We start from the raw sequence: 107891 nt of genomic DNA, 5'->3' as shown, positions 1-107891 counted from the left end.
GACAAACTCAACCAAGAATACTATATGTAGCAAATCTATATTTCAAAAATGAAGGCAGAATAAAGACATTCCCAAATAAATAAAGATTGAGAGAATTCACTGCTAGCAGCCGACCTGCCTTACAACAGATACTGAAGAAGTTTCTTCAGGCTGAAAGGAAGTGATACCAGGCAGCAATTCATACCAACATGAAGAAAGGAGCACTGGTAATAGTGAAATATAATTTATTTATATAAATGTTTGTGTGTGTGTGTGTATACATACATACACACACATACACCTACCTTTTATTTAAAACACAACTGCATAAAACTATATAAAATTTATCGTTGGGCCTACAAGATATATAGATAGAAGGTATTTGACAATAACAACCAGAAGAGGAAGGGAAAGATACTAGAGTAGAGCAAGGAAGTGACAGCAGACAGTAACTCAAATCTCGACAAAGAAATGAATACCAAAAATGAAAAATAAAAAGATTAATATTAAAAAGTTCATATATTTTTGTCTTAGATTCTACAAAAGACTTAAGATTATATAAAGCAATAATTATAACACTGTATTGTTGAATTTTTAATACATATAGACATATACAACAATAATAGCACAAAAGTGGGTGAGGGATTGATGCTACCATGGAGCAAAGTTTCTATATTTTATTGGAATTAAGTGTGCAAAAATGTGAAGTACATCCAGGTACCTTAAGCTGATACTGTAACCCCAAGAGCAACCACTAAAAAAAAAAACCCTCAAAAAACATAATTTAAAATTAATTAAATAATTAAAATGGCACTTTAGAAAATGCAAAAAAAAGTCAGTAAAGGAGAAACCAAGGGGGCTTCCCTGGTGGCGCAGTGGTTGAGAGTCCGCCTGCCGATGCAGGGGACACGGGTTCGTGCCCCGGTCCGGGAAGATCCCACAGGCCGCGGAGCGGCTGTGCCCGTGAGCCATGGCCGCTGAGCCTGCGCGTCCGGAGCCTGTTGCTCCGCAACGGGAGAGGCCACAACAGTGAGAGGCCCGCGTACCACAAAAAAAAAAAAAAAAGAAGCCAAGGAACAAAAGAAGACAAACAGCAAAATGACAGGCATAAATCCAAACATATCACAGTAACAGTTAATGTGAATAAACAGTCCATTCAAAAGGCAGAGATTTTCACACTGCATAAAATGAGGTCTAACTATATTGCTCTCTAGAAGAGACAAACTTTTTTTTTTTTTAGTACTATCTGTATTTTGGGGTCATTATCCTATTTTAGTTTTTTTTTTTAAATTGAAGTATAGTTGATTTACAATATTGTGTTAGTTTCAGGTGTACAGAAAGTAATTCAGTTGTATACATGTATTTTTTCAAATTGTGTTCCATCATAGGTTATTATAAGATATTGAATATAGTTCCCTGCACTATACTGTAAATCCTTGTTGCTTATCTACTTTACGTATAGTAGTTTGTATCTGTTAATCCCATATCCTTATTTATCCCTCCCTACCTCCCTCTCCCCTTTGGTAACCGTAAGTTTGTTTTCTATGTCTGTGAGTCTATTTCTGTTTTGTAAATAAGTTTATTTATGTCATTTCTTTTAGATTCCATATAGGAGTGATATCATATAATCTTTGTCTTTCTCTGTCTGACTTACTTCATGTAGTATGATACTCTTCTAGGTCCATCCATGTTGCTGCAAATGGCAATATTTCATTCTTTTCTTAGGGCTGAGTAATATTCCGTTGTATATATGTGCCATATCTTCTTAAACCATTCACTCAGTATGATAATCTCTGGGTCCATCCATGTTGGCATTATTTCACTCTTTATTTCATACATACACACACACACACACACACACACACACACACACACACACACACAACCACATCATCTTTATCCATTCATCTTCAGTGGACATTTAGGTTGTTTCCATGTCTTGGCTATTGTAAATAGTGCTGCTATGAACATAGGGGTGCATGCATCTTTTCAAATTATAGTTTTCTCTGGATATATGCCCAGGAGTGGAATTGCTGGATCATATGGCAATTCTATTTTCAGTTTTTTGAGGAACCTCCATTCTGTTTTCCATAATGGCTGCACCAACTGACATCCCCATCAACAATGTAGGAGGGTTCCCTTCTCTCCACACCCTTTCAACATGTTATTTATAGACTTTTTAATAACAGCCATTCTGGCCTGTGTGAGGTGATATCTCATTGTCATTTTGATTTGCATTTCTCTGATGATTAGTGATGTTGAGCATCTTTTCATGTGCCTATTGGCCATCTGTATGTCTTCTTTGGAGAAATGTCTATTTAGGCCTTTTGCCCAATTTTTGATTGGGTTGTTTGTTTTTTTGTTATTGAGTTGTATAAGCTGTTTCTATAGTTTGGAAATTAAGCCCTTGTCAGTCACATCATTTGCAAATATTTCCATCCAGTCCATAAGTTGTCTTTTTGTTGATGGTTTCCTTTGCTGTACAAAAGACTGTAAGTTTGATTAGGTCCCATTTATTTATTTTCACTTTTATCTCTATTGCCTTGGTAGACTGACCTAAGAAAACATTGGTACGATTTATGTCAGAGAATGCTTTGCCTATGTTCTCTTCTAGGAGTTTTATGGTGTCATGTCTTATATTTTAGTCTTTAAGCCATTTGAGTTTATTTTTGTGTATGGTGTAAGGCTGTGTTCTAACTTCACTGATTTCCATGCAGCTGTCAACCTTTCCCAACACCACTTGCTAATGAGACTGTCTTTTCCTCAATGTATAATCTTCCCTCTTTTGTCATAGATTAATTGACCATGGGTGTGTGGGTTTATTTCTGGGCTCTATTCTGCTCCATTAATTCATATGTCTGGTTTTGGGCCAATACCACACTGTTTTGATTACTGTAGCTTTGCAGTACTGTCTGAAGTCTGGGAGGGTTATGCCTCCTGCTTTGTTCTTTTTCCTCAGGATTGCTTTGGCAATTCTGGGTCTTTTATGGTTCCATATAAATTTTAGGATTATTTGTTCTAGTTCCATGAAAAATGTCATGGATAATCTAACAGGGATCACATTATATCTGTAGCTTGCTTTGGGTAGTTTGGCTATTTAAACAATATTAATTCTTCCAATCCAAAAGCATGGGATAGCTTTCCATTTCTTTGAATCATTTTTGATTTCCTCTATCAATGTTTTATGGTTTTCAGCATACAGGTCTTTCACTTCCTTGGTTTATTCCTAGGTTGTTTTTTTTTAATGTAATTTTAAACAGGATTTTTTTTTAACTTTCTCTGATATTTGATTGTTAGTATAGAGAATGTAACTGATTTCTACATATTAACTTGTATCCTGCTACCTTGCTGAATTCATTTGTTAGTTCTAATAGTTTCTGTGTGGTCTTTATTATTCTCTACATAGAGTATCATGTCATCTGCAAATAGTGACAGTTTTACCTGTTCCCTTCCAACCTGCATACCTTTTACTTCTTTTTCTTGTCTAATTGCTGTGGCTGGGACTTCAATACTACGTTGAATAGAAGTGCTGAGAGTGGGTTTCCCTGGTGGCTCAGGGGTGAAGAATCCACCTGCCAATGCAGGGGACATGGGTTTGAGCCCTGGCCTGGGAAGACCCCACATGCTGCAGAGCAACTAAGCCTGTGAGCCACAGCTACTGAGCCCACGAGCCACAGCTACTGAGCCCATGTGCCACAACTACTGAAGCCTGTGCGCCTAGAGCCCGTGCTCTGCAACAAGAGAAGCCACCACAATGAGAAGCCCACGCACCGCAACGAAGAGTAGCCCCCACTCGCCGCAACTAGAGAAAGCCCGCGCGCAGCAACAAAGACCCAATGCAGCCATAAATAAATAAATAAATAAATATTTTAAAAATACAGTAATTTGGCTGAATATCACAACCTAGATTTCTGAGTTCCAGATTCATAATCATCTACCGGCTACCTGTTTGATATCTCCTGAGTATCTTTTCAGATATCTCAAATTTAACATGTCCCAATTGGAAATCTTGGTTTTTCTCCCCCTAAACTCAACACTCCCTCCTACTTCCTTCACTGACTCCCACCTCCTTGACAGCATCACAATCCAGGTAAATGGAACTACCATCCAATCAATCGCTCAAGGTAAAAATCCAGAAGTCCTTTTTTACTCTTCCCTGTCCCTCACTATACAAAATCTGTCAGTGGTCCTGCATGTTTTATTTCCAAAGTATATCTTAAATTTGTCCACTTTGTGCATGCACCAGTGAGGAGTCTAGTACAATCTTGGAGGGTTAGTCAATAAAGTACTGTGCTTTCACTTCAGCACCCTCAGCAATCCGGAAAACAGCTCAGATATGAAAGTCTTTAGTTTGTAAAACTTGGACTTACACACTACGATTCAGCAAATTATCTTTTCATATACGCTAGTATTTAAAGAAATCTTCATTATGGTACACACACTGATTATGCAAAATACATGTTAAATTAACAAAACAGGAAGCGATTCTGGCTATATCAGTAGTTTAGAGTTTAATGCCCATTATTTTTCTCTACCAAGTTACTAAACCCACCCCCACACACACAAAAAAAATTATTATTCACTGAACAGCCAAAATAAAGGTGACCTGGATTGGAAACAAGAATCACTTTGCAGTGGAGACTGTGTTAGATAATACTGGAAATCATTCATTTAAACACGGACACATTTCTCTGGATTAAATCAAGGTACGTTTCTCTTTATCTGGCCTGCACCTGCTGTGATAATCACTACGTTGAGTTTGCAGTGACAAAGTAAAATCTGGGGAAAGATTTGAATAGAAAACATTATGGGAGAAAACATCTACAATTTAAGTACACATTTCCTGTCCAGCTCAATCACCACACTTCTTACTAAAGAGTGAGCTCCCTCAGATCTTCTACAATGCCCAGGGCACTCTTAATTTCAGGAAATTAGTACTAAATTTTCCTTGTACATTTGTTTTAACAACCTCCTAACATACATACCTCTTGCACTTTATAGAATAAAAGGTCAAAATGTACATTGTTCTGTAAATGAGAAAGTTTACTTAGAGATAGGTCTGGTATGAAAAGACCCTTGAACAGGGAGATATTGGTTCATTCATTTGTTCATACAATTACCTCCTGGGTGCCAAGTCAATAAAGTACAGTAGTTAAGAGCTTAGGCTTTTGAGTCAAAACAAAGGGATCAAATCTTTACTCCATCACTTTTATTTAACCTTGATGTGCAGACGCATCATCTATGAAACATCACAGAACTGTGCTGAGGTTATTAAATAATAAAGTGCTTTAGCTCAGTGGCTGGCACAAAACGGGCCATCAATTAATGATTACTGTCATGATAATTACTATTACTGCTACTCACAGGAACTCAGTCTGGTGCTGTAGGAAGCCCTGTAAACAAATGAAGTACAACCTAATGAAATCTGAACATGTTATGAGACTACAGGGTAGGGAGCAACCAACTTTATAACAATTGGGGAAGTCATGATATAAAGATATGATTTTCTTAGATATTTATTAACGTACTATTAGAATATTTATGGTATTTAGCTATGACAGTAACCTTTGCTGGAAAACAATATTTAGGATTTTCATGAAAGGGCTGCCATGTTGCAGATCCACTGTCTCACCCATCAGTTTGCCTTCATCAGCATCCACAAAGGCAAGTTCATCACTCAAGCCCTAAAAAGACATTAGTCAAGTGGGAGAGGGGGCTTCTGGATTAACTGGAGAATGAAAGAAAATTCTTATACTGGCAATCTATATCTACCTTATGAATTATCAGACTCAGGGAAGACATACTGAATCTGTTCAACATGTCATCATGATATAAAAGTCCAAACTTGAAGAGATACAAGCTACAAGGAGGAAAGCTTCGGCTCACAATTAGGAAAACAAACAGAGAAGCCATTTAATAAACAGAACAGTCTCTGAAGGTAGTGAACACCTTTTCAATTTAAGTTGAGGCTACACAATGATAAAGAAGGGGTTCTGTAGAAGGAATTTCTCACCGGACTACGAGCTCCTAGAGAAGAGGAAGTCATTCATTTTCACTCAGCTGGTGCTTAGCATCAACCTGGCACATAGAAGCTCAATAAAAGTTTTTTCAATAAATAGGTTAGGGCTTCCCTGGTGGCGCAGTGGTTGAGAGTCCGCCTGCCGATGCAGGGGACGCGGGTTCGTGCCCCGGTCCGGGAAGATCCCACATGCCGCGGAGCGGCTGGGCCCGTGAGCCATGGCCGCTGAGCCATGGCCGCTGAGCCTGCGCATCCGGAGCCTGTGCTCCGCAGCGGGAGAGGCCACAGCAGTGAGAGGTCCGTGTACCATAAAAAAAAATAAAAATAAAAAATAAATAAATAGGTTAAAATATAGGGCCCTTTCCAACTCTAAAATTTTACAGTTCTTTTATCAAGCAATGTTACATGCAAAAAGGAATCAGTACTATATATTTCTAGCATGCTACTTCATATGTAATAAAGGAGGAAAATTATATATTGTATTTGCAAAAGAAACTCTAGAGAATACATAAGAAACTGACAAATGGTTTCCTAAAGTGGAATTTAGGGGAAAGGCTGGATGGAAACAGGATGAAAGTGTGACTTCTCTATGTGTATCTTTTTTTTTTGAAACATCTTTATTGGAGTATAATTGCTTTTCAATGGTGTGTTAGTTTCTGCTTTATAATAACGTGAATCAGCTATACATACATATACATATGTATATCTTTTTATATTACTTTTATTTTTTAACCTTGTGAATGTATCACCTTTTGAAAAATAATGTTGTAAATAACTACATATATTTAGTATATATTATTAAATATATAATATTATTAAAATCTTCACTGAAAAAAACCAATGGCTTTGAGCTAATACTTAGAAATAAATGATCAAGTATCCATAATTTAAGTACATGTCCAACTTATATTGTTGGATCTTTTTACTTTATTCTAATTAATGGAAATTTAAAGTGCTTGGCTGATTTGATTATAATTTATTAGCCTAGAAGTCTAAACTGTATCACAAGGAAAACGTTGTTGCCTAATGAGATGCCAATGCTTTCTGGATACTCTAAATTATTTACAGAGATTATAGTAGCATGGAGCAGAATTACACTGTCGATAAAATTACCTTTGAAAGATAGTTTTTAAAATGTTCTGTGTAGAAATGAGCACACCTAGCACTCAGATCTTGGGTTATAATATCATACTCCAATAAAAGGAATCAGGGCTCCTTGGGGAAAAAAAAAAGGTTGATTTACAACTGAAGCAGAAAATATATGACATGAAGAAGCTGAAAGATCTTATATGCCAGAAACCACAGAAGTGCTCAAACTAAACAAAAACCCTATGTTGATGGGAGTATGTCAAAGGGACACAGTAGTCGACTGAATGAGCTCCCAATGGCCAAAGCTGGAACAACTTGAGAAACAAAATAAAGATGCACTTAATTATAACCCAAAATATAAAATAAAATTCATGAGCCCATACTGATATTAGTAAATGACTGAATGAATTAATAAAAAGGAGAGAAAAGACAAATCTCCCATGCAGAAGAATCCCAAATAATTTAGGAAGATACTCTACTCCCAAGGAGAGGGAACATAACTCCCCACTCCCTAAGTGTGGGCTGTACAGAGACTTCCTTCCAAAGAGCACAGCAGAGAAAGATGGAAAAAAGAGTAACTTTACAGTAGAGAAACCTAACAGTACCTCAGCAAGTGACTGAGGTCAACATCAACTGTAATAAATCATGTTGATAGTATGTACTCTGGAAATGATGTGATGAAAATGCTACCTAACCTCTGTGTCTTCCTCCCCAAAATCCATTATTTCAGTCTCACTATGAGAAAAACACCAGACTAATTCCAACAGAGGAGCATTCTACAGAATATCTGACCAGTACTCCTCAAAACTGCCAAAGTCATCAAAAACAAGGAAAGCCTCAGGAATTCCCTGGCGGCCCAGTGGTTAGCATTCAGTGCTTTCACTGCCAGGGCCTGGGTTCAACCCCTGGTCTTGGAACTATGATCCTGCAAGCCGCGTGGCGTGGCTGGGGAAACAAAAATACACAAGGAAAGCCTAAAAAAGAAATTGTCATGGTCTAGAGGAGTCTAAGGAGACATGAATGACTAAATGTAATGTGGTATCCTGGAAGGGATACTAAAACAGAAAAAGAACATTAGGTAAAAACTAAAGTGTGGACTTTAGTTAATGACAATGTATCATGTATATATTATCTATATACATTTATCTATTCAGGTAACTTGAGACAGTCTGTGGCTTTTTTCTCCTCTATAAAGTAGATCTAATAATTACTTTTCAGGGCTGTTAGATAATGTATACAAAGCATACTGTTATTATCATTATAATCAATGTTGTAAACAAATGTGTTGGTTTTCATGTATGTGTATTCTTCTTAGCAATGAGGACACTGCTGACAAAGGCATTATAGCTGGCAGGACAAAATGAGTCATGAGAAACTCATATGATTGCCTGAAGCAGCAGGTGACAGTACCTGATGCTCTCGGTGCCTTAGGTCATTTAGATGTGAAATCCAGGCCTAATCCTTTAAATTCAATAAATCATGCCAGGATTAAAGGCTACAGAAAGGTAGCTTGAAGAAATCTTATAGATATTCCATTAATAAAAGCAAATCATAGCTAAAAGAGTTTATTATGATTTACCAAAACGTTATGTGTTCAGATCAGGGTAATATTCTTAGAAAGGGGTCAGATCTTTTTAGTCCTGTGTCTCTCCATTAAAAGTGGAAGCTAACTTTATTAGCTACATCAATACTAAGAAAACTAAACACTAAAACTAATCTAACATGAATAAAGAAGGAAGGGAAATAAAAATAGAGACCAGGAAATGGGAGAGAGATTTTTAAAGGAAAAGGATTATTGTATTTGTTACTAGTAGGACACCTACCACAACTGACAAGTTGCACACTCGTTTTCTGCCACCTATTTCTCCAGTTGTTTTACGTGTGAGCAGAGTTTCCTAGTCAAGCAAAGGGGGACCTCATAGTATCACCACATGAGTGAAAGTGAAATGTCAAGATGCTTTCACATAGAGACGCCTCTAACACATAGGACACCATCATAAGAACTAGAAAAAGCAGCCCCCTCTGGGTGGAACAATTAGAAAAGAGCACCTGTTCCTCTGGGTTAAGCCAGCAGGAGCTGGATAGGCCCCCACTCACCTCTTGAACTAGACACAACCTGCACAATAGTATGTGGTGGCCTTGCCTCCAACTAAGGAAAACTTGGTTAACCCAATGGCACAGAGCACATAACTTACTTTTTCTGGGGGGTGGGGGAAAAGGTAGATTTTTAATAACTGCTTTTATCACCAGGTTAAGTCATGCAGTTACAAAGTAGTGAGAAATTTCTGAAAGGATATTATTGTTAAAAAAAACTCATTCTTACATAAATAATATCTAGTACTTCATTGGGACAGTACTGTTCAAAAGGTCCTGACCAAACAACTCCCAAACAAAACACAACCTTAGGTTGTTTCCAGCCCACTGGGAATGAAGCCGTGCGCGGAAGATGAGGCCTGTAAAAGATGACACAAAGTCAGGGCGAGTCAGAGCCTTTGGTAATGCTCAGAGCCGCCAGCCAGACGCCAAAGACAGAGCTCAAGTGGTTTCTCCTGAGACACTCTACTTGAATTACTGTTCAATTAGTCAACACAACACATCTTCAAAAGAGAACAATTAACATGATAAGGAGATGACTGCATTCTTTGGGCTGTATGTCGTAATTGTGGTTAGTAAATTCTGACAGTCTTAACAAAAATAGCCTCCATCATTTGCAGGTATGAAATTCTCTACCAGGCTTTTTATTTTTGCTGGATGACAAAATGCGATTGATAAGCTATAAATGATACTGTTTTATGTTATAAAAATACTAGCTTTTTTCATTTATTATATTTACAGGCATTCACTGCTTGAGTCAAGGTTAGGCTTGTTAAGTGATTAAAGGCAATTTTATTACAGCAGCATGTATTTATTTTATTCTAAAAGAATAAAATGCATAAAGAGAAAGTTTGTGTGTAACCTCTCAAAACTTGAGCTATTTTGCTGATGTAAAATACCAGTAACCCACTTGAGGACCATGCTACCTTCTGAAAATGCCATATACCTGCTTCTTACATGTGTCAAAGCCCTTGATACTTGTCCAGAGCTGAAGCGGCAAGCTACCGACTGCTCTTGGACAACAGGTGCTTCTCTGGGGCTACAGCTGACTGTGCTGGGAAGCAGCCATGGAGCAGAGCAGCACAGGCAGATGGAAAAAACCTTTTTATTTAAAGGCAAAATGCCCAAATGGCTCTCTGGCATAGCTAATTTCTACTATCACGAATTCGCTTATATATGATCCCCTAACCTTAATTTTTTTCTTCTTAAGGGGCCGATTTGGATTAACTTGTTGAGAATGGCGTATAACTTACTTTTAATAAGATGCACAGGCCATAGCAACTGATCCACTTCCTTAATGGGATGAATGGCCTCTTCTGAAGCGAAAATCTTAGAAGTCACGCTTGACGGTCGCCATCTTGAGAAAAAAACGGCAAAGCCGCAAAGCAACTTCCGATTGATCTGGAATTGGTCTGTAGTGAGGGGGGCATACAGAGAACTCCTGGGCCCCGGCGGGTAAGGAGGTGCTGCAGACACACAGGGAACGACAATGACCAGCAAAGCAGCTGGATAGTTTCTGGCCAGCAGCCCAGCATCCAGGAGGCAAACCAAGGGGAGGAGGAGGAGGGTGGGTACAGTGAAGAGGGGTTGAGAGGGAGTGAAGGAAGGAAAAGGGTCTCCTCCACCAAAAATGAGACCTACCACCGGTAAAGTTATTTCAGCCTTTGCCCTGAAGCCTCTCCCCTTCCTTCCCTCCGCCCCCCGCGCCCCCATTCTTCTCCTCCCCCACCTCTTAGCTCCAGGACCGAGCCCAGGGTCCACGAGCCCACAGTCCCCAGGCTCTGGGCCTCGGACGTCCAGGCGCGCGGTACTCCTGGCCACCCTCACACGGGTGAAGGGCCAGTCTCCCCTCAGGGGGATGCATGCCGCCTGCAGGGGACCCAGAGTCAACGCCAAGCAAAAAGCATACACTCCCGCGGCGCCCACTCTCCCGCAGCACTCCCGCGGCCCAGCTCATGGCCGACCGAGGAAGAGGAAGAAAATGGAGGAAAGCGGAGGGAAAGCTGGTTGAAGCTCAGAGGAGGAAAACCTTTGGCTACTGAGGCTGCGTAAGGCGGCGCCCAGCCCGTGCGGACCTCGCGGGGGCCAAGCGCGCCAGGTGCAGGCGCGAGGCAAGGAGGCGAGCCCTGAGGCACTGCGCCTGCGCCTGTTGCAGGTCGCGGTTCCTGTGGCTGGCGGGTTTCAGAGAGGCCCCTTGGGCTCCATGTGCACGAGGTGCAGCAGGCACACTGAACTAGAGGGACTCAGCTCTCAAACGGAGTGTTCCTTGCCCAGAGAGGCAGGGGACACCAGGGAGCCCAGGTAAATTTATTTCTAACGAAATCTTGTCTAGATGTATCGGATAAGGGCTTTTTGACTCTTGATTGGGAATTTTTCACCAGGGCTGTGGGAGAAAGGGATCCCAGGGCTACTGTTTACCACCCAAATACGAGCTGAAGTAGAAAAAGCATTTAATTTAAACCCTCTATGCAAAGGAGATTTTTAAATAAGATACAAAACCCTAAGAATTTGATCAGGGCAGTGCTAATTGATAACCATATATACAATTGAAAACCATTTCTACAACTCATTATTTATGAAGTCGTTAAATGTAGAATCTAATAAAATCCCCCTCTCATCCGTTAATTGGGGATGAACCAAGGTTTCCAGTTCTCTTCTCCCACCACATTCTACCCAGTTAACTGTTTTCTTACTCATTTGTGAATCATAAAACATAATACACATCTGACAAATTCTCTTACAAAATGTAGAGCAGTGTTTCTCAGCCTTTTTTCATTATCTTTCCCTCAAGAGCTTCTTCAGACATTAACCCTAATCGTTCAGCTCCCTCACCTGCCCCCACAGCATGAGATTAAATATTATGGAGTGAGACTTTTGTCTGGTAGGGTTGAGCTTTGGAGAGCCAAACCCTTGTAATATCAAAGATTTTTTTCACCAACCCCCCCACCGAAGAACCGATTTTCACCGCCTTGGGGCAATATTGCTCCAGCTGAGAACACATGATGTACAGCAGTTTTATTTCCTAGAATATTCCCTGTAGAAAGTATATTTTGAAGCTTTTTGATCTCTGCAAGGATCTCCTAAAATGAAGCTTTAATTTGGTGTAAGAGAGGAGCTTAAAACAAGGCAAAATCCACAGAAGACTCCCCTCCCCCCATCCTAACTAAACTCTCATGACCATATTTTGTACATTCAAGGGAAAAGTTGAAAAAAAAGTAAAGACAACAAAATAATGGGAAGCTAATTATGTTCAGTAATAGATGACTGAAATGAAAGCTATTAAATAGCAAGAATAACAGAGAGTGAACCGTAACTCTCTGACCAAATGGGTTTGCCTCCACTAGAGCCATGTAGGTCCTCAGGGTGTGCATATATGCCTTCTAATTTTTCCCACTGGTCCTGTCCTAGTCTAATTTGTAAATTACCTTGGTCCTGATTTTTTAGTTTTTGTTTCACTGTGTATTTCCTATAGCTGCCTTAAATTCTTTGTGGAATCAAGGAAATATATATTTTTGTATGAAGCACATGCACTCCTACCTTGGACACCAAGAGGGAGCTACCAATTGACTGTTACCAAGCATCCATCAATAACCAGTTAGATGAGGTACCCTAAATACTCACTGTGAAATACTTGAGGGCAGAAATGATGTCATACTGAACTCATAACCATAACACAGCAAGCACAGTAGTAGTTTGCTAAAAGAATAACCTAGAGGATGCTCTAAACTCCCTGTGTGGTATTTCAACAGAGGGACCAAATCAACTATTTGAGGTTATATTAATTGGCATAATACTTGCAGGGTTGGAGATATTTAATTTTTTTATACCATGAAGTTATATTTCTATTTTCCTTCTGATATACATTGTCTTAAAAATAAGTACTTAGTAAAAATTATATAAAAACACATAAAGTTAATGAAGCAATATAAAGTGAATATGCTGGTGCCCTAATGGAAGAAAGCACAAAATGAAATTTCAGTACTAGAAATTTTGTTGTTTTATGAGAAGAATCGTAAGTTCTATATTAAATGGATTAGTATACATATTCTACCAAACCTGAAGACAACTTTTACATATATGACATACTTCGGAAGTATAACTTACATCTGTACAGGTTGAGTATCATTACAATAGAGAAATAGAAAAATTCCTTTACCATTTCCTTTTTCTAGCCTTGAGAGGCTGGAGTTATGTCATAGGTCCAATGATCTTTTATATTTTAAAGATCAGGTGAAAATACTTTCAAAATGTAAAATATACAGTCTACTACCTTCTGTTCTATAAAACATGGAACATTAAAAGGTTTTAAAATATCAGGTCTTTTTGGACATCCCGAAGTGTGTTTGCACTCTTCTTTAAAAGGGCCTCCTCCTCAGAATTCACAAGTTAACTTTCACAACATCTGAGACACCATTTTGGCCCAAGACACAAGGGATACTGAGAAAGATTTCTTCTTTTATTCCATATAAGCCCTAAAAGGCAAAATTAGGTTATTATTCAGTAACCTGATATGGAAAAGCAGCTATGCAAGACAGCTTCAGAATAAGAATATACAGAGAGACTGTGGAGCTCAAGAATCATTCGGAGGGCGGCAGAGTGATCTTCAACAATACGAAGGGCATCCTAATGTCCTATGACCGTGTAAGAACTTGTGTTTAATGACCTGAAGAATGTGCCAGATGCCTTCAAAGGGGCCAGAAAGGGCACTGTCTATTTTACCCCTTACCCTTGTCATATTTCTTTCTAAGCGGAAGAATGCCATGCAGTCTGATGAAGGACTGTGAGATCAAGCAGGCTGTGTTTGGTGTAAAATAATAAAGAGAACAGTGAAGGCAGAAGCAGGAAGTGGCTGGGCAGGCTCTGCTTTGTATAATCTTTACATGAGGGGATGCCACTGAGTTTGGACAACAGATGCTAACAGGTGGCTTCTCAAGCTTCCGGAGGTGAAGCCTCCGGTGAAGCCTAAGGTTCCAGGTACTCACATGCTCAGCAGGGTTTATGTAATTCCCCTGCCAGTCACCAATGGAATGTACTCCTGCCCTCCTGGCTACCACCTGGCTTCTATCCAGGACCTTCCATGATGGACAGGGCCATGGAATAGGTGCAGCCATGGCCACCACCCTATCCTAGGGCCACGGAACCTCCCATCAGCCGCCCTGATGTTCCCTCCACTCCTGCAGCTGAAGCCAAGGCTGTAGAGGCAGCTGCTAGAGCCTATTACAACCTGGGTAACCCACACAATGTCTACATGCCCACAAACCAGCCTCCACCTCCTCCCTGGAAGGTAAGAAGACCCAGTAGACCTCTCACACCTCTCTGCCCCCTACCACCCATGGCCTTTTCTTACCCCAGAATGTAGGGTTGGGGGAGGCAATGGGAAGGTCTTGTTCCTCCAGGTGTGCCTGTAAAGTTACCAGGAACCAGCGCTGAGAGAGGGAGAGGCTCCTTGACCCTGGAGTGGTGCCTCCCAGCTTCCCATAATAGTTCAGAGCCCACAGGCACGACTCAGTCAAGCTCCCCTCTCACCGTCTCTGGGGCTCCCCTCAGGAGCTCAGCGTCCCTGTTTTACTCTAGTGGCCCGCAGAGGGCCTCCCTACCCACCGTTTCCTCTGCAGTCCAGCTCCCTCATTTTGGTAGCCACTTTATACTCAACCTCCTGATCTCCGTCAGAACAGCCACATGTCTTCTCCCCAGGGTCCGCTGCCAGGCTCTACTCACATTCACTCCACTCTGGTCCGTGCCCCGCCAGACTGTCAGCCCACGTTCCCTTCCCAGCCACATTCCGGCTGCAGTCGCACTTGCCTGCCCCCGCTCCCCTTTCCTGTCCTTGGTCATTCGTTGCTCCCTCTGTGTAGCACAATACCTTTTAGAGCTTTAACATGAGCTGCCAGGGGTTGGGTGGCATCAGGAACAAGGCAGCGTGGCTGGGGCAAAAGCCCTCCTGCCTTCCGTGCTAGTGTTTCAGGAATTTGCTCTCTCTCCTTTCACTGTATCTCTTCCTGCTAGAAAGGGCTTCTTGGATTAGAACTGGAAATGTATGTCCATGCCATTATGCCATTTGGGGGCTGCTGGGTAGACTGGAAACAAGGGCCCTGACCTCCAAGGCTGCCCTGGCCTAGCCCTGTGTACTGCCATGACCTGCTGCACCCCCTTAGCCTATCCTCTTCCCTCTAAGCGTCACGTCTGGTTGGCAGTATGACCCCTGGATGCACTGAAATTTGCTTCCTTTCCTCATAGACTGGCCGTGAAGTGAGGAAATGGTTATTTAAAGAGAATTCCCTATTTATCTGACAATAAATCAAGTTAATAATATATTAATGTTAAATAAACTCTATTGGCAACTTTATTTGCTGAAAATGTGAAGTAATAAAAATGAAGTAACTGGGAAAAAAGGTTAAGAGCATACAAATGATTTTGCTCTTAATGTCAAATGTTTAAGCATTTCCTATAAACTATAACTCATCTGCTGATGTGTTCAGTAAAGACTATGAAATTCCCGTATTGCTCAACCTCTTTTCAGGAGCATTCATTTGACACCTCCCTGACTCTTCTTCAGGAGCCCTCTGGGGGTAATTGCTTATTCTCCCACAGCCCTTTGTATCCTCAAAAGAGGAAGAGTGTAGAATCCACTGTATACCCCTCACTGTCTCTTCCAGATTATTAATCCCTTGCTCTTTTAAAAACAAAAACAATTCCCCCTATTTTTTGAGGCCCATCTTATTCAGCTCTTCTTTCCTTTCTAATGACCGTCTACAAACCTCTTGAGTATTCCATCTCATTCATAAAAGACTTTGACCCTAGCAATCTTTTCTCTCTATCCCAGTTTGTGCCATTATCCTTGGTGGCTTCATTGTCCATGTGGATAAACGAACCAATTCCCTTTCTTTCCAGTTTCTTGTCTTCTTTAGCTCATGGGACCTTCTCCCACCCCAAGTATCTTACTCTGAACCTTGTTATGAGGTTCCTCCATATCCAACTTATATTCCTTTCTTGTAACTCTTTTGCTACACCCTAAGACCCTTTGCCTATTTTAATTTTTAGAAATATTTCTTAAATTCTTTATTACTCATTTTCTTTTTGTAATTTATTCATTTGTATGTAGATAACATTTAAGGGCAACGGTCTTGAATTTGACTGTGACCCTTTAGCAGAAGGTCAAACTCATTTTTAACAAGTATAGACACCAAAACTACCTACATCTCTATCTCTCTGTCTTCCTCTCTTCTCTCTCCTCCTTTAACACTCCACAAGTAAAACCCAAACCCAGATGAATTCAGTTATCTACTTTCTCCCCTCCTGCACTCAGGTCCCTAGAGAAAACCGCACAACAAAGCTGATCTTTAACTTTTGTCAAAATTAATGCTTATCCAGCTGCAAGGCACAGGGATATTAGCTCGGTGCTTTGTGACAGCCTGGAAGGGTGGGATGGGGAGAGTGGGAGGGAGGGAGACGCAAGAGGGAAGACATATGGGAACATATGTATATGTATAGCTGATTCACTTTGTTATAAAGCAGAAACTAACACACCATTGTAAAGCAATTATACCCCAATAAAGATGTTAAAAAAAAAAATTAATGCTTATCTACCTCAAGCATCCACCTGACAGTAATTCTGCCTTTATTTTTTGTCAAATTCTATTTCTCACTGTCTACAAAGATGATTTCAAATCTTCTCAAACACCTGACTTTTCTATACCTCCCTTGACTTTCAGTAGATGATTTTGTCTCCTTTCACTAAAAAGACAGAAGTCATCAGATGCTTCCAATGCCAAACTTACAAACCTATATGATTCACTACCTATCTTCTCTTTGTTATCCCCTATTAAAAAAGGTAGTTGTCCCTCCTCCTTTCTAGGACTAATACCTTCACCAATGCTCTGGATCCCACCCTCTCTGCTTATTACTATCTTCAATATCTTCTTTACATCTTATCTTTTAAACAACAACAAAAAAACCTGCCTTGCCCTGATTTTCCTCTCCAGTTACTGCTCTCTCTCCTTAATTTCACAGCCACTTACCTCAAAAGAGCTGTTTATATTGGCTTTAATTTCTCCAGTCTACTTAAAAGGTTCTCAGCTGGAGGTGATTTTGCCTTACCAAACGTTCCCAAGGGACATTTGGTAATGTCTGGAGACATTTTTTTTTAACATCTTTATTGCAGTATAATTGTGGAGACATTTTTGATTGTCAAAACTGGTATGCTACTGGCATCTAATGAGTAGAGGCCCGGGATGCTGCTAACATCCCACAATGCACAGGACAGCCCCAATAATGAAGAATTATCCAGCCCAAAATCAATAGTGCCGAAGTTAAGAAAACCCTGATGTACTCCAATCAGAATTTTTCATTTCTATTACTTTATTAAACATCTGCTAAGGTTATCAGTGACCTCTGTGACTTTACCTTCCTGGCATTTTAACCCTCATTTTATATGACTTCACATCAATCAAGAACAGAAAACCAATCCTTTCATCTTTAAGGCATCCTCCTTTCACTTGGTGACCATGATTCCATGTTCTCTTGGTTTTTAACTCTGGCCACCACTTAGTCACCTTCGTGGACTCACACTATAAACTCTGCTGTTAATACTGAAATTCCTCAAGACTCAATCTCAATCTGTCCTCTCACTTTATACTCTCTCCTTAGGCAAGCTCGTTGAAATTCATGGTTTCAGCTACCATGTGTAGGGGATATCTACTGTCTTTGCCTGTCTAGTATCTCTCTCTCTTTTTTTTTTTTTTTTTTCTTTTCTTAATGTTGACAGAACCTCTCTTTTCCTTTCAGGAACTGCCTCTCTCCGAACTGACAAGTATCACAGGAATGGACAAGTGATCCCAGAAAGGCCAATTATCAAGAAATTAATATGGGTAAAGGGAGAGGCAGGGTTCTGATACTATAGGCTCTAAGCCTGAAGATGCTGAGGGCCATCTTTGTTGCCCCATGGAAAAAGCCCACATGAGCTTGAAGCCAATAAGAGTGAAAAGATGAGCCAAGATTGTGGGGAGAAAAGGTAGCTCTAACGATATAGTTTGAGCATGAGGTTCGGGCCTCCTTGGCATTTCGGTTACATGAGCCAATGTATCTTCTTTTTATTAAGCTAGTTCGGGTTGGCTTCTGTGGCTTTTAACTAAGAGCCCTGATATACACTTTTTATGTTGATGATGCTCATATTTATAACTCCAACCCCAAACTCCTATGAATTCCAGAAGCTTGTACCCAACTGACTATTTCCTCTGAGATATTGCAAAGGCACCTCAAATTCAATTTCTCCGTAACTACAAACATGATCTTCAAACCTGATTCTCTTTGAATATGCCTTTCCTCAGTGGATTATATAACCATTTATCTAACTGTGCAAAACAGAAACCTAAGAATGACCTTCATCTCCCTTATTTCCCACTTCATTCCATTATCAAGACCTATGAATTTTACCTCTTAAATATAGTATAACTCAAATCTGCCACCTTCTCTTCATCTCTACTACTACCATCCTCTCTGTTCCGAGCTAATGCACATCCTCTTCCCAAGTTTACCCACCTCTACTCTTGTCCCCTTCAAATCTGTTCCATCCATCACAGCCCCAGGAATCTTTTTAACAAAAAAAGATTGTAAAACCAGTCCCTTTCTTAAGTTCCATTGGTGGCTTTCCATAGCTCTTATGGTAAGGACCCAAACCCCTTTATAAGACTTTCAGTGGCCTGACCCTGCTTACTTCCTCCAGCCTTATCATGTACTTCCCTTTGCTCCCTTTGCTCTGTGCATTTCAACCACTGACCTTTTTTCTTCAGATCCTCAAGTGCTCTCTACTTATATCTACCTCAGGTCCCCTACACATGTGTCCCCTCTGCTTGGAATATTAGTCCAGCCTTGCAAATTAACTTCTACTCATTATTCAGATTAGGTCATTTTACTTCCTTAGGAAATCTTCCCTAACCACCACAAACACCCCCTCCGCAGAGCAAATTCTCTTCTTGAATACTCTAAGAACTTCGTAGTTTGTCATCATAGCACTTAACACAATGTGTTATCATATATTTGCAATTGTTTTATTAAGTTCCTATCTTCCATTAAACTCTATGAGGTCAGGGCCTCTATTTTGTTCACCAACATATTCTCAAAATTTTGTATAATGCCTGGCACATAGTAAAGACTCAGCAATATTTAAACAAAGATGATAAGTGAAGCTTCTATTTAAGCCTACCTTAACCATAGTGGAAACTGGATGCATTCTCCTGAGATTTTTCAAAATTGATCTTACCAGATCTGTCACAGACAGTCCAACAGCCCAAGAGGTATACCCCTTCAGCTTGAGAATCTCATAGGCACTACAGTTGTGGAAAGTAAGAAAATCAAATTCATGAGAAGTTGATTCAGAGAGAACATAATATTTTTCAAGCATCTGTTCTGAAGCAGTCTACATGTCAATATTTCTCAGAGATGTCATCTTGAAATTATTTATGAACAGGCAGTAAAAATTTCTATATTATTCTCATAAACTTCATTATTCACTTCAAATAATAATTCACCCCTCATTCATCATAAAGGTGGAATATTAGGTCATTCTGTCCCTCAAAATGAAACTTTTAGTTTTAAATTTTTTCTTAAATATCCAAACATAGAATCTGATCACCTTGAAAGTTGGCATATACATCTTGCTGACCACATAATATTGTTACTAAGGTGCCAGTGTAAATTTAAACTTTATATAATTGTAAGCCACGTTACACATTTTCCCCAAGAATTATTATTAAATCAACAACATACTGAAATATGGGGAAATGTTCATAATACATTTTCAAAGGAAAATAGCATAATCCTAAACATTATGTAATTTCTTATCTCAGCCTTGTAAAAAACATAATGCATTTTTATAGGAACTTTAGAATCATATCAATCCACCAAATCATTAATAGTGATTATTTTTGAGTGACAGGCTTACAGGTGAGATTAGCTTCTTTTTTTAAATTAATTAATTAATTAATATTTTGGCTTCATTGAGTCTTCGTTGCTGCATGCGGGCTTTCTCTAGTTATGGCGAGCGGGGGCTGCTCTTCATTGTGGGCTTCTTATTGCAGTGGCTTCTCATTGCAGAGCATAGGCTCTAGGCACACGGGCTTCAGTAGTTGTGGCATGCAGGCTCAGCAGTTGTGGCTTGCGGGCTCTAGAGCACAGGCTCAGTAGTTGTGGCGCATGGGCTTAGTTGCTCTGCGCCATGTGGGATCTTCCCGGACTAGGGCTCGAACCCATGTTCCCTGCCTTGGCAGGCGGATTCTTAACCACTGCACCGCCAGGGAAGCCCCAGGGTGACATTATCTTCTTTATGCTTATGAATTTTCTTATTTTCTACAATAAATATGTATTTTATTTTTGCATTGCCACCAACAGCGATCTCAGGTTTGGACTGACAGTAAAACTCAAAGGACAAAGAAGTTTTAACCTAACTCTTATATAATTTTGAGAAAAGGATCCAGGACAAGAAACACAGAATGTACAGTATCGTTATTTGTATCAGATGGTCTTGCAACTACCTAGGCACAGTTTCAAGGCCCCAGGACTGCACACAACACACTCGGTAGCAAATTACACTGATGTGTAAATGGACAAGCTCAACACAGGAAAGTTGGGCCTGCACTACACTTATTGTGGTGTCCTGTGATTTGACTATCAATCCAAAACCAGGGGTACTACTAGAGGGCATGAGGATTCATGTCAAAATTAAAATTAACTTTCAGATCCTCAATATAACCAAGACTCTGTGGGGTAAGTAAAAAGAAAGGAAGGAAAGTTTTGCCTAGAGATTGATTGACTAGTGGTGTATGAGTTGAAGAAAGCTTTGCAGTAGATAAGTGGGGACAAATCTTACCAGTAGAATCTGGATGACAGGTTTACGCTCTCAGGAATTAACAAAATGTCTTGAGAAAGAGAAGAGGGTTGAGAAGAAAATGGCTAAAAACATACTCCTTTAGTTGCTATTAACCATCCTAATGAAATTAAAACTGCTGGTGTAAAAGGGAGGATAGAGAACAAGCAGTTTCAAGGCTGGTATTTTAAGACAAAGACTGACCCATGCTGTAAACTAAATGCTCTATTCAGAACCTGGAAAGACATCCTATTAAATCATGATGTCACTCCCCTGCAATTGTTAGTTAGGCACTGGAAAATCAGAGGCTATAATATAAAAGAGTTGAGTCATTTTTAGATAAGTACTAGCAGTATCCTGAGGATTCTTTGTAACTATAGATCCTCTGCTAAATGAACAAGGGGCAAATAATTTAATGCTGGACACTGCATTGTTGAGAGGACTAACTGGAATGAGTACTGATCTGTAATGTGTTGCAGTGTTTGGTATTCAAATCATACAGGACTACAGTGGAAAATGTGATCTTAATCACTATTCCCTTATAGCAATAGTGTTTCAAATGAAAAAGAAACTAGCAGTCCCTGTAGTACAATTATCTGGGATTGGGCAGACAAAAGCCTAACACTGTGACCTCCCTATAAAGATGGGCTACTCCATGACATCTGGAAACCAGTATTGGCTAAAACATGTTCCTTTGTGGCTGGGTTATAACTGACCCTCCAGATCAGTTAGATTCCTGCATTTACTGGGAAATGGCCTCTAGTGGTCCCTGTAACTGGAAATATATGGTACAATATATGGGTAAGGGACATTTTTGTTAAGATATGAAATGATACTGTAATATTAACATATGTCTCATTTGCTAGGCATTAATTTAATCTCTTATCCAAAGCTATGTGGCATAACAAAGGTTTGTAGGTCCCCTTAAGGAAATTTAAGAAAATGAAACATACCAATAAAAATTATCACAGTGAAAAGATATTTTGGGATATTGACCTGAAACTTCCAATTGATGTGGAAATAGTTTGACTAGAAGAAGAAATAAATTTGCTTTAGAGAAACTGAACACACAAATGCATCTATCAATAACATTAATAAGGTACAAGTGATAGTAAATAAAAGGGCAAAATAAGATAGTCCAATTAGTTAAGAATTACCAAAACATCTGGTGAGGGATTCTGGTTACCTATTGGATCTTATAGATCCTGGTAATTATAGGTGTATACAAGCTTGTTTTTTTTCTATGTGTAAAATATTAGGACATGTTTGTCACAGGAATTATGAAGGATATATGATACAAAGATAATCACCCAGGTCATGGGTGAATAGTTAACAGCAGGTATGGACCCTTTCCAAAAAGGCAGGAGTATCTAGGAAGATGACTTTGAGTTTGCTTTTTCACAAAAAAGTTTTCTAGGTTTAAAAATCTAGTTAAATACTGGAGGATTCTAGGAAGATGGAGAAGTAGGAAGCACCAGGAATCTATCTCCCCAACTAGACAATAACTGCACTGCCAGAATCTGTCTGATATAACTTTTGGTGGAACTCTGGAGTCTTCTGAAAGCTTGGAATTTCCAGGGGAAGGTTTGTATGTTAAACTGTGGTTAGTTTCAGCCAATTTCAGCCCTTAGCAGAGTAGCAGGGCTGTTTACATGTACCGAAAGCAGTTTGTGCACAGCCTGTGAAAAGCACCCTTTCCTCCAAATATCAGAGATCTGTTCTCTAATGACTGATTACTGCTTCTGATGACAGAGGGGTAGACAAAGAGGGCAAAGCCATTGTTGTTGCACCTCCCCACTACTGTTGCAAGCCTCTCCCCCTCTGGCTAAAGTAACCTCCAAGGAATGTAAAGGGCAGGCACCCTTTCCCCGTTCCCTTAATATTTCTTTTTCCCCTCATGGGAGCCAGACATTAAATACCAGAACATACAAAAGCAGTGGCATATTTGGGGGAAATAAGAAAGTAACCACGTATGCCCAGGGAAAAGCATAGGCCTAGAAACAACCTCAAAGACCTTAAAAGTACACCTCAGGTTGGTCCTTGGCACAGAAACAGCCTTCAACAATCAAAAAACAAAAGCAATAACAACAAAAACCCACCAAACCCTGGGGAAGGGATAGAATCTGATAAAGTTGTCATACATTACTAGATTCAAACATCCAGTTTTCAACAACAGCAACAACAACAAAAAATCACAAGGCATACAAAGAAATATAAAAGTATGGCCCATTCAAAGGAAAAAATGAATCAACAGAAACTGTCCCTGGGGAAAAAAAAAACTGATGGCAGATATACTAGACAAAGACTTTAAAACAACTGTCTTAAAGATACTCAAAGAACTAAAGGAAGAGGTAGAGAAAGTCAAGAAAATGATGAGTGAACAAAATGGAAATTCAATAAAGAAATATAAAACCTAAAAAGAACCCCCACCCCCAAAATTCTAGAGCTGAAAAGCACAATAACTGAAATGAAAAAAATCACTAGATGGACTAAGAAGCAGATTTGAGCAGGCAGAAGACAGAATCAGCAAACTGAAGATAGGACAATGGAAATTACTGACTCAGGAACAGAAAGAAAAAAGACTGAAGAAAAGTGAAAAACAAGATCATCAGCAGATTTCTCACCAGAAACTTTGGAGGCCAGAAGGTACTGGGCAGATATATTTAAAGTGATAAAAAGAAAACAACTGTCAACCAAGAATCATATCTTATACCGGCAAAACTGTTCTTCAAAAGTGAGGGAAAAATTAAGACTTTGCCAAAGAAACTAAAGCTGAGGGAGTTCATCACCACTAGACCAGTCCTGCAAGAAATACTCAAGGCAGTCCTGCAGGATGAAATAAATAACTTGAAGCCATGTGAAAAAATAAAGATCTCAATAAAGGTAAATGCATGGGCAGTTATAAAAGCTAGTAATATTGTAACAATGGTTTACACTTACACTTTTTATTTTCTGCATAATTTAGGAGACTAATACATTTAAAAAATTAGTCTAAAAGCTAGTATTACTGTGACTTTGGTATGTAACTCCCATTTTCAAATTTAAGAAACAATTGCATTTAAAAGAATTATTAGTTTATATTTTGGGGCAAACAGTGTGCAAAGATGCAATTTTGTGACATCAACAATCAAAAGGGGTGAGGATAGAACTATGAAGAAGCAGAGGTTTTGTATGTTATTGAAGTTAAGCTGGTAGAAATTCAAATAAGAGTATTATAACTTTAGGGCGCTAAAGGTAATCCCCCATGGCAACCAAAATGAAAATAGCTATAATAGCTATAGGATATTTACAAAAGAAAATGAGACAGGAATTTAAATATTTCACTACAAAAAACAAACACAAAAGAAGACAGTAATGCAGGAAATGAGAAACAAGAAGCTCTAAAGCATATAGAAAACAAATAGCACAATGACAGAAGCCCCCATTATCAGTAATTACTTTAAATGTAAACAAATTACACTCTACAATCAAAAGAGACTGACATAATGGATCAAAACACATAAGCCAAGTACATGCTGTCAACATGAAACTTACTTCAAAGCCAAAGACACAAATAGATTAAAAGTGACAGAATGGAAAAAGATATTTTATGCAAATAGTAACCAAAAGGGAGCAGGGGTGGCTATACTAATGTCAGATAAAATAGACTTCAAATCAAAAATGTTTACAATAGGCAAAGAAGGACATTACATACTAATTAGAGGTTCAATAAAGAAAATGAAAGAAAATAAAACTAATTATAAACATGTATGCATCTAATAGCAGACCATCAAAATACATGAAGCAAAAACTGACAAAACTGAAGGGAGAAATAAGACAGTTCTACAATAATAATTGAAGACTTCAATACCCAACTTTCAATAATGGATAGATCAATCAAACAGAAGGTAAGTAAGGAAATAGAGAATTCAACACCACAGACCAACTAGATCTAACAGACAAATGGAACACTTTACCCAACAATAACAGCATCTACATTCTCCTCAAGTGCACATGGGATATTTTCGAAAATAGACCATACATTATGCCACAAATTAAGTCTCAATAGATTTAAAAAGACAGGCATCATACAAAGTATATTCTCTGACACAACGAGGTGAATTTAGAAATCAATAACAGAAGTAACACTGGAAAATTCACAAATCTGTGGAAATTAAAAAGCACACTCTATAACAACCTAATGGATCAAAGAAGAAAGCACAATGGAAATTAGGAAATACTTAGAGATGAATGAAAATGAAAACATAACATAAAACTTATTGGTCAGAGAGAAAGCAGTGCTAAAGGGTAAACTTATAGCCGTATATGCTTACATTAAAAAACACAAAAGATGTCAATCTAACATTACAACTTAAGGAACTAGAAAAAAAAGAACAAATTAAACCCCAATCTAGCAAATGGAAGTAAATAATGAAGACCAGAAATAACAAAATAGAGAATGGAAAAACAATAGAAAAAAATCAATGGTTCTTTGAAAAGATCAACAAATTGACAACTTTTAGCTAGATGAATTAAGAAAAAAGAGAGAAGACTCAAATTACTAAAACCAGAAATGAAAGTGGAGCCATTATTACTGATTCTAAGCATTACCCATTTACCAAGGCCAAAGTCACTATAAGAAAAAAACTAGAGGCAGAGGCACCACACGGGCCCGGGCAAGCTTCTGGGTTGGAGCCGTATGCCACGGCCTAGCATGTCAGAAACAGATGAGGAGCAGCCCATGGAGACAATGGGCGCCACCGACAGCGGACACGAGGCCACCACTGAAGGCAAGTCGCCAGCCGGCACTGGGGTCACAGTGGGTGCTGAAGGCGGAAACACGGCGCCCCAGGCTGGCAACCAGAACAGCACGGAGGGCTACTAGATAAACGTCAGCAAGAACAAGGAGGATGCAGGAAAACTGTTCACTGGTGGCCTGAGCTGGGATACCAGCAAAAAGGACCTAAAGGACTATTTTACCAAATCTGGAGAGGTCGTTGACTGTACAATAAAAATGGATCAAAAAAAAAATGGATCCCAGGGCTTCCCTGGTGGCACAGTGGTTGAGAGTCTGCCTGCTGATGCAGGGGACAGGGGTTCATGCCCCGGTCCGGGAAGATCCCACGTGCCGCGGAGCGGCTGGACCCGTGAGCCATGGCCGCTAAGCCTGCGCGTCCGGAGCCTGTGCTCCGCAATGGGAGAGGCCACAACAGTGAAAGGCCCGTGTACCGCAAAAAAAACAAAAACGAAAACAAAAACATACCAAGTATCTTTTCCAAACACAATGTTACAAAACTAGAAATTAACAGGAGGGAAACTGTAAAGTTCAAAAATATATGGAAATTAAACAACACACACCTGAACAACCAAAGAGTCAAAGAAGAAATCAAAAGGGAAATTTAAAAATATCTTGAAACAATGAAAATGGAAACACAACATACGAAAACTTATGGGATGAAGCAAGAGCAGTTTGTAGAGAGGAAAGTCTATACAGCATGAAATGCCTACATTAAGAAAAAAGAAAGACCTCAAATAAACAACCTCAAGGAGCCAGTAATAGAAGAACAAACCAAGTCCAAAGTTAGCAGAAGGAAGGAAAGATCAGAGTGGAGATAAATTAAACAGAGACTAAAAGGACAATAGAAAAGGTCAATGAAACTAACACCTGGTTTTTTGAAAAGTTAAAATTGACAAACTAGACTAAGGAAAAAAGAGCGAAGACTCAAATAAAATCAGAAATGAAAACAGAGACCTTATGACTGATACCACACAAATACAAAGGATCATGACACTACTATGAACAATTATATGCCAACAAATTGGATACCCTAGAGGAAATGGATAAATTCCTAGAAACATTAACCTACCAACACTACATAATGAAGAAATAGAATAATGAGTAAAGAGATTGAATCAGTAATCAAATATCTCCCAACAAAGAGAAGTCCAGGACCAGATGGCTTCCCTGGTGAATCTACCAAACATTTAAAGAATTAATGCCAATCCTTCTCAAACTCTTCCCCAAAATTGAAGAGTAGGGAAAACTCCCACACTCATTTTATGAGACCAACATTACTCTAATACCAAAACCAGATAAGGCTGCTACAGGAAAACTACAGGCCAATTTCCCTGATGAATACAGATGCAAAAATTCTCAACAAAATATTAGCAAACCAAATTCAACAATATATTGAAAGGATCATAAATCATGATCAAGTGGGATTTATCCCTGGGATGTAAGGATGTTTTAACATATGCAAATCAATAAATGTGATATACCACATTAACAATAAAAATAAAAATTTTATTATCATCACAATAGATGCAGAAAAAGCAATTACCAAAATTCAATATCTGTTCATGTCAATATCACATCAACAAAGTGGGTAGAGAAGGAATGTACCTAAACATAATAAAAGCCATATATAACAAGCCCACAACTAACATACTCAAAGGTGAAAACCTGAAAGCTGTTCCTCTAAGATCAGCAACAAGACAAGTGTTCCCACTCTCACCACTCCTATTCAACACAGTACTGAAAAGTCCTAGCCAGAGCAATAAGGCAGGAGCCAAAATGAAAAGGTATCCAAATCAGAATAAAAGAAGTAAAACTGTCTCTGATAACAGATAATACGACCTTATTTATAGAAAATCCTAAAGACCCCACCAAAAACTAATAGAACTAATCAGTACATTTAGTGAAGTTTCAGGATACCAAATACAGAAATCAGTTGTTTCTATACACTAACAACAAATTACCTGAAAAATAAATAAAGAAAACAATCCCATTCACAATAATATCAAAAACAATAGATACTTAGGAATAAATTTAATCAAAGAGATTAAATATCTGCACACTCAAAACTATAAGCCTTTGACACAAAAAAATGAAGCAGACACAAATAAATGGAAAAACATCCCACATTCATGGATTGGAAGTAGTAATATTGTTAAAATGTTCACACTATCCAAAGCATTCCATAGATTCAATGCAATCTAAAATACCAATGGCATCTTTCACAGAAATATAAAAAACAATCCTAAAATTCATATGGGGCCACAAAAGACCCCAAATAGCCAAAGCAATCCTGAGAAAGAAGAAAAAAGTTAGAGGCATCACACTGCCTGATTTCAAACTATATTACAAAGCTATAGTAATCAAAGCAGTATAGTACTGGAATAAAAACAGACATATAGACCAATGAAACAGAATCGAGAGCCTAGAAATAAGCCCTTGCAGATACTGTCAACGGATATTTGACAAGGGAGCCAAGAATACTCAGTGGAAAAATACAGTCTTTACAATGAATGGTGTTGGGAAACTGAATAATCACATGCAGAGGAATGAAACTGGACCCATATCTTATGCTGCTCACAAAAATCAACTTAAAATGGATTAAAGCTTTAAACAGAAGCCTCAAAGTGTAAAACTCCTAGAAGAAAATGTAGGGGAAAAACTCCTTGACATTGGTCTTGGCAATGATTTTTTTGGATATGACACCAAAAGCACAAGCAACAAAAGCAAAATAAATGACTGGGACTACATCAAACAAAAAAAAATATTTGCAAACCATGTATCTTATAAGGGGTTAATATTCAAAACATCTAAGGAACTCATACAACTCAATACCAAAAATTCCGATTTAAAAATGGGCAGAGGGGGCTTCCCTGGTGGGGAATCTGCCTGCCAATGCAGGGGACACGGGTTCGAGCCCTGGTCCGGAAAGATCCCACATGCTGCGGAACAACTAAGCCTGTGCGCCACAACTACTGAGCCTGCGCTCTAGAACCCGCGAGCCACAACTACTGAGGCCCGTGCACCTAGAGCCCGTGCTCCACAACAAGAGAAGCCACCACAATGAGAAGTCCACGCACTGCAACGAAGAGTAGCCCACACTCACTGAAACTAGAGAAAGCCCGCACACAGCAACGAAGACCCAACGCAGCCAACACTTTTAAAAAATAAGTAAATTAAAAAAAAAAAAAACAACGACAATATGTTACAATGCTCACTATCCCATACTGGACTTTTTAAAAACTATCATATACTTAGAAGTTATTTTCTATTTGGATGTCAAAAACTAAATTAGCTAAAATCTCTATATGCCATCTCCATTTTAAAAAAACTTATTTTTATGCTCTTTTGAAAAGGAAATTTGCTTGATTTTAAACATACTATTGCATCTCTATGATCATTCTTATATCTTTCTAATCCAATTTATAAACCGTAAACATTTGAATGGTTTTCCTGCCCCAGTAAAGATTTTAATTAGAAAGACAAACTTAGAGAATTTCATTTCTTAGGCTGGCAAGTTTCACATTAATCTAAGAGATTATCTTTCCCTTGTATCAAATAAAAGATCTACACAGGGCTTCCCTGGTGGGGCAGTGGTTGAGAGTCCGCCTGCCGATGCAGGGAACACGGGTTCGTGCCCCGGTCCGGGAAGATCCCACATGCCGCGGAGCGGCTGGGCCCATGAGCCATGGCCGCTGAGCCTGCGCGTCCGGAGCCTGTGCTCCGCAACGGGAGAGGCCACAACAGTGAGAGGCCCACTTACCGCAAGAAAAAAAAAAAAAAAAAAGATCTACAGGAGGAAGTTCTCTTCTCTCTCTGCATACATAGTCTACTCACTCTTGCTCAAAGACCTTGCTTGACATCATCTTCCATAAAGTCTTATCTAACCACAGAAATCTAAAGTAATCTCTCAACCTCTGTGTCTCTCTCTGTAACTCTCTATCCCAGCCCCTCGTTTTCTCCCTCCTCCCCCCTCACTTTTAGAGAATAAACTGGCAAAAAGCCTCGCAACTTCTCCAGAATCATCTCGCCATAGCTCAGGTCAACTATTTGAAATATTATGTCCGACAACTTCAATTAAAGTGTATACCAGAGTAAAATATCGAGTCTTTTCACAATCTGCCAACAAGTTAACTTACTAGCTTTGTGTCTTATTTTTATTTCAGATTTTCCAGGTACCCTGATTCTGTTAATGCCATCATCTCCTTACCTGTTATTTATTTTCCTTTCTAAATATAACTCAGTCCTCCCAGAGACAGCAAACCATAGTGGTCTGGAGCAAAGGCTTCTTCAAATACCAATTCCTCTGCCAGGCATCCCCTAATTATATCATTCATAAATACTACTCTGGCTTCACTGAATTTTTATAGCACTTACTGCCTATAATTCTCACATAGTCCTTATTTATAGTGCCTTATGTTATCTTCCTGTGGTTATGTTGTATTTATACCCCTAACTTGATCATTAGATCCATAATAACAGATTCTGGTCTCATACTACCTTAAAACCTTAAAAAGGTTTACTACCTATTCATATTCAAATAACATATTAAGCTTTATCTGTTTTGAATCATAAGGTATGTATTACTTTAGATAAATATCTGACATTTATCCATGTTAATGTGTGTCCCTCTAGTTCATTCACTTTCATTGCTGTGTAATATTATACTGCATAATTGATCAACTTAGTATTGTCATACAATGAATTATTTCCAGTTTGGGGCTATTACAAATGACAACACTATACATCCTTGTACATGTATCTTAGTGCACATGTACACAAATTTCTCTTGGGAATATACCTAGGAGTGCAATTTCTAGGTTTGGGATATGTTCATGTTCAACTTCACCAGGTAATGACAAACTTAAAAAAAAACATAGTTTTACTATAATACATTTCTACATGTCATGCATGAGAAAACCTATTGTTCCACATCCTGACAAACACTTAGTATTATCTCACTTTTGCCAATCTAATAGGTGTGTAATGGTATATTGATATACTTTTTATTTTCTTGGTTACTAATGAGATTGTCTTTTCCTATATTTATAGGCAATTCGAGTTTCTTCTTTTGTGAAATGTTCAAGTCTTTTCCTATTTTTCTGTTGGGCTACCTATATTTATCTTATTTATTACACAAGTACTTTTAGTCTGAACACAATTCCTTTGCCAGTTGTTTATGTTGCAAATGTTTTCTCTCAGTTTACACTGTCTCTTCACTCTTTTAGTGCCTTTTTAAGAACATAAACACTAAACTTTATACTCTTTCCTTTACTGTTTATGCTTTTTGTGTCCTTGTGTTTAATAAATTCTTCCCTATCCTGATGTCATAAAGATATTCTATGTTACCTTCTAAACAGAAGCTTTGAAGTTTTGCCTTTCATATTTTTGGTCTTTAACCAATTTGGAATTGTGTGTGTTATCAAGAAACGGTTCAGGGGACTTCCCTGGTGGTCCAGTGGCTAAGACTCTGTGCTCCCAATGCAGGGGACCCAGGTTCCAGCTCTGGTCAGGGCACTAGATCCCACATGCCGCAACTAAAGATCCTGCATGCCGCAACTAAAGATCCTGCATGCCGCAACGAAGATCCGTTGCAGCCAAATAAATTCTAAAAATATATTTTTTTTTAAAAAGGAAAGGGTTCAATTTTATTTCTTTCCATAAAAACAACTATTGCCATAAGAAAAAGAATTTATAAGTCTGCAAATTTCCCATTGATCTACAATATGATCAGTGTCATATAACAATCTTTTGTTTGTCTCTGCACTTAATTAGTGTAGCTTTGTAATAAGTCTTGATATCTGGTAAAGCAAGTTCTCACCACCTTGTTCTTCTTCAAGAGTATTCTTGACTGCGCAGCCCAGGCTGTTGCCATGGTGAAGCTGAGCAAAGGCTGCAGCAGCTCTTCAAGGGTGGGCACTTCGCCATCCACTGGAGCTCTGTTCCTTTTAAGATTTACCTGGGATTTGAGAAGAATGCCTGAATCTACTGTTTTGAACCTGCTTTGGGGATAAAGGACTATTTGGTCATCTGGATTTGGAAGCGATCGATGGACAGGAAGAGCATGGAAGGTGTGCACTCTGCCTGGGAGGTGAAATGGAACATCTTTCAGACATTTACCAGTTGGATGGCACAGGGTTCTCACTGCACAGCTGCATCTGTGGCAGAGTGGAACCTCTACTGACTTATTTATGATAGACTGTATCAAAATAAGTGTTTTTAACAATGTTTTAAAAAAGTATCTTGTCTATTCTTGGACCTTTGAATTTCTGAATGAATTTTAGAATTAGTTTATTATGTACAACAACAACAACAATAAAACTTGTTGGGTTTTGACTGTGATTGCATATAATTTATAATCAATATGGGAAGAACAGACATCTTACAATATTGACACTTTTATGAACAAGGCATATCTCTTCATTTATTTAGATATTTAACATCTTTCAATGAGGCTGTATTATTTTCTGCATAAAAGCTCTTATACCATGTCTTGTTAGATTTATTCCTAGGTACTTCCTATATTTGATAACAAATAATACCTTTAAAATTTTTTGCTTGTTTTTGAATAGATTTTTAATAATAGTTAATATTATTAATAGTTAATATTAATAATTATTAATAGTTAATAATTTTGTGTCTGGCATCCTTGCTAAACTCTTATTTAGTTTTATATGTTGTCCCTCTTCTTATATTTATCTTCTTTTTGATTTTTTTATAAAATCAAAAAGTATGTTTTTATAATTTTACTTCTTCCCCTTTACTAAAAGGATTGATTCAGGTACTTATCCTGCCATATGACTAGAAATTAAAGGCTGAATGATTTTTTAAAGTATTTTAATATAGGAGTAGTTCTTTCAACTTGACTCCACTCAATAAACTCAACAGATTAACTGATGTAAAACATACTGATACCCAAGGCACACTGAACACTCTCAACTAGCAGACTTCTGTCTAGTGCATCTGTATACTTCTGCTCATGAGTTGTTGCATATCAAGAATCTGTCACGCTTATACCCAAATATATTTATGCCAGATATAGCTATTAATTATATAATATGATGTAAATCACTAAAATATGAGGGTGAAAGAAATACACGGTAAAGGTAAACACTACATTCAGGATTGAGATATGAATAGATGTAACACACAGAATGTATCAAGTGGATTGGTAATGTTTTATTTCTTTTGCTGGGTGTTGGATACACTGATGTTTGTTATACTTAAAACTTCTTATATCTGAAGTATTTCATAATTAATTTTTTTAATGATTGTTACTATGAAAATTAAGTTGAATGCCTTAGAAAGACATATTAAAAGAAGGTTGTTTAAAAATCTTCCTCTTAGGTATGAGAGACATAAAAATGGAGAAAAACCATAAAAATTTCATAGAATTTTGTGATTAGACTGCTTCATGAGTATCTTTAAATTAATTACAGTATTTTAAAGAAATAGAAATGATTACTACTGGTGTGCTATAAAAAACACACTGCAAAACTCCAATCAGCTGAGCCATACTCAAAGTCCTTGCCCTACAATCAGAAAATCAGCAAATGAAGTTCTAAGTACACTAACATGTTTAGGTCAATATAAAATTTTATGATGGTTCTTTCTAATAGGCATTTTTAAATTAAGTAACCACTTTCAGTTCCAATCATGTTAGATAAGAGGGATTCTAGAAGAAAGTATATCTGTTGAATCACATTACCAAAAAGCACACTACATACATCAGTGTATGATAAAAGTTATTTTTCCTAATACTCTAAGGCTTCTTAGTTGGCCAACACATGATGCTAATGCTAATGGGGCTAAGCTCTCCATTTCCTCTTCTGTAGCCTCAGACTATACCCTGAAACCTGATCCTCTAAAAACACACATCAAAAAAACAGGTTAGGGACTTCCCTGGTGGCGCAGTGGTTAAGAATCAGCCTGCCAATGCAGGGGACACGGGTTCGAGCCCTGGTCCGGGAAGGTCCCATATGCCACTGAGCAACTAAGCCCACGCTCCACAACTACTGAGCCTGCGCTCTAGAGCCCGCGTGCCACAACTACTGAAGCCCATGAGCCTAGAGCCCGTGCTCCGCAACAAAAGAAGCCACTGCAATGAGAAGCCCGTGTACTGCAACGAAGAGTAGCCCCCGCTCGCCACAGCTAGAGAAAGCCTGTGCACAGCAATGAACCCCACACAGCCAAAAATAAATAAATAAATAAAACAGGTTAAAGAATATAGATAAATGTATCAGTAATATTACAAAACTATTCAAGACTGCATATCCTTGAGAAAATATATAAGACTGAATGGCAAGTTTAAAAAGCATTTATATGTCAGTTGTGTAAAAAACAAATGAAAAAAGGAAAGAAACAAAACCATTAACAGACGAGATTTAAAATTTTCTTCATACTTTTTTTGTATGTACCAAATTTTCTCCAATTAGAATGGAATGTTCTTTTTTTTTTTTTTGCAGTACGCGGGCCTCTCACTGTTGTGGCCTCTCCCGTTGCGGGGCACAGGCTCCGGATGTGCAGGCTCAGCGGCCACGGCTCACGGGCCTAGCTGCTCCGCGGCATGTGGGATCTTCCTGGACCGGGGCACAAACCCGTGTCCCCTGCATCGGCAGGCGGACTCTCAACCACTGCACCACCAGGGAAGCCCCTGGAATGTTTTTTTTCAAAAAATTAACCTTCTAAACTATATATCCTAATTACAATAGTGCTATTTTTAAATTTTATATTTATTGACAACAGTTTGATAAACTTCATTACTTGTTTTTAAAGCTCTGAAAATAACTTTATAAAACTAACCTTTTCCAGAAACAAACTTTGAAGTATTAAAGAAAAGACTGCCATGCTGAAGATCCATTGTTTCTCCCTTCAGCTTGTCCACTGCAACATCAACAAGGGCAAGCTCATCAGCCAAATCCTAAAATACATGGAAGTCCTGAATAAAATGTTCCCATTTCAGTTTTAGGAGAAAGAGAAAAAATTTTGTGTGGTTATTTTATAATCAAAGGAGTGTTACATTTTTAATAGAAAAAGTGTTATAAAAATAATGGTCTTAATGGGAGTTCCCTGGTGCCCTAGTGGTTAGGATTCTGAGCTTTCACTGCTGTGGCTCCGGTTCAATCCCTCAGTCGCTGGTAGGGGAACTGCAAGCTGCAAGGCATGGCCAAGAAAAGTCTTTTAATGTGCCTAGAGAGACCAGAAGTTAAGGTAAACAACAGAATGTAGCAAAAATTATTAATTGCCTTGCCTTCGTGTAATTGTTAAGTTTTTTAGAATTGGTTTTCTTCCACTTCAGGTAACAGTATAAAACGAATGAAAAGTTATGAAATCCTTTCAAAGGTTTTATTATATTTAACCCTTATGCCTAATTTCTGAATTGGTTGAAGTTGTTTTTAGTATGAATGCTTATGGCCAAAATCTAAAGGTAGCCACCTGTGGGAAACCATTTCATGTGGCTCAGTATATTACAATTAACGTCCGCCTTCCAACCTAGGGGTAGATAAGCATATACCAGACCCAACCAATTGTTCCATCCTTCCTTCTGGCTGCATCAATTAGTTCACAAATGGGTATATGGCCCAGGCATAACAAATGAGCACAATGTCTATGAGGTTAGAAAATGGAAGATGAGAAATGAAGTCTCGTTTTTCTTTGCAATCATAAGCTCTAATGATATAAGACTCTAAGAACAAACTGTACAGCCATCTTCACCACCATATACAAAGACCCTGCCCAAGAATTAAGCCAACAGAGGAAGTATGGACTAAGATATACAGAGACTGTGTCTTGATATGTCTGAATTCCAGAATTTAGTAATATCTGAAGCTAGCTCTACTGAGATTTTTTCCAGTTACATGAACAATACACAGTCTCTATATACTGTACTATACTCTAATTTATTGGGGTTTCATCACATGCAACAGAATATAGAACTATACAAAAGGAATGCAGGGGACTTCCCTGGCGGTCCAGTGACTAAGACTCTGTGCTTTAACTGCAGGGGGCACGGGTTTAACTAAGATCCCACATGCCATGTGGCAAAAAAGAAGAAGAAGAAGGAATGTATTCCCTCAGATTCCAGTGGCCAGATTCCAAAGGTGAACAGTAAGGGAAAGGACTCAAAGTCCCTATTTACTACTGTTCCCCACCCCACCCTCCACATCAGGCACCATCTGGCCTTTCTGGAAAACGGTAAATTCTAAAATATACTAAATTATGTGTCATACATCAGGAATAGGATAAGGATAAGGAGTTTCATCCAAAAGAATCATATATCACTTTTCAGCTAACTGATAAGAAAACCAGATCATGCTTACAGATCCATTTTTACATCTGTGTATCTGTCTGGTCTGGACAGAAAAACAGAAACCACTCTAAGCATTTCAACAGAAGGAATTTAATATAGGGAATTGGTTAGACAGATGTTGAACGGCTGAAAGAACAGAAGGGGAAAATTTATGGTAACCCAGAGATAGTAACTGCAGCTTGAAGCTACCACCCCCAAGGCTGAGGAAGCAGAGAGTCTAAAGGAGGTGCTTCATGGAACTAGGCTTAGACTCTGGAAGAGGCAAAATCTGCCTACTGCTCATACCACTAAACGGACAAGATGAGGTCAATGCTGGTGGCTCCAAAAGAAAGTGGAGGTTAGAACCAACTGCTACCTTTGGGACAAAGGGATACAGCTGGGATGACAGTGAACAGAACAATAAGCAAACAGGAAGCAGCAGGTCATGGTTCTCCTCCTGCCTCCCAACTTTCCTCTAGTGTTCCCTATTGGCAGAACCTAACAAGATTCCAACTGGCAAAGGAGAAAACGATTATGTGGAGATCCAGCGCCAGCATCACAAAGCAGAGTATACAAAGTTGAATTTGGAGCTGAATGCCAGTAAGTTAATAACCAACACAGCCTGCTTTTAAATTATATTTCCAACTTGATTTATCTCCCTTCTCAACAGGTTACCAGAAAATTCTCTCAAGGGAATCTTTCCATCCCCATTTGTCTTGACTGTCAAAGACGGAGCTCAAATAATCCCTAAAAGTTTTTATTTGTTTTTTAAGAATTAACTATACATCTATATGAGCCATTTCTCAAATACAATTCCAAATAGAGAGCCTGGGATTGTTAAGCCTACCAGAATCTAAAGGAATAGTTAAGAGTATCCCAGGATCTTTTCTCTAGGGAGGTCCTGAGTAACCATAGTAAGGTAGAGAGATAGAAAAAAAAAATTAATCTAAGGAAAACTGCTATGGGCACTTTGCTCTGTACAGGACAAGGAAGTAGGTTGTACTGCTATCCACTCCTAAAAACTTTACATGTCCTGATAAAACCTTTAAAGTCCACCTTTCATGAAATATGCAGGTGTCATGGTATTCATTACAGCCCTTATGACCCTTCACATCAGTGGACTATATGAATATGAATATTTTAATATCTTTCATCACTTTCCATTTATCCCACAATTTACATCAATGTGACTTGAAGACAAGGTCCTGAACTACTCTCCTTCATTTGGACATTTGCCAGGGTACAATGGATTCTAGTAGAAAATAAATGGGCTTTAACAACTGACCTTCTCGTACAATTTGAGTTCTGAGATTTCATGATAATATTCCTTGGAGTAGGCTTTTATTGATTCATTGTGTTGAGCCCTCAGTGAATTCTTCATATCTGCAAACTCATGTCCTTTTATCTCTTGAATAATTTTCTTCCCTCTCTTATTTCTTACTGAAATGTCAATCAACTACTGGACCTCCTGACTGACCCTCTAATTTCATCTCTTTTCAATATTCCATCTTTGTCTGACAGTCTGCTATCTAGCAGCCCAGAGGGAGTAAGAAGATTCTTGCCTCATTGTCGAACATGTAGACGTTCAATGAGTTCGTTCAATGAAGTCCACCTGCCGATGCAGGGGACGTGGGTTCATGCCCCAGTCTGGGAAGATCCCACATGCCATGGAGCGGCCGTGCGCGTGAGCCATGGCCACTGAGCCTGCGTGTCTGGAGCCTGTGCTCCGCAACGGGAGAGGCCACACCAGTGAGAGGCCCGTGTACTACAAAAAAAAAAAAAAGAAAAAAAAGAAATAGAAAAATCCATTCTAAAATTCATATGGAATCTCAAGAGACTGCACAGCTAAAACAATCTTGAAAAGGAACGAAGTTGGAGGTCTCAAGCTTCTTGATTTCAATACTTATAACAAAGCTACAGTAATCAAAACAGTGTGGTACTAATATGAAGAGACATGCAGACCAATGGAACAGCACAGAGAGCCCAGGGGGAAAAAAACCTCTCACATATATGGTCAGATATTTTTTGACAAGAGTGCCAAGATCATTCAATAGGGAAAGGACAACATTTTCAACAAATGGGATAACTGGATATTTACGTGAAAAAGAATAAGGTTGGACTATTTACATTATATCATAGACAAAATTAACTAAAAATGGATCAAAGACCTAAACGTAAGACCCAAAACTATAAAACTCTTACAAGAAAAGATAGAGGGAAAGCTTCATGACATTGGATTTGGCAATGATTTTTGGATATGACACCAAAAGCACAGGCAACAAAAGTAAAAACAGATAAATTGAACTACATTAAAATTTAAAACTTCTTTGTATCAAAGGACACAACCAACAGAGCAAAAAGGAAACCCAAGGAATGGGTGAAAATATTTGAAAACCATTTACCTGATAAGCAGTTAATATTCAGAATATAAAAAGTACTCCTACAACTCAAAAACAAATGAAACCCCAATTTAAAAATGGGCAAAAGGACTTCCCTGGTGGTGCAGTGGTTCAGAATCTGCCTGCCAATGCAGGGGACACAGGTTCGATCCCTGGTCCGAGAAGATCCCACATGCTGCGGAGCAAGCAAGCCTGTGTGCCATAACTACTGAGCCAGCGCTCTAGAGCCTGCAAGCCACAACTACTGAGCCCGTGTGCTGCAATTACTGAAGCCTACACGCCTAGCGCCCATGCTCTGCAACAAGAGAAGCCACCGCAATGGGAAGCCCATGCACCGCAATAAGAAGCCCACACACAACAATGAAGAGCATCCCCCGCTCGCCACAACTAGAGAAAGCCCGCACGCAGCAACAAAGACCCAGTGCAGCCAAAAAATAAATAAATAATAATAAAAAAGAAAAATAAACATGGGCAAAAGATTTGAAACAGACATTTCTCCAAAGCTATACAAATGGCCAACAAGTACATGAAAAGATATTCTGGAAATAGAAAGGAAAATTAAAGGACTTCCATTGTTATTTTATCAAATTTGGTACTTTTTATTTTATAATGAGAATGTAATGCTTATATAATTTAAAAAAATTTTTTTAAGTATAAGCCATTGGGAAATATGATTTTCACCCATTACTCTTCAAGGAAGACAAAGTGCTGAATCACTTTAACAGAAAATGTTATACTATTAACAAAATACTATAATCAGTGTGTCTCCTAGGAATAAATTTAAATAGTCTGGCAATGCCTAACAGATGGTAAACTCCAAATAAATGTTTCTTGAATTGTGTAAAAATCAGATGATACTTATTTGCTCCAAGGGATTAACCCTGCAACCCTGCACTCATGATCATGTACAAGACCTATAAGTGCTTACTTATTTTCAGCCACGGTATAGGCTTATCACTTACCTTCAGTAAGATACAAATAGCACAGGCCATGCCTATAGCACCAGTTCCAACAATGGTGATCTTACTCTGGGAGACTTTATCTTCTTCAATTAGATTCTCAATAAGCTGCTCCAGTTGACATTTTGAGAACCTGATAGGGATAATGCAATTTCAGTGAAATCAAAGTCCCTGAATTAATCACTCTCATACCTACCGATGTACTAACCACACTGAACATCTAAGTAACTACCTCTTGAGTTTGCAGAATTTTGGAGCCAGGAGCAGGGGGTAGCCAAAGAAAAGAATTCCTGGTCTAGGGGTGGAACACGGACCAGTCTATCTATCCGTATTAGGGATTGGGGAACCAACAGGTTTTTAAAGGTTCTCCCTGCCCCCAGCCACCATTTTCGCTCCAGTCCCAGTCACTCACAAACGCTTAGCGTGGCGCAACAGCCTGAATGTGCAACGTACGGCCGTTAGGCTGCTTTTTAAAGTTACACCAGTTAAAAAAAGACGGCAAAGTCCGTTGAGGTGTGAAGCACAGCAACAGTTACTCCCTGAACCGTTCCGCAAGCACACTCCCACGCATGGCTCTCCTCCGTCAGCACGCAAGCTCCGCCCCCGGCCAGCCCAGGCGCAGGCGCATTGGCTCAGGCTTGTCTTCTGGCCCGAGGGCGTTCCGCGCCACCTGTGGTTATGTTCTCTTAATACCGGTAGGTGGTATTCTAGACGGTCTTGAAGAGTGTGCAAGAGAGGGATGTTGCCGTGTTGTTTCATTTCCTTCAGCCGGCCTAGGCTTCGGACTGATTTTAGGGCGAAGCTTTTTGGAGGCCAGACTACCACAAGGGGCCAGGCTCGAAGCCGTCGTGGGAAAGAACTCTCCTGGGAGCGCCCCATAATCTCCAGTGGACCAGCTAAAACCAGCATCCTGAGGACGGTGCTTCCAAATCTGAATTGATAGTAACTAGTGGAGGCGAAATTGAAGATGGGCAGCTATCTTGGGACATATGTGGCAGAGCTCAAGGCCTGAACTGACCTAACTTACCTCTCTATGAGAGGGCATGCTGAAGGGACCTGGGCCCTGAGGACGAAAAGGAATTTAAGCAAAGAGCAGACTTGGGAATGATCAGCCTGAGTTTCAGAAACAAACTTTTCAATGCACTTACATGCCCTTGTCCAAGCATTTATTTGCAGGAATTTAAAAAATTATGATTAAGTTCTATAACTTCAGGACTGAGTGGTGAAATAAAGTTTGAATTTCTCTTGAGAGAACAGAGGGTAGTAATGAAAAGGAAAGGCCATGTCTAGTTTTCTAAGGGTGATTTTAATTTATGCCAAGGATTTATTTATAACTCACAGAAGGGGACACAACCTCCTCTGTCATCTTTTGTCATCACTTGCATTTGAATCCTTTTCAGAATCTAAAGGATAATCATTTTCTGTATCAAAGCCTGTAGTTTGTTTTTAATGTGAGTTAGATCATGCAGTGAGGCTGCTTAAAACCCTTCAATGGCTTTCCATTACACTTAACCAGTTTTTACCACAACCTAAGAGACATTCAAGACTTGGCCACCTTCTGTCCCTCCAACTTCATCTCAAGACACTCACCACACTTCCCTCCAGCTTTTGGACAGCTTTTTCCTGTTCCATATATCTGGAAAGTTCTTCCCCAGCCCCTCTCAAAGTTGATTCCTCACTTTCAGTTTTGAACATAAATGGCACTTCCTCTAGCTTTCCTTGACTAATGTCTCAACTACCATCAGCTCCCTACATCTCTCCTGTTTCTCTTATGGCGCTTTTCACAACCTACTACCAGCCCCAAGCAAGGGGTTCACAGGAGTGGCAGTGACTGTTGGTCCTGTACTACCACTTGCTTGTGTGCTTCCTTCCACAGCAGCTCCTGGCCCTTGTACCTCATTTACCACAGGACTGTGAGCGAGACACAGCTGACCTGGATGACCTCCAGATTCAAGCTCTACACCTGCCTCAGGCCAAAAGAGGGGTCATTTTAGTAGTGACCAAACTCCTGCTCTAGGTGAAAAGAGGCTCTTCGTTCATACCTGCCCAAGGCACATGTTCTGAACTCCCCTTTGCTTCCTCCATTAACTGGCAACTTGTGTGAGATGAGCCTAAGTCCTGCTTAATCCACTTCCCAAGGTTATTAAGACTAAAATGAGATACAACAGTAAAAATAATCAGGGCTCCTAGCAGAGCTGGCCTACCCTTGCCTGGCGCAGGAAGGTGCAAGGTGAACATGGAACACATAATGTACCAGAAAGTAAGGAAGCTTTGTAAGATTAAATCTGAAAATTCATGAAAGATTAGTTTAATACATCTGTTAAGCATTTTTTGTCACGTTGATACTGGCTAATTTATTGTATGAAATAATACGAAGTAAGGGTAAATATTTTTTTTTTAAAGACTGAAGATGCATCAAAGTCTACAAAAGGCTATGGGAATAATTGCACATTTCTTTGGGGGGTAATTAAAAAGTTCTTAGATAGTGGTAATAGCTGCACAGCTATGTGAGTCCACAGAATTGTACACTTTAAAAGGGTGAATTTTGTGCTGTGTAAATTATATCTTAAGGCTGTTATTTTTTTCAAAGCCTATATGAAAGCAAATCCTATTATAAGAGCTAATTGTCAAGCCTATGTAGGTTAGTCTTGTCCTTCTACATTTGAGACACATTAAAAAACAAAACAAAACATAATTCTTTCCCTTATCTAGCTCTCAAGAAGGAAACTTTGGAAAAAAAAATCCTGGAGGAGTGATGACCATAAAGTTGTTCTAGTTAACCTCTATAAGTATGGTTTTTAGGCCTGGAGAAGGTCACAGTTATAGAAATATTTTAAGGGAAATCTAAAGAAAATTTTTGTTTTTCTTTTAAAGAAAATTTTTTGAGTAGACAACCACCAGGACTATTTGGTTTAAAATTGTTAAGTACCATTATGTTACTGCCTCCAGAGAGTAAAGGTTATTAAAAATTTCTGTCCCCCTGTAATGGCAAAGTACCACTGCTTATGTTCAGTTGGCAAATAATGTTTTTTACGTTCATGTATAGAATGTTACCTGTGTGAACTGTAGGGTACAAGTTATGATCAGCACTATAATCAAGTTAACTCAGTACTTTGGGCCTTAGTATATTAAAACAACTGATTACAATGGAAATGGTAACAAAACAGCTAGTCAATCTAGTCACACCCTTAATATATTAATTCTTATTAAAGTCTGGTCATTAGAAACAGTACCCCTTAAAAAATCATCATAGTGTTGCCCAAGAATAACCTAATGGCTTCCATTAATGTAATTAACAAATAACAGCTTTATCACTTTGTATCTTAATGAATTAGCAGAGTAGTCACTGTTCAAGGTTTATTTATTGTTTTAGTTGGTATAACAAATACTTGGCTGCATTATTTATGTTGATTTTTCTTTTTTACATTACATGGCAATGTGTACTATTCTGATACATATGGTACATAAAATAAGATTCTTTAGAACAGTTATGCACAAGACATGCAATACTGGATTTCTAATCAATCCCAGAATGTGATTAATTGGAGAAAAAAAAGTTGGACTAGGCATCTTGGCTAAAGGAACCAGAAGTTATATAACACAGGGTTAAATACACATCTGGTTTGAAGGGCAACTGCAGCATCTGCGACACCGTCAGTGGTACCTCTTGAGGAAGTAGAGCTATTTTGCACGAACCAATTTAGGACCACACAAGATAAGTGCCGTGCAGCATCAGGATACAGCTGCAGGGTTTTATGAACCATTCCTATTGCTAATGTTAGGAAATTGATGTTTTTCCTAGGCTGTCTTAACATTACTGCTTTAGTCACCGATCAGATATAAAGGACAATATGCACAACCTCCAACTAAAATCCTGTTGTAGCCTAGACAGTGAAGTGGTATGATATTAGACTTTAAAACTGCAGCTCTTTCTGGATCCCCCAAAGTGTATCTGCGCTCTTCTTCAAACAGGCCTGTTCCTCAGGAGTCAGAGTCACTTTCACAACATCCGAGATTCCATTCTGTCCCAAGATGCAAGGAACACTAAGGAACACATCCTCTTTTATTCCATAGAAACCCTGAGGACGAAATGAAAAATACTTTACGTTTTTTCTATGCATTCTGGGATCTCCCAAGAATTTCATTCTTTACAGTTATGAAGCTTACTTAATACAACTTGATAAGTAGAAATTCCTTTCCAGAATTTCAGTTAGAATGTAATGAACAGTGTAAAAGAAAGTCATTAACATAGCAGCAAGATTTCCATTCTGAAAGAAAATCTAAATTGCCATTCTCCACCGTACTTTGCAATTTATTTTTGGCTGCCCCGCGAGACTTGTGGGATGTTAGTTCCCCAACCCGGGATCAAACCTGGGCCCTCAGCAGTGAGAGCACGGAGTCCCAGCCACTGGACTGCCAGGGAATTCCCCATTTTTATTGCAGAACACTTTGGTAACTCTAACATGAGTGTGATTTCTGTTTTTCCCAAAGGAAAAAATTTGTTTTATAGCCTTGCACCCATCTCAACAGAATTGAGTAGAGTCTTTCAGTCAACAAGTTATCAAGTATCTATGTGCGCAACACAGTATTGGTGGACATTAATCCTAAAGCTCAACCATGTCTTTTCAGAAAAGAAAGTTGCAGGTGCATTAATTTATTTCACTTAACTCAATGATTGAGGACTTAACATTAATTGCTTTCTCAGAAGTTTTTTTTTCTTTTAAAGAACAGGAAATAATGGCATTCAAGTAAAACCTATTACTACATAGACCTACCTTAATCATGGTGGAAATCGGATGCACCCGCCTAAGATTCTTCATTATACTTTCTGCCAAATCTGCCACAGATAGTCCAATGGCCCAGGATGTGTAGCCTTTCAGTTTGATCACCTCATAAGCACTGAAGGGTAGGGAAGTGTAGGGAAGGACAGGGAAGGGTAGGGAACAGTAGGGTGGGAGGAACAAAGAAAAAGCTTTCACTGAACATATGCTTTATAATAAATCATTTTTATAGTAAATAATACTATATAAATATAGTAAAGTTGCATTATATACCTAAGTGTAACCTTTGCACATGTATGCCAGGATATTATGTATGGGTATGTTCACAACAGTATTGCTGGTAATAGCAAAAACCTGGCAACATGCCCAATGCTCTCCAAAAGGAGAATGGATAAACTGTGGTATACTTATACAATGGAATATCACATAGCTGTGAAAACAAATAACTATAGCCACATGCAACAAAATAGATGATTCTTATAAATGCAATACTGAATTTAAAAATGCAAATCCAAGATTACATATAGCATGCTTGACTTGGGATTATCTCAAGAGTGTGTATGTGGGGGGAGGAGTACACAGGGATCAGTGGGAGGAGCACAGAATTCACTCGTTTCCAAGCACCAGCAGACTAACTCCAACTCAACAAACGCTACAGTTAGTTGACAGCGACTGTCAACACTTCTTGGGTTGGATGATGGGTTAACAGGTTTTAACTAAACAAATACAAATAAGAGGGCCTTGCCTACACCCATCACGATTCATTCTCCAATTCCATAAACTTGAGATGCACACATGGCTACCTTATTTAAAGTAGATAATGCCACTAAGTTGAAAGTTTCCCTATTTGAATAATTTCTGAAGTTAATAATTATTTTCATTTTTTTGTACCATTATGAATATATACCTTACTTAAAACTTTATAATCATCTGAATAAATAAGAAGCTAGCTGTGTTTCTACTCAGAGACTATTATAAGTTTTAATTAATTAATTAATTTATTTATTTATTGCTGCGTTGGGTCTTCGTTGCTGTGCACGGGCTTTCTCTAGTTGAGGCAAGCGGGCACTACTCTTCATTGCAGTGCTCGGGCTTCTCATTGCAGTGGCTTCTCTTGTTACAAAGCACAGGTTCTAGGCCCGTGGGCTTCAGTAGTTGTGGCATGCAGGCTCAGTAGTTGTGGCTCACGGGCTCTAGAGCATAGGCTCAGTAGTTGTGGTGCACAGGCTTAGTTGCTCTGCAGAATGTGGGATCTTCCCAGACCAGGGCTCGAACCCTGTGTCCCCTGCGTTGGCAGGTGGATTCTTAACCACTGTACCACCAGGGAAGTCCCTATATAAGATTTAAAAATTCTTATTCCTAACTAAATGAATCATATGCTTTTGAAGACTGAATCTCAAATAGGGTAGACTTAATCTAACTTGATTTATCTTAGTTTACATTACAAATACAGAAAAGATTTATCATACTGTAAATTGATAATTATGGCAAATAGACTGTAGCATTAATGTCTGCAATCTTTGTTACTTTTCTGTTTATTTATTTTTACAAACGTTCATTAACAACTACAAATGAATAACTGTAAAGTTGAGGGAAAGGTTCATAGATGTATAAAGCCAGAGATTCAGCATCTGTCTTCATAGCCCTTCAATAGTTGTGTCAATCTGCATTTACACCAAGGCTTCCTTGACTGTCCCAGCTGTACGTGGTCTTTCTCTCCTCTAACTGTTGATTGGCAAGTCAGAATGTACTACTGCCTAGAATATCTCTTCGTGGCCTAAACTGCCATTTTAATATTTGACCACGTTATAATGTCTGCGATTTTTAATCCCTTTACCTGTTTTATATTATAAGCTTTAACAAAGCTTTAGAAAACAAGTTTTCTGACAGAGTAACCAAATGCAAATGCTATTATTTAATCTTTTTTTTTTTTTTTTTGGCCACGCCACACGGCTTGCAGGATCTTAGTTCCCCGACCAGGGATTGAACCCATGTCTGCAGCAGTGAAAGTGCAGGGTCCTAACCACTGGACCTCCAGGGAATTCCCCAAACTTTTAATCTTTTAAATAATAAGTTTCAACCTTCTGTGTTACAAATTATGAGATCTATTACCTGTCAACCACCTGTTTGTGAATTGCTTTCCAATGTTCCTTATCTGCATCAGTGCCTAATTCGGGGTGCAAATTCTTCAGGGAGACACCAGCAACATTCACTCCACTCCATACAGGCACTAAAAGCAATAGAACAGAATTGATTTATTCCCATGCACCAGCCAGCAGACTAGTAATTCTGACCCATTCTTCTAAAATTGTCTTTTCTTATCTAAGGAGGATTATCTCCTTTTGGTAGGTGGTCAAGACTACCAATACTCTAACTTTTAGATTTTTGTTGATTAGATTATGTAAAGCTAAGAATTTTCACTATATTCGAATCTGTTTTCCTAACTTATTGAGATATTATGAGATCATAAGAGGAATTTTCTTGGCATAAGGAACTGAGAACTCTGCACAAATTATAACATCTCTCAACTGTGATAATAATAGATTTCTTTCTCATACACGCCACTTGGCTTGGCTTACCTTTTCAGGAACGAGCAGTTTGAGTCCAAATAGCTGTGATATTAAATGAGGTATCCTAAGCACTATCTTATTTAATATGTCCATTATAATAAATAAATTTCATTCCCCATCCCTCATACCAAAAAATGTCATACAAAATGGCTTAAATCTTAGCAATTCTTAGCATACAATTATACCAAAAGATAAGATTTCTGGAAACCATCTGCCCTAACGAATGGATATCTGATTTAGGCTCTGATTTAGTAACGATACTCCTGTCAATTTTTTTTACACAATTTCTTGAAAACAATAAGAGAAAATAAGTTATGCTTACCACTAGAGTCTCCATGCTCCCCAAGGATCCATCCATGACAGCTTAATGGGTGAACTCCCAGCCTTTCCCCCATGAGGTAACGGAACCGGGCTGAATCCAAATTGCAACCGCTTCCAATAACACGGTTTTTGGGAAAGCCGCTTATCTTCCAAGCCACATAGGTCAAGATATCCACTGTGAAGAAAATATTTAGGCACAGATACTACGTGAATCATTAGATAAGGACTGACTACTCAGGATACATGGCTCTGTATAGATCTTGATATTGATCATGACCAATCAATATTTTTGTTAATATTTTTAAGCCTCTATACTGTGTACAATATAGCAAATACATTAAGTATTCAAGAAGTGTAGTTTAATGAAAATAAGTTGTGCATCAATAACACATTATTGGGACTTCGTGGGTGGTGCAGTGGTTGAGAATCGGCCTGCCAGTGCAGGGGACACGGGTTCAAGCCCTGGTCCTGGAAGATCCCACATGCCGCAGAACAACAAAGCCCGTGTGCCACAACTACTAAGCCGGCGCTCTAGAGCCCACAAGTCACAACTACTGAGCCTGCAAGCCACAACTACTGAAGCCCGTGCACCTAGAGCCCATGCTCCACAACAAGAAGCCACCACAATGAGAAGCCTGTGCACCGCAATGAAGAGTAGCCCTGGCTCGCCTCAACTAGAGAAAGCCCGTGCACAGCAACAAAGACCCAACGCAGCCAAAAATAAATAATTTTAAAACATAAATAACACATTATTCATAAACTTATTCCTTATCCAAGATCTTCTTAGGCATGTAACAAATTTTAAAGTGCAGACTACATTAATGGCATTGTATCCCTTTTAACGTTTTAAACGTAACTGTTTTACAAAAACACAAACTCACTCCCAGGAGGAAAATGAAAAATATGAGAAGTAAATATATATACAGATTATGATATATTGATACTATCAGTTTTACTCTAGCTCATCTATTTTTATGCCATTAAAAGTCTCACCTGGATTGGAAACAACAAGCAACTTGCAGTGTGGGCTGTATTTTACAACATTAGGAACGATGAACTTAAAGATGTTCACATTACGCTGGACCAAATTAAGACGGCTTTCTCCCTCTTGCTGACGTGCCCCAGCTGTGATAATAACCAGCCTGGAGTTTGCTGTCACACTATAGTCTAGACAAAAGAGAAACAATAACCAGATTAAGGCCTTTAAGAAAACTCCAGCAAGTTTGTTCCATTAACTTTTTTAATGGACAGTTTTATCAGTGTTTTGCATATGTGGCATATAAATGCCCAGACTCCTCCTTTTTGGAGTTTTATCACTGTGGCCACTTACATGGAGGAAGAATACATCAATACCTTCCTTGTATTCTGGTTTTAGTTATGTGGTTGGCTTTATATAACTATGATTGGGGGGAGCTGAAAGAAATAAAATTTATTGCATACTCATATCAAGTGAGACACATCCCCCAATTTTTTGCCACCTGAGGTCAATGCTCACACTCTTCCATACTCCTATTTCTAATTAACTACTTAATTGTGGTCATACCAGCTCAGGGATAGGCTCTTTTTTTTTTTTTTTTTTTAAGCAGGGGCAACCGTACACTTATCAAGCATGTCTTGCTTCTAGATACCCTATGGCACAGGGTGGTTAACCCTAGGTTGAAGATAATGAAGGGAGTCACCTATCAGATAAATGGTCAATGATTTTCATGTGTCAAAACAGACTCTATTAGGGCCTATGTCCGTTTCCTGGCTGGTAATTGTAAGGTGTGATAGGGTTAAGCCAAGAATATCTGCTGAACAGACTCATTTACCCTAGTCTCAACCTTGTGTTAGTGTATGAAAGGAAGCAGTGGAAGTAAGTATATATTTAAATATTTGAAGCAATGTGGTAAAATATGGACCTACGAAGCTTTGCTAATTACATTCTAATTCAGATGCTTTCCACATCGTGGACGAACTGGATTTCCATTTAAAACCATTTGCTGGAAATTCAAACATTGATATCCATAGGTACCAATGCAAAATTGTTCAAAGGCTCTCTTATCCTGTATAAAAAAGAAATCTTTGAAGAGCTAGGATTCTCAAGCCTGATAAAGAATTAAGTCTAGCAGAGAGTGTAATACAAACATGCTGAAATCAACCTTTGCCAGAGACGATTTTTGGTGTTCTAAGGAAAAGGCTGCCATGTTGGAGATCCATCATCTCTCCCTTCAGTTTGTCTTCTATGACATCAACAAGAGCAAGTTCATCTGCCAAGTCCTAAAAGACAAAAAATGTTCAGTTTAATGGAAAATTGCTATTTCCAAACTTTTAGAAGGGCATGCAAAATTTCTATATTTCTGGAGTAGGAGGGTTCAGCTACTTTATTAACTATTATCAGGACATACCTCAAAGTAGAGGGAGGCCTCCGTTTAAGAGCTGACTCCCAGATGACCTATACATAGGAAAAAGCACCGACCCTCTCTCCAATCGTCTCTCCTCATTGGAGCAACCTCTGCAAGAGGTCCACCACTACTGTACAGAAGCAGAACACTGGATTGGCAGTGACTAACAACCAATTATATAAAACTGCTCTATTTAGTCTCTCAAATTCAGTTTTACACATTGATTTTAGGTTGTTAGCCATTAAATAGATGATATTGATTAGTATTAAGACTTTAAAAAGTGATATTCTGGATCGTTCCCTGGTTACATGTTTCCCACATACTAACCAACACTAACAGTTTTATTACATAAAGACAGATTTGTGCATTACAAAATGTTGGTGAAAAATATCCTTTCAGGGGCTTCCCTGGTGGCGCAGTGGTTGAGAATCTGCCTGCTAATGCAGGGGACACGGGTTCGAGCCCTGGTCTGGGAGGATCCCACATGCCGCGGAGCAACTGGGCCCGTGAGCCACAACTACTGAGCCTGCGCGTCTGGAGCCTGTGCTCCGCAACAAGAGAGGCCGCGACAGCGAGAGGCCCGTGCACCACAATGAAGAGTGGCCCCCACTCGCCACAACTAGAGAAAGCCCTCACGCAGAAACGAAGACCCAACACAGCCAAAAATAAATTAATTCATTAATAAACTCCTACCCCCAACATCTTCTTATAAAAAAAAAAAAAATCCTTTCAGATGAACCTTTAAAAGTTCGTAGGTGCATCTCAGACAAGGAGCGCCAGCAACAGCTTTAATACAAATGGAATGAGGACTAAAACCAAAGAGGTATACTAGCCAAGCTGCAGATCTACCCCTAATCATCTACAGTATAATGAGTGGTCTGGCAGTTACTCTTAGCCACACCAGAGTTAGGGGGCATCACAGGTGTTTCATAGGCGTGGGAAAAATAAATGACATCAATTTCTGAACCAATGGGGAAAGAATAAGAGTTGGTATACTATGTAGTCTAAGAACATATAGAGCAAGCTGTGTAGTTACAAGACCTTTGCATAGCTCATTTCTGCCTTCAGTCCCTTCTCATTTCAATCCTTTTCTGTTCAGAATCCAGAATTCATCGTTTCACTCTTATTAGGAACTCCAAACCTGAACTTAAAATGAATTAATTTATGTATTTTTGGCTGTGTTGGGTTTTCGTTGCTGCGTGCGCACTTCCTTTAGTTGCGGCGAAGGGGGGCTACTCTTCATTGTGGTGTGCGTGCTCCTCACTGTGGTGTCTTCCCTTGTTGTGGAGCACGGGCTCTAGAGAGCAGGCTCAACACTTGTGGCACACGGGCTTAGTTGCTCCGTGGCATGTGGGATCTTCCCGGAGCAGGGCTCAAACCCGTGTCCCCTGCATTGGCAGGCGGATTCTTAACCACTGCGCCACCAGGGAAGTCCCCAAAAGTACATTTTATTCATTCACAAGTTCTCTTTTTCTAATTAAATTTTAGCTCCATAATTGGTACCAAAACTGCTATCCAAGGAGGGGGGCAGAGGGGATTAACATGGATGGAAGACTTCCCACATTCAGTTTAATTTTTACCACGTATATATATCAATTTCAATTCCAAAATTACTTTTAAATAATTTTAGCTTGTTTAAAGGCATGGACTCTACTTTTTCATTTGTAGGCAACTAACGCAGGTTAATAAAGCACAGTGAATTTAAGAAACTGGGTCTCCAGCCTAAAAACCTTTAATTTTTGTAGTTTAGATACTCTTGGTATAGCATCATGTTTTACAAGTTTGTTTCACATAAAGTTCTTTGAATGAGTGCATGAACCTAAATATCTGTATATACAATGTGATAATGCAATTCTTGGAGAGTGAGTGGAGGATGGATGGAGTCAAGGTATCCTTGGCTTCCAGAGTGATAGGCTCTCACTTACCTTCATTAAGATACTGATGGCACAGGCCATGCCAACAGCACCAACACCAACCACTGTAATCTTATTCTGGGGGGCATGTTCTTCCTTAAGAAGATTCTGAATCAGCTGATCCTTGAGAGTTGCCATATTGGACTTAGAACCGAAAGGAATCTATAAGGGGAAAAACATGCACTGTCACTGCATCCTCTTTAAATTAACGCTTATTAACCAAAAGGTGTTCTGAAAAAGCTTCTTTTGCTTCCTTTAGGGGTAGCTGCCACTAAAAATCACAAGAGATGACTAAAAAGGGAGAGGGAAAAAAAGACAGACAAAGGACAATTGAAAGGCCTAATGCCAGGATCTGGTCTGACTAGGATCTTAGTGTAAACGTCCTCACCTTGGCGTGGAAAATATTGACGTTTGGGTGTAAGTATAGCCTCCTGAGGGCTCACTCATCTTGACTTGTTAACTCCAAGTGGAGCTGGCCTTTCCTCAAACAAGATCACTGTGAGCCGCCCGCCCAACTCTATTCCCGTCACCAGGACTCCTGCCAAGCCCCTTCAGGACCACAGGTACGTGAGTAAAGGGCCTTTGACGGCCTCACGGCGTTGCCCACCGCCAAGGTGAGCTCTGCTCATGCGCAATCCCTCGTTTTCTTCTTCCTCACCCCAACCCCCGCCCCCGAAGAAGCGGCGGAGCCCGCGGATTTTACGCCCCGCCCAGACCCGGAAGATTAGCCGCTACCCCTCCCCCACCCACCTATCCATTCAGTAACCCTAAGCGCAAGCGCATTTCAGAGTGCTAGTGGCCGCCGGCTACGGAGACATGGGCCCTAGACCAGACAGCACAGCGGATGCTTGCGAGACCCCGCCCGTGAGCGGACGTGACCAGAAACTATGCTGCTCTCTGGGTCAGAGTGAGCTCAGAATCAGACTTTAGACTAAACTAGCGCTCCTACGCACACACGAACAACGTGAAGCCCGGCTGGCAGCCTCCCCGGCCTGGCGCGCTGCCAGAGCCAGATTTTAAATCGTGATATTAGGAACCCGGGACTGTTAACGCCACCCACAGGGAGGCACCTCGTGTGGCTTCCGCCGTGATTCTCGTTGCAAAGGCGTGAGGCCCGGTATGAGGAAATTTTGTTACTACAGGAAGCTGCAGAGGCCTGAAGCCTGGAGCCCTAAAGTTAACAGATACTTGGTGGAACCCTCGATTTCCACAGCCGGGGACGGGGGCTTTGGCTCTGCTAATCCAAACCTGCGCTGCATTCACTGGAGAGATTGTCGTAGATTGCATCCCGAAAGCACCACGTCTAATCTTGACACTGCCCCAAAGGGCAAAAATATCCGAGAGGAATTCCAGGCAGGCAGCCCAGAGTCACCAAGCTGGAATCGAGTCTCTCCTTACAAATCACTGCTATTTCTAGACAGCCTTGTAAGGTTTCTCGCAGCCTGACAGGGGGAAGGGAGTTCTTTCGGCGGACATCTGGTTTCACCAAAACCTCAGCTCTGGGCTGCAGCGCTCCCTTCAATGTGGGGATACGGGTGCGGGTGAAGCCCTGAAGAAAGAGGGTCTACGCCCCAACTCTGCCACCCACTCGCTGTGACCTTAGAGATGCCCCAACCAGTCTTAGGTTCCCTCCTTTGTCAAAAGGAGGGGAAGGTACCGGATGATCCTCCTCTCATTACGTTGTCTGAGAGGCGAGAGAGCTGGTACCCTTTCGGCTTCAAATCTGCATGCACCATGTCTAGCATAGCGCCCTATAACAACGTTAGCTGCTTAACACATGTAACTTGCGCAAAGAGCGACCTTTAATCTGCAGGCAGCGGCTGCCCCCAAGGAGCCCACCTCTCGAGAGTCCGAGGGTTAAAATACAACCCAAGCGGCACCCAGCGCCTTTCCGGCTTCCAGGAAGCCGCCCAAGACTGCTGAGGCTTTTTCAGTTCCATGGACTCCCGGAACCCGACTTCGAGTTCTGTGCTGTTTGCTCGTTTCGAGCCCGGTGGTATGCCCTAACCCCCACCCTTCAGACTTGTAGTCTCCGGGTCCTTCTGCATCCACCCAGGCCTTCGACCTCAGATTAGGTGCGGCCACCTCCTTGGTTCCCCAGCCCGGCCAGAGGCCACTGTGCCCACTTAGAGCCAAAGCAGGGTGCGGCCGGGCCCAGAGCCCATCTGTGGCATGAGCCACCGCCCAGGTCTCAGGACTTTGCCTCTGGGAAGCAGAGCCCATCCCTCCCGTGAGCAGGCAGCACGGGGCCAGCTTAGCCCGAAGCAGTCGCTCTCCCCCTCGGGCGCAGTGCGCGCCGGGCCCGATCATACCGGGAGTACACGTCGGGCGGGCGGGCGGGCGTCGGCGGCAAGCGGCGCTGGACCCGGAGTTGGCGGCAGCTGCTCTGGTACTCCGACTCGAGAGCGGGAGGGGCCTTAAATAGAACCGCGAGGCTGACGTCAGGGGGGAGCCGGGCGGACGTGCGGGAACCCACGTGTGGGTTGGGCTGGAGGCGGGCTCCGGGCGGGGCGGTAGAGAAGCCCCGGCTGCGCGCGCGCATCCTGAGGACCCGCAGGCTGACCGACCCATGTGCGCCGAGACATCTAAAGGGCTGTCCAGAGCCACGCTACCTCCGCACAAAAGTCCGGGCCAGAGTCATCAGCCGGGGTCAAGCCGACCTTCAATTTCCTCTTCCATAAATTGTGAAAGTTACTCTCAAGGAAGGCTCGATCTGAATTTTTGCCGCTGTTGCCCAGTGCCCAGAACAGCTCCTACCACGTCATAGACACTCGACAAATATTTGTTGAAAGAAAGACAATGCCTAGCACACCATCAGTCTGCTTACCTAAGTCGAGCGATTTACAAAACTTGACCCTGCTTGTCCCCCTACTGCTAAACCTTCCAAGTCCCATAGTTCAAAAGTAAAGCCTCAGCCTCTCTGGTCGGCACTCCCTACTGCCCCACCGGTCCAGCACCTTGTGTCCCAGCCACGCCTAAGAACAGTCTGGGTTTTTTTTTGTTTTTAGCATATCACATTAATTTTACCTCCAGGCCTTTGCTCACGCTGGTTCCCGGCCGGCCTTCCTCCTCCACCTCTTCCAGCTCTACCCATCTTCTGCTACTCCCCCCACTCCCCCCCAACATACACTTACAGAGTTGGTATCTCCCTCCTCTCTGCTTCCACCACCCAAGTCTATACATCCTTCAAACCTGTTTGCCTTCGAGGTGTGTGGGGCTCTGCTCTCCCACCTGCGGGTAAGTCTCTTAAGGGCATGGGTGAGTCTATGTCCTCCCTGCACCTGGGGCACCAATTTAGCCGCCAGCTCTGAGAAAGATCCCTAATCATGGCTTCCTTGGTTTTGAAGGGAAAACTCTAACCTCATCTTCAGAAAAACAGGGCATCTCTCTAGCACATCCTAACCGTTTTCCCGTCCCTCCAGAGGCCCGGAGGAGCCCAGGAGGCCAGGAGGTTTAGGGAGGACCTAGGCTGTCTCCCCAAACACAGAGCTGGAGGGGCTGAGGGCCAGCCACAGGTTCTCCAGGGTTCCTCAGGGCAGGGAGGACTGCAACAGTGTCTGTGGTTCCTCAGTCTTTGCAACAATGTCCTCATTCAGTCAGGGCTGGGCCCCTGGCTTCCTATCAGTGCAACCGCAGCTGTCCGGAGGAGGACGCCAGAGCATGAAGAGCAGACGTTCGGCTGGGGAGACAGGTAGGAACCTTCACCAGGAGGGCTCTGGGACAACCTCTGAAGATAATCTAGGCAGAAAGTTTGCAGTCCCCTAAATTAAGGCACCTAACAACAGCTCACTCCAAGCGCAGCTTCCTTCTTTTCATGTAGAACAGGAGCTTCTATTTAACTCTACAAATACGAATCAAACAAGTACCATTTACTCAGCACCTCCTGTGTGTTAGGCAGTAAGCTAGGCAATCCCCATACTCATCGTTATTTTAATTCTTTGGAGCAGGCATAATTATCCCCATTTTTCAGATAAGAAAACTGAAGCTCAAAGAGATTACTGACTTTGCCAAGGTCCTGCAGCTAATAATTGATTTCAGCTGGTACTTTAACCCAGGCTGATGACTCCAAAGCCTGTGATTCTTCTTCTGTATAGGATGTTGTCCCTCCCCGACCCCTTATCCCCCAATTCCACAAAGGTGAAGAAATTATATAGGGGGCCCAAGCCAGTCCCAGGCTCAGTTTTCAGTGAGAGGCAGTGGGTGGCAGTGGGTGTCTCTGCCTGTCTGCTCGAGCTGAGACATGGGTCTCCGCATCCTCAGACTGGGACTTACACTATTGGCACTCTTGCTTCTCAGGCCTTTGGCTTGGGCTGGAATATATACCACCTGCTTTCCTGGGTCTCCATCTTGCAGACAGCAGATCGTGGGACTTCTCAGCCTCCATAATCGCATGAGCCAATTCTTTATAACAAGTCTCATTTTATACATATATATTTTTTCTCTGGAGAACCCTAAGTAATACAGTATCTTGACTAATGCAGTCCAAACAGAAGAATTTCTCCATAAAAGTCAAAGCCGAGGGTGGGGCAGGAAATTGTTTCAGAAGGCAGAACAGACTTCTCACCCTGACCAAGTGTTTTTTTTTGGGGGGGGGGTGGCCTCTTTAAAAGGGAAAATCTCACAGAAAGGTGGTTTGACCAGGGGACAGGCTGGCCTCAGAGAATGGGTGCTACTTAACATCCAACATAAGATTTTCCTAAAGTGACCCTGGCCAGAGAATGGTGTCTACCCAAAACACAGAGTCATTCCTTTATCCAGTAAGTGTTTATTATCTTCCTCCTCAAGAACATTCAATGGCTCCTCAGTCAGTGGCCTCCAGGATAAACTTCAAATTCCTTGGAAAGGCACACTAGGCTTTCTATAATCCAGTGCCCACATCCCTCTCTGGCATTATCTCCTATTTTCCTTCATGCCAGTCCCAAGGGTACTTACCACGTTCCCCAAATATGCCACCCACTTCCACCTGGGCGGTTCCTTCAACCCACATGATGCCCTTCACACCATCCATGCCCGCCCACACCCCACACCTCCATAGATCAAATGCTGTTCCTTGGGCTTTGTATTAGTTCTTATTGCTGTTCATCTCTCTCTCCGTACACTGTAAGCTCCTAATGGACAGAAACTTTCTCATTCATCTCCACATCACCAGCATTTATTTGTTTAATAAATGTATTCTGAATTATGTGCCTGCTGTGTAAAGGGCACCATTCTAGGTGCTAGGGATACAAAAATGAATAAGACAAATTGATAAGCCTTCAAAGCTTTCTCCACCATTTAGTGGAGAAAACCAACATGCCCCTCTATAGTTAAAGTGCAACATAGAATGTAAACTAACACAAAAGTTGTAGAAAATATTGCTCTAGTATTCAGAGGAGAGAGAGGTCCTTTGGCCAGGGATACCGGTGAAGCATTCTTGGAAGAGGTAGGATCTGAGCTCAGCCCAGAAAAAGAGTTCAATTAATTAAGATCAGGTGTTGAGAAAGCAGAGCACAAATACCTGGAGACAGGAAATTCAAGGTACGTCTGGTGAATCTTTAGCTTTAAATGCCAGGCTGAGAAATTTGGGGGTTTGGGTTTTTGGTTTTTGGTGGACAGTGGAAGTCACTGAAGTTTTGGGGAAATGGGAGAGATAGGGTGAAAGCAAGGTGGTTGAAAGGTGATGGTGGAGGGTCCTGGGTAAGGACATTGTTACACAACAGAAAGCTTCAGAACACACACAGCTCCAACCACCTCTGCACAAAACATACTCTTCTCTGACGCACCCTACACGTCCCCACGGCACCTCTGAACACTCGCTGACAGCCTGACGTTTTTTCACCTTTTCCACAGTTGCAAAGCTGATGGCTTTCCTAAGGTGCAGGGTCCAAGATGCAGATAGCCTCTTCCATCTCCATCCCTGATAGGCCAGGGCCTGCTGCGTATGTGCCAAAGCAGAGGCTCCTCCCTCTGGGAAGAGAGCAGGTGCCTGCCCCTGGGAGACTGCTTCATGTCATCCCCCCAGTCGCATCTTCTTCTCGCATGATGCGAGGGGAAGCTGAAGACTCCAACCCGACTCCCCAAGTTCTCCTGGGTGCCATCTCTTCTGCTATCCTGATGTCTCCCTGCCTCCAACTCCTTCTTCTCCCCTCCTCCAAGCTGGCTCATCCTCAGACACTAGATGCTGCCTCTGTTTCCCTTTTTGGCTTAGACTGTCATTCCCTCCAGAGTTCATTCCTCACATGATCCCCTAACAATCCCCTCAGAAACCCTAAATTCCCTTTGCTGTACACTGAACGTTTGTGTCCCGCCAAAATTTATATGTTGAAACCTAATTCCCAATAGAATAGTATAATATTTAGAGGCGGGGCTGTTAGGAGGTGATTAGGTCATGAAGGTGGAGACTTCATGAATGGGGTTGGTGCCCTTATAAAAGAGACCCTAGAGAGAGCCCTTGTCCCTTCTGCCATGTGAAGACACAGCAAAAAGATTGCCATCTATGAACTTGGAAACTGCCAGCATCTTGGTCTTGGACTCCCAAGCCTCCAGGACCATGAGAAATAAATTTCTGTTGTTTATAAGCCACCCAGTCTATGGTATTTTGTTATCGCAGCCTGAATGGACTAAGGCATTACCCTTCCAGCCACTTTCTACCCCAGGAAAGAGATAAGACCTGTGCCCTTTTCTCTCCATCCTTCCCTGGCAGGGAGTTAGGCCTCAATCTTCCATCCCATTGACGGGTTCCAAGGCAAAGACTGACACCAGAATATAAGGGGCTCCCAAACTGAGGCCTTCCAATATAAGGGCTGCAGAGGGAGTCCCAGGGCCTCTCCAAGCCAGACAATTCCCAGTGTAACAGAAGATGTCCCTTATTTAATCACAGCATGGGAGGACTGTGGGAAGCTGAGACAGCCTTTCCCTCTGACAGGTTGGGTGGCAAGGACAGTGACAGTGGTGGCTTGGCAAAGATGAGTGAGCAACCCGGTGAAGAGGCAGCCCTGACCTGGGGTTCTTGCCCCAGCTTTGTCGTGGGCCTCTGGGTGACATTATGGCAGTCACATTCCCTCTGTAGTCTCAGCATCCCTGCCTCTAAACATAAGAGGGTCTCTCTCTTCCAGTTCAAACATCCTGGGAGGCTGTGAGCTAGGGAGTTGAGCCTCCACACACACCTTCATTTTTCCAGTTTTGCTCAGGACCCAGTGGCAAAGGCTGCCCCCTACTTTGGAAAGTGATTGGGGCTACTGTGGGGGTGAAGACAGACATCCAAGGCTCCTGGCTCCACCCATGGCAACAGGAAATCCATGCCTGGCACTCTCTTGTCCCCATATTAGCTCCAAAACAGGGTCCAAAATTCCCAAGGCACTGGTGGGTATTGGATTGTTAATAAAAAACAGTCTCACAGGGCTTTGAAAGTGAATTACTGATAATAGGAACCCAACTCTTTGATTCCTGTGTAGATGTTTCAAACCTTCACCAGATGGAGAATTACATTCCAAAGCCTAGCTCAAAAAAGAAGGGCAATTTCCTCTAAAAGTCCAAGAGGATCAAGCCAATTGTAAATATGAATACCACCAGGGAAGTGTATTGGTAATTTCCTGGGGCTAGGTGTGGGAAATGAATGGAAGTCTTCTTAGCTGTGCAGCTGCTGACTGCAGGGCCCCCTCACTGAAATTTGGGTCCTAGGTTTTTGTTTAAACTGGGGTACACAGGCACTCATCTAGCTGCACCTCACAACGCAGGCTCTACTGGAGAAGGAGGCCCTCTGCCCTGTTATTTGAGCCTGCTCAGAGCACCCTGACCCGAAAAGGTACCCCACCTCATTTTTCCAGGGTACCAGAAGGGAGCCTGGGATTCTCTGTTAAGAGGAACAAAAGAGAGCTCCTTTGACCCCCAGGAGGGACCACAGGCTGTGATGGGTACAGACATGGAGAAGGCTTCCCTGCAGCTGGGTAAAGCTCATCGGGCCTTCTTTTATGTGTAGCTTGGTGCGGGGTTCATATCCATTCTCTCAAGGTATTTTCACCTCAACCGAGAGAGGAAAGCAGAACAAGAATTTTGACCTCTGTTTTACTGGTGAGACTACCAAAGCTCAAAAAATGTAATTGCAGGGGCTTCCCTGGTGGCGCAGTGGTTGAGAGTCCGCCTGCTGGTGCAGGGGACGTGGGTTCGTGCCCCGGTCCGGGGGGATCCCACATGCCGCGGAGCGGCTGGGCCCATGGGCCATGGCCGCTGGGCCTGCGTGTCCGGAGCCTGTTCTCCGCAACAGGAGAGCCCACAGCGGTGAGAGGCCCACCTACCGCAAAAAAAAAAAAAGAAAAAAAAAAAAAAAAAAAGTAGTTGCTTCAGGCCCCTCATAGCTGGAAAGCAGCCAGGTGGATTTCAAACTCCTGGTCTAGTTTTTCTTCTCCTATGCTACTCTGCCCCTCTGTCTTTCCTGGGGTGCCTCACAGCCTGGAAAGCAGTTAGCCCTTTGCTTTCTGAATATCAAAGGACAAATGTGATAAACACTCCCCAAGGTCCAGACAGCTCATCTGCCCACAGGGCTGCTTCAGGGCCCTATCTAATAATCTAATCAGCCTCCCTGTTCCTGGTGCTCCATTAGCCTGGCAAAGCCCACATGTGTGCAGGGCCAAGCTCTGCCCTCTGTGCAAACATACTTGCAGCGTCAGGCTGTCTTAAAGGACATTTTCACTGAGCTGATCTTCCAGTTTTAGCCACAGAAGGGATGAAAGCCTAGGAGAGGCCCTCACAGCCTTGGCCCTCCTTTACCCACTGAATCAGTGAGGGAGACCGGCCCCTCACACCTGCCCCTGCTTTGCTCACACTGCAGGGCCTCTCAGCAATCCCACTGGCCTGCAGGGCAGACGTCATTGCGCAGTGGGGAAGTAGGGCTGGGAGAAGGGAAGGGAAGAGAAGGGAAGTGCTCTTGACTCTACCGTGGTGTTTCAGGGGTGGTGACTAAGAAACAGGAACCTCCCAACTAGTCTAGCGTTTTCTTCCCTGCACCAGACACCACGGCCTTCTCCACCAGCCTGGGCTGCTTCCTTGGCACTGTGGGTGTGGCTCTACTCCCGGCTTGGCTTCTGGGGTTTTCCACTGTACCAGAGCCACTTCGAACAAGCCCTGGCTTGGGACTGGCAGCTTGGCGGAGAGGCCTCGCTCAGCAGGAGGCCACACCCCAGCCACTGAAGCCACAGGATTGCAGGAGGCCGCTTCAGCAGAGCGCTGTCCTCACAGAGCTCCCGGCCTCAGCCTCCTCTGCAGCCCCCTCGGCTGCAGGCTCATGGTGTCACGGAGTCTCCCCCCAGGCTGAGCTAGTTCTCCAGCAACCAAATTTCTCCTCCTCATTTCCTAAGGGAGGCTGCCTGGCAGCCACAGATGGGCACAGCCTGTGCCAAGATCTCCATGGTAACCAGGGGCCACAGCTTCCTGCCTTGGGCGACGATCCAGAGCGAGCACCCTTGGCAGGGCTCCCTTGCAGACTCCAGTGGGGCTGAGTGTCATTCGGGCCCATCACACCCCACTGTCGTGCCTGGAACTTAGGAACAGCCTAGGGAGGAAGCCCAGCTGGGTTTCCCTGGAAGACTTCAGACGCAGCAGGAGTTCTCTGAGAAAAGTCTTGAAACGGGGCAGGCTAGGAAGGCTCTTCTTTGGAGTCCACCCACTCCCTCCCACATGGAATTGATTTCTCAGGGCAGGCTGTGGGGCTCTGGTGGTAAACCTTCCTTAGGGTAATGGGTGAAAGTTGAAAATTGCAGTGTGTTAGTTGCCTTTAGACTTTGCTCTCCCTGGCAGAGGAGGTGCTGGTGATGCAGGAGATAGTTTGCCATGGATTAGGCAAGAATCCCAGGTCCTTGTTACCCCTACCCCATAAAGTGGCCCCTGAGGCGTTTGAGGGGCTGGCAGGCTCTTAACCAGGGTGGGTGTTTATCAATGTGGAGTCAAAGTGACAGGGAAGGTAGGGTGGGTGCCCCGGGAGCAGAGATGGAGCTAAAACTCACTGCCTCAGTGTCAAGAACTGGGGCGGCCTCTTCAGAGAGATTCCGTTTCCAGGAGAAAACCAAATCAGAATGCCAAGTGGAACCGCTCCTGGTATGACGCGCTCCTCCTCTCAGCCCTCTGTGCGCATCTCCGGGGGCGGCGGGGGGGGGGGGGAGCGGGGGGGAGCCTGAAATTCAGTTGTGTGGATAGTGGACCGGGCAAGGTTCATAGCCTTCCCTGCACCCTGGGGCAGTCCCTCTCCAGTTCAACTTCTTTTCCCAGTCTCTGAGGGGAGTTCGGTTTTTGCTCAACTTGTGCCTTGGGCTTTTGTGATGCAGAATCAATACCTGGTTGGGGAAGACTGTGTATTTGGACTGGTAGTGGAAGGGAGGATTTGGGTCTACAGGATGTTAATCTGTATAATAAAGAGGAAGAGAAAATATCTCAAGGGAATTTTGGAGGCAGTGGAGGTGGGAAGACTGGAAAAGGGTTGCCTTAACTTCTGCTGACTGATGAAGGGAGATTTGAGAGTAAGGAGAATTCTTGGTCAATGCTGCTATGGACATCACTGTCGTCTCCACTCTCACTTTGCCAAAGGGTGAGCCTGGGATTTGAGCTATTTTGAAATTACTTGTGATGCTGAAGGGTACTTCCTAGTCAGTGCTAGGACACCAAACCTCGCGGGTGCAGACTTTCTGAGCGTTGCAATAATAATCACTCCCATGTTTATTGAACATTTAATATGTACGTCCCCAGCACTCCTACTAAACCCTTTAAAAGCACTGTTTAATCTTCACAACTGCCCTGTGGAGTAGGGCACATCATTACTCCCGTTTTCCAGAAACAGAGTTTTGGGGAGGTGAAGGCACTTGTCCAAAGTCACACAGCCAGATGTGCTATAGCCAGGCTTCAAAGACATGAAAGCCAGGTGGCATCTGGGCAAGTTCTCTGCAGGGAGACCAGGTGCAGCTACTGCCCGTGACAGCAGGGACAACGGGAAGTTCCTCTCAGGAAATTGCTAGGCCACGCTGAAGAGGGCTCTCTGTGGAAGCCGCAGCCTCTCACTGACCTAATGAAGTAGAAAATCAACGAAGCTGACACCAGGCACCGCTCCACGGAGGCTGCTCCCTCACTGCTCTGAGCAGCAGGCGTGCGCCGGGGGCTGGCGTGATCATCTCGGACAGCCCCTGTCAGCCTGTTTTCCTGCCATTTTGTTAGTCCTGGGACAGAGACGTTGGGGGAAACAAAGCCCAGACTGACCCTTTCCGAGGAGGGCCCTGTCTATCTTTCTGTCCAGGCCTTTCAGAAAGCAGACATCCCTGCGAACTCCTCCACTTGGAGAGAGATTGTCCACATCTCCTAAGGGACAAGGAGGGGCACATGGCGGGGCCTCCATCTGTACTGCATTCCCCTGCTGCACCCAACTTACTGCCCTTCAGGAAGAGGGTCTCCATGGGAACCTCAGCTTTGGGAGCCAGTCAGGTTCAAACCCTGACATGACTCCTACTGCCTGTGTGTTTCTGGGCAAGTCACTTTCTAAGCCTTATGCATCTCTGAAATAGGAAAAACAAGGAAATAGCTCCATAAACCATATTCCTATCTCAGGAAATGAACTGAGGAGAGAGGCAAGTTTGTGGTCACTGCTCTGACCGTTTGTTTTATCTATTTCAGACTCTAATTGGTTCAGAGCATTCTTCCTGGCCCTGCACCCAGGCCGAGCCTGACCCCTTCCTCAGGTGAGGATCTTCTAGAACCTGCACATAATGACTGCTTTATCCAACCTTTTTTTTTTTAAGATACTTTATTACCTAGTACTAAAATTGGTTGTATATACAAGGCTGGGCTGGGCTGGGAGGGGCTACAAGTTTCCTAGTTTTTTATGGCACACTTAGCTTATGATGTAAAGTACATGGTTGCTTCTGGCCACCCTACGCTGGCTGGTCTCTGCCCCTTGCATGGATTCAGAAAGGCAGCCCCTGCCCACGAGACCCTGGCCTCCTTCGGTTTTGTTTCTCTCACAGTTTGGAAAGAGAGGCAGCCATGCAATGTCCAGACAGCAGCAGGGTGAGGCCCATGTTTCCAGGGGACAGGCCTGCTGTCGTCTTTCCCTCAGTATGGCTCTTTGCATTGGCCTCGCACTGCTCTGGGTTTGACTCCTGATTCCACCACTCACTATGAGAACTTGAGCAAATTATTTCCTCTCATGGGGCCTCTGTAGAATGGGGATAATACCATTTTCATAGGTTGTTGTGAGGTTTAAATGTAAAGCACCCGGCACCCAGTAGGTGCCCAATAAATGTTAGCTTCCTTTTCGATCCCTGGGGGGCAATCTGGAATGTTGAAATGAAGATACTTCTGGGAAGCTCTCAAGAGTCCCGATCTAAGAAGAGGGATGGCCTCCAGGAGCTGGGAGAGACCTTTGATACCACCTGTTTCCCCACCTGCGCTGCCTCATCTGGGCTGGAGCTGTGCCAGGGGCAGTTCTGAGACAAGCGAGCGGCCTCCCTGAGGCTGAGAACTGAATGCTCTGTCAGTGACCAGCCCCTCCCATGTGCTCACCCTGCATCTCAGAGCCGCAGGAGCAAAGGTGCAAAGAAGGGGGCTCTCTGGGGGCAGAAATGCAGCTCTAAAGAGGGAGGCAGTTTCTAAAGGCCAGCTTTGCTCTTCTAGTGCCCACACTCTGCAACTCACAACTGGCTAACTCCAACCAGGCCCGAAGGATTTCTATGTCCATTTCACAAAAACAAACAGTGAGATGCCCACACTGGACAATCCTTAGTTTCCATTCCAGCTGGGGGAAGAGCACAGGCCCTAGGGCTTTTTTTTTTTTTTTTTTTTGCAGTACACAGGCCTCTCACTGTTACAGCCTCTCCCACTGCAGAGCACAGGCTCCGGACGCGCAGGCTCAGCGGCCATGGCTCATGGGCCCAGCCGCTCCGCGGCACGTGGGATCTTCCCGGACCGGGACACGAACCCGCGTTCCCTGCATCGGCAGGCGGACTCTCAACCACTGCGCCACCAGGGAAGCCCCCCTAGGGCTTTTTTAAGAAAGAAATGTGCTTCTTAAGTCTCCTTTCTGGATCATGTAGCACTAGCTAGCTGCAACTCAGCAGCATTGGTGTTTAGCAAGTATCAGTCATTGTCACAATGTTTGCCATTCCTGAATAGCACCCATACTACTCTATTCAACGTGCTTCTTTAAATTGACTCCCTATTTTACTTAGCTTCATCCCTAGCAAAAATGTGCCTGATATGCCAGTTACATTAAATATATATATATATACACACACATTAAAATATATAACTATACAATTAGAAATTTGAAATGCTCAGTCATCTGATATTTACTCAACCCCCTGCAGGTGTGCTAACCACACTTTAGGAAACACTGGGCTAGTGAACAGCTTAGCAGTGGGATCATGTGATATGCTCACACACACACCAGGGGAAAAAGCACGAGCTCAGTAACTTTGGCGTGCTCTATGACAAGGAACGGAGGATAGCTACTAGGGGTTTGGGTTGTGGACAAAGAATGCTGCTTGGCAAATCAGTAAACAAAGGATGTTGTGGCCATCAAGTCATCGGCCACTGCAGTCACCCCCAACAGTGCACCCTGAGTGGATTCAGGATGGAAAAGAACAGTATGCTGGCCCTAGATAGCTGAGATGCCTATCAAAGGCATGATTTCAGTGAGCCCAGACTCTCGCACATTCCCATACAGAGAAGAGCGTTAAATTCATTGACTTGAGATGTTTGCTTTTTCTTTAATTAGCAGAAACCTTTTGATGTTCAACTACCTGGTTTGTTTTTGCAAAACTCTTATATATGCTGGCTCCTCCCTTACCTCTTCTGAAGGATCCTTCAGAGCTATATGAGAGGCTGTCTCTCGGGCTTAAGTCCTCAGTATGTCTGCCGAATAAAACATAAGTTTCAACTTTTAGGTTGTGCATTTTTTTTCAGTCGGTTTAGAGCAGTCATCTTATGGGGCCTTTAGTCATGAAATGGCGAGCATTCACCTCGACACTAAAATAACCACGAGTCAACACTAGTGGATCTCTGGTTAAACGTGGCAGATTGAACTCATACGTTTATCTTAGTTCCTTCCCCAAATCTTACTAAAATAATGGGAAAAGAACATACAAACATATAATCACACAACGACCAAGAGACTGGAAGAGGAGACAACCGCAGCTGAGGTCTGTCAACCACATTTTAGAAAGCTGAAATCAGTGTGACTGACACGAGAGTGAAATCTAAGTGGCCACAGAGGGAGGTGGTGAAGAGATGGAAGCTGATTTGCACTAGATGGGCTCAGGAGCTGGAGGGAGCAAGTTCTATGGAAGATAGGAGTACAGTGTGGGCCTGAAACAAGGGATCTAAGAGACTGGAGATTCCCGGATTCCTTCCCCACCTGCGCAACAAAACGACTGCCTCTTGCCTCCACCCTCACTGAAAATAAGGGGTTTACTCTTTGGGGAAATGCAATCAGGACGCAAGCAAAGTGGTGAGAGGCACTGGCGCATAAGAGAATGTCTATAGACAGAGAACCCCCTTCCTGAGGCAATTCCCAGAAAGCTAGTCTCCAGGCTTATACTCCCAGGTAGAGACACAGCAGCTCCTTCTCTGGAGACTGAATGGTCTCAGAGAAAAGTTCCCCAAATACTGACATGTGAGAGACCTGGCTGGCAAAGCGGCTTCCCCCCAGTTACCCCGGTGGACATCCTCTATTCGACAGACCTGGCTGTGCACATGGAGCTTCTAATCCACGTTAAATAACTTGCTCAAATATAAGGGCCAGCTGAGGGGTTTTACAGTCTGTTCAGAGTTTGGAGTGAAGTGGCCATAGGAGTGTTAGAAGATCGAGCCAGTTGCAAACTGTGGTGAAAGAAAAGTTGGTCAAGAAAGTTAAGGGAACCTTAGTACCCTGCTCAGCTGTGATGCTTGATATCTTCTATTTGCCCTGCAGGTCCACTCTCTTCTTCTCCACCCTGCTCTGGGTTCTGAGGGGCTGACCTGAAGCAAGCACACAGCAACGGTGCCCTTTGCCTTCCCTGCAGAGACTGGGGGAGAGGGAAAGTGAGATGGAGCCCTCCCTGTGGGACTGTGGGTGGTTTGTGTCCCTTAACTCCTGTCAGGGTCTCTTCTCTCCTGGTAACCACTTCTTTCCATCGCCTCATCAGGCCTAGGCCTGGTAACTAGGATACTGCACTGTAACTTATGGTTTCTCTCTACTCTGCCTACACTTTGGAAAACTATCCCTTTATTAATCTCCTTAAATCACCCAATTTGAGGGTGCCATTTATTTCCTGCCAGGACCCTGACTGAAGCACCAAACAATATTCACATTATCAAAATGTGAACACTGTTGATCATCAAAAAACTGTGAACTATATTGGGAGGCTGGAGAGAGGGAAATGGGAATAATGATAAGAACACTAAATCCTTAATGACCATTAATAGTGGAGAATAACAAAATTGATAAATTGAGAATGGTATAATATAAGCTAAAAGAGTTGAAAGTGATTAATTCTGTGATGAGGGAAGTTGGTGGATTTGATGTTTTGGTATGCACCTTTTAGTGTTGATTTTTTAAATTATGAGCATGAATAACTTTGCTAAAAAACAAAATTAATTTTTAAAAAGTAAAATGTCAGGAGAAAACGGGACAGCGAAGGTCCGTTGAATTCTTCTGAGGACCCAGCACATAACAGAGGCTTAGGCACCAACAGCAGAGTTGGAGCCTGGGTGGCCCTCCCTCAGGGCTTCAAATCCAAGAATCTGTGTCCGTCACTGCACTTCAGGAGAAGGAAGCAGTCTCCCAGCCTCAGAGCCACATGTGCTTGTCAGTGTGTGGCCTGATAGCACAGATCTCCCTTTCTCCGTTATTTAGAGCAGGGAGAAAAGAAAGTTTCAGCCTGCCTGAGCAGGGTGGGGAGGCAGTAAGGCGATTAGAGAGAGAAAGGTCAATAGTTCGCAGCTGCACAGATTTGCTTTGAAGAGCTGAGCCTGAATCTTAGCTCTCCACTCTCAAATTGGAGTCAGGGTATTTAGGCAAGTCATTTCACCTTTCCGAGACTCAGTTTTATTAAGTTCCATGAAGGCACAGTCTATTCTACCCATCATCTAGGACAGTGCCTTTTCCTGACCCGGAGATTTTATACGGTGGGGTCTGTAGACTGATGTATAGTAGGAGCTTGATAAATAATTGTTGAGTGAATCCTAAGGATTAAGAATGTACATATAACATGGCAAATATCTAGCAAATAGATCTAATAAATATTAGTTTTTTTCCCTTACTCTCTGGTCCCTATCAATGTTGATATTTTATGCTAGCCTGAGTCAATAAGCTTTGAGCTGAAGCCAGGTAAAGGTAAATAATAATAAATGGTACGAAGAACAATTATTGAGTGCTTAATTTGTGCCATGCAGTATTCTAAGCACTTACATTTATTAGCTTATTTAACCTTCACAATAAATCTGTAAGTACGCTTATTACGCCCATCTTAAAAGTGAGGAAACTGAGGCATGAAGTGATGAAGTAACTGCACAACTATTAAGTGGCAGGGTTGGGATTTGAACCCAGGTAGCTCAGCTGTAGAGCTTGAGCGCTTTCTCGTTTACTAGATTTTTACTAACCTATTCATGTAACACAGAAAATTGATCACTATTATGTTTTTAAAGAAATTCCGTCTTGCCTAAGCTATACTTGTGATGCAACTGTCCAGATGACAAATCACCATGTTTAGGTCTGGGGATGTGCTCCCTGAAGCCTGTTAGTGACCTTGTTTTGAAGAGAAACCCCTTCACCTGTTTTATCAAGTTTCAAGGTTGCTCTCCTGCTAACTCAGCATATTTTCAACCTGTTTTTCTTTGATCCCAACCTCTATTTTTTCCTCTTAATTTTTATTGGAGTATAGTTGATTTACAATGTTGTGTTAGTTTCAGGTATACAGCAAAGTGAATCAGTTATACATATATCCACTTTTTTAGATTCTTTCCCCATATAGGCCATTACAGAGTATTGAGTAGACTTCCCTGTGCTATACAGTAGGTCCTTAATAGTTATCTATTTTATATATAGTAATGTGTATGTCAGCCCCATCTCCCAATTTATCCCTTCCCCCGCTTACCCCCAGTAACCATAAGTTTGTTTTCTACATAGATCCCAACCTCTATTTTTACAAAAAAATTTTAGCAAGTACTTAAAAGATAACAGGATGTGCTTCCCTTCCCCTTCTCACCAAAAAAGGGGAAAGTTTCCCTAAATATCAAACATAAGATATGAAATGAAACATTAATTTCAAATGAATTTTGGATTCTAATTTACAGTATCTTTTAACGTACAGTTGTCTCTTGACCTATATTTTACATCCCAGGGAAGAACACAGAAACGTTCTCCTCACGTTCTCAAAAGAATGGAATTTATTTCATAAATACTGCAACTGAAGTGTGAAATCAGTTATAAGCAATTTTATATGTATATTTTAAAGTAATTTGGAGAATGCAGGGCACCACAAAAATGTGACTATTAATACATCTATTAAAGATAAGCCATGAAAATTAGATTTGGGCAGTTTTTTTGGGTGTAAAAGTACAAAAGCAAGCACCTTTACTGTTCTTTGAGAAAATTTTCTTCCATTTAGATTTCTAAACAGTGAAATCGAGAAGATGTTGCCTTTCACCGTGTGGCTCAGTGAAAACCTGTATCAGCATTAAGGACAGCACTCACCCAGCACATGTCATATGTTGGGCTCTGCTCCAAGTGCCTTATATATACTCTATTTGTTATCCTCACAGTAATCCTATCAGTTAAGTACTATAACACTCACTTTACAGATGAAGAAGAAACCAAGGCACAGATTAAGTAGTCACACATCTAGTGAGCTACGCAGCTGGGATTCGAACCCAGTGTAGGTCCAATGACCGTGTTCTAATGGCTCCGCTACACCATGTCTCTACTGCTGCTGAGGCTGCAGTCAATTCTGGGAGGGCCTGTTATAACACTACTTTTTCTCTACTTTTTATAGTAGAGAAATCCCAAAAATTCCAAGGAATTTTTGCATTCAGGCCAGACATAGCCTGTTCTTATGGATAACCAGGTGCCAGAAGTATCACACTAATGGATAAGATCAAAATTCATAAAAACTTAGCTTACAGAAATGGGACCATGAATGGGTTCTCTATGGAGAAGAGCCCCATTGTCAGGGCTTATCTTAAAGGGTATAAATGTGTGCACAGGTGTTTCTTTGCTAGAAAAATCTTAGATTGTAGGTTAGAAAAATAATTTTAAGCACATAGAAAAATGTCCAGGAGAAAATACACTAAGCACTACCTCAAGAGAATGAGATTTGGGAGTAAGGATACAGAAACATCTTCTATTATTTTATATATGTCGGTACTATTCAAACCTTAAAAATATTATACTTTTGTAATAATTTTAAAAATGGACATTAATGGTCAGTGATTTTTTTTTTTTTTTTTTTTTTTTTTGCGGTATGGTTGCCTCTCACTGTTGTGGCCTCTCCCGTTGTGGAGCACAGGCTCCGGACGCGCAGGCTCAGCGGCCACGGCTCACAGGCCCAGCTACTCCGCGGCATGTGGGATCTTCCCGGACCGGGACACGAACACACGTCCCCTGCATCAGCAGGCGGACTCTCAACCGCTGCGCCACCAGGGAAGCCCCGGTCAGTGATTTTGTATTTGTCATTCCTTTTTCACTGCTCTGTTCACCACTTAGGTCCTCGAACCAGAAAGATGTAACTCTGAGTAATAAAGGTCTTTGAATTCTAATACCTAGTGAACCTGAATTTGACATGAGGGAGGGCAAATCCAGTGAGGTAAGTATAGACATTTCTGTGATTATAACTAGCATGTAGTTGAGTTTTGTTTTTCAATCCAATCTGACAATCTTTGTCTTTTAGAGTGTTCAGTCTGTTTCAATTGCTAGTAAGTTGGGTTTAAGTCTACCATCTTGCTATTTCTATGACTACAGATCAGTAAAATTTTAAATTTAAGCCAGTTTAGGGACTTCCCTGGCAGTCCAGTGGTTAAGACCCTGCAGTGGGGATGCAGGTTCAATCCCTGGTCAGGGAACTAAGATCCGGCAAGCCGTGCTGTGCGGCCAATAAGCAAATAAATAAATAAATAAATACAAGCCAGTTTATCTTATGCTTCAACCTCAGCCTACTTTCCTTTTTAAAGAGAATTCATTTTTATTTATTTATTGGCTGTGCGCACAGCTTGTGGGATCTTAGTTCCCTGACCAAGGATCAAACCTGGGCCCACAGCAGTGAAAGCACCAACTCTTAACCACTGGACTGCCAGGGAACTGCCTTCGGCCTACTGGCCTACTTTTGTTATCATTCATCCCAACAAACACAGCAGGTTACCAGATGGCCAGAGAGGGTGTAGGTTTTTCATGCTGTTTTGTTAGTGGGAGTGGAAAGAGCTGGATCGCTGGCTCCACCTCAACAGGTATAATTCCATGTTTGTCATAAATATTAGGGATTCTACAAAAGACTATGAAAACAGGGCTCTGTGGTTACAAAGTTTGAATTCCAAGGTCTTTTCTGTGACTTAAATACACACCCAATCGAGGATATGGACTACAAACTAAGGCTGATCACCCCTGAACCAGGTTCTAGGCAATGCTCCAGCTCTGGACAGTTTAAGAGCTGAAAATAATTAAGACTCCCCTGGCCTCAGGAACTGGGAAAACAGCTGAGTCTTGAAGAAGCTAAATTGGGAAAGGGCAGAGGTAATGCACTGAGAACTCCCATGCAAGTTCTGACACTGGAAATAGCAAATCTAAGTTTAAAACGGGCAGCTTTCCATACGAGGGCCACTGTTGGCTCCAGATGATATATGCACCAATAGGAAATCACTTTCTGGATTAAACCCTCAGCCTGGGTGAGTGGCTTACCCACCTAAGTTACAGGTGTTTAAGCAATCTTGTTTTCCAGACTAAAGCAGATGTCACAAAGTATCCTACTCATTTTGCGGTGTTAAGTCCAAAGTATACTAGCACTACTGATTTTATGTTTTTCCAGGAGAAACTCATTTTCCTAAGGCATGACATGCTTTCACTATACTATTGTATTTTGCAGCCCTTTGGGCTAATGGGACCCACTAGGCAGAATAACCCCATAATGTGATTTGCAGTAAAAGAAGTACAGAATAGAATTGGAGGCAGGAATGACTGATGGGGCAGTCAAAGGAAAAACTATGCAGTGGAAGCCTGCGCTGGGGAATAAAAGCTTCCCACTTCACAAGCATCTAGTCCCATCTCAGTGACTGCAGAAGCTTAGCAGTTTAGAGTAAGCTCTGACACTTACTGGGGTAAATTACTTAACATCAAAACCATTTCTAAAGGCGCTAGGAACAGTACTGGTTTATCGCAGCTCTCAATCACCAGCGGCTGCTATCATTTTCCACAATGTGAAGGTGGGGCCATAGTAGGTCTAAACAGCTGCCAAAGTTCATTTTGAAAGGACTCCAAGGATCAAGTATTTCAAATATAAGCTGGACTTGAAAGTGAGAGCTACCTCTGGTGAAATCCCCCTTAAGTCCTTCATTCCTTATGAGACTTAATCATACACCGTAACGAAAGTCTTTATTCAGTTCCCTCTTCTATTTACCAGAATTCCACTTTAATTTGGACCTAGTTTCCAGTCTGGATTGTTCCAAAGCCTTCTAGGTTTTGGCATCCCCAACTGCTGGACTCTCAATCCAACAAAACAAACAGAACAAGCAAAATACCCTCAGAAAAACAACTCATGTGCTTAAAATTTTCTCCAGGTCCCCCATGCCTAATGGGTAAGGTCTGAATTTCTTATCTTGGCCTTACAAAGCCATCTGAAACCTGAATTAAACTGATTTTCCCAGCCTCTTCACTTCCAACTCTCCAATCCAACAAACACTCTTGTCCCAACACGTGTGTGTGTGTGGGTCTTTCAAAGTCTTCACATCTTCATCATGCACTTCCATGTTCAACCTTCAAGGCTTAGGTAAAATGTTACTTCTTTAGTGAAGCCCACCCAATTCCCCCAATGGTTTCTTCCTTCAGGTTCCATTGTATTTATCACTTAATCTTTAACAGAGCACTCAACAGAGCATTTTATTTCTTTACGTCTGCCTTTCCCAGACATACTCTTTCTTCTGTTTCAAACATTTTTCTATCTGCTCGATTGCTATTGCTTATAGAGTAGCTGTGGTAATATTCATTTGAAATGCACTTTGTACAACTGTGAAGTGTAACACACCACTACTAAACTGATCTGAAGGAGAAGTGGGACGGCTGAAGCAGAAGAATGATGTTGCTACTTTCCTTTTACTGGTTCAAAGTCTGAACAGGTTGAAAACCTGTTGTAGCCATTTTATGAAAGATAACCAGCTTGCATAATGGCTTAAAAAAATGAGTAGCTCTCGAGCAGCCCACCCAAGTAAGTACCACACATAAGGAGAATCCACAAGATGTGTTACAGTTAAAAGAGTATCTATAAAAAGTTTTACTTTTTTCTGTAATTTTTAATATAAGACATCTAAAGTCTTAGATAAACGGTGAGTTGATACTATCAGGAACAAAATATGGCACAGATTCCAAAAACAAATCTTTTTTTTTTTTTTGCATTTAGGCTTTGCAGTCACTATGCAATGATTATCAATTCGCCAAGGACCGTAACACTCAGATACTGGAGAAAAAGAGATATGAGAAACATCTTTTATTTTTTCTAAAGAGGTGAAAATAAGTAAGATTTCTTATATCTCTCACTCATAAGATTTTTAAACTCTTAAAAATGCAATTTCTTTTCAAAGCACATGCCATCTTAAAAAAAATCTTAGCAATGTACATTTGCACTCAAAGAAAAACATGCAGCGCATTGTCCTCTGACAAAATTCTGCATAAAAACCCCACACAACTTTCTGCAAATATGTCCCCTCTTTATCTTTTAGGGACTCCAAACCACAAACATTCAGTGCAATATTTATTGTTTCTTATTTCCGTAGGAAACACAGGACCAATGATGTCTTCTGACTACAACTGTTTCCGGATGGCTGAGCAACAGTCTCCCTCTGCTTTATTTTAAAGTACTCTCTTTAGCTTGCTGATGTAAGGTACAACTAGAATTCAGCAAAACTTGAGGATCCAAGTGGAAGATGGAGAAATACTTAAGGTGTACCCTGTGCCATAAACTTAGGAAAAAAATTTACACAATAACAAAACAAAACCAAAAATCCTCAGATTTTATCAATGCACCCTTTTAAAAAGTTTTTTTTTTTTTAGATTCCTGAAAGCAGCTTAATGTGAATCAAAAGCAGTTCCTGAGTAACTGCTGTAAACAGTGTCTTTTTAAAATATATATATATATATATTTGCAACTTAGCTCATTTTGGTTCTGCCTTAATTTACCTCCCTAGCTTTTAGTTTAATCCTAGTTCCCTTCTTTTCAGTTCTCAATGTGCAAGTACAATAGCATCAGCTCCGAGTCGGCATGGTACAGATGTTTCTTGTCACTTCTGTGTGATCACCTGCATGTCTGACAGGCCAGGTTTCCAGAGTCACTGCAGGTTACAGTTCTCTCAGTCTCACAGAACCTGTGAGAGCCACGGACACTTCACGTTTTCTTCATCAGACGCCGTGACTGCCACGTGTGGAGCTTGTTGTAAGCTGTCTGGAGCATCTCCTCTATGTGACTTACCAACTGAAAAACATAGCAAGACACTTACGCAACAATGGTAAAGGCTGGGGAAGTTACTGCTTCTGATCCAGATCTGGCACATACTTCAGTGCTGTTCCCAAGCTCTTTTTTGTTTCTCCAATGAGGTAACATGCAAGCCCTCTGTGAAAGTGTTATCAGACACATTTTGTATAGAAAGGTAAGAGGGATGGTGGGGTATAGTAGAGGCTGGAAATTCACCTGCTTTGCCTGCACTGTATGTCTGCCCTGTCAGTAACCAGCCATAGGACAACATGAAATCCTGGGTTCTAGGCTTTAGTTTCTTTTGTCAAATGAGAAAGGTGAACTAAACTGGTGATTTCTAGATATAAACATTAGCCTCTTGACTAAGATCAAGAGGGTAGCATCAACACTAACTTAGAGAAAATTTGAAAACTGCCCCACTCCCCTGAAGATTCTGAGGCAACAGGTCTGGGATGAGACCCGGGAATCCTTTGATTTTCAAAAGCTCCTCCACTTAATTCTGCTGCACAGGCAACCTTGTGAAGCACTTTTCTATGTTCTCTAGAGTCTTTTCCAGGTCTAACACTTCAGGATTTCAATGTAACTCAGCAGATTACAGAAAAATCTAAATGGTCTCAAAGCTTCACACAAGTATTATGTCATGCCTTAGGTCAGGACTACGTATCTTGAGCAGAAAAAAATTTTACCCTCGTCACAGACATAACTAGAAGTCAACAGGACCACACTGAACTAAGCTGATAAAGACTCCTAAGGCAGAGTGTCTCTGGATTATCTGTTTCCTCGGAAGTGGACAGTGTAATTGACATGGTTGGAAGTAAAAGTCTTATGAAAAGTCTGCAGGTCAATTTTGGCAGTATGGGGACAGAGACCAGGAAGTCCTAAATCCTTGTAGCATGCCAATAACTTAGACTCAATCTGAGGTAGTTAAAAACAAAATAAACTCTTATTTACCACACCTGTTATCACTGTGTGTGTGTGTGTGTGTGTGTGTGTGTGCACGCACGTGCACAAGGGGGAGTGTTATGTTACTTACTTCTGTCTGGGAACTACACTGCTCCATAGGCTGCAGTGGCTCCACAGAACCAGTTAGAAGAGATGAACGCCACAGCCTCCTGTAAGGCTGCACATGGCCTCAGAATCCTTTTGACTATAGTGCTCCAGGCAGTGACAGTCAATTGAGAAGGCACATAAACTGAAATCTACTTGTCACCCTTGCTCTGCTGTGGGAAGACACTTCAAGCTTCTTTTCTGATTATAAATAACATTGTTATATTTTAAGAAAAACCACTTAGAATGTTTAGGGAATAAAAACTTACTAAAAATATTACTGATGAAGATTTTTCAACTTTCAACTGTAAAACTTGTTTTGATTATCCTACTCACTGAAACACTGAACTCTTAAGTTTGTACATACTACTTTTTTCCCTGTCACCTCTGAGAAGACTTGCATTAACACATAGAGAAACAATCTTGTGTGGTTGCTCTAGCCTTCCATTAAAAACAACGCTAAAAATCCTGGGCATAAGGTGACACTTCTCACTGCCTTACCCACTGCCATGCCCTGCTGTCAACCACGGAAGCTGAAGGCAGATCATAATCCAGGAACTGTTCAGCTTACTTTCATAGAATGGCAATTCTACCTTCCTCTGCATTGCTACATTTGTACTTGCTACTCAGGTTTTCAAAATAAATACCTTTAGGAACATACATATAGGTTGTAAATCTATAAAGAAAAGCATGTAGATGATTATTACAAATCCTGGTTAGTCATGGCCTTGAGAGAGTGGGACAGGGCCACTCAGGGTACTGGTTCTATTTTTACCATGATTGGTGGGTACACAAATACTTACTTGTTTTACTATTTAAAAGAGCAAATATATTTTATACACTTCTGAATGTATGATACATTTTACAATTAAAAAACTATTCTTGGGACTTCCCTCGTGGTCCAGTGGTAAAGAGTCCGCCTTACAATGCAGGGGACACAGGTTTGATCGATGGTCAGGGAACTAAGATCCCACATGCCACCGGGGAACTAAGCCCGTGTGCCGCAACTACAGAGCCCACGCACCACAACTAGAGAGAATCCCGTGCACCGCAAGGAAGAGCCCGCGGCGCCGCAACAAAAGATCCTGCATGGGGCTTCCCTGGTGGCACAGTGATTGAGAGTCCGCCTGCCGATGTAGGGGACACGGGTTCATGCCCTGGTCCAGGAAGATCCCACATAACGCGGAGCGGCTGGGCCTGTGAGCCACGGCCGCTAAGCCTGCGCGTCCAGAGCCTGTGCTCCACAACGGGAGATGCCACAACAGTGAGAGGCCCGCATACCCCCCAAAAAAAAAAAAAGAGCCCGCATGCCTCAACGAAGATCCCGCGTGCTGCAACTAAGACCTGATGCTGCCAAAAATAAAATAAATAAATGCTCTTAAAAAAAAAAAAAAAAAAAAAGGCAGCCTTAAAAAAACCAAAAAACCCCCCAGTATTCCCAGCAACAGAAAAAAAACAACGTATATACTCATTTACAGGAAAACAAAGTAAATTTCATCATTTTACTACACAGAGAAAAATATTAGGCCAAAATTAAATTGTTGCCTTACATTTGTGCTTAAATACTGTCTCCGAATTTTTTCTTGGAATGGGCAGAGTTTTGTAACTTGGAATCGTTCCAAATTACTTTTCATTTTCACTACCTAAAAAAAGATGAGAGAAATAACGAATTACAGACTCTCAAAGAACCTACAGGGATCAAGAGAAAAACACACATAAGGTTTCTTTTTCTTTCTTCTTTTTTTGAAGATTAACTGGCTCCACCAGGCAGAGAAGCAATATCGAATATATTCAGATTCTTTTGGTTTATAATTCATATCCTTCCTGATGTTTTTTGTGCATGTGTATAAATGCATATGTAGAAAATATACAGTATACACTGTTTTAAAATTCCACTTGGTTTAACGGCAACATCTTTAAGTCATTAAATACTAAGTCGTCATTTAAAATGGATGTATCTTTAACCAATCCCCTTCTGGTAGATATTTAGACCATTTCTACACAGACAGTGGTAGAGAAACATCTCTATGGCTCAATCTTTGCATACATTCATTGTTAATTATTTCCTTAGATTAAGTTTCTAAATGTTGAACTTCTGGGTCAAAGCGTGTTTTAAAAAGGTAGTACTTGTAGTGGAGGAAAGGACTCTCTTCTTAGCAACTTGGCCATCACTGATCATTCTAAGTTTTTTATCCTTTCACAAATTATAGATGAAAAATGCGCTTTTTATGTAGCTTTAAAGATAATTTATTTGAATACTGAGTATGAAAATTTCCTCTTAGGTTTATTGGGCCACTTGCATTCTTTAGTGAATCGCCTGTTAAAAATGTTTTGCCTATTATTTTAAATGGGGTATTTATCTTTCTCTTAAAGATTGTTTATAAGAGCAGACTATATAGTAAAGCTATTAATACTTTTTTTAAAAATTGAATTATAGTTGATTTACAATGTTGTGTTAGTTTCTGGTGCATAGCAAAGTGATTCAGTTAACTTTTAAGATGCACGATTATAAGTTATGGAACTGGTCTGGATCTCAAGTTTCTTTGTATACAAAATGGGTGTCAATACCTACTCCATCAGGATGCCTGTGAGGCTTAAATGAAACAATATATGCAAAGTAGTGTTTGGCACATGGTAAACATTCAATACAATTTTCCAACTTCAAGATAACACTTCACTAAGTTACACTACTACAACAGCTGGCTGTGTTTGGAATGGGTTCTGACCTTTTCTTCTAGGAATGGCGTATTAACGGGAAAGCAGGACCAGAAGTGCCGTAGAAGTTCCCCAACAGCCACATACAGGTGTTTCAATTCAGACTGAATATCATTTGGCACCATCTCTGCAAAAGAAAAAGTGGTCCATAGGATAAAAGCTATTTTCCCCTGTGCGTGGTCTCTGAAAGAATGACAACTCAGAGAATAAATCTGAAATGTGCACTCTGCCAATACTAAACCAGGATGTGCTATTCTGAGACAAGTTACTGGTTTTGTGGCCGACAGACCACAGAATTTAAATTTCCTTGGGGTTTTGGAGGAATTTTCAGGTTTTGCTTTAAGAGGTAGGAGAGGAAAAAAAATGTGTGACGAGCAATGTCACACATTACTAGTGTGACACAGCAACGTGCCACTGTTTGTAATATTAAAACAATACTGAAACATCAACTCTTGTCTAAATATGCTTTAGGATCTGGATGCATAAAAACAAAACAAAAATCCCAGAAATGTCCCAAAGAGAAACCAATAAAACTTAGCACTCTTCTCAAATTGCTCTTCTGAGGTTTAGGTAAACGGACAGCAACATGAGGTCCAGCACATACGGTTTATGGCTTGCTGTGTCCCTCCCTGCATCAGTGCTCCTCCAGGTGACAGTGCTGTGATGGTACTACTGGCAGCACTGCTTGAGAGAACCTGAAAGAAATTAAGACAAAAAAGTGGTGTCTCTCTTTTTTGGCCATCTTTTTTACTTAACATTTCAGTTCTATAGCAAAATGTCCAATAAGTCTTCATTCCTGTATAAATACATAAGTTATAGCAACCAGAGTGAACCACTTTCCATGAGGCTAGAAACACAATATGTGTAGAAACAGAATACCTACCAATCTTCCAGGAATACCAGGCAAGTCCATAGGTACTTCAAAATACACACGCTTTTGTCTAGTCAAGCCCCCCTGCCTTTTTTAATGTATAGTTGATTTACAATTTTGTGCTAGTTTCAGGTGTACAGCAAAGTGATTCAGTTACACATGTATATGTATATATCTATATATTTTTTCATTCTTTTCCATTATAGTTTATCACAAGATACTGAATATAGCTCCCTGTGCAGTAAATTCTTATTGTTTATCTATTTTCTATATGGTAGTGTGCAACTGTTAATCCCATACTCCCAATTTATCCCTGCCCACCACCCCTCCTTCTCCTTTGGTAACCATAAGTTTGTTTTCTATGTCTGTTTCTGTTTTGTAAATAAGTTCACTAGTACTTTTTTTTTAAAGATTGGGAGTGAGTTATCTATCTATCTATTTATTTATGGCTGTGTTGGGTCTTCGTTGCTGCATGTGGGCTTTCTCTAGTTGCCGTGAGTGGGGGCTACTCTTCATTGCTGTGCATGTGCTTCCCATTGCAGTGGTTTCTCTTGTTGTGGAGCATGGGCTCTAGGTGCATGGGCTTCAGTAGTTGTGGCACACAGGCTTATCAGTTGTGGCGCATGGGCTTAGTTGCTCCACGGCATGTAGGATCTTCCTGGACCAGGGCTCGAACACGTGTCCCCTGCATTGGCAGGTGGATTCTTAACCACTGTGCCACCAGGGAAGTCCCTGTACTATTTTTTAGATTCTATATAGAAGTGATATCATGTAATATATGTCTTTCTCTGTCTTAGCCAAGCCCTTACTTAACTACCAACTTAACTTATGAACTCTTAGCACTGAAGGTAAGAGTGCTAAGGTAAAACTGAGTTTAAGGAAAGAAAAAAAAGACAATAAAACAAATGTTAAATCCTTACTGGCAGCTGACATAAGAAAATCCAGCAAAGCAGAAATGTATCATTTGTCACTTTTCAAGAAGTGAATACACCTAGCCAAAAGGGGAAAAAACCCCACATTCCCCACTGTATCCATATCAACATTTAGGGACATAACCAATCTATCTCTTCATTGAGTGCCTAACAAGTACCAAGGGCTAGCCATGGAGAGGAACAAATCATTTGCTGAATAGCTCAAGCGCAGGTTTAGTGTGTCTCAGTGAAGTTTTTACAAGTAGAAACCTGTGTATGGGCTGGATGAAAAAAATATTTAACTTGGTGTGAAGAGCACATTACAGGACAACTATGAGTCAAGGGGACATGAATGCTCACTTTATTCCTATTTCCTTTTGTTAGAAATGCATTGTAACCAGAAGTTTCAGCGACCGCTGAGCTTGCCGACTAGTCACTGGCTACACTCAGGTATACACATCCGAGGGCAGATGACCTCTTCATGTGTCTCAGATAATGAAATCACTTTTTTAGGGGTGTGCGGAAGAATCTAAATATTTAAGACTGACCACAGCTTAAAAAAGTTAGGTGGACCTACTTTGGCCCAAGGGCCAGATCTTGCACAAGTATAGTATCTAGAGAGTGATGTCCAGAAATTTGGGGAAATCTGGGATTTTTCCAATAAAACTGTGTATATGGAAGAAAAAATCAGCAATCACAAAACTCATTATCTTACTTTTCATCATCATCTTACCTTCAGGTATGCCAAATACCTCTTTTCTCTACCTCTTTTTCAATTTATTAAGCAGAAATATGTCTTTAAACCCCATTAAAGTATTAGTTTTACAGTTCAAAGTGAATGTGCTCATAAACTGAGAAAACAGAATGGGAATTCTGTTTTTCAAACAGTACAAGTCACCTACCTGAGTTAATTTGGGTGTATAAGCTTCCATTTCTTGTCTAATACTTTGAAAAGAATTAATAATGTCCTGACTTGTTGCATACTGTAGCGACTGGATTGGAGTTGGACCATGATAGTACCTGAAGATTAGCAAAGAAGAAATTACTAATCACACAGAATAAAGGTGCTCAACATTTGTCTTTCAAATATTTTAGCAGTCTCAAGACAACATTCTCCCCAAAGTAAAGAGTTAAAGATATTTCAATAATATAATTTAATTCCTGTAAGGGCAATAGGAAGAAAACAGCACAGATAGCCAAAATTTATTTTCTTGGCTTCCATCATTTAGGATCCTTTCCTGAGATGCACAAAGTAAATTTTTAAGGAAATAAGATACTGTATTTTATGGTAACAAACTAATTAAAGCTTGAGTTCTATACTTGCAGAATATATTCTGCAATGACTTGTAATATAAAACTATTCTGTCTCAAGTTAATTTAATATTAGTCACCAAACTTACCTGTCTGACTTCTTGAGGTTTAGTGCAATTGTTTTTATGGAATTATTTTTTCCCAAGTCTTCATATTCAATGGACTCTTGTAACTTTGCCTATAATTATCAACACAACACTTTTTATTGTAAAGTTCTCTTACAAAAGTAATGAACATGACTGAAAAAGCAAAACTGTACAGAGGATAAAATATGAAGTCTTCCCAAAATGAATCTCACTTCCTAGACATGACTGCTCTACAAATGGCTGAACCCATATTTTTCACCATCCACTTACACAGAGTACTTGTTTTCCTACACTCTGACCAAACTAAGCATTACTGAACCTTTAATATTTGAAAATCTGGTAGATGAAAATGTGTATTTTACTATTTTTCTCCCCAAATAAATATTAAAAAATAATTTTTTTACGTGTTGCAAATACTTTTCTTCCAATTTGGTGTTTTTCAATTTTAATTATTCCCTTTATGCTTATTCTTTCTGTGGGTTAATTTTTTGCTTAAATCTTTGATCCACTTAGAATTATTTTGAAGTAAGTAGTAAGGTAGGGAATCTGAGGGTTTTTTAAAATATTAAATTATTAATCAGTCCCCCTAACACCATTTGTAGAATAATGTCTTTCCCCACTGATTCTGAAATGTCATGTTTATCATATATGTATTTAATTCCTCCATGTAATAAATATTTGGGTTTACTTCTGGATTCTTTATTTTGGTTTTACTACTGTGTTTTCTCCTGGACTAGTAACAAAATGCTATATTTCTACAGCCTTATAATAAAAACACATTAATTATAAGACACATGGTGACAATCTACGTAAACATTTGGGAAAACAATTTTACAATATTTCATCCCTACAGAGCTATGGAATTCATCTGGTTAGCTCTCATCTGTAGCTTCCCAGACTAGGATCAAAACGTTTAAGATATTAAATATACCTCAAAAAAGATCAATCTGAAAACAGTATTTTAAACTGCCCCTATTTTAAGAGTCTAAATAGTCCTCTTGTAGTATAGGAACAAATCTGACCTCAGCATGCTATTCAGAGTAACACATCCATCAGTCCCACCTTACCTAGACTCAGCCTAAGCTTTTATTACTTTCTCAGCTCTACACCCTTGAGCCAACTTCAAAGCATACTGATGTCTTCATTACCTTTCCCATATGTCAAGCTCATTTCTACCCCTGCTGTTACCTTACCCAAGTCATGTCCCAACCTAACCTCTTATATAAATCCAAATCCTAAGCCTCTGCCAAGGCCTAGTTATTCACCTAACTTTCATACTTAACTGAAAGCTCCATGAATATAATACTTCTGGATCTCTCATTCTATAAATCCCTTGCAGAACACACAGCAGACAACTATTGATTTGAAAAAATATCTACAGAGTCAGTTTATCACTGAATATTGTGAAAATTCACACAATGATTTTTGACAATTCTTTCACTACCAAGAATCACAGGTACTTAGTGCAATATTGCAAAGAAAAGCATCACTTCCTAGATTTCTTCTTTAGCATCTCTAACTTACATTTTAGATTCACTTTGCTTAGTTCAGAAAAGAAATATCTTACTGACTTTGATAATTTTAAAGGTGTATATCCCTGTAGAAACATATTAAGTAACTGAAATATATAAAAGACTCGCCTATAATCCCCCTTTAAAAATCATAAACTTAATTATATCATATTAGTCTGTTCTGTGAACTTCATCTACTTGCTCACTCTTTGGCTCCTATTGTAAATCACACAATTACTATACTTTAAATTGTTTTATACTTATTCTTTTGATTTTGTTTTACCTGTAGACACTAAATTCTTTGAGGACAAGAACCCAATCTTATTCTTTCTTGTTTCCCACCACCTAATATGGCATGTAAGGCAACTCAAAAATGGTTTCTTGAATTTAATTTTAATGAACTGAACTATCGTATGGTATATGTGAACTCTTTTTAATTCAACAATCCTTTTAAAAAGCCATTAATTGCTGCATGCATCAATCTCCATTGTATGGATGTATCAGGGATATGAGGATGGTTGCTATTTTCTCAATTATAATACTGCCATGAGTATCTGTATCTGAATCTTTGCACACAACTTTATTTTTTTTAAAAATAAATGTCCAAAGTGGAATACTATCCAGAAGTGGAATTAAGGGTATAAACCTTCAAAAATTTAATACATATTGCCTGACTGCCCTCTAAGGAAGCTTTATCATAACTTATTTTTATAACGAGGGAGGGAGGAACTTAAAAAAACTGAGGGATAGCGAAGCTTGGCAAAGTTGCAGAGAGAGAAGAAACATACAAGTAGGTAACTGTTCATATTCCCCCACAACCTCTTTTCTGTATTTAATGAAAGACATTTCCAGTTCTGAAATGCCAGGTTTAACATGAGGGCCAATCTTATCTTTTAAAATCACATACACTAACCTTTAGTTTTTTCTTTCTGTCATATTGTCTTTGTTGATACTCTTTCCCAGAAAATAAAACTGTATGTTAATATGTGTATGTGTCTACAGGTGAAGGAAAAAAATAAAAATAAATAAAAAAATAAAACAAAACAGTTAACAGACTTGAGTCCATGGAAAGCAGGCTGGCAGGCCAAAACTGAGGAAGTACTCTTTAAAATGTTCTACAATTTAAGCCAAATGCTTAACATCTTGGCCAGAAGGAACTGAGTCATCTGAACTGATCAAGGGTCAACATAAGGTACTCGCAGTTACATAAGGTATCTGGAGAAATGTGAGCCGTAAATGTCCCAGACTTTTTACCCATACCCTTTTTACTGCTGGCTGAAAGCAATCTGCATCTCCAGAATTTCCATCAATGCTGCTGGGCTCGCCATTTTGCTCATTTTGTGCTTCTCTGAAAACAAAGGAAAAAAAATTAATGTTGAAAACCACAGGCAGAACAAAAACAAAACTCCATCTGGCTATCATGGAAAACCCAGTTATTGTATCTTAGCATGTGTACTTAACTGTTTCCTGAGACCTGCTGCCAGGACCATGGCACTGTGATGGTTAAATCTCTTGATGATGGCAGCATTACTATTCTCTCTTATGGACTTAGAATTAGAAGTAGATGGCACAGAGGAAATGCCATAGCCCTGTGAGAAACAATTTAGTAGATTAAAAATTAAAATAAACTTCTGGTTTTCTTATCTATTATGAGAGACATGTTGAGCCGTAAAAACTTTCTGGATGACAGGACTTTATTAATTCTGAGCATTATCAAATACTTACAGGTAAACATTTAAAAATAAGTGACATTATACACACAAAAAATGAACAAATACTACTAACTGCTTTTAGTATTGCAAAAATACCTTAACTGTTAAGTGCTGCATTTTTTTCCTAAAGAGCAATTTTGGATCTAGATTAAAATACCAGTTAGTGGGACGTTGGGCTGTAAGTCAGTACACTTAGTTAAAACTCATAGGGGCTACGAAAGAAGAAGCCGTCACTCCCACCGGAGTGGGGTACAGGGAGGGTAGGGTAGGTTCAAAAAAGCTTCACGGAGCACCATAAGATGAATAGGTGCTTGCAAGGCAAAAACGGAGACATTTCAGGAAGAGGAAACTAAACAAAGGTATAGAAGTAATGTAATACATATTGTGCCATGGGTTTGTATGTAGTTCGGTATTCCTGGAATGAAGGGTGGGCCAGGGATTGGTGGGACATAAGGTTAAAGAGGTATGAGAAAGATCATAAAAACTCATATGCCATTCATTCATTTATCAAATAATTACTGAGTGCCTAATACCTCCTATGTGATGGGGATAGGCCAGTAATAGGAACAGTCAGCCTCATGGAACTTACAGTCTACTGAAAGAAGACTGACAACTGACAAGTAAAACAAGGTAAAAATAAGACCATTTTTGATAGTGACAGACGCTATGAAGAAAATAAAGAAAAGAAATGGAGAAAATAAAGACACAGTGTAGTGACTGGAATGGGAGGAGATACTTTAGATAGGGAGGTTAGGGAAGGTCTCACTGAAGAAGTAACATTAGAACAGATGTCCAAAAGATGGGTAGAAGCTAGTTAGGTAGAAGAGCAGGAAGACGGAACAGCAAGTGCAAAGGCCCTGAGGTAGAAAAAGCTTGATACGGACCTTAAAGAAGGCAATTATGTTTGGAGCACGAATCGAGTGGAAACAGCCCCAACTGAGGGAGAAGTAGGTAGAGGCCAAATCAAGAAGAGCACGGTAGGAGTTTTGATTTTATTCTAAGTTCAATGAGAAATCACTGAAGAGTTTTACCTAAGGGGGGCATTATGATCTGATTTGTAACTCTTACTGCTAGGGAAGAATAAACTATAGGGAATAAACGTTGAAATAAGAAGATCAATTAGGAGGTTAATGCAAGCAATGAAGCAACGGTACCCTAAAAGCAAGAGGGTGTAAGTGTCTACAGAGACAGAGGAGATGTAGACAGATCAGAGATGTGTTGTTGAGTACTTGTTGATCAATTGAATGTTGGAGGTGAAGAAAGGGGAGGAATCAAGGAGACTCCTAGGTTTTGGCTTGAGTAACTGAGTCCATGGTAATGGTTTTGTTTTTTTTTAAACTGACATACAGATGACCCAGGAGGAAATAGGTTTTTGAGAATGGGAATCAAAGGTTCTATTTTGGATATGTTATGTTGAAGGGTGCTGTGAACTACCTAAGTGAAGATATCAAGTAGGGAGTTGGATATATGATTTTGGAGTTCTGGGGTTAAGACAGACCAGGACTAACTGGGAGTCATCATTACATAATTAGAATTTGAAGCAATGGAATGGAAAGAATGTATTTACAAGGAGGCTCAAGTCTGTACCCTGGGACAGAACTACTAGAGGATGACAGGGGAAAAAGAGGCATTAAAGGAACAACTGAATCAACCAATTAAAAGGATTGGATATATAAATTTTTATATATCCTTACAAGGGAACACTAGTTGCAAGTCTGTACCCTTAAACAACATCTCTCCAATTTTGCTACCCCTTCCCAAGGTCAGAACTATTAACCTCATTTTACAAGAAAACTTAGAAAAATGTTTATAAACTACAGTTTAACCCAGGTAAGTCTATGTACTTAACAACCGTGTGGTGTATTTAGCTCAGATTGATAGTGATAACAGGAAAAGTGAAGAAAGGTATGCACAACATACCACCATTTTTATTAAAAAAAATTTAAACTCCCCCTCCATATTAAGCTGTATCTTTTTAAAAATATATTTAAATTTAATTTTATTTTATTTTTGGCCACGCTGCGCAACATGTGGAATCTTAGTTCCCCGACCAGGGATAGAACCCACGCCCCCTGCATTGGAAGCGCGGAGTCTCAACTACTGGACCGCCAGGGAAGTCCCTTAAGCTGTATCTTAAGCTTCGTTTTCTCCAGGTGATTAAAGAGGGCCACGTTTGTAACGTGTTGAGATTCACCAAGGAAGCGACTGAATGCTGAGAATTTTCAAGAAAACAACTGAATTTCATTAGGGAAATGACTCACTGGGACATCAAGGATTACTTTCTGTTAATTTAATAATTTAGACTATAGGACACAATTTTAACATTGGTTTTCTCACCAGGTGCATGCATATACCAAGAGGAAAAAGGGGCGGGGGGGGAGGAAGGAATGAGCATGTTTATATGGCTAACAGAATAGTAGCCAAAGGAAGGGCAAGTGTCAAGAGAATACCTGAGGAAAGCAGGTTCCTTCCTAGCCTAGAAGATAGAGGCAGGGATAGAATTAGCCTTGATCAGAAGGGATCACCTATTTCTCCGTGATTGGATAAACTTCTCAGTCTGGAGTCAGAGGTAGGTGCTGAGGTAGGTGCTCATACCTGATGGTCTAGCTGTTGAAACATACTGGGGCTAATATAGGGTAAGGGTCATGACTGTGCTCAAGATCTGGCAAATAGTGGGCAACCAACAATGTTAACTTTTCCCTGTATACTAGTATTTAGGCACATTTATTTAGATTAATGTTAGATACAGCATAAAAAACATCGTGTTAAACCTTCATTAATACCTAGGCAACTGTTGATGGGGGAGCTAGAAAATTCTTTTAAAAAATGTTTTACCAATTCATATGGAAATTTCAGTTCTCCAAGGCAATCTTAATAATAAACAGTGCTCTTGAAAAGCACTTTTGATAAACCATTCCAAATAACAGTATTTTGTTTGTTTTACCTTCTAACAAGTTAGAATATCTATACTCAAGGCAATTTTAAAATTATACAAATGTTGAAGACTAGGAAAAGACTGTTTTCTCTCGTAAATCCTTTTACTACTACTTACCTCATCTAATGGTTTATCTTCCAAAGCTGTCAAATCAAGTAGTGGGTTTTTCACTCCCAATGAAACCATTGTTTTTAACCCTAGAAAATCAATGAAACAAAAAGTGATTAAGTTTTCCTTTCTCAGAAATAAAAAAATTCACTAACAGCAGTAATGACGAGAGCAGCAAATTAAATGCTAGAGTGTGTTTCTGCCCATGGATGCCGCCGAGTAAGCATCGTTGACGTCTCCCCGCCCCCTCCACTGCCGTCATGTCTAAATCAGAGTCACCCAAAGAGCCCGAACAGCTGCGGAAGCTCTTCATCGGAGGTTTGAGCTTTGAAACAACCAATGCGAGTCTGAGGAGCCATTGTGAGCAGCGGGGAGCGCTCACAGACTGTGTGGTAACGAGGGATCCAAACACCAGGCGCTCCAGAGGCTTCACGTTTGTCACATATGCCACTGTGGAGGAGGTGGATGCGGCCATGAAGGCAAGGCCACACAAGGTGGATGGAAGAGTGGTGGAACCAAAGAGGGCCATCTCAAGAGAAGATTCTCAAAGACCTGGTACCCACTTAACTGTGAAAAACATTTTTGTTGGTGGCATTAAAGAAGACACTGAAGAACATCACCTAAGAGATTATTTTGAACAGTATGGGAAAATTGAAGTGACTGAAATCATGACTGACCGAGGCAGTGGCAAAAATAGAGGCTTTGCTTTTGTAACCTTTGATGACCATGACTCTGTAGACAAGACTGTCATTCAGAAATATCACACAGTGAACGGCCACAACTGTGAAGTAAGGAAAGCCCTATCTAAGCAAGAGATGGCTGGTGCTTTATCCAGCCAAAGAGGTCGAAGTGGTTCTGGAAATTTTGGTGGTGGTCGTGGAGGGGGTTTTGGTGGGAATGGCAACTTTGGTCGTGGAGGAAACTTCAGTGGTCGAGGTGGCTTTGGTGGCAGCCGCGGTGGTGGGGGATATGGTGGCAGTGGGGATGGCTATAATGGATTTGGTAATGATGCAAGCAGTTTTGGAGGCGGTGGAAGCTACAATGATTTTGGCAGTTGCAGCAATCAATCTTCAAATTTTGGACCCATGAAAGGAGGAAACTTTGGAGGCAGTAGTTCTGGTCCCTACGGTGGTGGAGGCCAATACTTTGCCAAACCCCGAAACCAAGGTGGTTCCAGCAGCAGTAGTAGCTACGGCAGTGGCAGAAGGTTTTGATTACTGCCAGGAAACAAAGCTTAGCAGGAGAGGAGAGCCAGAGAAGTGACAGGGAAGCTACAGGTTACAACAGATTTGTGAACTCCGCCAAGCACAGTGGTGGCAGGGCCTAGCTGCTATAAAGAAGACGTGTTTTAGACAATACTCGTGTATGCGCAAAAAAACTCGAGGACTGTATTTGTGACTAATTGTATAACAGGTTATTTTAGTTTCTGTTCTGTGTAAAGTGTAAAGCATTCCAACAAAGGGTTTTAATGTAGATTCTTTTTTTTTGCACCCATGCTGTTGATTGCTAAATGTTAAGTCTGATCATGACGCTGAATAAATAAATGTCTTTTTAAAATAAATAAATAAATGTGTGTCAAGGATAAACAGTTACCTTTTTCATCTATTTTGGCACATTCTGCAAAGAGGTCCTTTGACCCAGTATTCAGCCGGTCCCTGTGAAAATAATGGGACTGAAAGAAACGTGTCCAGAACTCCTTTTCTGTCATGTTGTGGGGAACATTTTCTGCATATTTCATTTTTACTGTGAAAAAAACCCATAATAGTTACATAGTGAATCTCCAATTCTTAAAACCCCTCAAATTAGTTTCAAAATAGACTAACAGCAAAACTAGATTATGAAAGTATTCAACTTTACAAACTGTATATAATAATTGTAAATATAAAATATAACTTGAGAGATTAGGTGAGGCACTACCTTTATGAATCTTAACAAATTACAAACAAAACCTTATTTTGAATATTTATTTATTTGGCTGTGCCGGGTCTTATTTGAGGCATGCAGGATCGTCGTTGCAGCATGCAGGCTCTAGTTCCCTGACCAGGGATCGAACCCGGGCCCCCTGCATTGGGCGTGTGGAGTCTTAACCAATGGACCATGAGGGAAGTCCCACAAAACCTTATTTTGTACCAAGAAAATTGACGAGTTTCAAAGTTTTAGTGGAAACACCAAGCTTTTTGGAGTGAGACTTGAATCTGCTTATTTGATCACTTATATATGGACACTTTTAATCCAAGGCACCGTGTTAGGTGCTGGGGAAATAAATAAAGATCTCCATAACCCAGTGGACTATCAGTTCGGCACTCCAGATTTTTACACATTATTCAATAAGTAAAGAGATTAAGAGGTTTAGGTCTCTTAAGCTGGAGAGCCTAAGTTTAAAATTCTAGGTCTGCCACTTACTGTCTGTGTGATGTTGGACAAATTGCTTAATCTTTCTTTATCTTGGCTTCCTCATCTGTAATGTGGGGGTAATGATAGTACCTACTTCATAGGTACTATCTGTGATGATTAAATGAGTTAATATACATAAAGGCCTTAGAATGGTGTCTGGCACATAGTAAACACTACATAATTATGTTATTATCAGAAAGATAAGAAAATAATTACATTATAATGTGGTAAGACACAAAGCCCTATGGAAGGAATGGGGAGGGGGCTTATATCTGCCTAAGATAGTCAGGATTTTACAGAAGTGGCAATGAAGTGATGCTTGAGCTGAGTCCTGTGGGAGAGAGATGTTTCCTAAGGACTAAAGGGGCAGGAGTGAGGAAGTATAAAGAGAGAATAGTGTATAGCTTGAGAGCTTTGTTTAATTAGAAGAATGACTGAAGCAGCTGCTCTCAACCTTGGCTGCACATTGTAAATCACTAGAGCTAGAATCAAAACATTTATACTTTTAGGATGATTTCTGCAAGGGAGGCAGCATGAAGGATGATCTGAGTTAGTGCTGTAGAGACTCATTTATTGATGCCTCTGGAGCATGTCATCTTACTCATGTATGTTAAAGGGTATATAAAGTTTAGGAACTTCCCTGGTGGTCCAGTGGTAAAGAATCCACCTTCCAATGCAGGGGACGCAGGTTCGATCCCTGGTCGGGGAACTAAGATCCTACATGCTGCGGGGCAACTAAGCCCGCGTGCTGCAACTACTGAGCCTGCACACCTCAACTAGAGAGCCCGTGTGCCGCAAACTACAGGGCCCACACACTCTGGAGCCCATGGGCTCTGGAGCCTGCACACCACAACTAGAGAGAGAAAAATCAGCAGGCCACAACTAGAGAGAAGCCTGCATGCTGCAATGAAGAGCCCATGCGCCGCAACTAAGACCCAATGCAGCCAAAAATAAATATATACATAAAAAAGAAAAAATAACTTAAATATTAAAGAAAAAAAAGTTTAAGAACCACCAATGGAAAGAATGGGAAAGTCATCATACCAATGGATTGATGACAGCACATTATATGTTAAGCCATTAGTATCTACCACATGTCAGGCACTGGAAAACGTACTTTACATATTTTATAGCACTTCATCAGGAATAAAGGTAAAGCCTTTTGCTTTTCAATGATACATTACTGAATTCATCCAAACAAATATTTTAACTATCTGAAAGAACTGATTCTTCTTACCTGCTGGATAGGTCCTAAATATGGACTCAATGATATCAGTCGTTAAATTGTATCTCAGACCATTACATCCATCTGTTTGGGGTCGGACATCAGCCTAAAATAAAGACCACATATATATATCTGTATTTGTTAGAATATTGGGGGAAGATGTCTAAGAACCCAATGAACACTGGACAAAGGTGGAAAAACAGACTCTCTGAATGAAACAGAGACAGAGATAAGTCCCTCACCTATACTTTTGGCATAGAGACAGGGCTCACAGAAGCCTGACCTGGTTTCACATAATTTTAGTGAACTGTAAAATCTGCTTTTTGAAAATATAATGGTCAAAAATGGCACATTTAAGTGTGGCCAAAGGCAGATATCTAGTGGAGATTTAACATAGAACTTATACAGTTACCAAATATTTAACTATTTGGTTACTAAGTAGTTAAATATTATCTGATTGGTTTCTTTAGAAGGCCTTATTAATTCAATTCACTGCTAAGCACTCAGAAAGATGCCAAACACGTAACTGCTACTCAAATGTTTGTTAAATGTATAAATACTGCTTTGGTTTTACCGTCACTTTCTAATTCCATACATAAGGTAGTCTCAATTTTCCTCTTAAGATACATTTTACAAATCTTACTTTTTTATAACCTGGTGGTCATTATACGTTTAAACTTTGCATTGTAAGTAAAATATTGCAATCATTAAAAAAAGGTAGCTGAAAGCCCTAAATTTAAAAGTAATAGGGGAAGTAAGCATTAGTCCAGTTGCTATAAGATTTTCAAAAGTCCATTTGATTTCCAGCATACTAGAGTCAAGTCCAGAAAACTAAGAAAATATAACTGGCAAAAAATATATAAATTAAAAAAGATACTGTATGTATTTTAAAAATTATTTTAGAAGAATACCGTGGATACTTAAGTATCCACTAATTTACTTGAAGAAAATGCTAAATTTTACAAAAGAAGTGGCATCGTTAACACATATACCACGGTTTTTTTCCCTTTAGAAATCTAGAAGGGTCACATACCAGAAATGCTGCAGAAATGCCAACATCCTGCTTATGATTAGATGTGGAAGAACTCTCTGTTGCATTCACATTTAAACGATTGGCCCAGAATTCCTCAGCACTGATCACCTGACTCACAACAAGGTCTTTATAAAGCTGAAACAAAACAGGATCTTCTTGCAGCATTCTGGTGATAGAATATATCGAACATATTGAACTTTTAGAATAAAACACCATTTAGGTAACATTCAAAAAAGACTTTAGCCACATGAAACACCCAACTTTCATTTTGTGATGATTGAGCGGCAGAGGTCATTTAGTTCATTTGTCAGTAATTAAAAGCAAAAAAACATTTTTGGAGGAACAAATGTAAGTGCAGATAAACAGAAGTCAGTCTGAAGAAGCAAAGGCTAAACTCTTTGAAGGCATGGATTTGGTCTTATTCATCCCTATATTCCAGTGATACAAAGGCTGTATTTGTACTGTACTGTATTCTCTTTCACAAAAAGGTGAATGGGGAAGAGAGATTTTCTAGCAACTAGTTTTTCATGGTGATAAGCACCTGGAGCCATAAGCACAGAAAGATAATTCATCTTATCCGAAATTCTCATTATTTTAGATGTTTTCTCAACTTTTTTACAGTATGACTACTTTCAGGTTTCTTATTCACACACACATTTCTAATGGTTTAGTATCTTCTCTGTGACAAAGAACTAGAGAATTAAGGGACCTTATTAGCACCTTCGAATCGCAGTTCTGTTCCTAATCAGATGTTAGGTTTGAGGCAGTTCGTCTGAGTTTATCTCATCTGCCGAAAGCCAAAGCTAGTAAGATGCTAAAGTTAATAACCAAACACAGAGGTAAAGATAACGAAGCCCATATTTTCCTAAACTACACTGTCAAAGCACAAGGGGTGAGAAATAAACTATTACTTGACTGGTGAGAACCTAGCATCTCTTTAAAAGGCTGTTCTTTTCCTCCTTCACCTGTTTTTCTCTTCCAGTTCTTTATTTGCTTTCCTCTTGAATTTGGGCAGCAGCTGCTGAAGAAGGTCTTTCACTGCATCTCGCTCTTTCACTGCTGTGCTTTCATTGGAAAAATGGAAGTTAGTTGTGTCCCCTGCATGCAGGACCAGCTGAAGTTGAATTTTAGCTTTTCCTTCTGGACTGATTTTCTGGCCTAAAAAGAAGCATGAGGCTAGTTAGATAAGGACACTCACACTGTGGAAAGTCATACAATAAGTTACTTCTCTCAAGACTCAGGCTTCCTTTGGGCTTTAGTTGCCCTATTCCAATCTTGATGCTTCAGCAGAAAATGTACAATTCTCAAATAATCCCACATAACCAGAGCATGGTTCAACAAATTCACTGCTAGCGCTTGGCTTCCTTCTTCAGTATCCTTTTTGTGTGGCACTTCTCACCCACTGCTTCCACCTATGGATACTAAGGGCTTTGGTTTCCACTCAACTGGGCAGCTTTCTTAAAAGCTTTCTAAACAGCCAACTCAGAGTCCTGAATCCACCCTGAATAGCTGCTTCCAACTGACAATATCATTAATAAAAATGATTTGTCACGATTCAAAAAACTCCAAAACATAGCCCATGGCCTAATTACTAATTGCGAAGGAAAATACGTAATTTTACATTTGAGAGATCAGGTGTCAGCACTTCAACCAAGTGACCAAACTTAGCCTCATTAAAAATGGAACAACCTGACACTATGGGCTTTCTGAGGTGACGGAATAGCAACACCACCACTTATGTGTTGTTCTTGCTGAAAATGTCTAACTTGAGTATAATCAAGCCTGTAGACCTGACTTTTAATTTATAAGAAATACAGGTATACAGGAAAAAAATGAAACAAAACCTTGAGGAGACCATCAGACATAATCAGAATGTGTGATATTCTACAAGCCCATACTCTTAAAGAACAGACAAAAGAGACTACAACTACATACATGAACCTAGACTAAGTATTGGTTAAAAAAAAAAAAATCACAGGTATAAAAAACTTTGGACAACTGGGGAAATGCAACAATGGTCTGGATATTTATTAAAATTTTCTTGGTGTCACAACGCTATAAGCAGTCAAAGTGTACACTCACGTAAAAAAGCAAATATGGCAAAATAACTAATATTTAGATGGTATACAATATACACGTATACATTGTACTATTCTTTAAACTCTTCTGTAACTTTGAAGATTTTCATAATAATTTGGAGCTGGAAATGTCAAAATATACCTACATAATAGAGATCTTGTATTCTTAAAAAGTGGGCCTCATGACTTGTCTTCTTCATAAGGGAAACAGAGATGAAGGGGCTTTGTCTCACTAAATGGGTGACTAATGGTAGTGTGAACACATTACCTAGAGCTCTCTGCCCCAAGCAACCTACTAACACTTAAATAAACAGAAACTTTTTCAATGAAGATGCTGCTTCCAAACCAACAGTTTAGATGAAATACCTTATTGCCAGAAAGAGCAATATGAAGCAATTTACACTGTCAGCCAGCCTGTTCCATTATTCCATACCTCCAAAACAAACTATCACTCCTCTCTACTATCTCTTCTCAGTCACTGCTTTATTCTTGCTCTGTCTTAGCTCGTGCCTCTGAGAGGCCTACTTTTGAAGCTTTTTAACTATCTAACTGCTAATTTTCACCTTAGTAATGTATTATTGACAACTTTCAATGGCTTCTTTCAGAAATAAGCATTCTTTCAAATATTCAGCTTAAAATGAAAACTGATCTGGTGCAGATCTAAATTTGGGCATGTGCTCTCCTCCCCAATAGCTGAGAAGAATTGTTGAAATACAGAAGATAGGCATATTCTTTTTTTTTGTGGCCTCTCCCGTTGCGGAGCGCAGGCTCAGCGGCCATGACTCATGGGCCCAGCCGCTCCGCGGCATGTGGCATCCTCCCGGACCAGGGCACGAACCCGCGTCCCCTGCATCGGCAGACGGACTCTCAACCACTGCGCCACCAGGGAAGCCCAAGGCATATTCTTTATTGCATGCTGTAAGTATCATATTGAGTATCTGTTTTGCAAAGGTATAAGGCTAGCTTCCCGTTTAAGAGAAATGCTAATACAGGCAGTTCCTAATTTATGAGTCTATTGTAGAACAAATGTTAGTTTGTTAAGACTACTATTAGAAACTTGGTGAGGCATTTCTCCACAGAAACAAAGGTTTGAAAGGAAGTAGTGTTACCAGGAGTGGACAAAGACCAGATAGCTTAGGCAGTACTGAATTATGATGAATTTTAAACAGTATTTCCTTTTGAAAATTAAGATTCTAAGTTACTTCAGTGGAGAAAGATGATCTTGGTCATTTCCAGCAGCAAATTAGAGGTAAGTCCTTAGGGCAACTGTTTATACACAAAGGAGATTTGTAAACTGACCACTTGCAAGTTGAGGATTGTCTATGTTTTGAGGTGTCATGTTCCTTGAAATCTGTTCAGGATTTTATCTAGGAGAAGAATCTCATATCCAGGAAAATAAATGAATCCATATTAATGGTCATAGTTAAGATAACACAATTTGTTGAGGGCTTTGTTACCCAACTCCCCTGGGGTCCCTCCTATTCAAGATCTTTTAGTTAGGTGAATTGCAGAAATCCCTTTCAGAGTACAGGTTCTAAATCCCAGGATTCACTTGGTGCCTTTAAACCTAATTATTATTGAGCCACAAAGTACCATGTCCTTTGGGTAATAAATTCAAAGTTAATTTTGCAAATTTGAAAAGAGAAGGGGTTTTGATGTTAGCTTTCATACCTGAAAATCATAAAAAGGATATAAAGATATTATGCTCTGTATTCCTCCCATCTACATTTAGTATAAAACTAAGTCTATTTTCTCAACAGATGATGGATGGCCACATAACCAAAGATTAGACGACTTTACTTAAAAGATACAATTTTATGCCAGGGCAATCTGGCATCATCTATCAGGATTTTTTAAAAAATAAATTTATTTATTTATTTTTGGCTGCACTGGGTCTTCGTTGCTGCACGCGGGCTTTCTCTAGCTGTGGCGAGCAGGGGCTCCTCTTTGTTGCGGTGCGCGGGCTTCTCATTGCCGTGGCTTCTCTAGTTGCGGAGCACGGGCTCTAGGTACACGGGCTTCAGTAGCTGTGGCATGCAGGCTCAGCAGCTGTGGCTCGCGAGCTCTAGAGTACAGGCTCAGTAGTTGTGGTGCACGGGCTTAGTTGCTCTGCAGCATGTGGGATCTTCCCGGACCAGGGCTTGAACCCATGTCCCCTGCATTGGCAGTTGGGATTCTTAACCACTGCGCCACCAGAGAAGTCCATCTATCAAGATTTTAAATGCATGAACCATTTGAACCTGTAAGCCCACTGCAGGGATGTATCCCATACATAAAACCTCAAAAAGATATTAGTGCATATACCAATACTGCAACATTGTTTTCAATAACAAAATTCTGAAAACTTCCTAAATGTCCTTCAATAGTGGACTGGTTAAATACATAAGTGTAAATCCATTCAGTGGACTATTATGCAACTCTTAAAAGAAGGTATGTGTGGAGATCTTTATGTGAGGTAGATTTACACATGTAAAGCTGTACACACTCTATTATTGTAGAAAAGGCAGGTTACAGAATAATATATATTCAATGATCCTACTCTATAATTATTTTTATACAGTTGATTTTTTGACATTATAATAAAAACCCCACAAAGACTGTATAAGCAGTCTTCTTATAAAGTTACTAACAAATATGACATACATCAGACTTAGTATAGCCGACTTACATTTAATATCTGCATACATATGGCTGATGGTAAATCTATCTTTGCCTTCAGGTGCCCAAGCAATTCTTTCTGCCATGAGGTACAGAGCTCCATCCTGCTTCTTTTGTCGCACCTTCTTTACAATCAGCAAAACTTCTTCAGATGAAGTCGCCATGACGGCTAGAAGGTGCTAAAAAAGACAAAAAGATTTCACATCTCAGTTAGGGTTGGATTTATTGACTTGAGTCCCTTCCAAATCTAAAATGAGTAATAAGGAGGGAAAAAAGTCTTTTCCCTCTTTCTGAGTTGAAGATAAAGCTGTATGGCGTTATTCCTTTAAAATCAAATTTCATTTTGCTCATACAACAGGTATGAATTTACACAACACTGCAAGTTGACAACACCTGGCAGTTTTCAAACCATTTCCACACATGCTAATCAGAGTATTTTCAATTTATTTTTATTTTCCTGTTATATTATTAAATCTTAAACACATGATTTGACTACAAATATGTGGTCTGTAACCTATATTGCAGAACTTTAGAATTACACAGCACTCTATTGGATATTTAGTTCAAATTTGTTTCAACTGAAAAAACTAAGAGCCAAAGGGTTTGTGTGACTTCCTAAAACCACTCCTAGATCTAAAACCCGGTCTAATATGCTTTAAAAAAAAAACTGAAAGAATTTAACACTTAACACTTCAGATGCTATCTTCCCCATCTTTTAACAATCAAATGTCTTCAACTGCTCTCCAGTCTAGGCGGAAGATTCATTTGTATATGGCTAATTTGTTACCTAGGAAGAAACAGCTTCGAGCTCCCCCCAAGTTCACCCCATCCTGGGAATCTTAACCACTCAACCCAAATCCTAGATTCTTGAGTGTAGCTGTCTGGAATATGAGGCTGAAAAGGATTTTGAGGCTGTTTGGGCTCAACAAGAAAGATGCCATGATTGATGAAGTCTGCCATGGGCTGCGATGGGGAAAGTGGTGGCACAAATGGCACATATATGCCATTTCTGGTGAAGTTATGATTTTAGCTTTCATTCCCAAAGGAATGATTTAAAATATAACTTAAAAATATTTACTTCTTCAGGTACAAATTATAATTTCAGAGAAGTTAGCATATCTAAGTGTCATAAGAATTAAATTTGAGCAAACAAGTGAAGCTTTATTGTAACATTTCTTATTCACGGAAACAGTGATTTAAAAATCAAAAATACAAGTAAAAAAAAAAAAGAGTGAAATTTTAATTTCTCTGAAGTTGACTACCTGAATTTTGAATAGCCAGATCTTCCCTTTTAGTTTCCTTACAGGCTACTCCACCCCAAAAATGGAAAGGAAAAGGGTCAGTGTGAATACATTTATTCAATAGTTCTGTACTGAGCCAAGAAGTCTAGGGATTACCTGAAGACAAATGTCTGCCAGTAGTGATTTCTGCTTTGAGAAAGCTTCCAGTCTAGTGAGCAAGATATGTGTGTGTGTGTGTGTGTGTGTGTGTGTGTATACAAATTAGAATGTGTAAAGTCCCAAAAGGGAGACAAAAAACAGTTCTGAATTAGGACTCAGAGGCAATTAACTTTTTCACATGAAAGGCTTTGTCAAATATTTCACAGATATCTTAGGGCAATAAAAAAAATTCAGTTATAATTAACTGAACAAACAAGATGCAAATCACTAAATGCATAGTTCTTAGGTGTTCCGTTTGATGCGTTTTGGCAACTGTATACACCCATGTACCATTACCCAAAACAAGACAGAGAACATTTCCATCACCCCCCAAGTTCTCTCATGCCCCCTTCGAGTCAATTCTCTTCCTCCCACCCTCGAGCAACTGTTTTCTGATTTCTATCACTACAGATTAGTTTTTATCTGTACTAGGATTTCATATAAATGGAATTCAGGCACTATGTATGCTTTTGTCTCTGGCTTTTTGCTTAACATGTTTTTGGAAATTCACCACATTATTACATGTATTGGTAGTTTATTCTTTTTTATACAGAAGTTAGTTATGAATTGGGTTTTGAATGAGGGTTTTGACAGAGAAAAGGCAATAAGCATTATAGGCAAAGAGAATGCCTTGGGGCAAAGGCTCCAGACTCTCTGCAAATGGTTAGTAGTCCACTCTGGATATAGCACAAAGTTCATGATGGGGATCAGTGGGATATGAAGTTGGACAGTTAAGATGGAGGCAGATAGTGGAGAATACCCCCCTATGTGGCAGACAACAGAAAACTTTTAAGATTTGAATAAGGGAGTGATTTGTATTTTAGGAAATTAATCTGAGGCAATATGAGAGAGACTGAAGGGAGGACCAGAAAGGGTCTGAACCAGGCTGGTGGCAGTGAGAATGGAGAGGAAGAGACAAGGAGGAGTACTGAGGAAGCAGGATGAATAGACACTGTGCTGAAGGAGGTATCACAGCTGCTTGCTCATACCCCACTTTTAAGCCTAACTGACATGAGTACAGCGATGCCACTCACAGAAACAGTAACAAGGGTAAACAAGTTTGAAAGTGAAGGTAAGGAATTCGGCTCTGAAAATGAGTGTGAGGTGCTGTTGAGTCACGCAGGTAGAAATAGTCTGTATTATGTGGGCATTTATAAATGTTGGGACAGAGCCTAGTAAGTTAACAAAAAGGGATTTTTAAAAAATGCCACAATCTCACAACTTTAACATCAATTTTCTTAATTTTAAATTGTGCTTATCTGTACTCACCCTACAAATGTAATCATGAAGTACAGCCAAGTTAATTATCTTGTTTATTTGCCATTGAAAACATTTTCCCATGTTACTTTACAATCTCCAGTTTTAATATCCATACATTATATATGATAAAGGGTCAAAATTCTTAATATATAATACCATCTTTTAACTGATTTACTTATTTGATGTCCTCCAAAGATTTTGATTAGAGGATTACTGTTGCTTAAAAAGTTTGAAAACCACTGTTTTAAAGGACTATTTTTTTTTTTTGGCTGTGCCGCAGCTTGTGGGATTTAAGTTTCCCGACCAGGGATTGAACCTGGGCCCTTGTCAATGAAAACGCACAGTCCTAAGCACTGGACCGTCAGGGAATTCCTTAAAGGACTATTTAATGACATGAAAAGATAAACTGTTAGGGTGATCAAAGCAAGCAAAAAAAGCATGTAGTTTGATTCCATATTCTTAAATTTTAAAAAACCTTCTAAAATTTATTGAAGGCTTGTAATACGTGCCAGGCATTGGGCTAAATTCTCTATAGGCATTATCTCATTCAGTCCCCAGTTAACAATCCTGAGGTAGGTTCTATTATTAGTTAGTTCTATTCTGCAGATAAAGGAAATTGGGTCTGAGAGATCAAGATGCTTTCCCAAAACACCAAGAAGTAGAACTGGGTTTGAATCTGGATCAGTCTGACCTTAGAGTTCCATTATGCTATTTTGCAAATATATATGACTGGAGAGACATACACCCAATTTAATAGTGGTTACCTATGGTGACAGGACTACAGATGATTTGAATGTTCTTTTTGTTTTCTGGACTATCTACAATAAATATGTATTTTGTAATGAGAAAAGCAGTTACTAAAAATGTCTTTCCAAGAGTTTGTTCTCTATCAAACCACATCTATAAGGTAACATGGGAAGGTGTTAGGGTTGGTAAGAATTAAAACTGTTATTTTCAATTTCTGTAATATGTGTACTATTTTTATTTAGTATTAAAACTTTAATTTATAATAATTTTTATAAAATCTATGGAACCATTAAATATTTTAATATTAATTTTATAATATTCATTATAATAAACACGTAACTATTAAAAACATTTAAAAACCTGTCTATACTATGTAAAATTAAACTGTATACCATATGAACCACATTTTAGGAAACATGAATTAAAATCTGAGAAAGATAGGAGAGGTGTGTGTGTGGAGGGGGATAAGCAGATAACTACAGGATAATTTAAAATATGTCCATATATGGAGGAAACACAAGGTTACAGCTGACAGAGCAAGTCACCAATTAACTGGGCTTACGGGCACAAATAAAGTGTTAACTTTGGAAAAGAACAAAAAAACCTTTCTGAGATGGGAAGATAAGGAGAAAGATGAATGAAGACAGAGAAACTGTAAAGTGGAGAATAAATTAGATTAATAGAACTATTAGAGTTGGCTACTTTAAATCAATTGGGAAAAAACATAGCCTCTTATGCATAGCATGTAAAACCATTCATATTAAAATCTATTTAGAGGGAGCTTTAAAAATAAATCAGAGATAAGTTATTGAACACTGGGAATAACTAGTCAATTGTCTCACAGCTAACCTGCTTGGCAAGTTTCCCTGGTCATCTGTAGCACCTCTGTTAATTGTACAAGGACCAGTTTTAGGAAGTTTAATAGAACCAGTAGGACCATCCTACAAGGGCTTCTATGATTTCTAGATTTTTCTTGAAGGTGGCTCCTTGGGTGGCAAAAACTTCTTTCTAGTAGAACTCTGTAAGAGCCACAGAATATTTTATGAAAAACATCGGTGCAGTTATATTTAAACAAAGTGGCTTGATGATCTAGTTTTACTTAAAAGATTATTTACTTTATGAAATAATCTGCCACAAGACTTCTTTAAATAGCAAAATCCTCCAGTAAAGGCATTTATTCATTTGCAGTTAAATATTTACTTGCTTGATGCTAAAGGCACATGCATGCCTTGTGCTGAGCCTCTGCACATTCTCCTCCCTTTCCATCAACTAGCTTTTACTCATTTTCTGTCTACTCTGAGTTTCAAAGTTATAGTATTCTTCCCTTCACAACACTTATCACTACTGCAATTAATTTTTTAAAATTAATTAATGAATTTATTTTTGGCTGCGTTGGGTCTTCATTGCTGCGCGCAGGCTTTCTCTAGTTTCCGCGAGCAGGGGCTACTCTTCGTTGCGGTGCACAGCCTCCTCATTGCGGTGGCTTCTCTTCCTGTTGAGCACAGGCTCTAGGCACATGGGCTTCAGTAGTTGTGGCTCACGGGCTCTATAGTGCAGGCTCAGTAGCTGTGGTGCACAGGCTTAGATGCTCTGTGGCATCTTCCTGGGCCAGGGCTCGAACCCGTGTACCCTGCATTGGCAGGCGGATTCCCAACCACTGCGCTACCAAGGAAGTCCCTGCAATTAATTTTTAATGTAATTCTTTTAATGCCTTTTTCCCTGAAAGACCGCAAGTTTCATAAAGAAGGGAAGAGGCTGTATGTGTTGTGTTCATGGCAATACAGAGCCCAGCAGCATATTTTAGTCCATAGGAATAGTCCAATAAATACCTATGACATCAATTTAAGATCTCTGTTGTTAAAAGAATACAGTCTTGGTTAAGACATAACAAGAAACCATTGTACATACATCCTCGGCTAAACTCCAGGAAGCACTAAAGCTCTCAACTCACAGATCAGAGTACCATTCCTTACAGATTCCAATAACTGGCTTATAAGTAAACAGGGATAGGAAGAATTTGAAACTATTCAGGAGAAATCTTTAAATTTCCATTTCCTACATCTCATGTCTCTGCATTTCCATTACCTACATCTCCTTTTCCAATGTGCAGAGATAAATGGGGCAGACGAAAAAAAGGCAACAAGTGAAATATAAACTCCTTATCACTCACTAAAAGGAGGATTGTTATTAGAGAAAGCGCTTCTGTGTCTGCCAGCATACAAAATGGAGACTGGAATGCTGCTTGCCATCGGGCAATCCTAAAAAATGTTAACAATTCAGCACTACAGGGAATAAGACCTTGAAAGTATGTAAAGAGTGATCAAAACGTACTGTTTTAAGGATACATACACACATAAAGAAGATATTAAAGGGAATAACTGAGGTAGCAATTTAAGACCGAGCACTTTTTCATTTTACAGCAGTGATGGGAGAGGCAGAAGGAGGAAAATGCGTCAGAGACGCAAGATAGAGGGAAGAGTATGCTCATATTCACTAATAAATACTGCATGCTGACAAAGAGTACGATACCAAAATTGAGAGAAGAGCAATCAGTTGGTAATCATAAATGGAGCAAGGAGGGACTATTAGATGGATGCCTGACACTGTCACATTGCAGGCAGGAAAGAGAAAAAGGAGGAAGGGACAAAGACACTTTTTTTCTTTTTAAATTAAAAAAACATTTTTTTTTGGCCGTGCCATGTGGCATGTGGGATCTTAGTTCCCTGAACAGGGATCGAACCCATGCCCCCTACAGTGGAAACAGGGAGTCTTAATCACTGGACAACCAAGGAAGTCCCCAAAGACACTTCTAGTAGCAGCATCCATGAAGTAGAAATAGTGGTCAAAATGCTAGGAATAGGAAAGCTCAAGGTACACCTGACAACATTCTGATGGTAAGGGAAAAACCAGCAGCGCAGAAAAGCAGGGCTAAAAGGTGTAAAGACAGCCCAGCAGGGATAAGATATAAGCCTTGAGAACAGGTCGTACAGGAGGCAGCCACAACTGACTGAAGCTGATCGTTGGGTGCATTCTTTTTAACTGATTCCTCTCTCTTTGCACCAACCTTCCTAGTATTTTTAAAGACCCCTCCCTGCATTTGTGTGGATTTTTTTTTTTAACATTAGCACTACCATATGTATTTAATATCACCTGGAAGAGACTCAAAGCTCATCAGTCTGATGCACTGCCAAATGTCAGATGAGTGAGAGTAGCAGAACAGGTTTAATGCCTCCAAATTCTCTCTCCCTTCTTTCCAAATGGATTTCAGTCTGCTAAAAGGTACAAAGTTCCAGAGTCTAGATCTTTTGTAAGCCATAAGCCTGATACTAGAGGTTACCTTCCCCTCTGTTGTGACCTCTCCATCTCATTTGTTCTAGTTTTGATTTTTTTAAATCGATCTTAGGGTTGGCAGCTTTGGCTTAGTTACTAAAGCCCAGTTCATGATGTTCACACTGTGTTCCAAGAGGGGAGGCTGAGCGCTCCCAAACTCAATTCCACCATGGCATGCTGCTTTGTATGTTGGGGTTTCTGGTAAGAATTCAACGGGAAAAATTGTTCCACTCCTTTATGGAATCAGTACTTACTGCAAGGTATATTTTAAACCACTTAGTTTTTGTATGTTTTTAAAACTGGGTCTTCTGATGGGCAAAAGGTTGTTTTTATCTCTCTTCTCCCGCCCCCCATTTTACAGACCCTAAAGCGGGCATTTAAGAGTCAACTGAATACACTTCCTTAAACAATGTAGTCTCTGAGAACACTGGGGAATTTCTAAAATAATTATTTATTTCCATGTGTTGGTGCTTAAAGATGATCAAATTGGGCACAGACCAAAATGTTATGTGTGTGTAGGGGGTTGGCCTGGCACACGTGTTAAGAAGATTTTAAGAGTGGTAAGTTTGACAGGTAAAGCAAAAGGTGTGTGGACACTAAGGTAAAAGCTTTTCCCTTACAGAAACCGAAAGACTCAACAGCACATTTTCTAACGGGACGGGCTTCTCAGCCCCAGAGAGGCCTCCGTGTCCTTCATCCTCATGAGCCAAGTCTGATCCCGGCTTTGAATAAATCTTCGAGTCCCTGCTTTCAGTGGAGAGATAAGGCTTCCTACAGACAAGTAGATTAGGGGTCGCCTCTTCGTCGCTTCAGAATAATAAAGGGCTACGAGACCGCAGGCTTGGGAGTTGTGGCAACGGCGACAGGGACACAGGAAAAAGGGGCAGATTCCGCGCCGTCCTGCGGCCCCCAGGCCTGTCAGCTCTTCACCCGCCCGCCCACCCCCATTCTTCGGTCTAAACTTACCAGGTGGGAGCTACGGCCTTGGGCAAGGAGTAAGTTACTGAGCTAGGTCGAGTCGAGTTCCGCTGCGCTTCTTAGAGACGCTGCCGGGAAGAGGCTGAAACCCAGCAGCCGCCGCCGTCGCCACCGCCTCTGTTACCGGGGGGTCTCGCCTCCATCGCTGGCTGCGAGAACTCTGAAGGCACGTGACCGGAAGTACTAAGGCGGGCCTGCGGGGCACGTGACCCCAGAGCGCGGCCGCCATGACACCTTCCGCTAGTTCCCTCCCTTCCCCGCCGGTGCCCGCCTGTTTCATTTCCTCTCGCCGCTTTAAGCGGTGAAGGGTCCCGGGATCCTGCCTGGCTCACCCCTTTGGCCTAGAGCTCCTCCGGTCCCGATCGGCGCTGCGTCTTCGGCCGACAGCGGCCCGCTTACTGCAGGCCACAGAGAGCGTAATCACGACCGCGGCCCGAGGGGGAGGGACCACGCGCCAGCAGGGGCGTAACCTGTCACGTGACGAGGAAGTACAGTTAACAGCTTTGTCCCAGCGTCCCCGGCGCTCCGGGATGACGTAAGCCAGGGAGGGGAGGAGCAGGAGGGGAGACTGAAGTTAAGGTGCGGCTCTTACTGCGTGGTGAGTGTTAACGGCACCCAGCCGGGAGAGAGGGTGTGACCCATTGGAATTTGGGGGATACCGGCCTGGAGATGGTGGAGAGAGGCTGAGACCTACAGGCTGTGAGCCTGGCTTTGAAAACTTGATTACCGAGGCTCCTTTTAAGAAATCTGAGTATAGTATTAAAGTTACTGCTGTTAAAAAGTTAGGAGTTCCGCTAGTCAGGGAGCTTGTGGTCCGGAACTGTCTGCAGTGGGGTGTGCGAGGCATGCTGAGTGCATGAATGAGTGAGTCGCCATTTCTTGGTCTGAGATGAAGAGTTGTTCTTTGTTACTTGGGTTTAAAGATCTCCATTACGGGAATGAGGGAATCTCGTACTTCCCCTCCGCATAATATCTTTAATTTTTGCTTCCTTTCTTTTCTCTTTTGCCTCCTCTTCCTTCCACGCCCCTAGTGGGGAAGAAAGAAAGCTGTGATTTGCATTGGGTGTTTGCGCAGCAAACACTAGTCCATTAAAATGAATAAAAATGAGTACTAGGACGAAGAGAAAAGACTTTGCTTGATTCTACTGCTCCATTAGTTACCATCGAGCAGTGCGGGGAAATGGAAAGGTAATTAGATTTGGACTCAGGATTAGTGGATTCTAGTCTCAGCTCTACTTGTGAACTCTGTGACCTTGGGCAAGTCAGCACTTCAAAAAGTTCTTTCATTGACTTTGGTAAGCATTTATGACCACCTTCTATTTGCTTAGTTTTTTGCTAGGCTAACAGTGTGACAGACTTAACAGAAGTAATAGTTAAACTCGGATCTGCAGGAAGATAGTGTTTTGTTAGATGGAGGAAGATTCAAGGAACAGCATATATTAAACCATGGAGGCACAGAAAGTTTATAGAATGAAAGGTTTGTACAGAGCTTTTTGTTGTTAAGTACATACTTAACAAAATCTTGAATATATATGACGAAATCACTGTGCTGTACACTTGTAACTAATACAACATTGTAAATTAACTATACTTCAATAAGAAATCTTGTTCAAGAAAATTTAAAACATAGACAAAAGTAGACAGGATAATATAACGAACCCTCATGTGAACCTAACCAAACTTTAACAGTTATCAGCATTCTGCTGTTCTTGTTTGAACAGTTTTAAATTTTCTAGGTACTTTTTATATCTATTATCACATTTGATTAATGGCAGCTTTCAATTTGAGCTCAATTCTACTGTATCTAGGTACTGACTAGGAAGATTATATTCATTTTATTTGAAAATTTCTTTGGGTTTTAGTTAACTGCTTGCTCTGTTGAATCAAAAGTGTGACATGGCACATTGTAAAGCAATTATACTCCAATAAAGATGTTAAAAAAAAAGTGTGACATGGCTACTTTAAAAACATATCTGGAAAAAAAGTCTGATACTGTTTTAGGATGTAACATAGAAATTTAGTGTCCAGGTCAAGGAACTTAGTGTTTCTACTCTATTCTGTGTATCCAGCTACTTAAGGAGATTTATATTCAGTTCTGGAGACCACATTTTTAGGCAGACTAAAGCTCTTGTGTGGAAGGCTGATCAGAAGAGAGAGGAATTTGGAAATTGTCAGGTCAGGAAGAACTGGGGTTGATGAATTTTTAGAAGACCTCATAACACTTTTCAAATACTGAAGGACTGTTTTGAAAGGAGTGAACTTATTTCCTTAAACTGTAGAAGCCACAGTTGGAAATAAAAGCTCCAAGTCATCAGGTTTCAGCCCAATAGTAGAAAAAGTACGTTATAACAGTGAGAGCTGTGGAGGAGTGGAATGGGCAGCTTCATGAGAGGGAGCACTTCCTTTCCCTTGCTGAAAGTGTTCAGGGATCCAGCACAAGACTAATTCCTGAATTACATGGATGTGTGCACTGAATTACCTATGAGTCTTCCACTTTGAGAATTCTGGGAAGTGGGACTTACGCTGGGCCTGAAAGGCTGGGCAGATTTTAGTAAGTAGATCTGGAGGGAAAGGAGTCATTTCAGAGAGTAAACACAAAGAAAAATATAAATTTGGAGTTGGCTCAACACTATCACTAGCAACTTCTCTTGAGAACTGACATTGTTTATGCTATTCCTTTTTCATTCTCGTCTCTATTAAGTCTTTTTCCGAAAAATAGAAACTTAACTAGGTTTTTTACTCTGTTAGGTCATAATTTCCAGGTCATTCTCTCTTCACTGAGATCAAGACCAAATGGTCTTTCCGTCTCAGAGATTGTTTTAAGATTGCAAGTGGAAGAGATAGCCGCTGTGGGCCTGATGTCATTCCTTTCTGTCTGTCTTAGGATCTTGTACAGTGATTTTATTTTCTTTTTCTTGTATTTTCAGTCCCTTTCATTTTTTAAAAAAATTATTTATTTATTTGCCTGCTCCAGGTCTTAGTTGGGTCACACAGGATCTTAGTTGTGGCTGTGGAATCTTTGGTTGCAGCATGCAGGAATCTAGTTCCCTGACCAGGGATCAAACCTGGGCCCCCTGCATTGGGAGCACAGCGTCTTAACCACTGGACCACCAGGGACATCCCTTTAGTCCCTTTCATTCTAAAGCCTTTTCTTTTAGCTGCTATCTACAAATCTGTTTGCGTCTGTCCTGCTCACAAGGTCGAGGGGTTTTCTCCTCCACCAGATTTCTTGAGTAATTGAAAGGCCTTGTCTTTAGTTCCGCACCACCCCTCCCACCTTTTCTCAAGTCTTTTTTCTGGTGTCTACCCACAGCGCTTCACAGAAATTGTGATCTCCCAACACCAAATTCTTCAATGCCTTTCTGTTGCCTACCAAATTAAAATTTGTGCAGGTTCCTTAGTTTGAGATTCACAGTGCCTTGTACCTTGTGACTGAATTACTGTTCCAGCTTTA

At 40.7% G+C, this 107891-nt stretch overlaps 4 protein-coding genes and 1 pseudogene across 4 annotated transcripts; 2 read left to right on the top strand and 3 right to left on the bottom strand.

The window, feature by feature from the left end:
* Positions 1–13560: 13560 nt before the first annotated feature.
* Positions 13561–39494, bottom strand: LOC136126970 (L-lactate dehydrogenase C chain-like). Its single transcript, XM_065882412.1, has 6 exons — positions 39465–39494; positions 34618–34735; positions 25786–25961; positions 21666–21720; positions 19383–19510; positions 13561–13653 (listed from the first exon to the last, which is right to left on the bottom strand). The coding sequence occupies exons 1-6, from the start codon at positions 39492–39494 to the stop codon at positions 13561–13563; spliced, it is 600 nt and encodes a 199-aa protein (XP_065738484.1).
* LOC136126421 (WW domain-binding protein 2 pseudogene) lies at positions 13706–18013 on the top strand (annotated as a pseudogene).
* Positions 39495–42804: 3310 nt separating the features above from the next.
* On the bottom strand, positions 42805–51877 carry LDHA (lactate dehydrogenase A). The gene is given in 9 exon segments (XM_065881315.1): positions 42805–43540; positions 44237–44360; positions 46355–46472; positions 47135–47308; positions 48127–48300; positions 49275–49392; positions 51443–51592; positions 51819–51832; positions 51835–51877. Coding segments are annotated over 9 exon segments (1080 nt in total). The 3' UTR covers positions 42805–43375.
* A 21217-nt stretch (positions 51878–73094) lies between these two features.
* Positions 73095–104599, bottom strand: GTF2H1 (general transcription factor IIH subunit 1). The gene is made up of 15 exons (XM_065882033.1): positions 104426–104599; positions 96694–96862; positions 92913–93105; positions 91948–92113; positions 90927–91020; positions 88889–89038; positions 87305–87384; positions 84002–84129; positions 83801–83888; positions 81033–81121; positions 80535–80652; positions 78455–78545; positions 77862–77977; positions 76686–76778; positions 73095–74088 (listed from the first exon to the last, which is right to left on the bottom strand). The coding sequence occupies exons 2-15, from the start codon at positions 96845–96847 to the stop codon at positions 74002–74004; spliced, it is 1647 nt and encodes a 548-aa protein (XP_065738105.1). The 5' UTR covers positions 96848–96862; positions 104426–104599; the 3' UTR covers positions 73095–74001.
* On the top strand, positions 87556–88509 carry LOC136126595 (heterogeneous nuclear ribonucleoprotein A1-like). The gene has a single exon (XM_065881844.1). It carries the CDS (start codon positions 87556–87558, stop codon positions 88507–88509), a length of 954 nt encoding a protein of 317 aa, XP_065737916.1.
* Positions 104600–107891: the final 3292 nt, after the last annotated feature.

This window comes from Phocoena phocoena, chromosome 8 (genome assembly GCF_963924675.1).
Source record: "Phocoena phocoena chromosome 8, mPhoPho1.1, whole genome shotgun sequence".
NCBI classification, from domain to species: Eukaryota; Metazoa; Chordata; class Mammalia; order Artiodactyla; family Phocoenidae; genus Phocoena; species Phocoena phocoena.
This window is presented reverse-complemented; position numbering and strand designations above follow the sequence as displayed.

What these genes read in the sequence shown, in the direction of transcription:
- LOC136126970 (XM_065882412.1), bottom strand. Translation starts at nt 39,494, where the DNA reads ATGGCCTGTGCTATTTGTATCTTACTGAAG. An exon ending in GTGGTGGCCTCGTGTCCGCT is followed by an intron (nt 21,721 to 25,785) that starts GTCGGTGGCGCC and finishes AACATGTTTTAG; the next exon opens with CCAATACTGGTTTCCAGATG. An exon ending in TCTTTATAGGGAGGTCACAG is followed by an intron (nt 19,511 to 21,665) that starts TGTTAGGCTTTT and finishes CTTTCCACAACT; the next exon opens with GTAGTGCCTATGAGATTCTC.
- LOC136126595 (XM_065881844.1), top strand. Translation starts at nt 87,556, where the DNA reads ATGTCTAAATCAGAGTCACCCAAAGAGCCCGAACAGCTGCGGAAGCTC.
- GTF2H1 (XM_065882033.1), bottom strand. Translation starts at nt 96,847, where the DNA reads ATGGCGACTTCATCTGAAGAAGTTTTGCTGATTGTAAAGAAGGTGCGA. An exon ending in GCATTTCTGCAGCATTTCTG is followed by an intron (nt 91,021 to 91,947) that starts GTATGTGACCCT and finishes TCTTTATTTTAG; the next exon opens with GCTGATGTCCGACCCCAAAC. An exon ending in TTCAGCCAGCAGTAAAAAGG is followed by an intron (nt 81,122 to 83,800) that starts GTATGGGTAAAA and finishes TGATAATTATAG; the next exon opens with GCAAAGTTACAAGAGTCCAT.